This window comes from Labrus mixtus, chromosome 15, assembly GCF_963584025.1.
Source record: "Labrus mixtus chromosome 15, fLabMix1.1, whole genome shotgun sequence".
NCBI classification, from domain to species: Eukaryota; Metazoa; Chordata; class Actinopteri; order Labriformes; family Labridae; genus Labrus; species Labrus mixtus.
The window spans coordinates 15,499,942-15,644,120 of record NC_083626.1 but is presented as its reverse complement, the minus strand read 5'-3'; the positions used below and the strand labels follow the sequence as shown (position 1 = coordinate 15,644,120).

The 144,179-nt window shown below is 39.9% G+C and overlaps 3 protein-coding genes and 2 long non-coding RNA genes across 6 annotated transcripts; 3 read left to right on the top strand and 2 right to left on the bottom strand.

The window, feature by feature from the left end:
* Window positions 1–2,112: 2,112 nt before the first annotated feature.
* LOC132990375 (uncharacterized) lies at window positions 2,113–4,214 on the top strand. The gene is made up of 5 exons (XR_009676056.1): window positions 2,113–2,792; window positions 3,205–3,500; window positions 3,680–3,768; window positions 3,873–3,974; window positions 4,108–4,214. It is a non-coding gene; the product is annotated as an uncharacterized LOC132990375 (long non-coding RNA).
* Window positions 4,215–7,347: 3,133 nt separating this feature from the next.
* On the top strand, window positions 7,348–17,466 carry LOC132989229 (putative helicase mov-10-B.2). Of its 2 annotated transcripts, none has more exons than XM_061056694.1 (22): window positions 7,348–7,564; window positions 7,657–7,759; window positions 9,186–9,367; window positions 9,642–9,738; window positions 9,879–10,020; window positions 10,168–10,420; window positions 11,086–11,199; window positions 11,295–11,472; window positions 11,755–11,897; window positions 12,015–12,191; window positions 12,478–12,590; window positions 12,733–12,929; window positions 13,509–13,606; window positions 13,780–13,877; window positions 13,965–14,063; window positions 14,176–14,278; window positions 14,372–14,489; window positions 15,235–15,423; window positions 15,522–15,593; window positions 15,677–15,802; window positions 15,886–15,974; window positions 16,748–17,466. In XM_061056694.1, the coding sequence occupies exons 1-22, from the start codon at window positions 7,413–7,415 to the stop codon at window positions 16,893–16,895; spliced, it is 2,991 nt and encodes a 996-aa protein (XP_060912677.1). In that variant the 5' UTR covers window positions 7,348–7,412; the 3' UTR covers window positions 16,896–17,466. The 2 variants fall into 2 exon arrangements, with proteins under 2 accessions (XP_060912677.1, XP_060912676.1); XM_061056693.1 differs by having other exon boundaries at window positions 11,292–11,472.
* Window positions 17,467–17,989: 523 nt separating this feature from the next.
* LOC132989239 (rho-related GTP-binding protein RhoA-D) lies at window positions 17,990–39,300 on the bottom strand. The gene is made up of 5 exons (XM_061056716.1): window positions 39,148–39,300; window positions 24,954–25,109; window positions 22,095–22,215; window positions 20,225–20,355; window positions 17,990–19,925 (listed from the first exon to the last, which is right to left on the bottom strand). The coding sequence occupies exons 2-5, from the start codon at window positions 25,107–25,109 to the stop codon at window positions 19,752–19,754; spliced, it is 582 nt and encodes a 193-aa protein (XP_060912699.1). The 5' UTR covers window positions 39,148–39,300; the 3' UTR covers window positions 17,990–19,751.
* Window positions 39,301–52,357: 13,057 nt separating this feature from the next.
* Window positions 52,358–127,772, top strand: LOC132989970 (chemokine-like protein TAFA-2). The gene is made up of 5 exons (XM_061057926.1): window positions 52,358–52,872; window positions 94,770–94,870; window positions 117,994–118,143; window positions 122,216–122,340; window positions 126,870–127,772. Exons 2-5 carry the CDS (start codon window positions 94,771–94,773, stop codon window positions 126,879–126,881), a joined length of 387 nt encoding a protein of 128 aa, XP_060913909.1. The 5' UTR covers window positions 52,358–52,872; window position 94,770; the 3' UTR covers window positions 126,882–127,772.
* LOC132990217 (uncharacterized) lies at window positions 107,462–107,934 on the bottom strand. Its single transcript, XR_009676023.1, has 2 exons — window positions 107,728–107,934; window positions 107,462–107,635 (listed from the first exon to the last, which is right to left on the bottom strand). It is a non-coding gene; the product is annotated as an uncharacterized LOC132990217 (long non-coding RNA).
* Window positions 127,773–144,179: the final 16,407 nt, after the last annotated feature.

Sequence of the window (144,179 nt, the reverse complement as noted above, 5' to 3'; positions counted from 1 at the left end):
TCATTTTAAATTGGCTCTTCTTTTTTCTTAAACAATGCTCAATGTCTATATTTGTAATTTTTCTGTCCAATAGTTAAAACACATGACTTTTCAATTTGAGCACAGGTTGGAATATTTCAGGGATGGCTTGAAAGTCCGTGTGAAGTTCCTCATCAACCGTATAACCCTGCGCATCGAGCATAGGGCAGCAGCACTCGTGTACCGGAACAGACTGAGGGAGGTGCTGTTCCCTACCGGCCAGCTCTCTTCCCACCATTCACATCTGCACAGGTCAGAGCAGCTCAAGGTCAAGATTTCTGTGAAAACATACAAAACATTTGATGAAGACATGCTCATACTCCAGTACTGCTTTACTCAATGAATGTGTATTTTTCTTTATAGCGCCTGTCACTTTAAGTTCAGTTTATGCATGTTAGTATACCTGCTTGTTAACTTTACACTGACTCTGCTTTAGTATGAAACGCTTGCACTCCTGTCTCTATGTCATTAGGCTGGAAGAGAAGGGCAACAACCCCGAGCAGTGCACAGCAGTTCAACACATTGTAGCTACTACTGCCAAACCAGCTCCTTACCTCGTATTCGGTCCACCTGGTACAGGTAAGGCCTCTCTTGTGCATTAGAATTCTCTGAATTGACATTAAGTATAAACTAACCTTACATGTCTTGGTCAGGGAAAACAGTGACACTGGTGAAAGCCATCATGCAGATAGTGAAAACCAAACCATGCAACATCCTGGTTTGCGCCCCTTCCAACAGTGCCACTGATCATCTCTGTGAGAAAATACTGGAAGTGACGCCAGAGAGGTGCACAGTGTATCGACTCTACGCCCTCAGATGTGCCGTTAAAACTCTCTCGAAAGAAAGAAGGGTCTGGATTTTTTTGTTTTGTTAATAGCGCACATACTACAATTTTAAACAAATGTTGTTTATGAAGAGAAACAAAGATGCCGACCTCTCTATATTTACAGATACAAAAACTACGATTCTGTACTGTGAATGATTAGTTGTTTTTAGTTCACCTCACTGCTTTCAGACTTCATTGGTGTTGATGCATATCTCTGTAAAATATATAACTGAGTGTAGAATGTATAATGTGTTAATATAATTGTGTACATCTGTGTTTTGTGGTTTTCTATAGTTTTCCTGCAACCTGGATCTGGAAAAAAACCAAGTAATGATTCCCAGTAAAGTAGAGCTGATGCGGCATAAGATAATGGTAACCACCCTGAACACTGCGGGAAGGTACTGTAGCTCTGACAATAATTCACTTTTTGGGTTGGCATATCTAAAAAGTAATTTCTTTACAATATAAAAATATGTTGCCATTACATATTAATAGTTATGATTGTAAAATTGTAAAATTTTAGTGTTATGATGAGAAGAAATTTTACTTGCGTAAATTTACACTTATTTCGAGTGGAATTTCCAATCAATTCAACTTTGTTATCAACTTAAATAGCAATGCACTTAAATGTATGATGCTGGATTTTAATATTCAGATTAGTTCTTTGACTCTCTCTCTCTCTCTCTCTCTCTCTCTCTCTCTCTCTCTCTCTCTCTCTCTCTCTCTCTCTCCAGGTTAGTGACAGGAGGGATTCCTCAAGGTCATTACTCCTATATCTTTGTGGATGAGGCAGGACAAGCTAAAGAACCAGAGTGCATCATCCCCATAGCAGGTGGCAAAGCATAGGAGGTTAACAAAAAACTTTGTATTCATACAGAAGGTGTGTACTAAATGTTGCTGTGTTTCTCCACAGGTTTAATGAAACTAAAGACGTGCCAGGTAGTGCTGGCTGGAGACCCTAAACAGTTAGGTGCTGTCATCACATCTGCAATGGCTAACAAATACGGCTTGGGTGAGCTATATTCATGTCTAAAAATACAGCAACAGTTTCTAAATTGAATATTAAATACAGAGCTGCATCGCTCACAGGCAAGTAGGACACTCAAATAATAAACAATAGAATCAAGCTCATTTTGTTGCTGACAATCACTTGCATCTGTTGCACTGTTAGGACAGGCTGTGAGATAATTTTTCAAAGGTTAATAAATTACTACATTTAAAATTGAATGTGAAATTTGAATCGCTACTATAGCAAGGTTTTCAACATTTACTCTGTGAAGGTTTGTCCCTGTTGGAGCGTCTGATGAGTGACATCGACCTTTACAAGCAACACGAGACATACGGGTTCAACAGACGCTTTGTCACCAAGTTACTGAGGAACTACAGGTGATGACTAGATATGTTGCTGTACCTTCTCACAATCTCATTTTAAAGTGCTCAAATATGTCTTGGCCAGACAGCCCATGCTGTTTCTAAACTTACATTTTTGAACACTTCTTTTCTTCCTCACTCTCTCTCAGGTCCCATCCTGCAATTTTGAAAATTCCCAATGGGCTGTTTTATAAAGGAGAACTTCAGGCTTTTGCTTCAAAAGAGATATGCAGTTTATACTGCAAATGGGAACTCCTTCCCAAAAAAGTAACGCAGCCTCCACACGCACGCACACATGCATGCACGCACTCTGGCACACACACACACACACACACACACGCAATGCTCAGGTTATCTGCCCCTAATATCTGTTTCTGTGTCTCAGGGTTTCCCACTGATCTTCCATGGAGTGGCTGGAACTGATGAACGTGATGACGACAGTCCCTCTATTTACAACACGGCGGAAGTGGAGGTGCTGAAAGAATACTTAAAAGCCCTTATTAAACATCTTCACAAAAAGGGTGTAACCAACATTGGACCCAACGAAATTGGAATCATCGCCCCATATAGGAAACAGGTGCGTAACGACAGAGACTAATGGATAGGTGATAGACCTGTGTGTCACTGCCTTTAGATATGCTCCCATTTATGCCAAATTAAAATGACATCTGTAAAAAAAGGATAAGTCAAATGGCAAACAAGGTCACTCAATTTTTTTTTTATAAAATATACCATTTATGTGTAATATTAAACACACTTCGAAAGTCTTTTGAAAGGTGTTCTTATCTGCATGAGATCACCTCATTTTCAAGTCAGTGCAGCACATGGAAGAAGGGAAAGATGTACTGAGGAGACACTTTGTTCTCATGTATGAGCGGTATTCAAGAGTCTCTTCTGAGAGGCCAGTTTTCAGTCTCTGCAAAACAAATATACTTGCAATCTAAAGGTAACGGTAACTCTGTAAACTTCATATTTTTGTGTGCCGACAGGTGGAGAAAATCCAGAATGCACTGCAGACCGACCAAGATCTCTGCAAGGAAAACTTAGAAAACATATCGGTATGGAGATAAAAATGTTTACAGTCAAATCTTATTGAGAGAGAAAAAAAGGGGGGCGACGTTAAAGAGATTTAAACAATGCTCATTACTGTTTTTAATAGGTCGGTACAGTGGAGACGTTTCAGGGTAAAGAGTCCAAAGTGATTCTTGTGTCTGCAGTGCGCAGCAGTCCTAAACTGACTGATCCAAACCAGAGATTCTCTTTAGGCTTTGTGGATAACGAGAAGGTGAGAACCGTTACATAAACTTACAGTCACAACAACTCAAGTGAAATGTATAACATTTGTGCAAATTCCCACAATAGCACTTGGCTGCCAACACTTCTGTAAAAATGAGGAAAAGCTTGATTTATATAGAGATCAGACACTCATTAATACATGCACACTAACTGAAACTACCTCCTCAGAGATTCAATGTGGCCATGACTCGAGCACAAGCCTTATTGATTGTAGTCGGAGACCCGAGAGTTTTGAGAACTGATGCAACGTGGAACAAGTAAGGCTCCATATCCTCATCAGTGTAGTTATGTTACAGCGGAGGAGAACGGTTTACACGTAGCTTAAGTCCTAAATATCTAATATGCTTCAAACTCATTTTAGATTCATCCATTACTGCTACAAAGAAGGGGGCTACCGAGGCATTCCACTGTCTGATGAAGAAGAGGAAGATACACTGACTGATGAAAACTCACCAAGCCTCCGGTAATATGCACATGCACACACACACACACACACACACTTGTTATTGTTAGTCTGTTCTATGACCAGAAGCTATCTTAAAGATGAAGGAATTATCAGGGTTTTTTTTTATCCATTTTTGATTTTCACCCCACAGAGAAGAGTGATCAGCAACAGAGCACCCTGACAGAGCCAACACACCTTCTACGCTCACCTTTGGCTCATGTATGAGCAACTATAATAAACAACTCCAAGAAACTTCAATGTGTGTGTGCGGCAAAATGTTTTATATTTTTCAAAGGACGGACTCTAGGCAGAACTGCATTTGTAAGGTGTTTCTTTTGTTATATGAATGTAATTTTTTATCCTATAAATATTTAAAAGTTCAGTTACAGTGATAGGTTACCTATCAGGCTGACTTGTTATATATATTTTAAAAAACAAATCTACAAGTGGTTAATGTTAAGGCTTTTCAATTAGGTCTTTAATTTTGTTGGAACTGGCCATTTTTTCACATGAATTGAACTTTGTCATTTTAAGGTTTAAAAGCTTTGCACCACATCCATACACTGGTTCAAGATCTTTCAAGCACTTCCCTTGACAATTTGTTTTTTTTATAGGAATGATTATCAAATCTCTTGAGACTCTTTCACACAGTGGAGCTATGTTTAAGTTTCAGTTTACCTGCTGACACCTGACAAACAGGAGCATATTTTCTCATTTTATGGATTGCCTCGAAACAGGACCAGAAATGAGAGGGGAGGGGCCTTTTAAATGTCCTTTAGAGACGTTTCCAAGTCAAGTAAGAAGTGATATGAGATGACCTTAGAACTGTAGTAGAGTCAGTAAATGATTTCAATAACCATAAAGTCCTTGTGGTCTTTGTTAATAATTCTGAGCCCAATAACAAACAGGTGGTCCACTGTTGCTGCTGAAGTTAATCCTCAAACAGAAGTCGTCCATGGAGCTCCATTAACATGGAGCATCCTAACTGAGAGAACAAGCTAGTGAGCTAACATCAGATCATTTCATTATTTTCTCAATGATGATGTCCTAACTTTCTACATCCTTCTGCAAAAAAGGCTGAGTACTGTGTGGTTTATTAAAAAAAGTACTTTTTATTTAATGTAACCTTTATTTAATCAGGAAAGAAACTTGTTGAGATTAAAAATCTCTTTTTCAAGAGAGTCCTGGCCTAGACCGGTAGCAGCACAATTAACAGTTATGGGATGCATGCATCTTTTTGAGGAAGTAAAACTGTTCATCTTTGATTCATGTTACGCCCTGTGTCAGCCATCTGTTCTATTTCCCAAGGCTGGGAGAAAGAGGAACCAAAACGATTACAAGACATAACACAACAGACAGAAACCTTGAGAGTGAACAACTTTGGCCCCCGTCTGCAGGGGACACAAGGGACCAGACAGTGTTTCTCAGAGGAACGAGAGATTCTCACATTCTTCACATGACATACAGTCCTACATCATATTAAGACTCAATTCCTTCTTCTCCCTAAATCATGGGTCAACCCAATACTCTCCATGTCTCAGTCTCTCTGACCAGATAACAGATCTGATCCTTTTGAAGAACAGGGATTACTTAGTGGGATGTCCCAACCACATATATCTGAGCTGTTACAGTTAAGAAGGTGGTTTATGGGTAATGTAGGCGATGACAAGTGGGATTGAGTCTCCCGTTACGGTACGAGTGTGTGGTCTAAGGTGTCTGTAAATAAGCTGACCCGGTTTAGAAACATCAGCTGTCATGATGTACTACGGTTAGGGACGAAGAAGCTGACAAGAAGGTAACAGAGCACACAAAAAACAATTCTCCATTCTTTAACCTCTTCAGCTTAATATTCAGATGACACCACAAACTCAGATTACAGAAACATAGTATCTGATTATACAGAAGACAAACAGATGTATGAAACAGTATCAGCAGATGACATTGTAACATAATTATGTGGACTGGTTAGATGATTTATGGATTGTTATTTTTTTCTTGGAGCTCAACATGACAAATTAAATGCTCAGCTTCAGTTGCTAAGGTTACGGACCAGAAACAAGGGGAGTAGCCTATGGACCCATATGTTTCACGTCAACAGCAAAGTGAACCTACTATCATCTTCTGAGGACTTATGTCTGATTGGCAATTAGAAAAGTTGTCCATGCATTTGAGTAGTGCAGAATACGGTTACAATCCTGAATGTCAAGAGAGCAGATTCAGTAACTTGATGCTAAAGTCGTCATTGAATAAGGAGAGTGGATCACAACACCTCTCATTATATTCAACTTGTTCTAAAATATTATGCATGCAACCAAAACCACCGATACAACTTTTATGGTTTAAGCACCAAACTACTTCCTATTATAGCCTGTTCCTCAATATGCAAACCAAAAAAACGTGGGAAAATGTAAGCTGGTACACAAAGTTTATAATTTCAGTCTGATGACTAATTGATTACCTGTGTGACGTCAGAGCGTCGCTGAGTCATTTGGAGTGTGTAAAGGGCGGGACACGCCTTGACCCTTCCCTCATATGAGATTGGCAGCTTTATTTCCTTATAGAAGATCTGATATGCATAGACAGCAGCGTTAGGATGTTGCCTTTATGCCAACAATGCCACTATAGTTTCATTTAAGAAACCCCTGTGTTCTTACAGGCTACACATTATTAGAGCCGGTTTGCAATCGACATTTTGGTTTAGACTGATTTTTAAATGGATCAATAACATAATTGCATTTTTTTTGGGAAAGCTCATGAAATATTTCATTATTACGGATTGCTGTGATCGTTTTTAAGTCTGTCTTTACCTGGCAGTGAAACAAAGTTAGTACAAAAATATTGTTATATATTATAATAACATTGCCCTAATTTCGTGTTTAACTAGCCTATACTCCTATTTAAAAATGCGCTGGACGATAGGCAGCAATAATGTGATGTTGCCACATATAACAGAGGACGTGACAAAGTCAGTCACGTGGAAAAAAAAAAACACCAGACTGACTCATCGTTATCAAATCTTTTAATAGCGTTGTATTTGTTTAACTTGTTTGTTGTTTCGTTTTACTTCCTTGGCCCCAAAGTCTCGACTTAGGTTTCGTTTCTCGGGACTGTGTGGATGACGGTTGCGCTTGCTTTGATCACCCGGACCTGACCGTCATAATGCTGCAGCGGACGTGCATCACGTTTATTTATTTACATCACCTATAGCCGTCCTGAAAAAAAGCGACTCCTGCAACAATATCTAGAGGGTGACACAAATTGCTCTTTTTTTCTATATTGGGGTCTACAGGGTTAAATACACAGAGACACCGTCCACACGGACTGCCCAGGAGTCAAAAGCGAAACACCCTCATTGGATTTCCCCTGAAACGCAAACTCGTCTGCTGATGAGCTAGGCTATATATTTGCGAAGAAGTTTTCTTGTGTCATTAATCGTAGACAAAGCAGTCGCGTACCATGGGGCAAAAAAGGGCAAGGGTAAAGTTTAGTCCAACTTCACTCTGCCAGATCGGACTCGACTTCTTTGAGTTTTTAAAGGAATCGAATCGAGCATCCATCACAGACAGAATTGAACTGAGAGACATTTACAACGCTGAGTTCAGATGCAGGTGAGTTTTCTTCATGATGGGGACAAAAAGGTCAGTGCATGAGTTTTGTGTTTTTTTTCAAAATTAAATGGTTTTTTTTGTGTTTATTTTAGGACTCCAGGGACAAAAGATCCAAACTTTGGTTCAGTCCTTTATGCCCTGAAAACATTTCGCAAAGTTACAAGACGAAACGACGAGATCCGCTTCAACTCTACGGTAGGCGCATCTATTTCTAAGACACCTCGACTCCAATATGAAACTGTGCAGCTTCCTGTTTACAGCTTTTGGAAGTCGTTGATAATGTTCTACAACACCTGACCTGACATTATCAATCAACACAATCAACCAGGTTGAATTACAGATTTACTATTTTCTGAAGCTTAATCCTCAGAAAGAGTACATTTATATGTACATCATTAAGTATGAATTTATTTTAAAGAATCAGATCAGAACAAAGGATTGCTATGATTTGTTAAAATATATCTGTTTTTGAACTTGGGAACTGCTCTTCGTGAAGGATCAAAATGTAGCCTATTTAACTTTTGATACATAATAAGGTGTGGTCAAGGAGCCTTTTGCATCTGTGGTCACATGCAACACTGTACTCACTGAGCATCTGGCACTTGGCAAACATACATCCAGTAAAGTCATAGCTCTGATGTTTGATGTTTTACTGATGTATTTTTTTTGCTTTAAAGTAAATATGATATCAGTACTCCAGCTTAGTGTAATAATGGGGTTTACACTTTCAGTCGCCTCCTACAGGAAAAGTACAAATCAATGGTTATCCTGCAGTACAAACATCGACCAAACCTCACACACATGTCAGTTTGATGCTCTCCCAACATGGACGTGTGAAACCATCAAATATGACAATAAAGGAATCAGCTGATATAAGTGTTAAGATGTTAGCTTGTTTACTTGAAGCTTAGAGTGAACTTGCACAATGCTGTATTTTATTGTATGTGTGTTACATAGTGAATGATTTTAGATCCACTAATAAAATGTGATAAAGGTGTAAAGACTAAACGACAGAAAAAACATGGAGGTCATTACCAGTTGTCTCAGAGAAGGATTGAATCCTCTAGAAAGCCAAGGTCAGGGTCCAGCTGCAGGAACTAGAATGACTGAGAGTCTAATGGGCTCCTTGTATGCAAACCAACTCAGACAGTCCAGGTATTCATGATTCCTGTGATGTTCTCTCATTCCTTATATTGTATGACACCCCCCTTTCTAATCGGAAGCCTGTATTTGCATACATAGAATATGTATTGTGAATCGGTGTATGTCTTGTGTGATTGTGTCTTCTGTTTTGTTGGGTTTTCTAATGTTACTGAATGCTGTATATATGTTATTACACTGTTTATAAAGGCTCAACAAGAGACAAGAGCTGAAAATGATCAAGATCTATAAACTCTCTGTGCATCACATCAGTTTCATGCTCTGTTGGATCTATGTTCAAACCTTAATTCACTATTTTGAACTTGTTAATGACATCTCAAGTAAAGCTGCTGACGATGTTGACATATCTGTAAATATCATATAGATCTAGATCTATAATCATTGAGGACATTCTGCTTTTTGACATTTAATTAATTAATGATCAAATGAGAACCTTGACAGGAAGTCACCCTGTGCACAGGTCAAATCTTTTTACGTGGACCAGTGGCATTCGCCCAGTGGTCAAAGACCAGAGCCCGTCCAGTGTGGAGCAGCCAGTCCACTGAATGAACAGAATGCCGTCTCTGGAGATGAAGCACAGACGGGAGTTCGAGCCCGCAGGAAACTGGCCGGTCTTCTGATAACCAGCTTGAAAACAAACAGGTGACAGAACCAAATTAGTAGAACACTCCTTGTTCATGATTTTTGCTAAACCAGTTTGTCTCAACTGCTTAGAGACAATGAGCTAAATTAATTCTCAAGTCAAAAACAGAAAAAGGTTCCTCCCCCTTTATTCTTATTTACCTCTGTCTTCTTTGTTTTCTTTATGGCCAAAGAAATCAAGAATTTACAAGAACGAACATGGCCCTCAGATTAAATGGTGGTCTTTATAGTCACACTGCACTTGGTTCATAAAATGTTCTCTTTGCACCCACAGAACTCAGTTCATCTCTGACAAACGGGGGGTCCGCATCAACTCTGATCATGAGTTTGACAACGGGACCCTTAGCTTGCGAGTGGATGAAACATTTGAGGTATTTCTGTCACTAAAACCTGCAATTTGTCCTTGACGATCATACAAAGAGATCAGATGTAGCAAATTGTTGGCTCTTGCCTTGGTACAAATTACGAGGCTGCGTGCACCCGTTTTTTTTGTCTTTTTTTTTCTAAACAGTGCGTGGTTAATCTGTATGTGGAAAACACTGGAACAGAATCGGTGTATTTCACCTACTACACCCCACTGCACTGGCTGAAGTACTTCACTCTGAGAGATGACGAACACGTGACCAAAGTCAGTCCTCTGTTGCTTAAACCAGGTAATGCAAAAACAAAAAGTATTGTCTGGATTTGGGATTTCATATTGTATCTCCCCTGAGAGTGAAATAATAGACACAGTAATCTACCATGAATACAATAATAAAAAAAACAAAAAAACAAGATCATCTATTTTTTTCTCTTCTCAGGTCAAAGTTATGAAATCCAGGTAACCTTCCACTGCAGTTCGGTTGGTTTCTATCCAGCTACACTCGCCTTTGAATTCAAACCAGACCTGCAGCCGTCCACTACTGCCTTCCACATTGTGCGCTACATTGAGGCTCAGTGCATAACTGCCTTAGGACTGGAGCTGGCACCTATAGCCCCCTACAAACCTCGCTCACTCCCTGAATGGACTCCTGAAGTCAACTGTACGGTTGTGGATGGACAGCGACCTGAAGGGTATCATGATTCTCTCAACATGGAACACACATCAGATGTTGACATTTAAATGCTGTAAACCTCTGGGTCTCATTCACAACATGATTGGGTGTCTTTTGTGCTCGCTAAACTGGACGGAAAACTTCACTTTCTTCTTCACGAAGCACATGCAAAGGGTTCAGTTCTCCCAAAGCGGCACTGCAATAGCACCTTGTGCTCCAGTGCTGTTTGGACATTACTAAATGAGCTACTATGCATTCCTGCATTCTATGCAAATGAGCCTCACCTTGTTCACAATCACACTGTTTTCAGCAACACAGTTTGAGTGATCATGTTTTTTGAGATTTGGTGGGAATTGCGCCACGGTATTTATAAGGAGTGTCACGCTCAATCTTTCCAGTGATCATGACAACAATTCCATCTTTTAGAACCTAAAAATAATTTATCTTTAAATACAGCCTGTAAATGTTACTTTGACCTTATGATTATTATAATAAGCAGGGCTTTAAATCAGTCTTGAGCTGTCCCAGGCTCAACCCTAGCACATACACATACACACACACACACACACACACACACACACACACACACTCTTCATCAACATGTATGTAGTGGTCTGAAGATGTTGCACAGGAGGAAGTGTATTTTTTTCTTCTTACCATTTGCATTTCTTCTCCTTTCTCCAGGCTTTCTGTGATGCAGCTACAAAATGTGGTTGAGCTGAAGCAGTATCGAATCCCAGCGTACATGCACCAGCTCATCCAGTCACTGAAGCAGACCATGCTCTTTTCTGATAGAAGGTCAGTTCAGCTCTGTCCTTCGGCCTAATGCTAGCTGGAGCGATTTATCTTTAAGGCCAAACATCAGTACGTTTCTTCTTGTTTGTGTTTAGAAGGAACGTGTTGGAGAGTCCCTTGAGCTGGGAGAACTACTGTGAGAAGTTTCAGATGCTGCTGTTTCTCGAGGAGCAACAGATGGAGGTGGACATCAAGAGATACAACATCCCCAATGATGATAGAGAACTCGCCACCATGAAAAAAGATCATGTCAACAAGAGACTTCTGGTTCTGGAGGTGAATATGCTGGCACTCATTCACTGATCAAATCATTCCTGTACTTATTCATTCCTTCTGGAGATTTAAAAAAAAAAAAAGATCAATTGCTCCAGCTGGCTCTCTAGTAGCTGGAAAGGAGGAAGAACAGAAATGTGAAAAATTAATACTTAATCAAGCAAGGAATGGAACATGTTTGTTCACTTATGTATTGGTTTTGTTATTTATTATATTATTTCATAATATATCTTATTACATTATTTTGTATCATATTATAAATATTGCTACATATTCACCTGGCAGGTACCTGGTGTCTCGGAGAACCGCCCGTCCGTGCTCCGAGGGGATGCTCTGCTGGCGTATCCTGCGGGGGAAACAAAGGTGAAGTACCGCGGCTACGTCCACAGTGTGCAGCTGGACAGCGTTAAACTCGGCTTCGGTTCAGAGTAAGATTAAAACTTTATAAAAAAACACAATATATTTAAGAAAAAAAAATAAGTTTATGTCTACTTTAATTTTGTATGTAATCTTTGGATTCCCATTGTTTTTTTCTTTCTTTGCAGATTGCTGACTCGTTTTGTTGATAACATGAAGTTCCATGTTGAGTTCACAGTCAACCGGCTGACTGTGCGTGTTCAGCACAGAGCGGCGGAGCTGGCGGCTGCATACGGCCTGAAAGACGTGTTGTTCCCCTCTGCAGACGCCCTCTCCTCTTTTCAACCCGAACTTCCCCGACTCCTGTAAGGCATACCAATGTTTTGTTATGTATACTGTATGTACTCTGTAGAAAGTGCATTGTATACTGTATGCAGTGAAGGGATTGGCTGATACAACTTGTTGTTGGAGGTTGATTAAAAATGTGAAAGACAAATGTTAAAGATAAATCTTGTGATTATACTTGTAGCTTTGGCTAAAAACCAGGATCTTGTGTCACCCGATGAAACAATTGAATTTGCTGTGCATGTAAACAGAATGGCTTATTCTACCTGTGACGAAGCCCTGTCATCATCTTTCTGTTCCTGATAGGCTGTTTGACTCAAAGCTGGAGAGAAACGAAGAGCAGTACAAAGCTATACAACACATTGTAGCTGGCACATGCAAACCGGCGCCTTACCTGGTGTTTGGCCCACCTGGAACAGGTACAGCAAGTACCAGCATATAACTTTGTGGTCACATGAGCCTCACTGTTAAAGCTACTTATGTCTGATCTGTTATCCTACCAACTGCTCACAACGCCAGAGAGTCAGTCCACTGCATTCTGACAGTTCTTGCTCTGTTCAGGGAAAACTGTGACACTGGTGGAGGCTATCAAGCAGATAGAGAAGAAGGAGTCCTCCTGCCACATCCTGGCCTGCGCTCCCTCTAACAGCGCTGCTGATCTGCTCTGCAAGAAGATCCTGGAGCATGTGGACAAGCGTAAAGTGTACCGCATGTACGCAAGCAGCAGGGACCCCAAATATGTCCCAGAAGAAATAAAGGTCAGTACCAGTGCATTTGATGCAAGAGGTTCAGTTTCAATACAAGGATTGTTTTTAAAGCAGGGAGCTAAATTACACCCCCTAGTGGACTTGAACAAGCATTACAGTAATTACAAAATGAGTCAGGTGTTGAAAATTGAGGCCAGTGCAGAAGTGCAAAAAGCTGAAGTTCCTCGAGGCTCGTTCCAAAAGCCAAAGAATCAACCATTACCTTCCAGATTTAAATGACCATTTTTACGGCAGAATCAAACACTTTATGGCCTGGTACAAAAAAAGGATTCATGTGAATAGCTAATTTCTTTCTTGGTAAACGCTTTAGGGGGGTGGATTATTTGGAAGTGTAAGAGTTATGCGTACATTTTGATGATTCACCAGGGCTGTTCTTTGTCGTTCTGAAACAAATGGTTAACGTCACAGACACAACGTCCATGTTTTATACAGTCAATGGTCAGGACCACTTACTTGCTTTCTCTCTGCATTGCTGTTGCTCTATGTGGGGTTAGGGAAAATTTGTGTATTCTAAGGTCTCATTCTAACCTCACTGAGTTTGTGTGCCTGGACATGGTTCTACTTTGACAGGATTGCTCTAACCTGCTTGGAGAGTGTTTCCTTTTTCCTGCCAAAGAGAAGCTGATGGAGTATAAGATCATGGTTACCACCCTGTTAACAGCTGGCAGGTAGTGAAAGATTGACAGTTTGCTCACCTGCATGACCCTCTAAAAGCTGTATGCACTGTTGTTAACTTCATTACTCACAGCCTGTTTGTGGCCTTTATCTAAAGAACAAACAGTGAGTGTTACAGATGAACTCCTAAGGGAATATGTTTAATTGTGCTCTGTGATCTGTGCAGGATGGTCTCAGGAAACATCCCCGAAGGTCATTTCACTCACGTGTTTGTGGACGAGGCAGGACATGCCATCGAGACTGAATGCATAGTCCCCCTTGCAGGTACAGGGGGAAACATTGTACATTTTTGGTAACCATATGGGAACTTGTCCTGTGTGTTGGCTCATTTTTGTTATCACTTGGACAAAGGGTTACTACATGCGAAGTCTGGTCAGGTTGTTCTTGCTGGAGATCCCAAGCAGCTTGGGCCCATTCTCAGATCTCCTTTTGCGCAGAAATATGGCATGGGTAAGTAAAAGCGCATTAACACACTGTCCTGTTAGGAAATCTTGATTTGGAACCACATTTGAGCTATAATAGTGTGTGTATTTCTAGTGTTAAAAGTCTCTGTTTGCTGCAGGAGTGTCCCTCCTCGAGCGCTTGATGAAAGACTTACCTCTGTATCAGAAGGAGGAGGGAGTGTTCAACAACAGCTTCGTCACCAAACTGCTGAAGAACTACAGGTGTGGTTTCTAGGTCATTTCCTGACAGAAATCATTTGATTCCTCACTCTCTTTTTGGTGTTTTTTTTAATGTGTATGTTTATCCATCTTTAGGTCTCATCCTGCCATTCTGGAAGTTCCCAATGAGCTCTTCTATGACGGAGAGCTGCAGGCTAGCGCCAATGAAATGTTACGCAACTCCTACTGCAGATGGCAACATCTCCCGAAGCAGGTATTGATTCTTCTTTTATCATTTATGTATAATACAGAGTATGTGAATCTGATCATTTAGAAATCAGATTATGAAAACAAACTAATAATACAATGTGTGTTCCTTGAGACTTGTTGCCTAAAATAGCAAATGACACATATTCGATGGTTTAGGCTGCTGCAGGTGAGGACTGTTTTTTTGTGTGTTGTAATGTAAATTGATTATCTTAGGGATTTTATTGTCAGTGGGAATAAAAGACATTTCAAGGTAACTAAGGCGTTTGGAAATGACATTTTGTTTTTGCTTTGACATCTCTAGGACTTATCGATAGGGAGGAAATTGACTAGTATTAGTAATTCTATACTGCCCTTCAGGTACACTTTGTTGTTTTTTTCCCCGTTTAAAACTTAAAACTGAACATTTACAGCAATAATAAAATGCTTTAAAGTCGGATTGATTTCAATCAATCAATTCTAACTAACACTGGATGAAAAATACTTTTCTGCGCTTAAAACATGATGAACTTAATATCCTTAGAAAGTAAAAAATAATGAAAGGACTGATTTTAGAGTTTAAGTAAAAATAAAACAACTAACTAACACTGTATGTATACACACTACAAATCCCAGCAACCACTTTGTACACATGGTTAAAAAACATGTTCAATGTGAAATAATTATTTGAACATGTTCTCTTTGAAAATGTACGGCTTAAAGGTGTTCTTTCTGATTTATAATTTCACATAAATCTCAAATATATCTCACAGGACTTCCCGTTGATCTTCCATGGTGTGACGGGTGTCGATGCACGTGAAGCCAGCAGTCCTTCATTCTTCAACGTAGCAGAGGTGGAGGTGCTCATGAGCTACGTCAGGAAACTGCTGGAGACGCAAGGCAAGAGTCAGGGTACCCTTGCACCAAGTGACATTGGCATCATTGCCCCCTACAGGAAACAGGTCAGAATCTATTCAAGTCAAACACGATACAAGAATGTAGTTTATTGTTGTTGATCTGTAAATGAATACTGGATCTGTTTCCTCTGGCTGTCACACAGGTGCAGAAAATCCGAAAGGCCCTGGAGAAAGTTGGGAAAGAATTTACATTTAAGGACATGAGTGGCCTTAAGGTAACACAATATGTCAACCCTTATTCGTGTGAAACAAACAGCAGAAGCATTTTTTAAAGTGTGAATATACATTTGTGTGTCAGGTTGGTTCTGTGGAGGAGTTCCAAGGTCAGGAGAGGAAAGTGATCATGGTGTCTACAGTCCGCAGCAGCTCCAATTTCGTAGAAATAGACCAGAAGTTCAACCTCGGCTTCGTCAAGAATGAGAAGGTAAACAGCACAACACATGCAGGCACACTCAGTTGTAACATAAAAACATATTGTTCTGATACACACTTTCTTTTTCCTTCCAGAGATACAACGTGGCTGTGACTCGAGCTAAAGCCCTGCTGATTGTGGTGGGAAACCCCAGAGTGCTTAACACAGATCCTACCTGGGCACGGTACGTGTCACATGACTGTCTCTTGTTCCCTGCACAACCCACTGTGACTTCATTAATAATATTAATCTCCAAAGCAACCGTTCAAAATCTTATAGTAATGAAATGAAATGGTCCCACACTGAGATAGTTTGTAGTGAAACAGTGGTCCTCCTTGCAAAATGTATTTTAGATGGTAAAGTCATTCTTCCTTTCTGGAGAGTTTTCTCTACCCTGTCCACTAATAACAGTTTAAAACAGGCTTCAGTTTTGCTGCTTAAATGACCCATGATTTTGACTGCAGTGACTGACATCACTGCACACATGACGTTTACAGTTGCTGTAAACAACTTCTCTGATCATTTCAAGTAAATAGATGAAAACGACATTCATTTATCATTACAACACATGAAAGCATGCACTACTCAACATAAAGAGTATAAACAGATAGCAGAGAGTTAAAGCTCAGCCTTAGAGCATGAAAACCTGAAGCCCGTCTAGGAACTACTCAACCTTGAGGACTCAGACTTGGACTCCAGCAGTGGGGAATCAGCTTGGACTCGATTCTGATTTTGCTTTGGAAACCAGGGCTGGACTCGGGTAAAGGGGACTTGACTCAATTTTTTTTGGGTGACTCAGACTCAAATAGGACTGGGGACTCGAGGCTTGACTCAGACTTGAGGTTTGGTGACTCAACTACAACACCACAGGCATAAATATTCACATCCCATTCAAGATTCAAGAAGGCAGTCTCTTTAAACCCTGTTGTTGTTTTCTCCCTCTGCACTCGTCTGCAGGTTCATCCAGTACTGCCAAGACAAGGGAGGCTACACTGGTTTTGTCCATGCAGAGGAAGAGGAGGATGTAGTGACACGACTGGCTGCTCTCTACATCGCAACAGGTGACAGACATACGTCCTTTTTTTCATCATTTCCCTCAACATGAACTTTTTGAACTGAAGTTGAACTCTTGTCTTTCTTTCTCTGTGAATCTTTTCTTGCCAGTGGAGACTGCTGAGAGTGTCATCCAGCAGCAACTAGACCCCGAGTGGAGGAATGACCTGTGAGGGGAAAGAAGCTCCCCATCGTCCATGCTGCACTTTGAATCGATGGATTGTTTTTATGTGGGGTATATTTCTATCTTAGAGGCTTGAGACAAAAATCTGAAAAACAAGGTTTCTGCAACTCACTCAAATTCTCAGAAAAGGGCTAAATGGAACTAGAATTTATTCTTTATATTTATATTTAAAAAAAACATTCTAATATATTTGTACAATCTGGGTAATCTTTCAAATGTCAGCTTTATGAACTCGACCAAAGATCATCAATGACGTAGAGGTGAATGTTGTTCAGCACTGACACTTTTTCTTCTGATACTTCAGGGATTTGCATGAACACTTTGAAATTGACACAGCAGCAAATTTCCTCTCTCTTTTAAAGTCACAGTAAAATATTTGGAGACTGTAAATCTTTATACTGAAAAGAATTTTAACAATAAAAAGTGCAAGTCTCAGGTTTATTGTGTAACAGTTTTTGACGCTGCTCATTCAAGAGTAATCTGGTATCCTATCTGCAGGTTTTACATCATTTGTTCTTTCAGAGAATCCACTGTATAGAACGCTTCCCTCCATGTATGATATGTCTAATTTATTTAAGATCACCAAACTCAATGCAACTTTTTTTTATTGAAATTAACCAAGTTAAAAATGTTGATCTTTTGAACTGTTTGGTATTTTCTTGAATTTGAAAGAGCTCAGCTTTTGTGCAATGGAAGTGTAGTAAATGTCCAAACTGTTTCCATGTCATCAAAACAGGAACAGGAACTAGTCAGGACCATTAGATGGGTTAGATTGATGTCTGTCTTTATGTTTTTCTGTTATTTGCTGTAGTTTGTTCCATATTAAAATCAATGTAGTAAACTGTGACTATGGGGAAACTTAACCCATATAAGAATATGATAAGAATGAATTTTTCAAACAAATGAAGAGCATCTGCAAGGTGGGTCACATGAGGAAAACTCACTGTCAGCTTACTATCAGGCAGTATTTGAAAAATACTTTATTAACATGTTGTCTCATTCAGACATTCAACACACACCCCTCTCCTGTTTGTAAAGCGCCGCCACAATTCATATTTTCATTCTACCATGTTTCAACATTACAAAGAGGCACTGTCCAGGAATTAGCCCAAGCCAGGAACATTCAATGTATCTGAATGTACCAGATAAAAGAAAGATCACCACATATGTAGCTTATGATGGTGGTAAGATCAATGCAGGGACCATTCAATGCACTCCAATACTGTGAGACAGACAGTTTTGTTTTATGACATGCATGACAGAAGCACACGCTGACTCAATCGGGGGGCTGACAGAATCATGGAAGAAGTTTAACGAGATAGGACAAGTGGAGTAAATTGTGGTTTTGGTCACTAAGACAACTGGCTGGCAGTTGGAATTTTCTTGTTCAAGTTCTCTATTAATATAATCATTTGGGGCATGTGTGTAAATGTAGTGTTTAAAGTTGCTGTTACAGTTTGGAGTCCAAATACACAGCAGACGTTTCAGGTAAAAAAAAAAAAAAAAACCATCCTCTGGGTACGTGTTAGCGAAATGTAATTTATGTTGGAGGAGCACCTTCTGATCAAACCTTTGACCGGCCACTAGAAACCGAAGGTTTTCAAAGAGTGTCCCTTTAGTGTTAAATGAAAACCTATTCTCCACTGTTAAAGCCCCCATTTCAACTTAGAGAAGCTTACAACCTTTTCATGATAACCGAGCAGCCATCAATATGTCAGTTGGACTTCGGGGTTATTTTTGCCTGAAAATGAACATGGCTGTAGACTGTGTTACACTGTGCACTTTTCCACAGAAAACCAAGTGTACAGTGATGTATACTGGATCTGAACCAGCCATGCAGAGTACAGACAGGAGCCTTGTTTGACGGGAGGCAATGGTGACGTCTTTTTAGATGCAAATCTGTCAGTATAAGCGTGACAATGGACCACTGTCTCCAGTGCCAGTTCAAGCTATCACCATGAGGGAGATGGAGCAAGGTGCATCCCAAACCTATCAACTAAAAAGCTGTATATGCTGAATCAGTGTACGAAGGTTTCGGGGGATTAATGCAGAGTGAACTGGGTCAAAATGTAGTTCTTTATGTCAGAAAAAAACATTTGGGGAAAAATCTCTTCCAACTCAGCACTTGGTGAACTAAAACTTTTTAGGATTTAACTACATTTAATAGTGGTGCAAAGAGTAGATGAATCATGACTGAAGGAGACTGAGTAGTACATGCGGGTAAAAAAAAAAAAAACAATGTTCCAAACTATCAGAGCAAAACTAGAAAAAAACTTTTCAACGAGTGTGTGAGCTGAGAGCAAGACGTGTGCTACAAAACTTTTTCTCTGTAAACAATCATAACAAAGAGGCAGAGGCATGATATATTTGTAAAGTATGTGCACATATATATATATATATATACAAACATACATACATTCATTCATATAGAAGGAAGGGATAGGTCCTTCACACATAAAGGCTGGTGTGCAGGTACAGGGAAAAACCTAACAGAAACTAAACAGAGTGAGTAGCAGAAGGAATAAGATTTTTTTTTATTTTAAAAAAGAAGAAAGAAGCTGTTTTGCTTTTAAACAGGTGTGTCAGTCTGTCATATTCTCCTGCGGCATATCTGCATCGGTGAAGTAAGTAAAGTCCTCGGAAGCCATTGATTCACTAAGTTTGCTCTGTGTTTATATGGGGAGTCCTCCCTTGGTTGCTAATTGGCCAACAAACTCCGCCCCCTCACAGTAGCTGGCAACCACCCCTCTTCTTGCGTTTGCGGACCTGCAGCGCTGCTCTGGTGGCCATCTCGAACACCTCCCGCACGCCGTCCTTGGTCTTGGCCGAGCATTCCAGGTAGCCAAAGGCACTTATGCGGTTCGCCATGTCTCTGCCCTCCTCAGGCTTAACCGGCTCCTGAAAGTTAACGGGACAGACAGTGGGTCAAAATGACAATATGGATATTAAAAGACTGATTGGAAAAGAGAGATGACTGGTTCTTTAAAACTTCATCAAAAACACAAGTTTGTCCTCAATCATAGACTAATAACAGCCAATGAGAGATAATCACATGTGCCAGGCTTTTACTACATAACAAGAAAAAAGAACAATGTAAAGAACAAAAGAACATGAATTGTGAAATAAGCACTATATATAGATTTATATAAAAGAGAGACGGATTGATTTTGGGGTAATTTGTTGCCAGTAACACAAACCTGTTTCATCTTGGCCAGCTCTCTGCGTGTGTGTTCATCATTTCTAAGGTCCTTCTTGTTACCCACGAGAATGATGGGGACGTTGGGGCAAAAGTGTTTCACTTCTGGCGTCCATTTCTCAGGAATGTTCTCTACAAAATTGAAAACAATTAAATAAAAGTAAGTCTCAGTAAATCACTGACTTCTCTTCCTACAAGTAGGGAGAGGCCTCCATCATTCCCTTGTGACTGTATAGACAAACATTGTGGAGTTAATGACCCGTCCCTGAAACATGACCTGCTAGCCAAAAACTGTGCTGTGGAGAGGGACACGCCATGCTGTGACAGAGAAGGAAAGCCATCTGTGGCAATGCCCAGGTCAAAACAGTGTGGGAGAGAGCATCGAGGAGCAAGTCTTGCTAAATAAGACATTTTCTTCAAAAACACTCCTCATCTAACATATTCAGTGTTTGCTGCTGGCAGAAATGCAGACATTTTTGGCGCCCACATTGCAACAGGAGTAAGGTTGTAATCTGCTTTTTTTCTACATCTTGTTGCCCTTAAATCTTGAAACAATTGACTCAAAGAGGCTCGAGTAAGGATGCAGTGATTTAAAATGATACACAGAAAGAAACCTAACCCTAACTTCTTGATTATTCCTTCATCTGTCCTTAGCTGAGTAGCAGCCACGTGTGGTGTTACTTTCATTACTGACTTTAAAGGAAGGGTTGGTAATTTTCAAAAACAAGCATGATTTTGAAAGTATTCCCTCAGTGCCTGTCTACAGCCGTCCCCTCCCCTCTGTGCTCCATCAAAAGCCACGGCCCTCACTTATATGCACGAGCATGGTTGAGCAGACCTCAGCTCATTGCTTGCTTTGTGTAGAAACTACGTTGTCTCATTCAGCGGTAATTAAACACAAGATTTGATCATCAACACATGTAAAAAAAACAAAAAACTTATACTGACTTTTTTACTACTCACAATAGCCAATGACAAACTCACAGTATAAACTCAGTCATCAGTGACACGCTTTGAGTGTGGGCTATTGGGGGCAAGTGGTAGAGAATGTGCAGGGAGACAGTGAGGCATGATTGGTTCATCAAATTTGTACCTCGTGGCAGACATGTTTTTACAGGCTAAACACAGCTACAGATGACGGTTCCTTTTTCAGAGCACATTAATTATTAATTTCTCTCAGGACCTAAAGACAATTTCAACCAAAATCTTAGAAAGTGTATCTGGAGAAAATTACCAACCCTGCCTTTAACCAAGAAAAGGAAAGCATCATTTTTTTTTTTTTTTTTTTTTTTTTTAAACTCATGTCACCCTGATAACACAAGGATGACCTTGGGGTGGAAAATGTTGATATTTAAGTTGAGATCTTTGAAAGATTCCCTCCTCCATCAGAGCAAAAAAGAAAAAACCCATGATCTTATGTATGAAATAGTTGTGTATGATCACTGGAAACTTGCTAGCAGGTATACATTTTCGCTCAGACTTCACCCGGAGTTTCTCCTGCCAGAACCCTAGTATTTTATCCGCAGCAAGTCCGAGTGAGCTGATGTGAGAAGAACGTCCATGTCATGTCTTACCTCAGGAGACCCAGCTATGAGGACCATAGTGCATATGTGAAAACTGCTATACAAGGTATTTTCTTTGTGTTCTTCTTTGTGACTAACCACACATTTGTCATGTTCACTGAGGTTTTTCTAATTGCTTAGAAACAACAAAATAGTTCTAAACTGAAGAAAAATAACCAGTTGCATTGACTCACTAGCACCACAACGAGGGTCAAAAAGTGCATTATCATAATGAGTTCACCGGGACTCAACAATATTCTTTGGAGGTAGCTTCAGTTAAGCAGGAAAGCAATGTGAGTCCAGCCTTACCTAAACTGTCGGGGCTGTCTATGGAGAAACACATGAGGATGACGTCGGTGTCAGGGTAGGAGAGAGGCCTTAGTCTGTCATAATCTTCTTGACCTGCTGTATCCCACAACGCTAACTCCACCTGAGAGAGAAGGAGAACAAAAATAAAAGAAACATTTTAAAAATACGGTTTGATGTTCCCTCTTTATTGACAGCTGGATGAAGAGGTGGGAAGTGTACATAAGACAAATATGTGGAACAAAGAATAGTGTCAGAAAGAGGAAAAAAAAAAGATTTAGACAATGTTTTCCTTAAATATCAAGCTTAAAAAGTGACCCATAAGAGGGTGTCTCCCTCAAGCATCTCTTAGGGTGTTCATCAAACTGGGGGCAATCCCATAGTGACCTGACCTGCTCCATGTGAAAATAAATACCCAGCAAATAACTTTAAAGCTGAACTGAGCGATAGTGGGTGCTAAACACACAATACACCTCCAAAGCACAGTTAAGGAATATTGACAAACAACTCTTAACTTTGGTGTTGGCTTCTCTCTGCTGATTTAACTGTACAGTAGCCTCAAACACATTACAATAACATCTGGAAAACTGCGCCTCAAACTCTGTAGAAACTGTTAGAATTGTCCCTCAGTACAGTAAACAAGCAATTTATCAGCTCATTTCTGACATCTCCCTACACTCACATGCTGCTTGTTGGCTGACAAACTACGTACCTTGGCCAAGCAGGGCATTTTCACGAGTACACAAACAGACAGTGCACTATACCTCGTATTCTAACTGGGAACAGTCAGCAACACAACATAATGACAACTGGTGTCCAGCTCTGCTGCTTTTACCACTAGGTGTCTCTCAGGAGTCAGCCTGAACTCATCTGTTCAGTCTTCTTGTTCAGTGTTTGAAACCAAAACGAAACATTATAATGTTTCACAATGACAATGACCCCGTCAGTAATATTTCACGACAACATTAAACATTTGGACCACATTTAAGAGGCCTGCAGTACAGTTGACTTTGTATTACGCCACACAGGAAATAGGAAAAGGAAATGGGACATTAGTCATGATGTATGAAGAGGGATGTGGGGTTGGGGTTGGGGGAGAGTCAAACTGGCCAGGAAGGTGGCACTGACCCATTTCCTGTTGTTGTCTGGAGCTCTGCTGCTTAATTACAATGAAAAGACCAAAAGGATTGGGTCACAAGAGCCACTTATCCCCATCAACACGTGATTCTCAACAACCAGGTCCAACAGGGTCATATTTGGAAAAAGTTTAATGTGTCAAATAAACCTGTCTGATCTGAGAATGTTTTTTATCGACCTACATTCAAAATCCTCACTAAAGGATCCACTCGTGGGATTGAAGATCTATCAGACTAACAGGAGATAATATTGATAAGGATGCTTTTTGACTATTAATCGCTCAAGAGGCGGCCTTTTGGCTTTCCACGAGTTTTGCCCTCACTGGAGGTTGTGCGACACGGTTGGAGGGGGGCACTACAACACATTTGAGCTAAAGTATTATCAACAAAAGGCAATTACATAATTTGATTACAATTATGTAATTATAAATTGTTATCCTATCATGTTCATGAATGATTGGATAACTGGACTTATCCAGGCCTTTAGCTGTTATCTATTTGAAAACATACAGTTTGGCAGATCATGGGTAAAGTCTTGAGTAAAGAAGTCCGTTTTATTTGAAATTGTACTGTCCATTTACTGTAGGACGAACGGGAGAGGAGAGGAGAGGAGAACAGAAATAATGAGGACAAAAGACGTAAGAAAGTTGAGAGACAAATCTACAAAAGTGAAATGGCACATTAAGAAAAAAGGTAACGTAACATGAGTCAAACAGTGACATCTTGCATCAAAGCTGGTGCCAAAAAAATACCTTGCAAACATAACTAAGACATTATGAGAAACCTGCACTATAAAGACTATCATCCATCTCTGCTTCAGTCCAAACTCAGCGTGTACAACAATGTTTGATTTCGCCTGCTTATGCTCAATGTAAACAACAGCTGAGCACACAAAACAACAGAAAGGTCAACAACTCCAACACACTCGTGTCAACACACTCCAACAGCTGAGGCAGGAAAACATAATCATGTGCTGCACTGATTCTTACGGACCTGTTCACCTTGCCTCATTTCACCAGCAGTGGAAATGTTCTGTTAAAGGTGAGTAATGAAAGCTAGTTTAGCTCATTTAAAGATGGCTACCGATTAAACAGTTTCTATGGACTCAGGGTAACTGTTTTATTTTTTTTCAAATGTTAGATTTTGTTTCATATTATTGAATTGCTGTCTAATCCACAGAAAATGTATGGAAGCTGGGTGCTCACCCTGCGGTAGAGGGTTTCCATTCTGCAATAAAAACCCACTCACTATAAATCATCCCTGCTCTGATCTCCTCAATGCATGTTGCATGCTCTGCATTCTGCACTATAAGTTTGCGGTGTACATTAAGTAGTGTTCTCTAATGAGAAAAAGTCCTGCTGTCTTTTCAACGTCAGATATTTCCCTACTGTGAGTCTTTTCCATGGAAACTGTGAACAAGTCTCCTCCAGCCTGTGTGACGTAAAAGCCTTTGTCAAACACTGACCCTGTTGCAGTAGTGAATAGCACAAATTACCATACACAAATGATAAGTATTCTTCCTACTGGTCTTGTTTGCTTTTGTACGTCATATGGAGGCATCAGTAGTGTGTTTTATAACCAGTTTAACCAGTAAAAAACTCACGGTAAGTTTCAGTTTACAAATAAAATCAGCCTCATAGTTAAAAACATGTAGAGAATTTAAAGGGGAATTCCTCCCAATTTGAAAAATGAAATTAAGGCTCCAGACCAAAATAAATAAAAGTACCTGTTTTCCGTCAACTTCAATGTCTGCGATGTAGTTCTCAAACACAGTGGGGACGTAGACCTCTGGGAACTGGTCCTTACTGAAGACGATGAGCAGACATGTCTTCCCACAGGCACCATCCCCAACTATCACCAACTTCTTTCTGATGGCAGCCATCTAAAGAATAAAAAAAAAAACTTTGTTAGTCTTTTAATTAAGGGTTAAGATGCATGAGAATGAACAGTCAGTCAACTGGTAAGAAACAAGTCTCTTCAGAACAAGGAGGGAGTAGAAACAATGACACCAGAAATAGTCAGAGTGGGAACGAAGGGAAAAATGAGATGATGGAAGTGTGTTTTAGAACCGCACCCTCTTCCCTTTCCTGAACTGTGTCCTGTGTGTGAGGTGAAAAACAGAGTCGAGTTAAGGGTTCAGTGCTGGTCGAGGAAAAGGCAGCAGGGGGGAAAGGGAATGGGAGAGCTAGTCTGCTGCTGCCTCTCCACAATCACATTTAAAAACAGGCCTTAATGCGTCACTTCTACATCCCTGTGGCAACGTTGACTACAGCTCCTTCTGTTTTTGTTGACACCTCAGTATTCTCCGCTATTTCTCTGAGCTGTATATCTGAGAGGTGAGAGTGTTAGTGACTGAATCATGCATTCTCATAGAAAATATACCGCCATACACACAAATACACAGGGATCAATAGCCATCTCCCACAAGCTCACAATAATAGAGGGAAGGCGGTATGTGATGAGACAAGGTACTGGCAGCCTACCAGCAGCTCAGATTTCACACATCTAAGACTACCTGCACCAAAACAAAGATCTACACCTCTGCTTTGACACAGAGTGCTGACAAATGATGGAAAAACACACCATCCTTAAATAAAGCACCTCTAATCAATAGTTGATCAAGACTTGCTCATATGACTGCGTGTACTTTTCTCTGATGCATCACAATGTCTTTGAGTTCATTGTTTTGTTCTGGTGTTCTTTGACTGTCTTCACCAAAAACCCACAGAACATGATCAGGGGTCTAATTTATAAAAGAGTGCGTAGAATCCATACTAAAAACGTACGTGCGCCAAAAACCCGGAAATGGCGTGCGCACAAAATGATCCAGATTTATAAAACCGTTTGTACACACACCTGCACGCAATGTTCCCTTTATAACTCACGATCCACCTGGAAATGTGCGCACGTAGATTAGTCCCGTGTTCCGCCCTCTACACGCCCACAATTAACCATAAACGGTCAATGCAAAGCAGCTCGTGAATGAAAATGCATACAAACGAGGGGGCAGATCAAAGGTTTCTAGCGCTGGATCGCGGGGAAACACGGAAGTTTAGACGAAGAAACGAAACTTTCTGACCCAGAAACGGAGGAGTTTGTGAATGAAGTGAAGGATAAAATGGACATATCGGTAGTTTACTGCAGAAGGAGGATCACAAACTTAACAAAAATTAGAGAATGACACCACGTCGGTCCTGCATTCCACCCTGTCCTATGTGCCAAAACATACGCCGTTCATCATTACGCACGAGTATATCTGCAATGTTTACATGTTAACGGGACCGACACTGACTTCTTCATATTGTCAGAGTGCTCACGGCAGTCAGCAGTCTCCCTCACTGTATGATATTATTAATCAAAAGTTTGATCAACGAACAAAAATGTTTGATTGTTGGCCACATTTTTTCGTGGGAAACTCGGCCTGCTCTGTGACTAATTATGAGGTTATATAGGCCTGATGATCGTGTCAGAGATGCCCCGACTTAATGTCCACACTTGAATTATTTACAGAATAAATACGTGCAGCTGATGAAGACATGCTGAGTAACAAGAAGGTGAAATGTGTTAAGCCACCGCCGTGTCTCTGTGCGTCTTGACAGAGGCATCTTTATTAAAACTAAAAACCACACTTGATGATAAATGCACGATATTGAAAGATATTAATGAAAACTGGTTCCTCTATGGTTTTTGTGTAAGTCTAATTTGTAACTCTACATCAGTGATTACATTAATGTACAAGTCCGGTCCTCTGAGGTCCGTCCTGGATAATGAAGGTGAGACGGCGCTGATGCAATATGTATGTGGTGGACGTTTTTTCTTTTTTACGTTTATATATTGTCATAATGAAAGTGACTTATTGAAAAAGGCTCACTGCATGCGCGATTATAGCCTAAATAAGACCATCGGTTTGAATGATTATGATGACGTGGATCTGTCAGTAAAGTTTGATATTTGGTGAAATAAATTGCGGAAGAGACATCAATATGTATCTGCAGGCTTCAATTCACCACTTCGCCGTCTGTGTCGCCAATTTCCCATGCCTCCAAAATGTACATACCCCTGGGTCAGAGTTTGCTTACCGGTGTGCGCATTTTACCACCAGCTTTGTTTTTATAGATCACAGACTTTGCGTGGGAAAAGGCGTACGCCAGTTTCAGACCCCATTTTGTGCGTACGCAACGGTTATAAATGAGACCCCTGCTCAGTAAACAGCCAGCGGATAGATAAACAGATGCACACTGGAGCACTCAGGAGTTTGAGAGTACAGTTTTTCACCATTACTAAGTGGTGACCACAAAACAGAGCTTAAGACAGACCTACTTCTGTCAGGTGGCTGTAAACATGATTCTAAATGTAGGACGATGTGTAAACAGGCAACTGCTTGCCAACAAGTTTACCACATCAGCTTAAAAGATGATGTTGTGTTGCTTGTTACAGCAGGTTTAAGGAGTCTGTTGACTTCAAACCATAAAAAGCAAAACACCTGGGCAAATATTTATTTCCTCACAGTGAGGAAAGATCCACAACTTATTCAAATCCTCACAGAAATAAAATTAACCCGATTATTTGACAGGAACATTGTGCAATGAGATGGTGAACAGAATTTTGCAGCCCTTGTCTGTATAAACTGTAGGTGCCTGGCTAGAGGGGATTGGCTGGGATGGCCTAGAAAATACAAATTTATAGTAATAACTACAGCCATTTAATATAGTGCAGACAACATGGTGGCTCCTCTGTGCAGAGTGGCCAAAAAATATATATTCAATCACTGAAGAAAAACCCTTCTGGATACAAAACATTTTTCGGCTTTTTGGGAAAAATATAAAGAGCCCTAAAGAAAAACAAGATGAGGTTTTTGGATGTTCATAAATGAAAGGTGTAATTTTAAATAATTCCTTCACCAACTGTTACAAGAGCTACCATTTTCACCACAAGAATAAAACGACAATTGTTCAAATTGCTTTTCTCTCCCACACATTAAATCAGGCCAGTGTTTGTCTCTGGAGAGAGCCACCTGTTCTCTGTGATAGCAGGTTGCTGCTACTCCATACATCATACTGTCACTGCCGGAGGGGAAGACACACACACACACACACAAACACACACACAAGCTGCTGGCAAACCCAGAAAGCTTGACAAAATCGGTCTAGTCTTGCAGATCTTGTGCTGCGAAAGAATAATGCCGCTTATTGATGGCGATAGCTCTCACAACGTGCCGTCTGTGGCAGTAGCAGCACATGGCAGTTAGTGAGGATAATGGTCCCTTGCCTTTGCATTAATGTGTGTGCACACTGTGCCAATACAAAGGCAGGAACAGAGTCTTGGAGTAATACATTCCCAAATGAGAGCTGTAACCATTCAATGTGGTGAAGTTACGACTCAACACTATAAAGTCAGCCAACACTGATGTATCCATTAAATATGGATGTGATATCCAAAAAAGAGAATGCCATAAAATTAACACAACCCATTATCTATTTTGGGACACATTCAACACAATTGTGAGAAAAGAGTGTAAAATTGTGAGAACGTTTCTATTAAAGTCGCTATCTTTTCTCTAAATCTGAACAAAAAGTGTGTCCCTTCATTCTTACAGACATCAGCCAATATATTCAAGTGATTTGGATTTCTTCAACCAAACAAAAAAATATATCTGCAAGAATTTTTCTCATCAATCTTTATTCAGTTCAATCTTTAATACCATTACAATTTGACTGTGGATTTTCCCTCACTATATCGGACCGCAATCACCTTCCTTACTTCCTTCAATGCATCCTGGTGAGACAAAAACTAGTGACGGAGAAAACAATGAAAAACAGGAAAGACAACAGGATTTCACCTGGTTGACTTTCTTCCTTCAGGTGACTTCAAATATGCATTATTAGCACAAGGAGGAGGACAAACGGTCTCTCCCTTCTAGACTGCTCTAACAAACTAAGGTCAGATGATGCAGTAACATTGTATTAAATAAATCATGTACTCACTGTATTTTTCACAACAGCTATACTTGAACCTGATACTTTTGTGGAAACTTCCAGAGGACTACCGTTACTTAACAACTCTCCGAAGGCAAAAAGCCCTCAGCATACTGTGTCACACACATATATTTTACACTTACAGCCAACTTTCCTAAAGAGGGAGGCCTAAGCCTCTAAAACTCCAGACAAGTCTAACAGAAACTCAGACAGCAGAAGAGGTGAAACTCTTTCTTTTTGGACAACTGAAACTCTTCATTGACCAACTTGTGACTTTTGGTTGTATTTGGGAGAAGCAACAATGAGAGTTAGGGTTTTGGAGAAGGGGGGTGGGGTGACTGTGGGAGTTTCCTTGAATAACAAATTGATATCAAACAATAATAACTAGGACATTTTCATCTGTGGCCTTCAACTGAGGCTACATTAACCACATTGAAGCAAATTGAATGCACCAAAGAATCACATCCTGAAGTGCCTACAGCTATTCATTGTTTTGCCATTTGCTTTGGTGTTAAAGCACTCTGCTGTGTCATGTTCAATAATCAATAATTAAGTGTGCCCTGGATTTTATTTTCTGGTAAGTAGGCCTCAGTCAGAGTAAGGGAAAAGTTATTCTAAAAGAATAATAACTTTATTAATGTGCTTATAAATAATAGAAATAAGGATAAGGATCTGTGTGGTGTAGCACTGAATAGAAAGAGCTGCAAGACAAAACTCCTGCATAAATCCCTGTGTTACAAATAAAGAGTGGGAACACAAAGATGCAGTGAATCCTTTGTACACCTGTTCTCATACACAAATTGACCTAAAAGAGAAGAGTGGTATATTTGGGCAGGAGACTGTGCGTTTACACGTGTCTCTAGTTGTATGATCCTGTCTTGCATAATGTTTATCCCAATGTGGTGCAGCTGGGGACAAAGTTCTCAATCTTTGCACATGTAGCACAGTCACTGATTTCTGCCCCAGAAGTAACACATTAGCCAGCCGAGTTCATTGGAAAGGGTAGGAGAAAGATAACTAGCTAGTTCATTCTAGCAGAGGCAACGAGATACAAACTTTATCTTACTGAAGTATGAGCCCGATCTGCTCACAATGAAATAGGGTATACACAAAAAATTGTGAGTACCCCACTAGTGGTAAGACTACACAAGATGTAAAACTTTGATGTAAAAAATTCGGTCAGCATAAGCAGAATCACCGCTGGCCATTTTGGGAAATGCCCATGTTTTCACCTCAAACAGTGAAAAACATTCCAGTAAATAAATTGCCTTTAACCTACGCTCCAAAACAACAGGTGGAGCTGGAAATGAGCGGTCATCATTTTTAAGTCAGATCTAATCAGGTTTGTATCTGATGTTAGACCTATCCAGAGGTGGGCACAGTTAATAAACAAAAAAAGCGGTTAACCATTAATCGGTTAACAAAGAGGTCGTTAACTTCAATATCAGTAAATCAGTTAATTCCATTAACTGATGTTAAAATCAATGTTAACCAGTCTTACTAATAAACAACTAAAACATCTGATTTTTGCACTGTCAATAGATTGGAGTTCTGAAGAGGCAATGATGACTCAGTATCTTAAAGTACTGTATGTCCCTGTATTAAAACTCTGAAGGTAATAGAAACTTTTTTCATCACCCTTCCCTGACAGCCACCTGTAGATGTTTTTTCTCATTATCACCGAAATCTAAACAAATGCTGTTCTATTTATATTCAGTGTATCCCTCATGTAGCCTACTATGCTAGAAAGCTTGGATTCCTGTGATTCAGACCATATAGTTAATCATTTCAAAACCAAACAAACACAGCAGCTAATCCATGCATCGGTCAGACCACTAACAAACAAACAAACATGTCTTTATAGCTGTTTTCACATATGCACTCCGGATAATATCTAGATATTTACAGGAGGACTTCTCCGGAGATTCTCCCGAACTAGCCGTTCACATATGCTCCTCACAGCAGGGGACTTTCCCTGTCAGAGGGGAGGGGGCGCGGGGGAATTCCCGACGTAAATAAACAACGCGAAAGTAGCGGCCCGAAGCAACAGAGTCCGCTACACGACGTTATAATGAGAATATTTGCCTTTATATCAATGCTATGTGTAATCCAATGGAATGACAACATCCACAAAAGAGAGGAGAACAACATACTGACGAACAGAAAACATAATGCAGCCGTTTAATTACGTGCACGGAGATCGTAGTGGTAGCGTGCAGACGCTTTAGCCGGTCATATAAACGTCATTCTCTTTCCATTGGCTCAAATTGAAAATCTCTGGAGTATATGCGGCCGCGTTCAGATATCAGCTCACTCGGATATTCTGCGGATAAAATACTAGGGGTCTGACCGGAGAAACTCCGCGTAAAGTCCGAGCGAAAAATGCGGCTGTTTGCGTCCACACAACGCCTAAAGATCCTCCGGGTAGCCAAATCTCCAGAGTTTTTCAGGAGATTTCCGTATGTGTGAAAGGGGTTTATGCTTCATTTTTCACACCATATGAAGGTCTACTGTACTCTACTGGTCTTGCATTGTCAAGCGTCATCATGGTCCGAATCCAGTAAAAGACTGAATCCTAACATTCATAAAGATTCACAGATTGATTCAAAGGTCCAACTGTTTTCTCTACACTAGTTCATGACCTTCCAATTGACACCACCAATCAAGACCTTCCATTCACTGTTCCTAGGCTACTATAGCCATGACAGCATTGGTAGAAACAGGACTTTCTTTCTCTCCCCTCTGTGGCTGCATCACACATGATGAAGATGTGTCAGCTGAATAGAGGGAAACCAACACGGTCGGCAGTTCCGGCTCTTCAGAGAGTCAGGAGCAAATATGGTCAGTTGACTGGAGTTGGCAAAAGTGCATTCAAGTTACAAAAATAATGTTTAGAGAAAACCTAATTTAACGGAAGTGAAATGTTTCGTTAATCATTTTTCAAATAAACGTCCACGTTAAAAAAAATAAAATAAAAATGAATGTTGATAATTAACGGTTGACGGATTGACTAACATGTGCCCAGCTCAATACTTAAGAGTTCCAAACATGAGAAATCAACTGGCAACAACAGAGGACTTTTGAAAAGCCCTAGTGCAATAACTTTTCTTCTTTTGTTGCGAGAGTGCCAGATGACAAAAATCATCCTACTATTCTCCGTTAAAACAGTGGTACTGAAGAATATTGTCATCAGTAACAAACAAACAAACTGGATGTTTTTATGAAAGATATTTGCAACAAGCAAAAATCTTGGCAATACCGAGGGTTATGAATTTGTGACCTATGTTCAGAAATGTCTAAATTAATTGGGGCTACATAAAAATAAATATCTTTAGTAATAATCCAGGAGCTAATCAGTTTATTGCTACTGACAGATGTTTAATTTCAAACCAAAACAACTAGAAACACTTCTCTCTTCACAAAATGCCAGATTATACCAAACAATAGATCACAACCTTCAAAATATAACCATATCCAGGTTCATCACCTAGCTCATTATTAGAGCAAGAACTGCAAGATTCCTGAGCAAAACATTTGGACCTGCTTCAACTTAAACTTCAATGTAATGCTACATCTTCAGGTGTGAAGCTGCTATGTGACCATCTGAATACATGATATAGGCCCACATTCCTTGTGGATTACCCTGTAACATAACCAGCATACTTCATTTAGCCTTGTGATCATTGTGACTAAGGATCAAGCAGTTGCCACCATGATTACTTTGCATAGTTATAAAAATCCTGGCTGTTTTTTTTGTGACTGCAAATCTCCTTCAGGAAAACTCGCTCAATAATGCATTTGAGGTGAGGACCTCTCAATGCCCCTGTAATACATAGGTTAAAGAAAACGTTGGTGCCTTCAGAGAAGCCAGTAAATGTGCTTGAGTGGCCAAGACAAGCCTGGACTTGGACACTGATGAAACTGTAGCAAGAATGTACGTATCTATTCCCCTTTTGACCCAGTTTGACAGACAAAAAAGAGAAAGTCCCTGAATGTTGGTGTGCAGATTGTCAAAACTACAATCACTGCAAGTATGTATTGTGTGTTATGTATTGTACTGAGAGAAAAGGTCTTAACACATAGAACGTTGACTAAATAATTTATGTTAGGTAATCTGCCAGAAGAAAAGGACAGTTCATAAAACATCTTAACTTGGCAAAAGAAGTGGTCAGAAGTTACCGATGACAGAAGAAAGTAAATACAGAATTACCAGAAGACAAAGAGGATTTCAGATGCTCTGTAAACCCAAACACGACCACTAGCTAATCATCAATATGTCATGATATCAAATATGTAGGATGAAAAGCAACAGAAGCAGCCCTGTAGCTCCACACTTGCAGTTGACATCTAGAAAATAATTTTAAATTTTTAAGACAAATACAAACCCAGTATTGACACACTGATCGTTCAAAGCAGCAAAATGCATTCCACATGATGATTAATAATGGGTCACTGGCTGCTAACACACAAGCCTGTCTAACTGTGTAAAAAAATGTGGGAGGACGTAAGCTATGAGGAATGTCTCACCCACTTTCTACAGCCTGTCCCCTAAACACACAACAACCCCCCCCCCCCCCCCTCCTGAAACCTTGACAGGATTATACACACAGAGCTCACTCTTCTGTTACAATACAAAAAATGTGACAATGCTTGGGTATGGATATAGTCATTGAGATTCTGTGCACAATAGTTGCTGCTGCTGTTTAAACAAGAATAATTCTAGTTCACAAACCATGATTTCAATTACTTTCAAGTTTCAGTGTGTTTTGCAGACTACATTCAGAAAGTTCATAGGTGACAGACATGACTGCAGTGAAAGGCTTGAAGTGATTGTTGCTGTTGTCAAAAGAAACCATCTGAAACTAATGGAGTATTTCTCCTCAGCTATTTCAAAGCAAATGCCAGTCATCTGTGTCCACATTGGCACTAAGTTTTGGACTATTTGACAAAATAACAAACAATCATGTAAGGCTAAAAAAGGGAAGTTTGGCAATGCAAAAGCGTGATGGCATATTGGTATAAAAAATATTTTTATGACTTGGGAGGACACTCTGACTGCATTGTCTAGACTCTAATGTATTGTTTCTGGTGTTGACGTTTTTGTTTTTACAGTTTTAAACCAAGCCAACATGACTGCAATAAAAAGCTGTGGAAAATTAAATTGTCCATCTCTTCTTTATACATCACACTCTTACTCTTAGGTGCGCATTAACAGTGGGTTATGATTTCATTTTACAGTCCAGTATGTGAAATTATCAGTTATCAAATAATCAATATTTAGCTTTAATTTGATTGACATTTGCTAGACCAAACAATGTATTCATTAATCTAGTAAATGTCAGTGCCAATGCAGTTCACTGAAGGGAAGAAAAATGGGGTGCCAGTAGCCTAGCGGTTAGTGCCAGCACCCCATGCACAGAGGCTATGGTCTTCCAAGCAGGTGGCCCAGGTTCGAATCCGACCGCGGGATTCCTGCACGTCATTCCCTACTCTTCCTCTCTTTAAAATGTCTGACTCTAGACTAGAGACTGTCATATCCCTAAAATAATTGTATTTAAATAAAATATCTCATGAAGCTTCTTCCTGGGTGACAAAAGGCTTTCCATAGAATCATAAAGACATTGAATACTGTCCACTAGACATGTTAACAGCTATTCTGGTGTATTTTCAGTCCAGCCTTTTACAGGAAATAATTTCTGGAGAGACAGGTTATACTTTCTCATTGTAGAGCTATTGTTTACTAACACCAATACTAAACTCTGCGAAACCATTTTGCACATTGCAATTGTTGTTACTCTAAACTTGTTGTGTGCTGCTGCCCTCTTGGCCATGTCACTCTTGTGAAAGAGATCTTGATCCCAATGAGTCAACTACCTGGTTAAATAAAAAACTTTACAGTATATTTTCTAAATTTTAGGGTAGCTCTATTTAAGGTTAAGGATAATCCTTTGAGCTGTAAAATGGAAGGACTAACTAATACATGATACATCACACACACAAACTGGATTCAACTGGAAAATCTGATTAGGAGGTATGTGTAAAATAATGCAACATCAGACGCTTTCACTTCCACTCCTCCAAACATAACCCTTTTCCTGAGGCTGGATGGGAGAAATTATTTAAGTTGAACCTGAGGTAAAGTTTCAAGGTTGAATCAAACTTGGGAGCAGAAGCTGCTGCTCAGGATCCAGGCCATGGAAGCAGCTATAGTCAGAGATCAGCCCAAAATAGGACTGAGCCATTGAGACTCCCCCAGCCCAATTCATCACAGTGCTTACAGCTCAGAGCAGAGGCGAAAGAGAGAAATATCACACAGAATTATCCTTTCATCCACCCCTGAGCCTTCGCTTGTGGTAACAGACAACAGAAAGGTTGGACAGAGGGAGGGAAGCTATTAAGAAGAGGCGTGGTTGTTGAACTAGAAGGTGCGTTTCTAGTAGTACAAGCAACAAATAACAAATATGGAGTAATTCCAAACATAACAAAGTGTAATAAGTAAGGCTTTGATTAATAATCCATGAGCGCAATATTTAAAGATGAATGAATTAGACATAGCGCGGATGGGTAACATAGATAATCAGGATGAATTAATGTTTTTTTGAGTCTACAGAGGCTAAGGATTTTTACAAGATAATAAAGCCTGCATATTTACGGACACACCGAGTTAGCAGGATTCCACTGTGCCCTGTTTCTGACTCACTCATCATTTAAGCTCTCCCTTTTTTTTTTCTACCCATCCTCCTTCAGGCAATTGCTCCCATTCTGTTCTCTCATCTTTTCCTTCGCTCTCTCTCTCTCTCTCTTCCTGTGTTGCAGTGTGATGTCACCACCAGAGAGCTAATGTTCCGTATCCTTGGGGTGCTGCATTCCTCCTTTCAGACACACACTGCACAAATAAAAGCCAAAGCTGACGCACTAACCCCTCCAACACCTCAGCGGTCTCTCTTATCCCTCCTGTCCATCTGTTTAGTATTCAATCCTTTCAAATCTCTCATTGAATCTCATTAGGCTTAGCCTTTAACAGCGACAAGAAACTTAAGGCTGAAATAACTACGATTCAAAGAGATCCAATTGGTTTTTGTTGGCCAAGAACAAGACAGAAACACCTTAGTCTGAATTGGCAAACTAATCAATGTTCACAGCCTTAAAAATGAGAGGATTCATTTCATTAATTATATTCATCACACATTCAATGACACGATCAAGCCAACTTCACTCAAATACTTAAGGTCCTGATTCAGAATGTATCAGCTGCTCAAATACATTGAAAAACTATAAAAGAGAAGTGATGACACCAGTTTGAGTTATAGTGGCACTCACTCTTAACAAACTGATGTTTTATGTTTTCAGAAGGAACTGTATCTGACATAGAAGCAGCTTATCAGAAGACACCCCTGTGGGCTTTGCTGCTAATGTGAATCAGTGGAAATGTTTAGCTTTCTAAATTGTCCTTTTTTGGGAGTTCCTGAAAATGCGGGCAGCAAGATCCAAACAGGAAACTCCCCCAGAGATTAACTCTTCTTCCCAGAGTTTCTTCTTGTCTGCATGCTGTCTGTGCCTGATACACCCCACAGCCGACACAATTTGCCATGCTTACATGTTTGTTGGTCACTGTCAGATTACCCCAGTGACAAGTTTCACCTCAGCCCTTTCCTGTGATGTAAAGGTGAAAATGAGATGAAGTTGGTTTTGTTTTCAGTATGGCACTGGTCTCCTCGGAAATCACATTTCACAGAAATGAGTCCAGACTAATCTGAGATAGGATATGGCATTGTGTTCGACCACCTTAGCTTCCTAATGCAAGTATGAGCTGATTGGAAAAAAAAAAACTTAGAACTATCTTCCTGCCCATGCACAACTTCGTAAACCTTTTTCATTGGAAAACAGCTGTTTAATCATATTTTCTATGTTCTCCATCTCTGAAGCTTAAACTGGCACTAGTAAAATGTAAAACACTCATAGTGCTCGAAAGCACAACAAAGAGAACACATCAAGTTGTTTAGCATCGGGTTGATTGGCCTCTGGCGATCGTGGCCTATATTGGAGCATTTGATTCACAATAGTTTTACATCAAGGCTTTTATACTGACCTACTGCTATTCAATGGTCCTCTGAGGCAACCTTAATACGCCAAGAATGAATGATTGGGGGGGATGGGGGCATGCTAGGGATGCAAGATACAACCGCTTTCCATTAAGGTATTTTTTCAAGAATTAACTCAATTACACTTTTTCAATTTAATATAGTGTGAGGATTTTGGACTGAATATATTAGGGTTTGGAGTGATCAAACAAAACATCAAATTTTGCATAGTGACAAGCAAGTTTCAGTACTTCATGTTCTTTCTATATACTGGATGAGAAAATTGCAACAACAAAAAACACTGACTGCAGCCCACTGTTGCTTTGACCTGATTCGTTATCATACTTATATTATGGCTGAATTTCTTTTACTATTCCTGCAGCCCTGTTCCATCACTGACAAATGTGCTGTAAACATACATTCAGTTTGGGCTACATGTTCACACAACCTTGCAAAACATTTAATTTGTCTTTTTTTTATTCAACAGGTTCCAGTTGTTAATTTCTCCATTTGTTTCTCCCCAAGGATTCTTCTGTGCATGGGCCCCTTTAATCATTTCTGCATACTACTCTGAATTAGGTTACCACAATATATCATGTACCCAAATCATTATCATCAACACTTCTACAAGTCTAAAGCAGCTCACTTTGAACAGAGCATTTCTTGATTACATCACTTGGCGAGAAGTCAGTGAACAACAACCATGGACATCATGACTTCTGCTCTCATATGAAGATAGTCTAGATTGGGATTTGAATAACATTTCGTTTCACTGCACTGGCACTGATTTGTGTGCGTGTGTGTGCATCGCTTCTACTTCTGACCACTACCTGTAAACAGCTTGGTCAGCAGTCAGCTGTTCAGCTACAATGACGTCATACTATCTCCTGTAGTAGCCACACAAACATTTGACGTGCCTTCTGCCCACATAAAAGCTCTGAAGGCGTAAGAAACCGTAATAAGAATGTTTTTAGTGCCGGCCCTATGTGTTTGTTTACGAGTGTGTGAGGCGATGTAGAAAACACAAATATTGTAGTGTAGTCCTCTTGATGCACGGCACACTTCTGCAGGGTTCCCTTGGTTCCCAGCGCATTTTTTTGTTACGGGAACAAGCCGAGACACAGGGAACAAGCCTGTGAGAGATATGAGGGTTTGTGCTACAGTAGCAGAGCAGCACAACAAGGGTGTGGTGACTCGGAGAGGAATTTCCTCGGGACGGGCACATTTTTCCAACTGCTTTTCACCAAACAGGCGAGAATAAATTACTTTATAAAGCACAAAGGAAATGACAGTGACACTCACTCGGTAGTATATTTTACATGTTAACATATATACTTTTGCTATCAAATTATTCTTGTTCACACGAAACACACCCGATACCATTTACTTGTGTTAAACTGGCGAAAGAGGTTTTAAACGAGAAAGAGGTCATAAAGTTTTAGACAGCGAGAAAATATCTGCTTGTTCCGACTCCACAGCTGAAGTTTATATAATTAAATTACGCAATGAAGTAGCCTATAAAATGGGAATATAGAAAGGGCTTGGTAAGATATGACCCATATCTTCGACGCGGAATTGCTGGAGAGAGAATAAACGGGAGTGTCCACTGTTTAAGATGCTTTACTTCCACAGTTCATCGACCAAAAGGTCGACAATCTAATGACATTACGCCGAAAAAAAACTTCGAAACAAGTAACAGGTTTTTGATTCACCGAGCTGCTGCTGGTTTCTCAGCTCAACAACGTCTCAGCTCGTTTGAATACTTTTCCTTCGAACTTCAGGCTCGCTATTTCTTACTAAATCAGCTCTTCAGACGCTTTGAAAATTAAACGAAACAAACGAGAAGAACAATTTGTTCTCTTACCCTTCCCACAGTGTGCTTTCAGATACCAAAGTCCTCCGTGTTCCCCTCCCGCTGTCGCTCGTCCCTTCAAGCAGCCGTAATCAGAGTAAAGGAGCTGGTTGAAGCAGCCAAACTGGTAGGCCTACTCACAAGACCCTCCCTAATGCTGCGTTCAAGGTCTGCATGGACACTTTTCCAAATCGTTTAACTCAGAAGATCAACAGTCTGCAAAAAAAAAGTTTATTTCAAATGACATACACTTGATCAGAGAAACCAACACGCATGTCCAACTATTACTAAAGGGAGTATCAAATAGCTATTAACAAGTAAAACATCAGTCACAAATAGCCTTGGTGTTGCTTGAAAAAAATCAACTATCCAGTGTGGATTTTTCCCTGTACATTAGTACACAAACAACTTATGTGAACTCTTGTTGTAACCATGATAATAAAAAATACTTAAACGTGAACTCCAAAAAAAAAATATATTTTTGCTGTGTTGTCATTGATTAAGAAAGTAGACTACATTTAAGACTTGGAGTTTACTCTCAATGCCAATTTTTCTATAGAACACGTCAAGCTAGATCACAATGAATGTGTAGTTTCGTTTGCAATGTATTCTAACGTTTTCATAAAATGTCTCATAGGACTACTACATTTTCTAAAAGGGACTTTTTATGGAGCGTAACCACCGAATTTGTAGTAGCCGACGATACTGTTGTGCACTTGGTACAGAGGGTTGGGTGTGAACCACATTTTTCCATTGGAGCACTATTTTAAAAAAAAATCCAGACTGGCCTTGAATGCATCACTGTGGTCTTCAGTTTGAGATTTCTGCGGCTGCATCCTATTGGCTGAAACAATTAAACCGTTACAAGGTCACTGCCCCTTTACAGTTAGACATTTAAACACTCAATGGTTATCTCAAATTATATTTCTTAAGACATTCTTCTTATTATCATTATTATTATTATTATTATTATTATTATTATTATTATTTAGCCTAAGAGCTTTTCTCCCACAGTGCAACAGGAAATGACTTTACAGGGATGTCTTTAAATTAATTCATCCTGAAGTGCAGATCTGTACAAACACAGTAGCTACAGTAACACTTATAAACCCACAGTTATTATTTGTAAGCACTAATGATGCTAAAACACAATTATTTACAGTCAAATCCGGAGGTTTAATTGTATCCAACGAAAAACACCTACTGGCAAAATTTGATGGCAATGATTTTGTTTCTCATTAAGTTAGAATGACAAGTGTTCACCACAAACTACAGATAAATGTATTCCTCTTCTCTGTGGCTCTACTGCAATAATTTGGAAAGTTCAGTGCAGTTTCCATGGTAATACCCCCGCACTGTAGTTTCAGATACGGTTGTGGTGGTGGTGCACAGTGCACAGTGCCTCCCAGTCCCATACAATACTGATGCTATTTCTGAAAGATGTCAAGGGTGGGGAGCTCCCGCTGGGACTCTATGTGATGATGTCTGGAGAAAGATAGATAGCTAAACTGAAGCTTTGCTCTATTTATTCAATGTTTATTTGTATAAGGACAAGAATGTAGCATGTAAACAAATGCCACACACCACAGCATTCAGTTTACTTCAAATGCCCATTGGACAGGCCTAAAAATACATACGACTTAAACAAATAAATAAGTGAATACACAAACTTACAATACATATGAAGCACACAAAAGTCAGACAAAGTCAATCCAAAAGAAAATGTAGACAGAAAAATATGCTACAAAATAACACAAACAGTAAAGAAAAGAGGCACCAGTGTTTTTTTTACAAACACTATGACTAAACGTTCTTCAAAAACTTTTTAAAAATCGCTGCATGTTGATCCCCAAACCAGAAAAAAGCTGTATGTTCTACATTTTACATTGTGGCCACCTGACCTGCAAATTCTGTAAAATGATCCAAAAGTTTCTGTATGAAGTGGAACCAAAAGGTCGCTGAGCACCTGTCACCTTCACAGTCTTTAAGACTCAAACGACCGGAATTCTATCACGACTAGAATGGCCGTAGCAGTCATTTTCACTGTTTACAAATGTTTTGCATATAATTTCAATAATCAATATCAAATATAAGAATAAATGGATCTATAATGTTATGATAGGTCATAATGCATTTCAGGAAACAAACATTTAAATTCTAATGAATGTGACATTATATTAGTTAATCCTCAACCACAGAGACTGCTATTTTAGTTACATTCAAACTCGAATTAGATCAATATTGTATATTTTTTTGTAAAATGAAAACAAACTGTTTGTTTCCTTGGATTTTAGGATACAATAACTTCAATATGCATTTCAATGCATAATAAAAATGTAAACATGTCAAACACATTGTAGAACTACCTCAAATCACCAAAACAGTCAATCTGACTGTCATAGGAAAACAACATCAAAAATTGTGAAACTGCAGGAAAACAAACTGATTTGGAAAACAATATGTGTTTGAGTGAGAGCAAATATCATGCTGTAAATCATAGTGAAAATATTGAGCACAAAAATCATTAGGAAGTAGCCTAATTCTCCAGCTCACTTAGGCAGAGGGTTCTATTCTGTTTCAACTGACCCTAGTTCACTCTATTCTGCCTTTTCAGTGTTGTCTGATTCAAATGTATGTCTTCTATTATTTATATTTAGTTTTAGGCTGGTAATCTTTATTTCCTCCTTGGCTCGAGCCAAACAATAACTCACCTTCGCACCTTCTAGAGCAAGAAAAAGGATCAAACACTAAAATGATACACTGGCTATAATGAGTGCGGTCAATTAGACTGTTATGGCCATTCAAGGTAGAAATACCCAGAACTCGTTTGAGTTCTGTATTTTTTATCAAATAACAAGGCTAGAATAAAATATACACATTTAGGGAAAGTCATGGTTCTGCAGTTACACAGTTTTTATTTCAACTAAGTTATTATATTGCAAAATAAAATAAAAAAACAGGCAAAATGACTGGCTTGGTCCATTTAGTGTTAAGATTAGATTTTTGTAAGAATAATAAATAAGAAGAATAATAGTAATTTTTTTCCTTTATTTGACAGTGAAGGTTTAAAGAGACGGGAAACAAGGGGAGAGAGAGCGGGAGATGACATGCACCAAATCGTGGCAGTGTGTCCAGGACTGTAGCATCTATAAGAAACTGTGGTGGAGTCCAACCTACTGAGCAGTTAGACTGAGCTAAACCAGTGCACTGAGATACATTTAAAAAATAATTGAATGATCACAACTTTAAAAACAACAACTAATTTCTGGAGAAAATTTAATTAATGAAATAACCATATCAGCTTTCTTCTCTTACACTGTTAATGTTGGATCCTTCATAAAGTGTTTGTTATAGATGCTTCTAAATAAAATGTGAAAAGAGAAAAAGTTTATGAAACCATTTGTAGGAGTTTCAGAGACTGCTGAGACATTCAGATGAAACATACATATGGATTTACAACAGCTGTGTAAAAGCTGGTTCTGTATATTTATTATATTTATATTTTATAAGTGGAAGGATATGTTTGAGAAATATGTAGAATGAAAACTGCAAATATTTCACAACACCAGCAAACCTGTATGAACTCTTTTTTAATTCAGAAACATTTCTGTGTTTGTCATCATGAGAGGGACAAATATTAAAATATTCTATGTTCCACAGATGTTGACAAAAACAACGAAGCTATAGAAACTTACGTTAGTGAACTCTGCCAGCAGTAGACTGTCATGAGATGAGTCCTTCCTGAGTGCTGGCTGCAGTATGAACTAATGCTGAACAGGAGCACTGTGCAGGAGCTCTATATGGAAGAGAAGTCAAAGTTCTGGTTTCACCAAACAAAGAAAATGTCATCAAACAGAAGTTGTTAGTATAGCTCATATCCTAAAATTATACAGAGAGTAGATCAGTGACATGACCCCATGGGAATAAAACTATTATCAGTCCACTATGAAGTCCTGTCAAACAACAGTGTCCTCATTGTTATTAAGATCCAGAAGCAAGAAATATATAATAACATTTTGTAAAAAAAATAAAATAATAATATATATATATATATACATAATTAAAAAAAAAAGGCAAAGCTAATTTAACATGTTTTCAGTCTTTCATTAAGCTTTGACTAATCACAGAAAGCAGTTTTTCCTGATAAAGCAGTTTTTAGTTTCTATCAATGAAAGCGATACCTCCTGTGAAATGACTCATCTTCCCAATCTCCAGTTTCTCCAGAAAATGCTAGAAACTAACTTGTGTTTAAAAAAATATTACTTTCAGAGGACCTACAGTGCATCCTAAAATAACCCAAGCCTCCCATTTCTTTATAGAAGCTTATTTAAGTTAGTCCAGAGGTATAACCTCAGCCCCCCCTCAGGACAGAACTTCAAAATATCAATATATCTTTGTGAAACCCAGGCGTGGAATTTCCAATCTTTCCCAACACTGATAATGTTAGATGAGTAAACATAGATGACAAAAGAACAGGTGGCTTGTGTCCCAGAGGAAGCTGGTTACTACTGTCACTGCTCAAATGTGAGGATACAGTGACACCTAGTGGTGTTAGGGACACCGTACAACCAGAATCATATTACAGTTTCTATTCTGTAGAATAAGTGAGGAACATTTTTGAAATGAACCTCAACGTCCTGATGGTGAAAAAATATTCTGTAAAGAACTGATAATGGATGCATTTAATGAGTGATTACCACTGCTCTACTGTGAATATGTTCTGTTTCTTCTTTTTTGTGACAGTAAATGGAATATTTTGGTGTTTTTGACTGTTGCTTTGACAAAAATATGTTTGAAATATCCTTATAGCCTAGGGGAACTTTGGTGTGACTTTATGACAATCTGCTCTCTTTTTTTTGTGATATTGTTTTTCCATTTTTTTTTTGCCTTTATTTGATAGGACAGCTGAAGGCTGACAGGAAATGTTGGGAGGAGAGAGAGGTGGATGACATGCCGCAAAGTGCCGAGGTCAGATTGGAGCCCACGGCCACTGCGACATGGCCTCTTCACATCGGGAACACAACATAACCAGTGGGCTATCCAGTGCACCACAATCTGCTCTCATTTGAAAGACCTAATGCTTAATTGCTAGATTAATTGCTAGATTAATGGTTATTAACAAGAATTCTTAAAGTTGTAGCCCAAATCACCAACAAATCATCTTGAAATCAATTAATAACACAATTCAGTCTGATATCAAAACTGGGGAAATCTGAAATGTTTGAAAGGAAATACATACATTGATTGTTATTATTAATTAAACCAACACATGCATGCACTCTAAGCAGGGGCTGTCACAATCAGATCGCTCAGATAGTCAATATTTCTAGTGCAAAGTCTATTGATACACAACATAAAGTCAATGAGCTAATCGAGTATTAAGAAGACAATGTATGTGTTGCAAATATTTAAGATCAAAGGTACAAAGAAATCAATGAATGAGCCAAACCAGTCATTTATTAATCATCATCCTATGTTTTCAGCCTTACATTAAAAAGTTATGTCTTCCAATTACGATTGTAATGAGGTCCATGACTAAAACATGATTTTATTTCCCTACACAGCTTTCTATCAGGTGTGCTTCTGATTACACCTACCAAACAATTTTTAATGACTTCATAATTAATCTGTAAGAATGTGAACCAATATAAAACTGTTTGTCATGTCATTACTGTTGTCTAAACCTATTACATGTGGATAAGCTGAAAAACCGACCACTAGAGGGCCCTATAATCACACACATATGATAAGAACAATTACCTCAAGTGCTGGTTGTGCTTTCCTGTCTTCTTGATTTCCTGATAATTCATCTTCTTTATTAAAGGTCTTTAAGAGACTAGCATCACCTCCACTGACGTCCAATCAGACGACATGTATAACCAGTGACCTCGTCTGCCTCCTCCCACTCACGCTGGGAGCTGATTTTTCTTCCAAATAGTGCTATTAGTAGCAGAGAATGTGGGCTCACTGGTTTTGTCCTCTCCAAAGTGTCTTTTATCTCGGCTCCCTTCGGTGTCTTTTTCCTCAGTAAGCCGGAGTCAGTTGAGTAAAAGACACTTCTGGGAACACGGGGAGAGTGTGAGGAAATCCCCCCTGCTGCCCCTAGTCTCATATAGCAGCCAATGGCCGGCATGGATTATCATGAATCATGTGTAGGTGTTGTCATTAGGGGGAAAGGAGGAAGGGAGAGAAGGTGGGAAAAGGAGAGTGAGGGAGGGGTGAGACGGATGAATCAGTGCAGTGTCGTCCAACTGGCAGAGTGTACAAACAGACTGAATTGCTTTCAGTGGCCGTGCTTTGCACAGCGATGCCTCTGTGGGTTTATGGACACACATCTGTATGGATGGGATGTTGTCTGACTTTTAGCCAATCTAAACCTGTATGAATGTGAATCCTGGCTGGACACACTTTTGTTTAGAAGGTCATGTTCACAAGGAGCTTAAAAACAATTGCTTCCTTCGTGTAGGGCTTTGCAGGGATAAGCTCGCCATGCAAACCTAAAAAAAAAAAAAAAACAGGAATTGAAGAGACAGTAAAAGTTTAATCCCATTTCACTTGGGCTAAATATCCAGCTGTGCTGCTCAAATATGTAAAGCTAAAGGCTTCAATGCTTCTGTTTCTGTCAAACCTTCTAATCCAGCTTATGTACACGGAGGCATAGTGTCGCTGGGTGCTGCTTGCAGGGATGGGTTAAGGGCACCATATCTGCTTATACTCTTCAGAGCTACAGAAGAACAGCCTCTAAACTCTCAGAAACGTTATGCTATCTGCCTCTCTCTCTCTTTTCTACTTTTTCATTTTAAATGTGTGATAGTACAGTATAAACCTGACAAATCCATTTCAGTAAACTTTTTTTCCTTCAGCCCTTTTCTGTACGATCCCATCCTGATAAGAACTAAAGCTGTTTACGAGTTTTAGAGAGGGGAAGGGAGAGAGAGAGAGAGAATAGCTGTAAAAAAGCTGTAAGAGGGAGAGGCAGAAATACTGAGGGTGAGAGGATTTAAAAAAGAAAGATAGAAGGAGCAACAGATATTCCCATCCCTGAACTGGTAGCGCAGAACAACTTAATCCCGGATTTTTATGGCTGTTGTTTTTCCTGAAAAGGCTTTTGGATTATGAGTGGCTGTTGCATTATAACGCCTGTATCTCATTGTGCTCAGAAGATTACAAACACGACCCTGTGGCCTTGCCGTTGCTCAGATAAGCAGAGCTGAGAGGTAAAGACAAGAGGCAGGGAAAGAACGATGGCTAGACGGCTAACTTTTCTAAATTGTCTTTACGTCTCTACAACCTGCTAAAACATTCTCACTGTTGCTAATCTGTCCACAGTTACTGTTGTAAAATAACATGTGGAAATAGAGCTTTTTATTTGAACTGGCCTTGTGAGCCTGTGCCATCTTCTTCACCACTTTACCCATGAATATTTAAAAAAAGCCATGGAAACAATTCTCCCTCTCTTGTTGCACTGGGAGAGCTTGCCAGCTGGTGTGTATCGTTGTCCATGTTTGAGAGAACTGACTCCCATCACACACGGAAATGTGATCAGTTTAAGTGTCATCCCATGGTCCTTCTTCTGTTCAAGAGCCGCCCATGAAGACAATAAAGGTGTCGCTTTGTTTCTGAACAACACATAGCATTTTGTATTCTACTTACTTATATGGCTCATGTATGGTTAAGTTTGGTTAAAAGGCTCCAGATCAAGACACTTAAGTCAGCTGGATGTGACGAGGATGAATGTCCCCATGCCTTATATTTATATTGGACAATATAGCTGGCATCTGAAAGATGATTTGTAAAACTTTTGCTATTGAGTCACTTGTGTGGATGATAGCTACATTAAGACCTTTATATGAGTTGTAATGTATCATATACAGTACTTCTTCGGACTAACTGGAGGTCAGGTCCTTAGCAGATTAATGGACGTTTTAGTCGTTGTAGTAATCCAAAAGTGCCGGTTAAACTGCACTCATCGGGATATCTCTTTGGCATAAAGGCTTGAATAACATACATGTGACAGAGGTTGCTTATTGACAAATTGTCACCTGTCTCAGTAGGTCCTTTTTTTAGCCCCTTTCAGCTCATCATCTTGTTTTTATATCCTGCTGCTTACAACAGCTGCTTGGAAAAGAAATGATGTGAAAACTCAACCAGACTACCTGCTTGTTATCAGTTAGCAGCTAAAGAGCCAGAGGTCAAACAGAGCTATGTGAGTAAATAATGGACTGGATGACTCAGAAGGACACAGAAATATGAACTCTAATGTTACTATGGGAATGTGTATGCAGAGGTTTAGCCCAACTTGAGCGTCATGGCAGCTTTAGAGCGGAGGAAAGTTAGAAGAAATGAAGAAAGGGAAGCTATCTCATTAAATGCTATTTCAACTGCTTGTATTTGTCAACCTCATTTCTAGCAGCTGGTTGTCGTTTACTTTTTCGTGATTCTGGAGTACAGGGTCATAGTCACAAGCTAAGCATGTAATTCAGACACAGAAGTTTGTATCAGTGTAGCAAATGGCTATATCTGCAAAGGAAAGACAGTGAAGACATCTGTATGTGATGATAAAGTTTTAACAGTGACCATCTTTCACGATCATAAGACATCTTTGATAACCTCGATCACATTTGCATTGATAAGACAGTTTGGCAGATCACAGCTGTCTTCTATCTATTAAGAGTGTGCTGCAAAATGAGATGGACCATATGAGCGGGGGTGTCTTTTCTCTTTTAGTGCAATTGGATCATTCGGCTCATTTCAGGTACTGCAAGCGACATTTAAAGTGAAAGAATTAGACTGAGAGGAAACCATTGTAAGGTGTGTCTAGGATGTCTGTAATGTACTTGTAATGGCTCTAACTGTAGTGTAGTTTCCACTAATGAGTCTCAAGCAAGGCTCATCTGGCTTTCATGCTGCAATGCGAGGCCATTAATTGGCAATGAGGGCCAAAAAAAAAAGAAGGTCTTTCATGCTCATCCAGCTTTAAAGGAATTAGTCCGTTTGAACACTCACATGTTTGAGTGAGAGAAAAGAAGAAGCAGACAAGAGGAGAGAGAGGAGAGTTAGTGTGTTGCACCCTGCTGCGATGTGAGATAAAGTGTTCTCTGCTGAGGGCAGATCTGTCTTTCAACTCAACTTACAGTCTGTGATAAGTCATCTACTGTCCCTTTTTTTTTTAAACAATGTAACGTGCATTATTCCTATGAGTCACTTTGAGAGTAGAAGCCGTCTCCTTCAGCAGTTTAATAGATGAATACAGAGATTTCTAGATATAAGGAAGAATTTCCTGGAATTTTGTTGAAATTGTAACCAAGAAAATGACACAAAACATATTCAAAATGCACTTGTACACCCGTTTTGTCAGAGTTGTGTCCACTTTTTTTATACACAAACGTACAGCATGTCCTCTAAAATCCCACAAGGATGTGATTTGTCACACATGGAGTCCCACAAACACAAAGAGGAGCGTGACTGACAGACAGAAAGAGATGAACTAGAAGACAAGCAGGAGTGAATCAGTGAACACTACGGCAAGGGTTAGCCACGACACAGGAGCTGCCATCCAAATGCATAACACAAAAACAACAACAGTGACAGCTACACCTTCCAGCTGCTCTCTTTCATATGCTAATGCTGGTATTACCGCCTGCCAACGCAACACAGAAGACAATGTGTGTGTTTGTGTTTGTGTGTGTTTGTCTGTGTGTTGTGTCTATTGGAAATTAAGCAGCGCACTCAGCACTCTGTTCCACATGGTATCGGTAACAAGAGTCATCTGGCAACACATGTGTGCACATTATACTTGTCAAGCTTTCATCTTTACTTTGATGTTTATACATGAAATATAAATGTTAGACAGCATTGTTAGGGCAGGTGTTGTGATGCCAATTTGAATATACTGCAACAGCTGGTGGGCGAGGGAAATTATGATCTATATTCTTTTTTCACTGGGAACAGATCCTATAAAAAGCCTGTAGAGCTAAGCCTGCTGTACTGTAGTATATTCCATTGTTCAAATGTTCCTTCATTACAATTAACACGGGCACTGTCATTTATTTGAAGTCTATCCCACATACACCGTTCTGACGATGTGAATATGCAGTCAAACACTAAATCCACACATAACATTTTCCCTCAACAAATACCTTATGCACTCCTGCCTGAGTGGGGTCTATTGGGCTGATATTTTGTTTCTTTCGACCCTTGTTTAGCAGAGGAAATAGACATATTGTTACATTTATAACAGGATTTACATATCCTGCTGCAAGGAAGCAACTTTGATATTTTTATGGCTACTTGGAGACTGTTAGCCTAATATAATATAAACCCCCATTTTTTTTCTAAATTCTCTACCAACTAGGATAATATTTGCTTTTTTGGCTGCTTGATGGTGAACTATGTCTACAAGCTGTGTTCAAACGGTGTCAGTCTGATAAAAAAAAGTGGAGGAAAACTGAAAACTGAAAACCAAAAATCATTGGTATAAATGATCCAGGTCCAGGCACTCAGGATGGTTTGAAAAGTATTAAAGGCCTTTAAGTCATAGAGCTAGAAACATCTAAAACACACCAACGCATACCGACTTACGACCTTATAGTGGGAAGTGACACACTAGGACAAAGAGAGTAATTTTTTTTTAATGCTGAACTAGTTTTACACAGTGCGTTTTGGGTACTTTTGAGTGAAAATGGTTGTCTTTCTAACCTGCTACGAGTGCTGTAATAGTAAACCAGTTAACCAGTTAACCAAACCATGAGCTAAAACTCATGATGAAACTCTTAAAGCTGAATTTTTGGATTTTTGTTATAATTATCTTTAGATTCATCACTACGAGCAACAGAATTTACATGTCATTTTGTTTTGACAAAGTCAAGTGATACCTTGGGATTTTAGTTATTTGCAAAGACCTGAGTGCCATATTGACCCCCAAATCAGCAGATCCAGTAGATATTTTAGACCACGATATTCAAACAGAATCAACATCAGATAAAAGTAATACAATTATTAAAGCACATTTCCTGAGGCAGCACAGTCCAACTTGAATTCCATGATATAATTAAAATAACTAAAATGTATACATTAAAAATAACATGTATTTTGAGAACCCTGGGAAGTCTAGGATAGTCAAAGTATTGAGAGAAGACAGACATGTTGCTGCCTTTTTTTTTTTTTCTTTAAAGGGATTACCTTAAACCCTTATCTTTATAAGGTTGCATGGTTCATTGTCTACACTCACTAACAACTGTGATTATATAAAGTACATGGAGCGCCACATGGAGACTCCTCGTGGTTGTCAGGATTATCTCAAGGTCCAGCAGCCTTTGTCTCAACTTCCTCTTTATTTCAGCTGATTTACCATTTGTGTCAGTGATCGAAGAAACGTGTAACAAATCTATTCGACTGACTATTTCCATTTGCTCTCTATGTGACTGTGTTTGTGTGTGTGCTCACATTTACACACAATATGCCTCTCCAAGGCTGTCATGTGGTCTGTAAAGCCCCTCTCTCTATGGGAATTGACTATCTATTCTCTGACAGAAATGCACAAATGTCTCTGATTGGCACATACTAAATCCCTCACTGTGTCATTGGGAGGCCACCAACTGGAGTGTATGTGTTAAGAGTGTGTGTGTGTGTGGGGCTGAGGATGTATGTGTGCAAATGCCACGGATCCCGAAGGAATTAGGTTGATTTTCGTGGGCTTCCAAGCTTCCCTGAGATCTTGCGTGCACTGTGTGTCTCTATTTGTTATCTTGCAATCCACATGCTGAGTTTGACTGTGCTGCCAGAGAACGGTGAAGAAGACAATCCCATGGCTAGGGTACTCATGATTCACCAGGGTTACTCTAGAAGGCAATGCAGAGATAGAAACAAAGGGAGAGAAGGAGAACATAGCGGTATGAAGAAGATAATGTGAGGAGAAAATAAAAAACATGGATGGAAAATGTGGGGGGGAAAAATAGGAAAATGTTAGCACAAAGAATGAGTTTGTAAAGGAGAAGAAGGACCTGTAGTCAGAAGTGTTGGTTAGAATAACAGATTAGCTCACTGGGTGCAATGTTGAATGAGTGGCATGAAGCACTCTCATGCACACGCTCACAATCACACCCCCGCTATGGATCGATTACCTTGTCATGCATGCTGCAACCATACATCATCACCTCGATTACATCACACACATGCACAAACTCTGGCTCTCTTTCGATGACTCCTATATACTTTACACAACCTCCAAACACACACACACACACACACACACACACACACACAGCAGGAACTTCAGCTGCACTTTGTCTCACTGATGTTTGTGTGTGTGTGTTACCAAGTTTCTCAACTGCCTGACATCTGTGGCCTTAATACCTTTTACTGTCTATCGTTTCTCTTGTAGCCAGGGAATGCACACACATACATGCACACACACACACACACACGCACAGACACACACAAACACATGCACAGTCACACAGTTGCACCCCAGAGCCACTGAGACTGCCTTCTCAAATGAACTGCACCGGTCAGACTGACTGAGACTGGACAAAGTCATTTGTTGTGAGTAAACTTCTTTGGGCATCTCAGGTCATTTCAGGCAGTGGTAGACACTGAGACCACACACACACGCACACACGCACATACGCACGCACGCACACAGGTCAGTTGGTGTTGATCACCCTTTTGCCCCTGTTGGTTCGTGTGGTCCGCTGGGAAATGCATGCCGTAACTCAGCTAAAGTGGGTTCAATTTAATTTGAACTTCACACGGACAGAGAGAGAGGAGGGAGGTAGAGCCAATATTGTTTTATCCTTCTTGAAATGACACAAACATTTCAGAAGATTTCCGGCATCCAGCCCTCTGGGAGTCTATGGTGACGCATCTGTGTGTCTGTCTTATTGCACATAGTGTGTGTGTGTGTGTGTGTGTGTGTGTGTGTGTGTGTGTGTGTGTGTGTGTGTGTGTGTGTGTATGTGTGTGTGTGTGTATGTGCGTGTGTGTGTGTGGGCATATCTCTCTCTGTTTGTCCACCAGCCAAAGCAGAGAAACGTCAGCTAGTATCATATATCCACAGCCTCTCTGCACAGTCCATATGTCCTCCTTAACATTACTGTACAGCGTCACTTGCGTTGGTTGCTGCATGCATCTCTCCAGCCAGCTGTTCCCTGCTCGGACCGCTAGGGGGCGCTCATCCACTTCTGAGCTAAGCAGCGCTCTCCATCTTCCAGGCGGACATACAGGAGCGCAACAACAGTCTGCGTGACTCCCCGACCGCATCGCACCTCTGTCCCGCCACGCAGCGCTACTTTCTCATCGCCTCTCTAAAACAGGATAAATAGGGGGGTTGGGGCGCTAAGGAAAAGGCTGCTCTGGGAGGTAAAAGTTGGATATTTCTTTCATGATTTTATGGCTTAATAACTTAGTTTCCTCTCGCTCACCCGCTGCGCGCAAGAGGAGGAGAGAAACGGAACTTTCAGGGGACCTTACCTCGCCCCGGAGTAACCGCGGGGGCAGCGCGCAGGTTTAAACCGAGGAGGTCACACCTGCCACCGGCTCCGGATCTCCCTCTGGCCCGTTCTGCGGAGGTGGATGGTATGGTATAACTTTTCCGCTGCAGGCGAACCTGAGAGGAGACGTTTTATGGTTTCGTGGAGAGGGGATGCGAGCCTCTCCTCCGTGTCGGATAGAGGAGCGGCTATGAGGAGAGAGGTTCAACTACTTGGCTAACACAACAAGAGAAAACTGCACCAACAGGTATGGATCTCTGGGTTGACTTTACACCTGCAAGGAACAGCCCTGTCCAGCCGGCTGTGTTAACGGAATTAAAAGTGCGTGTAATAAAGTGTTTGATGGACACACCTTTACTATAACACGATTATTTAATCTCTAAGGCACAGAATGAATAACAGTTAATCTTTAGTGAACAGGGAAGGATTTTGTTTCATGAAGGTACGAGAGTTATGCGCAAAAATGACTTCTGATAATAGCCCCATCATGTTCTGGTTCGGCACAAGTGTTAATGTCACTGTTGGGAGTTATAGCAAAGACAAATGATTGCGGTTGTTTCAGATGTTGCACAGCCTTTATAGCCCCTCTCTCTCTCTCTCTCTCTCCCTCTCTTACACCCACGCACGCACACAGTGGGGCACGCAGGTCTCAGCAGTGCGTAAATGGACATATGGCACTATTTTAGTTAGAGTTAGTTGGCATAGTCAAGAGTTGGCATAATCTCATTGATTGCATGAGCTGTCATATGCCCAGAGGTTCAACATAAGGATGTTGTTGCGGTATTTCATGGAGACAGAACAGATGAGTTCTTTGCGTTTCCCTTCTCACACCTGCCAACCACTTAAAAGTATAGTTGCATTTAACTCACAGGAACTTATTTTACTTATTAAAAATGTAAATATATATATATGTATATATATATATATATATATACATATATATATATATGTATATATATATATATATATATATATATATATATATATATATGTGGAGCATGTCGGGAAACCTTCCTTTAACCTGTCGTCTCCTGCAAGGCACCATGAATCACCTGATGGAAAGTAGATGTTTATTCATAAGATGACCTTTATTGGTGACAACGAGGTGCATCAGTTTGGCATCAGAGCAGGCCTGAGTAGTTTAAGGTGTCTCAGAGGTTGTCCTGAGCACTTGAAATGTTAGCACACACGGTTTGAAGTAACAGGGTGGCAATTTGAGTCTACTGCCATGTCATTTAATGGTTGTTTTAGGGCCTTTCATGACCTTGTGTGCATACAAGCTGGTCTGATGATGTAAAGGAAGACGGTTAAGACACACTTTTCAAATGCTCTGTCATCTGTCTCTTACTCCACCTCTGTTTTAATCAGCATGTGTGATGAACATGCAAGAGAGGAGGAAGAGAAGAACACCGGGAGTTACAAAATAAACCGGAGAACGAGACGCCATGACTGACAGGAGAGGAAGATGCAGAGAGATGGGGAGCATTTAGCAGGGAGGAAAATCAGTTGCTTTCCGGGAGATACAGGAATGCATTAAAAGAAACAAGTGCATGGTTTGTGATTAGTTGCTCCTGGATGTTTTTGTGAGATGTATTCTTAATATGGCCCCGGGCTGACACCTAACCTACAATGTTGTAACATCACCAGTTTATTAGCACTTGTGGTTTTCTGCTTACCTAAGATAAGGGAGGAGATAACTGCTACAATCTGAATTCTGTGCCAGGTTTAAAATATTTAGTAAAAGCATCAATCACATTGCTGAATTACTTTGTTTTCTTCTGAAACAAGGCCAACAATTGAAGTGAAAATGAGAGATAAAGATGATGTCATGGTGGAGAGAACAGTGCATTGCCTCAGATCGTTGAGAGGTTTGAGGCATTTTTGGAGTTGTAGAGTCGTTTTTTTCCTGTGATATAAAGTTTAAGTTAAGAGTAATGTGTAGGTCTCATTATTTGATTAGTCCTGTTATTACAAAGTGTGGCACGGTGGGAGGTCAGGCGGTAAACCTTTGATTGATCATAATGAGAGCACAGCAACACGAACACACACCGATTATCATAGCTCAAGAAGAACACTGTACCCCAGTGCAAGTCCAGACTGTGTGCATGTAAATAGATGTGAATGTGTGTGTTTGCTTTTTGCCTTCGCCTTTATTACACAGTGATTATTGTGGAGATGACAGGAAATGAAGCAGAGAGAGATGATGCAATAAAGGTCATGTAAGCATCTTAATCCCTCTGCCACATGGACGCCCCAGATTGTGTGGGAAATGAATGGCTGTTTATGAACAGCAACGCAGGGCATCATACCTTACAATGAGGAAAGTGCTTACCGAGTGTTTTGTCATTCCCTGCCAAATTTCAAAGTTGCTTCACAGACAAACGCACAGACATGTACGGAGCTGCTTCTTGTGCAGTATGGATTCAGCAGGACACAAGACTTTATCAAACTGCGTCTTTTAGCAACATTACCAAAAGTGTACAAATATGCACACATGCATAAACAAATACACACAGTGTCAAATCGATTTATACAACAAGCTTTCATACATTCATATTCAACTTCTTCTTAACGTCTCCCGATACATACCTTTAACAAGCTTTTCCTGCATCTCTCTAACTCACTACCTTTATCCTTCTCTCCTAACCATAAGCTCTCTGGGCCTTGGGAATTCAAAGCTCCTCTCCACTGAGAGAGAGAGAGAGAGAGAGAGAGAGAGAGAGAGAGAGAGAGAGAGAGCAGCCAGGAAGAAATGAAAAGTACAGTATGTGTCCACTAAAATGTGATCTCTTTTTCATTTGCCACCTCCTGTAGCTGCTCATGATGAGCAGAGAGAAGTTGGGAATGAATAAAGAAAGAACAAGAATGAGAAACAGGAACGAGACAGAGACAGACACATGAAGGATGAGAAAGGGAGAGAGGGAGGGGGAGAGAGAAAGAGAGAGAGAGAGAGAGAGAGAGAGAGAGAGAGAGATTGAGAGGGGAAAGCCACAGGGGATAAATAGAAATAAATAAAAAGCATGTGTCCTATAAAAGGTGTCGTGTATTTCATTGGCCATCTCCAGTAGCTGTGTGTGGTGAGCTGAGGCCCAGGGGGAGCGAGTAGCCACTCTAAATGTGTGTAACCCACATAAAGAAATTGTTTCTGGGAGATCGGGCCCCGTAAATTCATTCCTAGCCGCCAGCCGTGTTCTTATCCCACCTCCCAAAGGTGAGCTACAACACCCAAACACATATATTTTTTAGATTATTTCTCTCTCTTTCCACACAAACACCAAACAGACGCACACACACAGACAGACAAATGCCCTCCCTCAAACAGACACGCATCTTCAGCACAACCACAGTATCTCTGGACGCATTGTTTTTTTTTTTCTTTTTTTGTTTTTTTTAAGTAGAAAGTACACAACCACACAAACTTATACACACTGCTTTGCTTCCAAATGGCTTGTGTGGGACAGTCACTGTGACAGCTACAACAACATCAGTCCCCGCTGTGGAACAGAACAGCAGCAGACAGAAACAGCGGCAGATGCTGTGCTCACAGCACCAGGATTACCTTAGCCTGAACAAACTCCATTATTGCCTCTATTACCCAGGTATACACAGGCTGGGAAAAAGCACTTTGCAGAACCACTATTTACCCAACACCTCGCTGCCCCGGGTACTGTTTCCCATGACTATGGAGCAAGGAAGGGGTGAAGACCAGAGGGAGAGAAGAGTGGAGAGAGAAGTTGCATGAGGAGAAACAATACAGTCTTTGTCACATATAGGGCAGTGTGTAGAGAAAAAACAAAGAGTTGGTTTGAGCACCAGCACTCTTTGAAGTGATCAGCTATTATTTGATGATATTATAGCCTCTGGGAGCAATGGCCAACTTTTAATGGGTTCAGGTGTAGCCAGAGATTAGAAATAAAGGACCTTCAGCCTTGACTTTGGTTACTGTGCATTGCCTTTTTATAGTTCGACCAGCAGCGTAGGATGCAAGAATGGAGAAGACTTGTGAGATACAGTCTAAGAGGGGACTTTTGCAGGCGTATGTTTAAGACTTTAATTAAAGCTAAATTGACACTAACTGACTGCCAATTGGATCCAAATTGCATTAATACTGATTGTGTTTATCCCCTTTTTTACTTTTTTCCTGCATACAGCAAAAGCCCGCTTAAATAAGTTCTAATTTAGTGCAGAGCAGCACCAGGCGCCCTATATACAGAGGCTACAGTCCTCAACAAATCTTCGACCCCCAACCTCAGCCCTTTGATGCATGTCCTCCCCACTTACATCTGCATTGCATGAGCATTTTTTTTTTTTTTTAAGATTTATTTTGGGCTTTTTGTGCCTTTAATGGAGAGATAGGACAGTGGATAGAGTCGGAAATCAGGGAGAGAGAGTGGGGAATGACATGCGGGAAGAAGCCACAGGTGGGAAGTGAACCCGGGCCGCGCGCTTGAGATGACAGCCTCCATACATGGGGCACGCGCACTAACCACTGCGCCACCAGCGCCCCATGTATGAACATTTCTGATCTCTCTGTAGCTATCCTTTCAAATAAAGCCCAAACAATAATCTTAAATCTCTAAAAAATAAACTTACTCGCTAAAGGACAATGCTACTTGCACTATAAAAACAGAAGCCAGAGCACTGGTACCAAAATCCATTCCTTCTCAAACAGATTCTGTGATTTTCTGCAGAGTCTGTAAATAGAGATGTGAGCAACATGCAGTCAATTGAGAGAAAAGTAAATATTGGATTCAACAGTCAATGATGAGAGGGTTCTATAAAATCAAAGGGATTGTTTGGACTAAACAGATCTTTACTGTCAACATATTCATATTCAAAGGCATACATAGGGGATGAAACTTAGTTTCTCTGGAGCCTATTGTGCTAAACAATAAAGAGAAACACAAGGCAGCCAACTTTAAGCGACATACAAAGGTAAGGAGAAAGACAAACTGTAGACAAACTGCAAGAATTTAAAATAATTAAAAATAAACCTAAAAAACACAAACGTGTTTGTTGCCTCTCAAAAATGAGAATTTCCTACATTTAACTTCTCTTTGATGTCACAGACATGGAGAGAATGTCTTAAAGTGTGGACCGTTTGATGGACATAAAAGGCAATCTTACAGCAATTTGATGAAAGGATTGATCAGCCAAAACGTGTTCTGAAAACTGATTTAAGACATTTTGATTCAATCAATGAATAATTTTTACAGAAAGATCAGGCCAACAGTGTACTCCTTGTTATTTTTATTTTGGACATAAGTTATTCCAACAGTTTGACAACTGATTAATCAGTTTTTGTTTTTTTTAAAGCGATCAGACTCTGGTTACAGTTTCTTAAATCTGTTTATATATTTATAAAAGGAGTATATTTGGGTTTGTACTATTTGTTGGAGACAGTAGTTATTCAGGGAAATGTGATAGACTAAAGGATGAGCCTTTTCATCTGAAAAAAATGGAGGAAGGCTGAATTTGCTTAAGTTTTAATCAGATCAATAAACAAGGAACGTTTTATGTAGTTTCAGCTTTAAAAAGCTTGGAAAAGAAGACAGGATATTCTGTTTAATTAGTTTGACTTCTTACTTTCTCTTTCTGTTTCTTGACAATGAATATAGCTTACCTAGTGCACTCTGATCCGGGGACGTTTTTAATTTATGGTGTCATATGGATGTATGTATGACACAATAATAAAATAAAAAACTAAAACTAAAACTATAATTAAGTGAAAAAGAAAAAACTTTGCACGAGTAGCTATATTATTCATATGAATTATTTCCAAACTCTTTAATTCTCTGATTGCTATCTTCATTAGTTCTGACATTCTGTATTGATTGATCAATGAAGGAAAATGATACACATTATCTAATGATAATAGTTTGTGTCAAAGAGACAGAGCTGACAGGAAAGTGTAGCGATGCTCTCTCTCTCTGACTAATGAGGCTCTGAGATAGGGCAACGGTGAGTGATTCTGTGTGTGTGTGTGTGTGTGTGTGTGTGTGTGTGTGTGTGTGTGTGTGTGTGTGTGTGTGTGTGTGTGTGTGTGTGTGTGTGTATGCACGAGTGTTCAAGGCCATACTGCAGTGCCAATACAGTTGCTGAAAGCATGAGCAAAACAGAGTGAGTGGTTCTGCAGGAGGTTTATAAGAGAGAGAGAGAGAGAGAGAGAGAGAGAGAGAGAGCATGAGTGAGTGTGTGATTGTGTTTGTGACAACACACCATCAGAACGTGTGTGTTTGTGTGTGTTGTTTATGTATGAGGTGATCGATTGACTGCCTCGTGTTTCAGTGGACCTCCATCCATCACCCTCATCAGTGACTCTGAGGTGCTATCATGCCATGTTTCCCTTCATTTACATCGTTAATGACCAGCTCTGTTGACCAAACTCTCTGCTGTGCTCCCGGCTCACTGTCTGTCTCTGAACATCACATTTCCAGGCTCAAACAGAAGTGGACCTCAAAAACTCTTCTGCTAATCTGATTCATTCAGTTTGAATTAATTTTTGGTCTCTGACTGATCATTATTTTTTAGAAGTCATATACACATCAGTATGTTTACCATAGGCTTATTCATTTAGAGTTTAGTGCTAGAAGATAAACAAATCTGACTGTCTTTTTTAAATTAATTTTAAACCAAGAAGTAACAAAACCGAAATGAGTGAGTAATTGTCATGCTTTTATCCTGTAATATAACAAAAAAAAGCCAAGAAAATATTACTACATCACCTATTTAAAAAGGAGCTCTATTTTCTTGCTCTCTGCTCAACCCGACGCATCACAGCAGTACTGCTTGTTACTCACTCTTTGTGGGGGAGGAGGGCGGACGAGTTCCAGAAGTGCGTGACACCAGCCATACGGATAAATATCAGGTTTAAACAATGAAAATTTGTAAAACATAAAGCTGTATGCCATTTTTGTTAAGTGTATGAACATTGTGATTGGTGGTAGAATTGGTTGCAGTACAAGGGGCACCAGCTCAAATCTTGCCTAGGGTACAAAGTGGGCTCTGCCTGATGGTTTCAGTTATCAATAAGTGGAGCTCAAATGCTATAAGCTACTGGAGAAATTGGTCAATCTTTTTCCTTTAAAGGTAGGGTATGTATGATTTCTTTGTACATGTTTAAGGTTTGTATATATATATATATATATATATATATATGTATACAAATATCTGTTTTAATATAGAACAATTTTCTACTTTTTTGTAAAAGCAGTACATGTTTGCATAATCTGGTTATAAGGGAAGAAATGTATTACAGAAAACAAGTTTAAAAAAAATTCTATCGAGTAAATGAATTATATTTTTTGTCAAGATGAGAGCCAAGACCTTTCTGTCCCTCTGTTTACTCTCCACTGCCTTTGAGAGGGTTTCCCTTTCTGCTGCGTTTCGGACATGTCTTCCAGTTTTTTTTCCTGGTAAAAGTTTTTTTTAAGGGTTTCCTGCATCTGAGTCAGGTCTCTCAACGTAGAGACTGTCGTGTGCTGTATAAAGGCCCCTGAGGCATATTGTGAGTTGTGACTTTGGGCTATATAAATAAAAAATGACTTGACTGTCTCCTCGGGACAGAAGATATTTGTACACACTCGAACACTCCTCACACACTGATGCTGTCGACATGAGCTAACTTTGACTCATCCCCCTGCCCGACACTTGTGCTTTTTCTACCTAAATGACGCTCAGAATAATTGAAATCCATTCCTAAACATCAATGAAATGCATAGTGGAAAAGTCGTGTTTTTCTTTGACAGAAAAATCAAAGAGTGTTCCTTAAAGCAGCTCCTTGATTGACATCTAATCGGATTCATTGAGCAGTTATTGACAGTGTTTTTATTAAATGTGTTGGATACTGCAGCACCCTATTAGTTCATTCTTGGTGTGCAGGTTTACTATAGCTGCGGTTGCATTTGTAGCAACCAAACTTCTTCTGTGCCAGCTTGCAGCCTATTAAGAAGCAGTTTGATTTGTGGAATGCGGCCCGGCTATAGCTTCTGCTAATGAGTATGCGGTGACAGGACTGTCCACTAGTGTGTGGGCTGAGATGTGGTATCACTTTCAGCCGAGGTTACACGCCAACACGCACACTGTAGCTTTGGCGGTGTGAGGGGTTGACTCATTAAGTGAGATGGTGAAAAAAAGAAACAGTTCTCCAGGAGTAAGGACTACAGCTCACATTCAACCCTGCAGCTGTGCAGGTTTCTTCATCATCAACAACGTGACAGCGATCACTGTGGTCATTAGGGTGACATAATTAGGCCTGACCTTGTGAGTGTGTGTGAGTGTGTGTGAGTGTGTCCTATGTCTGCTCTCCTGAGGCATGTTTGTGTGAGTCTCGCCTTGGTCTCTCCTTAGGCGATTGGTGAAAAAAAGCAAAGATGCCCCAAAGGCTTTAACATTTGAACCACCAAGAAGACACTCACAGTCTCTGGTGAACTGAGACCCCGTTGACAGAGTATAATGAGAGACTCTCTTATTTTCTAAGCTTTAATAATTTCTTTTTCTGTGCTACACAGCTAAGCTCTGCCTGTCTGTGTTTGTCTGTGTGCGCCCTTTTATCTTGCAGTCTTTGATTATGTTGTATAAGTGGAACCACTAGCTTCTTTATGGTTGCCTCATTAGGTTGTCAGGCAAGCCGTGAGCACATGCAATTATATCTAATTATGCAATTATGAATTCAGTATGAAGCTTTACACACAGTAGCTGGGTATGTTTGAGCTGGAGCACAAACACAGCAGTAATTAGTGCAGTTTTGCAGGTGGTAGTGTCATAACACACTCCACCACTTTACCTTGGCTACTTTGTTTCTTTTCAACTACGCTGATGGAAAAGAAACCCTGGATTAAGCAAAAAAATTGTTTATCTAAATAAAAACATTAAAGGGGGCATATTATGAATCCACTTTTACAGTGTTTTTGAACATATATTTGGGTAACCTGAGTGTCTACCAACCCACAACATGTGAAATAAACCCATCCAGTCCTTTGTTTGTGGTCAGCATAAGTCTTACAACACAGAGAAAAGTGCTCTTTTCAAATTTGCTCTCCTTGTGATGTCACATTGGTATTCTGGTAAAAACAAATACTCTCCCCTCCTGTGTCTCTGTCGGCCATGTTTTTTTTTCCAGGGGGCACGCTGACCAGTTGCCATGGAAGCTCAAAGCTCATGTCGGCACCGGTCGGCACATCCCACGGGATGAGGCGGGGGCTCATTGCATTTAAAGAGACACACACATCAAAATGGAGCGTTCTGAGAGAGCTGGTTTATATTCACGTTATATTTTGACCAAAGTACAGCACAGATGTTTCATGTAGACCACAGGGGACTGTTTGAAAAGGTGGAAAAGGGGAATAATGTGTCCGCTTTAAATTAAGCATAAATGCCAAATTTACTTTCATTCTAGTTTTCATAAAAACATAGCTTAATATTGTTTTGACCTGGTTGTCACGGCTTCTGTTACAGACATTTCAGTACGTTATAGTGCAGATGACATAAGTGTGCATCAGCCTTAGCCCACCATGCTGCCTGTTAATTGACATTTTCTTTTTTGCCTTTTTGCTTTTGGAGCTCAAAATACTTTAAAAGAAAGTGTGTAACAACGAGCTATAATTGTTGTTAGAGTAATTAAACAGGAAAGGCAAGATTTGCGTGAGGAAGTGATTTCTTTTGGCACAGGATGGGATTTTAGTACCAGAAATGTTGCGCACACATTAGCATTTCAGCCCGCTTCGGCTGTATGCAGGTACACAGTCTGAGTGTAGAACAAAAGAGGCGGGATGCAATCTGCCATAATGCAAACCTGGAGCCCATCTGCAGTCATCCAATATCAATTTAGGTTTAATCAATCTCTATAAATAGATATCTGTATTCAAATGCAGTAAACAATTGGCTCTTAGCTATTATTATTCAACACCAACTCCATTCTTGCTTCTCCGGTTGCTGGTCGGACTGTAATGAAGGGAATCACACTGAAACAGAAGTGTTGGCTGGGAGTCCATTTCACTAATAACTGGCTACACTGGAAGTCCCATAAAGATGACAGTCTTCTCTGCCAGTTACATCCATCTTCCTGTATGAGAAGAAGGCAGAGTTAGGACAATGCTAGTACTGAAGAAGAGTACATTGCATGACTGGGAATCTTCCTATGTAAAGACTACAAAATGTTTGAAAATGGCTGACAGAGTGTCACATGTTAGCCCTACATTTTTAGAAGCATAATATAAGCACTTGTGTCAGTCAGAAGTTTGTCCCTTTGGCTTCAACCCAAGATGAAAAAAGTCTGTGCCTTGTAAAGCTCTAGAGCAAAGAACTGGTCCTCTGAATTTATACATTTCAGCCTCCAGCACAGCCGGTGCATTTCTGTTTTTCTACAAGCCACGTTTCACACCAGCACTTCAATAGATGAGATAAAAAAAAAAAAACATGGTGAAAGAAGGGAATGAGCTACGGTAGGTGGTGCGCTTCAGTGTGTCATGTTTCTCTAGAGATCCTATTGAGGAAAGCAGGCGAGGCTGCGAGGCTCACAGTGTGTGTGAGAGACATGGCTGACAGTAATACAAGCAGCATGCTGCACCCCTCCCAGCAATCACATCCTTAAGACGGTTTCTCTTACTAATCCACAACTAATATGACTAATATTGTGACACTGCCATTAGCCACAGCACTGTGAGTGCTCACACAGAGGGAGAAACCAGAGCCATGCATGAACCCACAAACGAGCACCAGCGGCGTTTTGGAAGCTTTTAGGGATTCATCTACTGTGTTTTCATACAAATAAACTGCTGTTTTAATGCTTGTTTAAGCCTGAGATTTATCAAGCTGTTACACTGGCTGTACAGATGCTGTTGATATCTTGTTAACGGCCACAGTTGATCAGTACAGGAGTGTGTGTTGCTTAGCCCCTCATGCTGATGAAACAAAGACATGTGTCAGTGCCTCCAGAAAACATGACTCAATCAACAGATGCATGAGGAAAAAGCAACCAGGAAGATGTTGATGATATCAACCGCAGAACATCAGCAGACTTTTTGAGAACATAAGAAAATGTCACAATAACAAACAAGAATTCACTTGTAATAAACCAAGGATCATTTTTAAGTTGTATAGTATTTTTTAAGAAGTAATACTTTTGTATGATTCAAGTAAAAAAAAAAAAAGTGTCACCCGCACATCTTGTCAGTAGATAACATTCCTTCAGTTTGAGTGAGAATAAGACTCAGGCTGTGTGGGAGAGACACAGACAGGCTCTGAATGCAGAACAAGAATTCTAATTTTAAAGCCATGAATTGCCAAAAGACTGCTTTCAAATTGATTGAATCCAACTTTATTAGCATTCCGCCTGCCTTCATGTGATGAGGCTGAGCCGGCCCTGTGTCCTCTCCTCGAGCTGCAGCTGTGGCGGAGGGGCACAAAGAGGAGCTTCATTTGTGATGCACATGGCTTTAAGGCTTACAATCACAATGAAGTACATTGTCAATTATTTTGTGTCAATGTTTTCAACACTTGTTTTGCAGTTATCTCACGTATTCTTTGGCTTTCACCTATAAAGCATGTGTGAATTAAGATGTTACATGAGGATACAGCAGAGCTACATTTATTGCAACGCAAGCAATATGGCTCTGTATGAGAAAATAATGCTAAAGAACAACTGAAATATCTAAACAAAAATAAAAGTGTGCACAGACTATTATGGCAAGCCATTCAGGAAATTAATATATTGAATGAAACTTTGAATATATGGAATGAAGTCTGAATATATTGAATGTAACTTTGAATATATGGAATGAAGTCTGAATATATTGAATGTAACTTTGAATATATGGAATGAAGTCTGAATATATTGAATGTAACTTTGAATATATGGAATGAAGTCTGAATATATTGAATGTAACTTTGAATATATTGAATGAAGTCTGAATATATTGAATGTAACTTTGAATATATTGAATGAAGTCTGAATATATTGAATGGAAGTCTGTAGTATTATTTCATTTTTAACAACGCATTCTACATTCCATATTATTCATATCATTTTGAGTACAACCAGCAACTTTTCAAAAAAGTTTTGACGTTCAAGAAATTATTGGTATATTTCAGCTGATGTCATTTTGCAAAACCAGCATATTCAGCAGGGTGTCTTTTTGATGACAACAATGAAACTGGTGGATTTGTAGAACTGAAATCAGCTTCAATTCCATATATTCAGACTTCATTCAATATATTCAGACTTCATTCCATATATTCAAAGTTTCATTCAATATATTAAAACTTCATTCAATATTTTCAGACTTCATTCCATATATTCAAAGTTTCATTCAATATATTCAGACTTCATTCAATATATTCAAAGTTTAATTCCATATATTCAAAGTTTCATTCAATATATTCAGACTTTGTTCAATATATTCAAAGTTTCATTCCATATATTCAAAGTTTCATTCCATATATTCAGACTTTGTTCAATATATTCAAAGTTTCATTCAATATATTAATTTCCTGAACGGCTTGCCATAGACCATGATGGTTCATCTATGGTTTCCTGAACATATATCTTAATCCCCACACTGTGCTTATAGCGCCACCACGAGGTTGAGACATTTTGTTTTTAGTGAAAAACCTTAAACAGCTAGTAAAAGTTGATAATAGCACTCCCAGTAGCATAATCAGGAAAAATATACTGAATTTGTCCCACAATTTGGTTTATAACATTGAATTTAACTTTAAATTGAAAAATTTGAAAATTTCAACACAACAAAATGCTAAACAAGGTGTCGAACAAGCTAAGCAGTATATTTGATCTCACTGTCGGCTGATGTTAACACCTGTCTCAAAGTATCTCTGTCTTAATATATCCTCAGTGCATACGTGCAATATCTTGTTTTTTTTAGGCTCCTTAATTGGTAGAAACCCTGATGATGTTACGTTTACCTAGTTTGATTCTGACTCTGCATCTTTGTGTATGGGATGTGGATGAGTGTGATCTGCATTTTGCATTTACAGCAGTAGATGCTGCTAGAAGTCACACTGGAGGGAATGAGAATGTGTTGACTTTGTCAATGTCTTCATCATGATGACGATCCATATTATATACTTACATCCTTTTAGAAAAAAAAAAACTTGAAAAAAAAATTAATCTTTCTTGAGGTTTCTTTAAAAAAAGATTGGAAAGGTTAATGGAGTAGGTCATATTTTCTTTAAAATGTGAGAAATCAGATAAGATATGAATATTGATGATGTGTGCTGCATTAGTCTCTGGCTTAATTACGAGAATTTGGCTGAGTACAGCCTTTATAACCCTGACTACACTAATGAGGTCCCTTAAGGCCCTCACACCTCTTTTTTGAAAACTGCTGTCCTGTGTCACCCAGACGGCACCCAGTGCAGCTGTGCTGTCCGTGGTGCTGTCCCTTGCAGCAGGATTTAAAAAGGGAGCTGTCCATGGTGCAAATGTGCCTCTCCCTGAAGTTCTGGCCACACACACATAATGATGTCAGGGCTTCGCTGTTGTTGCCCATCTGAAGCGTAGGTGAGTGTTTTTGTACAAAGGGCTTCACCACTTTAAGAAAAGATTTGGTCAGTTTAGACTTCCCACTATGATGAGATGGGGATCTGAAGAATCTACTTGGCATAGCCTGGTCCTTCTTATCCCGAAAGTTGTTTGGATAAGAGGGGGCTCTGTAATGCAATGAGGCATGGTGGAGAGAAAATCCATCTGACGGTGAGTTGTTTGTTCAAGGGGAGAAAGAGGAGTGGGGAGGTGAAGGAGTAACAGCTGCTGAACAAACAGAAAGGAAGGTAAAATTCTATGAAGATTTGTGAGAAAGCAATGAGTGCAATTCACTTTCATTACCTTTAGTTTGCATAAGGTTTGATGCACTTTTCAAAGTGCGTCCTTGTGCCATTCCATTTCAATTTCAACTTTAAAGCATCCTGTTTAATTATTCAACAACTCCTGTCCAGCTCTCTCTTTCATTGAATGTGTGTTTGCTTGCCGGTGCAAGTGAGTGCATATGTGCATACATGCGCATGCATGTGTGAACCTGCACGCCATTAATAGATGATAACCCCTGGCCGGTCCAAGCTGTGCTAATGCACTTGTTGTCCATCCTTCCTTTTCTTGTCTCTCTATGTCCATCTCTCTCAGACGAAAAAAAAAACGTGATGGACTTGGAAAAACTGTAAAGACTGAAATGGGAGTTGGGAAAAGAGTTGCTATGAGAGTCCATGTGTGTGTGTGTGTGCGTGTGCGTGCGTGTGTGTGTGTGTGTGTGTGTGTGTGTGTGTGTGTGTGTGTGTGTGTGTGTGTGTGTGTAGGGTAAGCCTTGGGGTAAGCTTTTAGAGGTCTGAGCAGAAGGGTGTGAGTGAGAAGGAGAGGACAGATTTGAGCAGTTATCTCTCCCAGCAGACCTCCTGTCCTGCCTGCCCACATATCTACTAACAGTCACACACACACAGACATAAACACAAACAAACACACACATTCACATACACTGTTCCCATCTGTAATCATGTTTAGCATGGCTCTCTCACATACATTCACAGTCCAGTTTGAATAGACTTTCACATTCAGAATGCAAACTGTGTGTTTGCTGTGCAGCAGCAGCAGCAGCAGCAGAAGAGTGTACCTCATATTGCTCACCAGAAACAAGCCGTGAGAAGGCAGACAGAGATTGTGGGCTTGATGCTATTTTTACAGCCAGTGTGATGAGGGGTGTGCCAAAAATAAAAAAAAAGAGCTCAGCTCTTTTCCCCACCCAGATGCGTCAATTAGAAATCCTTGCTGCCTCGTATGTGTCTTCGTTCACACAAATGAATGCATGTTGTGGAGATACAAGTCAATTGATAAATGGATAGAATGATTGTCAGAGAATCGAGAATACAATTAGCACTTGCTGTGGTTCACGCAAAGGTAGATTTGCAAAGGAAAAGGCTCTTCCAGGGAGTCAACAACTGTGTACGCATGGTTGAGTGTGTGTGTTCGTGTGTGTGTGTGTGTGTGTGTGTGTGTTGCAGTAGGAGGGGAAATCAATGCTGAGAATATAGTGGCAATTACTACAGCAGCCTGCAAGTGAACCTAGTGGAACAAACTAACTAATACATGAATAAATAAGCACAGTGAAATGGAGATGTGTATGTATGTGTGTGTTTTTTTATCAGTGTGTGTGAGTGTGTTAGCAGACTGGATCTGCAGATCTTGGACGCTCCTTTGCAGTGCCAGCCAATTAACGAAGTGTGTAAACCGAGCTCATTAAAGAATCAGCATTGGCCACACACTAACAAACACTTATGCACACAGACACACACACATGCACGTGTGAACACGCACACAGACACACACACAGACACATGCACAAACAAACACACACACACGCACAAAGTCTTAGTTTCAAGCTTGACTCTCTCTGATTTCAAGCTAACCACCAGAAGAGCTGCCAGACTGTTTTTCCTTTCACAACAAAGTTCTCCTGTAGGGTGTATGTTTTTATCTGCTTATTTGCTTCCCTGTGTATGCTCTTAATTGTCTGTTGGTCAAGAAGATTGATTGGTTTGTTTCTTTGATACAGCTGCCAAGAGCTACCTCACTAACTCCTCTAACGAAAGCTCTTCAAGGTCTCCAACTACTAACTTCTTCTCTCTTCTTACTGTCCCTCCTCCTCTCTGTCTCTCACTGACTCGCTGCCTCTTGGCTTCTTTCTTTCTCGGTTCATCTCTTTCAATCTGCTTTCTACATTTCTCCAACTCTGCCGTTCTGTTTTCCATTGGCGGAGGAAAGCAAATATATGGGCTCTTAATTTGCCTAGCTGTGTAATAATGTTGAGTCATGTTTTGTTGGTATAGGGAGTGAGTGTCTGGTGCGTGTGTGTGCATGTGCGTGCGCGTGTGTGTGTGTGTGTGTGTGTGTGTGTGTGTGCTTTTCTGTCTGCTCAATGAGACTGTGAAAAATAAGCAATAAGCAACCAGGAGACTTTAGGTGAGAATTTTTCTCTCAATCTGCTTAATGACCATGATTCATGGAACTGTATGGACTATTATTAGTCATCCAAATGAGGAAACACAATAGAGTGGGCAAGCAAGTGTGAATGGATCACACTGTGCAGTTAGTGTAATCCATTCTGCGTCTGGATGATGAAAGTGAAGCCCGTCACTCCTGTTTCAGCACGTGTCTTATTTCAAATCAACTTGGTTTCGTCTGATTCACTTCAATGGCTTTAATTTGAATGAAGACTGCTTCCCGCAGCTCTAGAACTGAACAAGAAATACAAATTTGGATTGATTATCACAACTTGAACATCGCTAAGTGTGAAGGCCTCAACCTCATCACATCACTTCTTGCTGGCACAAAATGTGTTACAGTTACTGGACAGCAAAACAGAAACTTTGCCAATGATGAGTACAGAATTTAAAAAAAAAAAAAAAAAAAGACTTCTAATGGTTTGGTAGGTTTAGGCACTTAAAGAACTTGGTTTAGTTTAGAAAAAAAGATTGTGGCCCTGGTATCTAAAACACCAACTGTTATTTTATGGACTTACCTCACATTAAGTAAGTAATGGAAGTATTTGTAGGTGCTGTAGACGATGAAAGATAACTAATGTAATCTTTGGTCTCATATGGGATGTTTGGATTCTTTGTTGAGATTGACACATTTAGAAATGAAGGTGATGTAATTTAAGGAGCTATAGAGTCTGATCTGGAGACTTGAATCTGAGTTCTGAGTAAGAACAAAAGGTACTTTGTGTCACATATGGAACCAATGTAACTTCACATTTGAAGTGTGAGGTCACTTATGTAGGAAGCTTTAGTGACCAAAGTTCTTACTGTAACCCAAACCACAATCATTCTCTAGAGTCTAAACATTGGTTACTGAGTAGTTTTAGCGCCTCAACTTCGATAAAGGCGTTCTTCATTTCCTATGTGCACTTGTATTGGCATGGCCTTGGTATGGACATGATATTTTATATGTATGACTTACATCGAGGTTGTGGTTGTTTCACGTGATTCTGTCATATAGGGATCTGCAGAAGATTGATTCAATCCTTATGTCTACTTCTTCCATAGTTTTTGTCTGTCTGTCTGGTTTGCATGAGTATGTCTGGGTGCACATAATTCCCATTGTGTGTACAAAGGCTGATAACTTGCTGAGTTAGGGCTTTGAAGGGCAGGAAAATTAAGCTGCAGTGTCCAAATAGTGTCACAGACTCTTGTTGGTAATGTAATCCTGAGCAGATAGTTTTCATCTTGGATACACAATATGATCATTTTATTTATTCTTCAAAACTAGGAAAAGCATATCCTTTTCTTTATATCAGCCTCCCCATGGAGCTTAACCGTAAATGGTTGACCTCGTTCTGCATTCAGAAAAATAATAAATAAAAACTGTTTTAGAAATAAATAAAAACAGCACACATTTTCAACAATGAATTGGACAGCCAAGCCAAACGCCTAAGTCCTCTCCATGCAACAGATTGGATGCTGTAACTGTAGGCCACATGCTTTATTGCTGAAGGGAACTCTTAGAAATGTGTCATTTTGAAAAGCCAGGCAGCAAACTGGTAATCTAAGACCCAAGAGTAAATCTCCCCTGTGGCAAACATTCATGTATTCACATACATTAATGCAGCAGTGTAGCCACCCATTGCTCTGACTGTATCTAGCACACAGCAAGACTGATCATTTAAATCATGTTTTTTTTTTTTAACTGTTTTCTTTAAGAGATAGAAGCTCAGGAATAAGATCCATTTTCAGCTATATTATGTGATCCCTCCATCCATAGAACCATCCTTCATTTTTCAGTGGAGTTCCTGTTGAACCCTCTTCAACATGACAGTCAGAGTTGCCAGATTGGAGGGCTTCAGAGCTTGGTGCAGTGCCATTGGAGCCAGGTGGTGGGAATCTGTTAGAGATTAAACTGCTTGGTGACCAGCTACCCGGCTCACACTGGCCCCAACAGCCATGGCACCCTTGGCTGACTGACCCGTGTTGCAGGTGTCATGGATGCGGGTGGTAGGTCAAAGCTTATCCTAGCTGGACATATCTCCTTCTTAACATCTATCTGTGGAGGGCTGTTCAAGATGGAGGTTGAGTCAAACAAAGGTTCAATGAATTACTTCAATGCCACGTCACAACAATTTTCCCAGACTAGAGTCTTAGTGCAATCCTACTTCTGGACAGAGAGATATTGGAAAATGTGGAATAATCCTGGATTACATTCAGTTAGATGATTTGGACTGTAAATGGCAAAAAAAAAATGTAAATGTTAATTTCTACAATTTAACATGTATGGCAATGAAAGTATGGTTGAAAGGGATACTGGGAAGTATGCTATAATCTAAGTGCAGAGGTATATGACAAAATAAATGTTAACCTCATCATTACCTCACGCTTCTCCTAATGTTTTTTATAGACACAGCAGAGGGTTATCTTATTTTATCACAAAGACTGGAAAAGTAAAAGAGGCTTATCCTGACTAATCTGAATTTCAAAATTGCAGTTCACACAGGGTTACGCTCCAGACTATTTCTTGTCAAGATGAGGTAATCTTATGAACTAATCACAACACCTATACTCCAGGAGCTGAGTGCAGGAGCTGGGCGTTTAATACGTTTTTTCCTAATCTCTTACTCTATGTCCAATTTAGCTACAAAACCACTTCTAGACATGAGTACACCAAGCCTAACTGCTAAACAGCTGTAGCTGTGTCCAGTCTTATCATGTGTGTCCATGTTAACTTTCGCAGAGCGGTAAGTGTTGCAAAGTATTTCATCCATCCAGTCTAACCAAAACAACATCATAATTGTATGGATAGAAAAATAAGGAACCTCATGGAGTTGTATGCAGGACATACAAACATTCCCCCTGCAAAACTAAACAACAACAACTCTCGTGTTAGAAGGTGGACGAGGTTCAACTTTGTAAACGCCAATGAAATGCTTCTTATGAGTGTAAAGCCATTCTGTATATTTTTTGAGTTTTGTGAGTGTGATGTTTTCTGTTCATACTATCTTGGATACTAGTCAGACTTTCTAAACTGATGCCTGCTCTATTCCAGGTGTAAAAGTTACACCGGGTGAAACACAAACAGGGCTTAAGTTCATCTGGTGCACAGGATATAAATTGAAGTTGGTGATAGTTTTCAGCTCAAGTTACACCCACATACAGTACCAAGCTGGGGCACTCAGGTCAAGGATCACACTAAGCTTCATAGTGGTATTAGTCTTTTTCTATTCTAAATCTGAAGAAAGCAAAAATGTATATATATTGTCTTCTGTTTCTTTAATGCTGGCATTTGTTCATTGCTGTACAAAACCTAACTGAAAAAAATACATTTTCTTAGTGGTTTGTTTTATAGCTTTCAACCAAAGTGTATTGCAAAAGTGTAACTTCTTAAAAAATTAGCATGTAGACTCAGTAGCCCATGTAATTTTAAGAAATATTGAGCTGATTATGATTATTATTATTATCTGTAATTGATGCAATCACACATTTGTTACGAATGTGATTTTAATAGGACAAGAAGTAAGGCAATCAATACGGCCCATTTAGAGCCTTTTATTAAATCAAAGCAGAGATAAACAGAATAGTCAAGTGGATATGCTACCACTCAGAGGGTGTCAAACCATTTCAAGCTTTTGCTGATATAGTCTCATGGGCACAAAGGTCTGTTGAGAAAACTAGAAATCTAAAGGAGCAATCTTGAAGAAAAAAAGCATATGGAAGCAACTTTTCTTTGTAGCTAATATTTTTTTTATTTCAAGGACCCTCCAATGAACCAGCACTCTGTCTCTCTGTCTTCTCTCTCTGTTTCTGCCTCTTGTGTTAAGTACCAAATCCATGCAAGTCACAGGGGAGCTGTAGACCTTTATATTCTCTGGTCTGGCTATGTTAAAGGTCAGATATGAGAGGATACCATACACTGGTCTCAGATGTCGAATCCACCTGCCCCATACTGTCTGTATTAAAGGGGAAGGAAAACGATGGCTGCCAGGAAATCACTTGTCCTCTAGCCCGTCAGTAACAGTCTGTATCTGTCAAGAACTGTGTGTGTGTGCATGTGTGTGATAGGACAGAGAAAGAGCAGGTGTATGCATGTGTGTGTGTTTATATCATTACTAACGCCCCCTTCCACCACTGATCCTCTTTTCCCTGCTCCTGCTGTGTGTTGCACATCTATTTGCCTGATTTGTTAAAAGTGTGTGTGTGTGTTTATGTTTGTGTAGGTGTGTCCAAGGACCAGGTCTATATCTGAGTCACTTGCTCAGTGTGAGATCTCAGTGTCGACAGGGCTTATGTTTATTTTGGCAATATGCTGTCAGGGGCGTTGGGACACTGGCAGTGTGTGTGTGTGTGTGTGTGTGTGTGTTCCTGAACTGCAGTCAAGCCCAAAAGACAGCAGTCTGCAATCAGGCATAATCAGGTAGTGTGAATCAATGATTCCACATGCAATGTACAGCGTGTGTTTGTGTGCGATGGAGCATCATGGGAGTTCATGTTATGACAGTTTAACAGCTAGTGTAACGGGGGATAACCAAAACTGAGATTGAGACATGTGTTGTGAATACATGCCGTTGTTGAAAAGGTTGAACCCTTGTACATAACACCCACCAACAAACCCATCATCTCTCTAAACTCTTTTTTTTTTTGTGTGCTGAATAGCAGTCTGCTCTTGTAATTCTCATATCTCTGCAACCACTTAATTGTCTGTCCTCTGGTGTTTTTATCTATGAGATAGCACCCTACAGCTAACTACAGCTGCTACATTGTAAAAGCAGCGCGGGGGAGGGGCATCATTTATTCCCACCGCAGGGGATTCCCTTACCTCTCTGGTGTCTAATGTGCGTCCTTTGGCACAAACACATTGCACAGAACCCATACGGCGCATTGAAATACAAAAACGTATCCATTTAACCCTTAAATGTTCCCCCTTTTTAAAATGGGAACTGCCTACTGGTCAATTTCATAGGCACTGTGACAGACCTCCACTCAACACTGAAGAGGCGTATCAGCCCAACCATGTCCAGAGCCTTCAGCATCCTGGGGCGAATCTAACCAAGCCCAAAAGGCAATCTTCTTCAGCCTGGTGTACAACAGCGGGTTCTAAGGTTGCCTACACGACATGCATCGATGGTTTTCTGGTCACAACTTCCAGCAGCAACTTCCACAATGGAGGCTTTGAACATAGACCACCCCGACACCATGTCCCCAACCTCCCCCAGGATGAAAGACAAATTCTACCAGATGTGGGTGTTGAAGACCACATGGACGGGGGCCTCTGCCAGACATTCCCAGTTCACCCGCACTACACGCCTAGGTTAACCAGGTCTGTCCGACAGTCATACCCGCTCTTCTGATTCAACTTACCACCAGATGGTGATTAGATGACAGCTCTGCTCTTCACCCAAGTGTCCCAGACAGACAGCCGCCAATTTAATGAAACAACTACAAGGTCGATCTTTCGCCGAGGGTGTTTTGGTACCAAGTACACGTATGAACATCTCTGTGCTTGAAAAAGGTGTTTGTTATGTCCGATCCATAACTAGCACAGAAGTCCAATCACCAAGCATCCCTCAGGTTCAGATCAGACATGCCGTTCCGCCCAATCACCCTCTCTAGGTGTCTCCATCATTGCCCAAATGAGCATTGAAGTCCCATAGTAGAAATTTAGAGATTCACTGAACTAAACCTCAGGTTGTATCCAGAAATGTTGGCCCTTAAAGTTTTTGTTGTAACTGACATCGCTGAATATGATTATTTCTCTATTTCAAGTGTTTCCACTTCTCTTCCGGTCTAATCTCTATTCCTGTAACATACATCTGCATGCGCCAGATCATTTTCAAAGATTTTCAACCTGGCTCAAATAACGCTCCAGAGATAAGAAACAGCTTATATGATTGACTAAAAATGAACTGTTTGAAGTCCGCCTCAAAATGTCGGGCTCTTTGACTCTAAGGCTTACAGCTGTGTGAGTCTTTGATGCAAAACAACTGTGACCTGCAACAAAAGCAGAGCAAAAACTAGTTGCGTCAAATACCACACATATCACACAATACGATGTTCAACTGGTGTTCTGTTAAATGTATATCAGTCTTTAGAGGCGTCATCCGAAGGCAGGAGACTCGATGCTTTAATTCAGAGTATCAGTCCATGCAAATTTGATGTGAAACAAATATTTGTCTAAGGTGGGGTTGTGTGTGTCAGGCTCAGATATGAATAACATGAATACATTATGGGTGGTTGGGATTAACACATTTGAATATCCTGCAATGTGTTCCTCCAATTTGCAGATGTAGTGGCAAGAGATCATTGTCACCTACAAGAGTTGTCACACTGGTTTGTGCTTATGTATTCACTGACCGAAGACTACCGCAGATCAAAGAGAGGGAGAGAGAGAGTGAGAGAGCAGAAAGTTTATGTAATTACCATTTAGTAGCTAGTTTTATTCATATAGTTTGTGTAGAAGTGTGTTGATGTGTGCCAGTATGAGTGGCACACGTCAAACATCTGCACCCTGAAGAAGAGAGGCTGTCAGGAGAAAACAGGAAGAGGAGGAGGAGAGTAGAGCAGGTAGAGAGAGAAAAACATATAGGGTAAGAAATCCCAGGTGAGAAAGCAGCCTGTTCATTAGCAGCAGGAGAATGTGTGTGTGTGTGTGTGTGTGTGTGTGTGCCGTTTGTGTGTAAACCGAGCAGCAGGATGCTAACTGGGACACATTTCCCAGACTGAAGCAAGCCAGATTTTTTAACACAATTTTCTTCTCATCTGGGTGTTTTTCTCATCACTTTTTTTTACCTCTGCATGAACTGTTCCGTGTGATGCATTCCTCAGCATATCAGCATGCAGATCTACCTCGCTGCTACTGAAGTGCTGCGTTGCTTTAAAGTGAATACACAGCTTATGTGCTTTGAGTTACTTCACTACATCACTGGCTTGTCAATTAGACCGTTTCCAGAATGTCATGAAATAAAGTGCAGACTGAAAGAGACTAAGTCAAGTATAACTTGGCAGCCATTTTCCCTTTTTTCCCCACTTCTAATCCCCCTTCTCCCACCCACCAGTCCTCAAAATGTCGACCTCTTTACTTTTCGCACTGAATATTACATGTCTTCTCCTCCACAGTACTTTGTATTGGCTGAATCATTTTTTTCTCCCTTTGTTTTCAGTTTTTCTATGCAAGCAATTGTTTTATCCATCCCGAGGCTGGATTCCTCGGCTGGTTCAGAGCAGAAAAAACCTCTTATGTATTCATAATACGAACATACTCACCTCATATTTTCCCAAATTGCATGCATGTTCTACGCTTCTTGTGTTTCAGCAACGTGTTAAAAGTTAAAGATAAAATCATAGGCTAAAGGAAATCATAAGCAGAGAAACACAGGGATGATTGTGTGACTGCGAGCGTGCGTCTGTGCATCCCTGATACAGCGAGGGAGGGATGTGTTCCATTTCAGGAGACCAGTTTTGTGCGATCACAACTCTGATAACAATTGCGGGAAACCACACTGCACAAGGAGCCACCCTGGAATACAAACTAGCTACACATAACACACACTGACTCTTTGTTGTCTTTCTCTCCAATACACTCGTGCATACATACTCAGACACACACTCATAGGCATATACACACACGTGGCAGAAAGGTGAATCCACCTTTATTCTGCCTCTGCATTCTGCCTTGGCAATGCAAATGTGTTCCTGTTTTCATGTCGCACATCATGTAAACACAGGTACTCGTTTTCAAGTTTGTGTGTGTGTGTGTATTTATGTCTTGTAGGCACATACGTGCAAAAGTTCATGCAGAATAAATGACACACTCAACTTACAGTGACACTGCAGGAAGAAGTTTCCTTGTAGAGTGAGACTGTAGAAAACAAATCACTATGTCAGCTTATATCTACTCCTGATCCACCTAGGCAGTGAGCGGAGTTTAAAGTGGCTTTAATTGATGTTTTATTTTAACAAAGTATCAATGACGGTGTGAATACATTGTCAATAATTGCACTCTTAACAATGAACTGGAGCATTACAAAGAATTCTAACACATTTTTTGTATCTGTCTGATCTTTGCCCTGTACTATTTTTTGTTTGTTGTCGTCCTCTAATATTCATTTTTTCCACTTGATGATAAAAGGTGACTCCACTTGACTCAGTATGAACTTCTCTTTTATATTTTTATTTGGAAAAAGCTCTAGATTGTACCTGGTTCCTGCTCACATTTTTGGGATCATATTTCCAAGTGAGCTGATGTAAGAGGGGAAGTTCAAAAACCCCCACTGGACCGTGAGAACTGTCACTTTTGCCCTTTGACACTATTTGTAGTGGAAATTACGTTATAGTCTGCACATTTGTAACTTTATGATATGTGAGTTCCCATATCAGAGTACATTGATAAGACACCCCTAAAACAAACACAGATGTACCCCTTCTAGGTACCAGGTCTGTCTTCTGCCAATGTGGACAAACATATGTAAACATCACACTGTGCCTACCTGACTGGCAGAATGTGTTTATGTATATGGTTAGGTATAAAACACCTGGATTGACACATAGGAAGCAGCAGACTTCTGATCCATAAGAAAGATCTCTGTTCCTATTTAGCTGAGTAGCTGAGTAGCTGTAACTTTGTCTGTTGAACAAAATTTGATTCAGAACCTGTTTGATTAACTTGAATTGTAATAAATGACTTATCTTTTATCTTTGCAAAGTGTGGAAGATCAGAAATAATCATATGTCAGACACGTTTTCCTATGACACTAATTTAAATTAGCCAACATCATTGGGTAAGTGAGAATGACTACAAACCAACAGCAGCATCTGGAATTTGGTCTGGTAGCTGGAGAGTTGCCAGATCACTTCCTGAGCACTGCCGAGGTGCCCTCGAGCAAGGCACCAAACCCCCAACTGCTCTGGCGCTCTTTCATATGCAGCCCTCTCACTCTGACATCTCTCCATTAGTGTATGTCCATAGGATCCTGTTTGTGCATGTGTGTGTAGTTCAGCCTGTGTGTGAAGCATGTCTCAATAACAGAGTGTAAAAAGTCATTTCCCCTTGTGGGATTAATAAAGGCTATCTTCTCTTCTCTTTTCTTCTTCTCCAGACAGGCAGCAGCACAGTAAATATAGTATCCAACATGAACTGAGGAGAGTTTTTGAGACCAACGAGTTAGCAGGAAGGGAGTAAAGGGGGTTCATTAGGTCGTCACAAACATTACTCTAATGAATGAGAACTTGCTAACAAGTTTGCCATAAAAGGGTGACAATCTGGCGTAGTTTGTCCACAGCTTGCACCCAAGAACAATCAGATAGTGCTTGTTTGATGAGGACTTTTAATCCATGGATGAAAGCTTTACATCATTCTGACTTGATATTTCTTAAGAGTTAATAGGACCGGTTTCAAGAGCTTCTTGTAAGACCGTTATCTTCTTTATCCTTCTCTATGAGCAAGACAGAAAACGAAAAGAGACATCATTTCACCCAGCAGAAGAGCAAACACTGTTTGTCCGTCTGTCTGCCTCTCATTCTTGCCAGCCCAGCTGCTGATCTGCCTGCCTGAGTGGCTGCAGCTCTCCATTATCATGTCTGATGGAGGTGATGTGCACACAAGTCAATAGCTCATCCTGAAACGTTGGCAAATGTGATGGGAGTTACTGTGTGTGTGTGTGTGTGTGTGTGTGTGTGTGTGTGTGTGTGTGTGTGTGTGTGTGTGTGTGTGTGATAATGTGTGCCAAAACTCCACATCTGCCAGACTGTCTGGACGTGTAAAGAGGTTCCTGCTGAGAGGAATCTGCTATGACAAGATGTATTTTGTATGTTTAGATGCTAACATGCCTGTTCCCATATGACTCTATGCAGACACACACACACACAGTTTTTCTAATTGCATGTGCTTATTCATTTCTAGAAGGTGCTAAATGATTCCTGAGAAAATTCTGTTTTTTGCATGCCTCTGTATAGATTTGCACGTGAATATAACCAAGCCCATCTGTTGTTGTGTGTGCTGATATGGCAACTGCATCTGCGGGGAGCTGACTTGCACATTAGGAAGAACACACACACACCTAGAGGAACACATTCTGGATATAGCTAACAGCTCATTTGACACTGTAATTACAGCCAGTGATCATGGATCTGCTCATCCTCCCGCTTCCTCAGGGCGTCAACTGACCTCCAACAATATCACAGAGAGACAGAGATGGAGGGATGGAGGAGACGGCGGGAGGGCGGGGGGTAAGGGGAAAGGGCACATGGAGAAATAATAGGTTGCAAGCAAATATGGGATAAAGTGAATGAGGAGTGATATAGAGATTGGCAGGGTACATGTTTATGGGCCTGGGGATGTGTTTGTCTCAGATTGATTCATTCATGAGTCCATCCACGAGCATGTGTGTGTGTGTGTGTGTGTGTGTGTGTGTGTGTGTGTGTGTGTGTGTGTGTGTGTGTGTGTGTGTGTGTGTGTGTGTGTGTTTGTGTGTGATTTGTCCAGGCAGTTCACCTTCCACCACAGTATCCAGGTCTGACCTTACCTGCTGCTTCACTGTTGTATCATTAGGATGAGTTATGCACTATTATTGCTCTGCTGCTATCTGTGGCTGCAGGTTGCAAATACAACACACACACACACACACACACACACACACACACACACACACACACACATAAAATCAAAGTACACACAGACACACACAAAATCATTGTAACCTGTATGAAAACAGCATGCATAAGTGATGTGCAGCAGGCTGTGAGGTGAAATAGGAAAGCAGAGAATGATGTGGTGAGGAGGGAAGAGGACAAGGAAAGAGTTGAAGATTGTCTAATGCATGCAGCGTTGTGCTGAAATCTTTTTAGTTGCTTTTCGTTATCATGCAGGGTAGAAAACATCATTTAAACTTCATTATATCTTAATTATGAGCAACAACGATGCAGCTATTTATTTCTGCAAATAAAAAATAATACCAGAATACTTTGAGACAGTGGTAACAATCAAACAGAGCTGCTTTAACCGTTCCACTCTTATTCTCTTCTGCAATCAAATTTAACTCCTATTGTCATACCAATACGCTAAGGACTACGTTACTATAGGAACAGTGACTTCATGCGTACAGTATTGTTGTGCAAATAAATATTGACAACCGATTCCTTGCAGTATTCCCAGCTTATTATGTGTCTGACAGTTTACAGAGTGTTGTTTATCTGTGCAGCTCCAGCAGCACACTCGCACAGGACAATGCACTTTTGATAAAGGCTTGGCCTAATTTATGGAAACCAAAATGCAAAATGTGTTGTTTTAGTCCAAACAGCAAACCATCATTTGAGTGTACTGAAACATCATCTATGCAGCGTTCCAATTTATTTAACATTCTAGCTAAAATCACTAATCTCACATTTAACCAGGCTGTTCAAAGCTGCTCTTTACCTTAAAGATACTTCCTCTCTGGTGCATATTTTTAGGGACTGTTGGCAAAAAAAAAATTTGGTTGAGGATGTGTATGTGGATTTGTGTGTGTATGTGTGTGTGTGTGCATGTGTGTGTCGGCAAAAGCCTGTTACACATGGGCCCACTGGGACCACCCAAGCAGATGCTGCATTTACAAAATTATGCATTTAGGGCAGAGAAATAGGTCTGAAGCAGGGAGTTTATGAGAGTTACAGAATGAGACCAAAGAGGACTGAAGCCATCAGTGAGACGCCCTGGTGTCATCTCTGCGATGTGTTTCTATAACAGACTCTGCCCTGTATTAACATTCCATGCACTTGTGCAGATGGTTTCACACTAGGGACCCGGGGCCCGGATCCGAGTATGCTTGACTCCAAAGTTTGTTTGATCAGTGTGAACGCAAACGTGCCGTTATCGTACCGTGCTCGGTTACTGTGCGCTAGTCCTCTTGAATTCATGTTTCCTCGATTGCGGTCTGCAGGAGCTGTAACGCAATTGTGCTCAAACAAGGAAACAAACTGCAATATGATGGTCTCAACAGCTCCTTTTGCTAAAACAAAAATGCCATATCCGCACAGCACTGGCCCGTTCGTCCTCTGAGCTGCATGGTGCATGTGGACGTAGGAAGAGGGTCGCTGTTGGCGTCTCAGATATAACAAAAACATCCTCAGTTAGCAGGATGGACTCAATCGACTAGTGGTTGCCATGGTTGCCTCTTTTCTTCATGATTCTTGGCAGATTTGCAAACCAACTATGTGCATACGGCCACGTGCTGTATAGGACTGTGTACATACACAAGTGCACTTGAGCACGGAAAGATGTTACTACTGTAATTTGAACGCAGACCAGCGGGGGAGAGGGGAGGGGGTCATGCTCGGGGCACAGTGCAAAAACAATAATGCCTTATGAGAAATCGCCCTTAACCATCTCTACGCCTCTTTCAGTAATCATTAAAGATTCTGAGAGCAGCATGGACACTAATCATTCAATCCTGCCTGTCATCTACCTATCAAAGATAATCATCTTCTCTTTCTCTCTTCCCCTGACCTCTGACCTCAAAATCAAGAGATTTTTGAAATCCCTAATATAATTTTTACTTGCTTACATGAACTTCGACCAGCAGCCCTGGAAGTTCTTCACCCATTAGTCCAGTTCTGGATGAGATTTTGTTTGTCTGTTTGCTACATTCTTGAGGCTTCCAAAATGCAGCAGCTCCTATTTTTCCCCAACATGCCTTTTACGAAAAAATGCTCACTGTGCTTTTAAGGCTGTGTGTGTGTGTGTGTGTGTGTGTGTGTGTGTGTGTGTGTGTGTGTGTGTGTGTGTGTGTGTGTGTGTGTGTGTATGTGTGTTTTCCTCAGTGGCAGGTGTTGGTTTCAGCAGAGTGTCTGTGAGTGTCGTCCTGTGGGGACAACCTCTTAAAGCGAATGTGTGTGTGTGTGTGTGTGTGTGTGTGTGTGTGTGTGTGTGTGTGTGTGTTTGTGTGCGTGTGCGTGTGTGTTTGTGTTGATGTGTGTGTGCGTGTGTTTGTGTGTGTGCATTGGTGTGTGTGTGTGAGTGTCCTTAAAAGCCATTTCAGTTCACAATCTCCAGTGAGTAACATGAGAGGTATAGCAGGCTCTTTTATTTTAACGTTTTCTTTTTCATTTTTTTCATCCGAAAACATTAATGCAGACTGGAATGTCTTTTTGATTGCAACACAATGTCAAACCTTATCTGTAGAACACCAGACAAGCATGTTCAAAACACTGCTGTCCCCAATATAAATAGCGGCAATAGGAAAAAAATATCAACGTTTTTCAGACTGTGTTGGACTTTTTATCATAAAGGCTGTCACATTTGCTGAAGTACAAAACAATAGAAGCTAAACACGTGTAACAGGTCAGTAGCTTTTTTTATTAAACTTTTAATCTACTGTTTTTATCGGTGGCTTTGACTGCCTTTAATACACTTTTTAAAAAGGCATTTAAGTTAAATCCCAGATGAGCAGATGATGATGATTGAGTCAGTGCAGCTTACAGTAGAGAGTCCAATTATTTATTTCACTTCAAAGTTTTGTTGTTAATGATTTGGTCATAGATGTATAAAAAACTTCTAGTCACAATAGAGCCCTTGCTTTAGATGCTTCTTAGCTATTTCCTTTACGTTCTGATGTACTATAACCTACTCCAGTACCACAGTTGCTCATCCCTTTTGGCTTTGGCAAAACAATTATTGCTGACATAAATCCATACGGAGTGTGCCTCAAACACACCATTTAAAATTGTGGATAAGAACCATGGACTGTAAATATTAATGGACGAAGCCTGAGTGACGTCAGCCATCTGTTACTGCAGGGGGCTCTACAGGCTCATCAGCAGCTACCAGCCGCCATGCTGGAAATGCTGTCTCAGCCTAACTTTCAGTCAGCCTAACCACAGGCTGAAGGCTGGAGCTGAGGCGGGTTTTAAGCCTCCTGGCGAACCGTTACATCGCACCCACCTGTCAATCATGTCAGCTACATCGCTTAACTGTGGAAAACCTGTATCGTTTATAAAATCAAACGATAAAACCCGCTTGATAAAACCGTTTAAAAACAGAGAGATTTATATATATATATGTTAGGTAAAGTGGTCTTATACTCCAGCTTTAAATTAAACAGAAACAAATGAAATCCTTATATTTGAGAAGCTGCAAAAAGAGAATGTTCTAAAGTTTGGCAAAAACATGTCTACAAACATAATTTAATGTTTAGTTTTTAAAACTCCATCTCTACATACGGCACACATACTGTACATATTAGGAATGTGACACAAAACATTACCGATGAAGAAAAACATAGAAAGTGGTAGTCAAGTGCAGGAGAGATAGTGCTGTCCCTCTGGAAACCACAGTGTTATAAAAAATAAGTAAGGAGTCACAAGAGAGAGGGAGAGGGTGCTATTACCGCTGGTCACTTTCAGCTGTCTGTCATGATATGAGGAAGGTGGTAGATGGTAGTTTTCTGAGAGCCTCTGACCGAAGAGGTTTCTTATGGTCCAATTGAGACTCCTACTGAATCACCTCATTCCTGAATACTTGTTCAATTCAAGTCAATTCTTTGGTTTAAAACTGATTCTATTTTAACTGTTGTTCTTGCTGCTGCAGAACAACCTCTATATTTGTCAACAAAGGCTTATTGCACTGGACGGATTTCCACTTCGCTCATCTAGCACTTAAATAATCCCAGCCAAGAGGCTACAAGAGTCAATAGGCCTGGATTGAAATTGAATTAAAGAAGCCATTTCTTCCCCCTGGATTATTTTCTCCTCTGCGTTCCCCCATGCCTGACGCTATCCTCTCTCAGGGAGCGCACAGTGGAGGCCATTTACATTTTGCTTTAATATATTTCCTATACTCCAAAGCTCCCTGCTTTGCATTTGTTTATTTAGTTCAAAGTGTTTTTTCTCTTATTGCCCAAGAACCTTGCTCAAAATTGAAGTGTAGTCAAAATGTGATGGATAAATATGAAAGGCTTGGGCTGTGTATTCTATGGAGAGAGGGACTTTGATGTTATTTTTGCAGTGTTAAGCCAGCTTATAGTGTAGACCTCGCCTTTAGGTGAGGGACGTTTTCTCTTTTATTGTCTGAAGCTGTTGGACTTGTGGGTGATAGAAAAGGCTCAGACAACATAACTGCATTTACCACCTGGATGTGCACTGTCAGCAGACAGACTCTGCAGTCGTGTGTTGTTTCTGTATTTGTATGTGTGTGTGTGTGTGTGTGTGTGTGTGTGTGTGTGTGTGTGTCTTTGTTTGTGTGACCTGGGGATGTTTTAGGGAGGGGGGCTGTGTGCTGTGTGTCATGTGTTGACGATGGATTAGTAGTGACATCAGGATCGTACCTTGCGGTCCACTGAGTTCTCCAGGTTAGCACAGCGAACGCAGGCGGAGACAGAGCAAAAAAAAAAAAAAAAACCATGAGGGGGCGGGGGCACACACGTGTTGGAGCAGTGGCAGGCAAAAGCTCGATTTGAAAGATGTGAATGTCAGGTCTGTGATGTGCACTCTGCTCGAGTCGTAGAATACAGTTAACTAGTCAACGAGTGATAAGAGGCTGCAGAATGGAGTGGGAGAGAGCCAAATGCCTGCCACTCCTCATTTTCTCTCCTTTTTCTTTCAACCTCCCTTCCAATTTCCCCTGACACCCCCCCTCCCCCCCCCCCCACACACACACACACACACACACACACACACACACACACACACACACACACACAAAGCTTGATAAATTGGAGGCTTAATTTAGAGCCACAGGCTTTCTCCACAGGTCGCATGGAGTGAATTTATCCACAAAAGCCAAACTTTGGATATCATTAATGAAACACACATGAAACACACACTCATGGACACACATACACATTCACATGCTCCTTGCAGGATCAGGGAGGCCTAATCAAGCTGAAATCTCCCGAGGTTGCAATTAGGTCCAGAGAGGCTCAGTCGTAACTCTGGCTACAAAACAAACCATTAAGACTCAAGAATACACAGATTTCCTCTGACAAATCTAACTATTATTGTGTTCCATCCATTCACATTCGTCTGCTGCTGTGTGCTCACTCAGCCACTCAGGACATTACGCTTATTAATACCACTGCAGAAATTACACACAGGTCACGTACACTATAGCTGCTTTGCATGGCTTATTTTCTTTCATACGGCAATACCGTCTTACTGGTTCAAGAAAAACTAGAAACATACTGTACTGTGTGTGATATCTGATGCAATTAAGACACAATATCAATGTTATTTTCAACACCTTGTTGATCTGGATAACTCATGTTAAGTGTTATTGTCTATCTTCAGCCACTGTGTGTACCTATATGTGTTTTAACCGTTTAGAAAAACGTTTTCCCTGATACATATTAGGACTTTTAATTTGAAATAACATCAGATAGAGCTTCATCAATCCCAAAGGACATTTTAGTGCCAGGTTACTCCACCTTTAATAGTCAAAATAAGAGAAACCCAAATCAGCATCAATAATACATGAAACACTATAAACGCTAAGTGTGTAATAAAGTGTTCAAAGGGTGAGAGTAACGTTCAAAGAAGCCAGGCCTGCAATAGAATAAACACGAGTATGCTAAGTTAAGCCACAGAGCTAAATAAACAGTAATGGCATTACTGGCAGGAGTACTGACACTTCAGACAACCCCAAATGTATATAGAAATCAGTGTAAGGGCAAAAGAAAGCCGATCAAAAAGAGGATTAATAATAAAATATGACCAATAGAAAAAGCCTTCTTATCAATTAGAGGACAAAAGAAACCGAACCCTGTCTCCAATTCAAGCCTGCCTCAAACAAAAGCCCTTTCTCACCCTTTGCCTTGGACATCAATAATGGCTCGAATGAATAATATAAAGAAATACTCAACCCTAACTACTTGTTATTATCCAGTATCTGAGTCTTGTGCATTCTTTATATTAGTGGAGAAATTATATTTACATGGACTTGACAAATCTGGTTATACATGTCTGTCCATCCTTGTTTCTAATGATCTGTTTGTAGTTGTGTCTTAATTAAGTTGTGTACCAACACAGAACCTTTAAAAAAACTGTATAAGTTGTTTACATGTCACAGGATTCCTTTTTCTATCAGAAAACTTCCAGCAGCATTTACATGTTTTCAACCAGGGTAAGAGCTTTTATAGATTTCTGAAAGTAGGTGATGATGTTAACGTGCAACACAACACCCTGATCATAACCTAAAAACTAGTGTGTGTAAATGCACTTGGTGTTTAATATATTTGATGATGAACTTAAGTATTGGACATTGACCTGAGTTAAATGCTATCTATGCCAACCAATGTATGTGTGGTAAGTTCACCCACAACCTCAGATTTCATAGTTGTGGGTCGGCTAAAAGTCACAGGATTATCAAAAACATTGGATGCTACGTCTGGGGACCGTGAATGTCTGCAAAAAGACTTGGAACAAACATCCAACATAGCCTATATGTTTTGATCCAAACCAAAGTGGTGGGCCGCCTAACTGAGCAACTGGCAGTGCCATGCATAGATCTAAGCTCAAAACAAATCAGCATAAACCAAAAAACAAAGTCACAATCAAAAGTTTTTCTCCTTGGCTCAGGCTAGCCAGGATTTCATTCATTTTTTTATCCTGAACATATTTGAAATATCAACTTCTCTTCAACAAGGAGAAAGAAATAATGTGTAAGTTAGGAGAAGCACATTTTAGTACATCAAAAGGAACGCTTTAAGTCATTCTATATTCTTATTTCACAGCCAAAGTACTTCATATAACAACCAACCAGTGTGTCCCCCAAATCATTCATAGACTCATGATAATAAACTAATAGTGTACCTCCAGGGCCTTCCCTCATCGTAGTACAGTTTGCTTTTGTTCTTCCCTTGTGTCCCTGTCCTTGACTCAGTGTCCTTTTCTTTCGTCTTTATTGCCTGTTCAGATCAGATCAGAACATCAGTCAGTATTGTCAGTTTTCTTTTGACCTGTGACTGTGAATATCTCAGCAAGCTACTTTAAGAATACTGAGGACCTGAGCAGTGGTACAACTCCACATGTGCCTGAAAAAGTCATCTTTGGAAAATTCTCAGACTAGTCAATACCTATTTCTGCAATTCTTACATATGTACTGACAAAATGATACTAAACAATGTAGAAAACAGTACAGTGCTGGGGATATTTGGTTGGTTTAGTTGTTGTCCAGCTCATGTTCAAACTGAGTTTTTTTTTAGATTTTTAGAATTAAAGGAAAACTAGACATGAAGTTATAGGGACTGAATGACTGCACAGTCAAATTACAACCTGCATCATTTTATCTGGTGTCACAGAGACTTCATAAAGAAATAATAAATAATACACATTGTAAGTCTGCTAGTGTTGTATTATAAGTTCAAATAGGTACAGTCGCAATGAAATAGCAGAGAGATTTAGGGTGGCTGTGGCTCAGTTGGTAAAGTCAGTTTTCTCTCAGCCGGAAGCTTGGGGGTTCAATCCCCAGCTCCTGCGGCAACATGTCTGATGTTTGCTTGGGCAAGACACTTAACCCCAAAGAGCTCCCGTTGCTTCGTCGGCAGCATAGGCATGTGTGTGAGTAGTCAGAATACTCGAAAAGCGCTATACAAGTTGAAGTCCATTTACTATTTACAATAAATGAGGGTTTAAGGGCAATGCTGTCTGATATCTGTCTTTAATTGTAATGTTTTTTGTTGTTATATTTCTCTGACAGTTTTTTGCAGAAGAAGATTTTTTTAAATGATTAAAAAATAAATCAACAATACTATTATAACAGGAGGTTAGGGCAGTCAACTCTCTTCATAAAACAATGATTGCTAAAGCATTTGGAGTGGGCCAATCGAGCTCAACACACTGATGTTTCCGCCGCTCTCTGTCAGGCTGTCTGATTGATAAGGGAAGACCCTGACAAGCCGGTACAGATACACAGCTCATTTTTACAAATCATTCAGGTCTGCTTACAGATAACAACGAGCAGTATTTATCTACCTTCTGTCTGTTTTTGCTTTCCAACACCAAACACTGAGTCTACTTTTGTAGTGGTTTTCAGACTGGTTGTTTATTTCATCAAAGTTCAGTTGACAGCTTTTTAACAGAATCAAACAGGTGAGTCGTCACAATTTATCTTATGTGTGCAACTTTATACCCAATTACATTAAACTCTCAAGTTTGTGCTATGGCACAGATTAAAATCATTTCTTAATATTTATTTAAATATACTATTTTTTTTCCCTTAGAAGGTGTTTTGTAATGACACAATACTTCTTTAAAAGTTGCATTCCGGTTAATTGCTGCAGATACTGATAGTGAGAGTACAGGCATTTAACTCTCCAAATTGTGGATATCTCAGGGAATGGAAACTCCTTGAATATTAATGCATTTCCACTACATTTTCTCCCTGACCGTAGGGATCTCAATATGCCCATGAGATGTCTGTCCGGTTTTAGCTATGATGCACACAAACACACGCCTACTCGCATACACACACAACTACAGACTGGAAATATATAGCGGGGAAGCTGATCAGCCGGCTGGAGAGGGAAGGACATTCCAATGGGACTAATTAAAGGGATGGAACAGACTGCAGAACCCATTGGAGACCACCACCCGTTCTTCAACTCCATCTCTCGCTATTTCTTTCCTTTCTGCTGCTCCGTGCTGAGTTAATGAAAGCTACAGCATGCAAGGTTAGAGGACACAATGTTGCGTTCCTTCCTGTAGTCATAATGGTGGGTATAATCAAAAGAGTGTTGGCTTTGCTATCTGACATTCACAATACCTAGCAGGGCAGTTTCCATCACATATGGATAGCAAAAGCATGCACACACATGTAAAGAAGTGTAAACACAAACAGTTGGCATACGCAAAAGAAAACCTGAGCATTTTTAGAATTCTTTACAAGAAAAAGTGGAGTTTGTGTGTGAGTGAGTTCACATGAGTCACTGAGTTTGATACTGATGGAGAGGTGAGCTGTTTAGAAGCTATTGATCAGAACCCTGTGTTCCTGTGCAATCAGACATGCACACACAACCACAAACACACTCAAAGGCACACAGACACCCACACAGCTTCCTGCCCCGTCCTCCTTTCTCACATTCTCTCTCTCTCTCTCTCTCTCTTTCCCCGCTCCTTTCAAATCCATTTCTATATCACACACCCACTCGCTCTGCGGCAGACAGACCAAACAACGAGGAAAAATGAAGTGGCACTGCATCATCCCAAACACTGCTGTGTGTCTAAATGAGCCAGGGAGGACGCGAACGAAGTCTCTGCTTTGTTTGCTAATTATTTGCTATGAGCAGAGCAAAGGAGCGGACACGAAGAAAAGGGGGCAAGTGGGCGGGAGGAATATGCAGGGGAAGAGGAGAGATGAATGGTAGAAAAGATGTAAAGCGACAATAACATATATGTATATATATATATATATATATATATATATATATATATATAAAATTCCATATATGTGTGTGTGTGTGTGTTTGATGCCCTCTAACCAGAGAAAGCCTTGGCTCAGCCTGTCTGGCTTTGCGGCTTCTCCCAGCTCTAGAAATGCCTGGCTGCATGGCCAGATGACTCACACAGCCAGCTAAGAAGTCAAGCCAGGGCTTAACACACACGCACTTCCTCATGGCAAAGCTCTTACACACATCCCCTCGCACGCACACAAACACACACACACACACACACACAGCTATATGCCCAAATGCATGTTCACAAATAACACACCAGCACACACTCAGTCAGACCCGATCAGGTGTGTGTATAATCTCATCGGCACTGAGCTAATCTGCACAGACTCTCAAGCAAACCTGGAAAGTTTGGTTTGTTTTACTTACATCATCAGATCGCTCCTCAAAAGTGTTGAACAACTTTTTCTTCAAAAGTCGTTGCTAGAAAAGTTCATCAGACCACATGAGAACTACTAGTATCCACACACTGGTGAGTGGAATGCATAAACTGTATGAATATTGGATTTAGGCTATAGTCACCCATTGGTGTCTGGAATTATATGAAACCTCAACTTCAGCAATTGGCCACCCCCATGTTGGTTTTCTGGAGCCAGAAGTGATTCTTTTTGGAAGAGAGGTTGGTACAGGAAAAAAGATAAAGGGCTGAAAAACACCAACGTAACAAAGCTAAACCACAGGTAGCTAATTCAGTAGCACTTAGTATTTATGTGGCTCACAATTTGGGCGCAGAGTCCAGAGAAGGTGGATTATGTTGCTTGATTATACATACTAGGTAGGATTTGGGTGTAAGATGAATGGAACAAATCAAAATGTCCGATCCTGTTACCTTTAAGAGCCAGCTACGCCTGTAGAGTGTGTTGCTAGTAACCAGAAAGTAACTCATTTCAAATACTCAAATTACTTTAATTAAGTCCTTTTGTTCAGTATGGGTATATTTTCAAGTCTGTACTTTTACTTGTACTTAAGTACTCATTACATGATGTCATCTACTTTGTTACTTTTGATTAAAATTGAGTACAGAGTCAAATTTGTATTGAAGGTGTGTACGATTTACAGGGATTTATTGGCAAAGATGGAATATAGTACTTTTGAGCATGTTTTTATTGAATTGAATTGAAAGATGCAGACACATGTTTGCAATCTTAAAGCTCACCGCTAGATGACACTAACTCCTACACACTGGTACTTAAATAATCAAACCATTCATCTGCTTTTTTGTAGCTAATACGGCTATTTGATTGTAATTGGGCCAATGAACCACTTGGTTAGGTTTAGGATCAGACCATGTTTAGCGTGGCAATAACTTTGTTATGTAATGTACGTCATGTGACGTCACTGAAGCGACTCACAACATCGCATGTGTGTTACAACTGTGAATAACATTTTGGTTTCATTGTACATGAACCTCAGTCTTCTGGATGAAAGTCCATCCATCCACTTCCACTTCCACTTCCACTTCCACTTCCTCCGTCTGTGGACTTTCTCATTGTTTATACTACGTCAACAGCCTGGGGCATCTCATACAGCCACAATGACTTTACATTGAAGTCACTTGAAAAGGCCGGTGCGTCACTTTCAGACATGAGCGGGTAGCGTCCGTGTGAGTCGCAGAAGGGTGATGACACATCGTTTCTATGTGATGAGAATGAGATGGGCTGTTTTTTTAGAGGTGACCGTGAACACTGAACATAAGAGTACAGGAGGTGGAAGAAATTTAGATGTGAATGTCTGCCATTTACACAATGATGAAGGATTAACAGTTAAAAAGTGACTAACACTCTGAGAGGTTTTTGAGAAGTTGGTACTTCTTAAATAGTTTGTTGTACCGGTACAGTGCTTGTACTTAAGTACAGATTTTCACCTCTGCTATTTACACAGTAGATTTCAGTTTTTATTCTGAGATAGACCGAACTACAGCTGACTCATTTAATTTGATGTTTTCTATGTTTAGTCACATACAACTGGTTAATTATGTTGCCAGTCTGAGTGTTTATTGAAAGGACCGTTCTTTGCCTCCTCCTGAAAAAATTAGTAACAGAGCCCCCCAAACAGAGAGAGAATACAAGTTAACATCCCGTTTACACCAGTTTGGGTAAAAGCTCCCTCTGTCAAGATATTTAAAGAGAATCTACTCATGAATTTCCAGAGTGTGCAGTAGTTAAGAGACGTTTGATTTTTGAAGGAAATATCCAGCACCCGACACCTCAGATACATCCACAACCTGTTTAATTTTCATGTTAACATGACTTCTTTGAGCTAAAACAGCTTCTTAAGTGTTCCTCATGTTGTATCTTAGTCCCGTGAGTTTGGTTTTGCTTTGTTTATCTCCTGCAGTCATTTATTCACGTATCTATTCATGTTACAAGCTGGAAAAAAGGGGGGAAAAAAGCTAGTTTGTCTGCTGTGGAAGTTTCCGTCCTGCTGAGTGCTCAGAATATAAAGTGCTTTAATCATATGCATCCCTGCTCACCACTTCAGTGTAAACACCTGCCTGCATTTGGACAGAGAGAAAGACACACACACACACACACACACACACACACACACACACACACACACACACACACACACACACACACACACACACACACACACACACACACACACACACACACACACACACACACACACACACACACACACACACACACACACACACACACACACACACACACACACACACACACACACACACACACACACACACACACACACACACACACACACACACACACACACACACACACACACACACACACACACAAACACAAACACACAACAAGAGATTTGTTCCTGTGTGTGTTTACTCACCGTTGCTGTCATCCCATCCAGATAATACAATTAAAAAGAATTGATATATAAAAAACTTTATTGCTAATAAAAAACATGACCTGTGGTTGTTTTGATTTTTTGAGGAATTATTTGTTTTGATGTAGTTTTTTCATTAACAATTCATTGTCATTATGATTAGTATGGGTTATTGTCTTGGTCAGACCTGAGCAGGCTGTAAACACTTTGAACTGCTTCAGTTGGATTATTGTAACGGATGCCATCTATTTCTCATCAAGTTTATACACTTTTACAGTAGGTTCAGCACTGAACAGTGAACATGTAGAACATGAATCATCTGTTTGTTTTACTTTTTTTTTTTTTTTACTTTTGAGCTGTCAGGTTACAGAATTGAACAGAAAGCTTGTCAGTCTGAAAGCAACCCTCTGTCATCCCTTAGTTTCTCTCTCGCTGTCACTCAACATCTCCCTTACTCTGAATGAGCTGAATGAGAGCAAAGCGGTGCTGGAGATTGGTGTAAATGCTTTTGTTTAAGCTTGTACATGTATATCAGTGCATGAGTGCTTTTAGAATAATGTATGGCAATGATTGCAAGGCTCTTAAGCTAAGGCTAATATGCAATTACAGTTCATGCTAACATGGTAATTAAAGCAGGTATAATGTTCACTAATTCTCCATTTAGATTCAGCATGTATGAATGCTAAAATGTGCTTGTAAGTGCTGGGCACCAAGTACTGATGGGAATGCCATTTATGTTTCAGGTATTTAAAAAAAGAAAATTGATCTGATGATGGTTGCAATCTTTGTTGCAGCTGCTTTTACATGTCTGTAGGAAATCATATGGCAATCAACTAAATCGTTTTCAGAATTAGGACTGGGTATTGTCAAGAACCTCAAAATTCAATTTGACTTGATATTCTTTGGGTCACGATTAGATTCAATATAATTTAAATCAGATATTAATCAATATGCTTGGATATTGATTCAGTTATACAACGGAAATGACAGTATGGTGGAACCCACAGTGCCCCCACAGGAATGGAGCTTCATTACAATTTAAATAATTGATTTCAGGATTTTTGATATTTTAGACTATTTATTTCATTCTTGACCGAAGTGGTCAATCAACCAATTGAGACACCAAAAATGAAGCTGTAGAACCAAATGACTTACATGATTAAAAGGTGAAGAAATATGAAAATACAAGCTACAGGAAAGAGCAGAACGTATAACCAAACATTTGTTGTTACAAAAAAACAAGGGAGGTGACGAAAATGAGAAACATCTCCAAGCAAAAAAAAGTATCTGACAATGATGAAATCACCTTTGGATAAAACGTGATGGCATGATAGGTGGTGATGGCTTGTAAATGTTAGGATCTGCCTTTGGCTTTCATGTCCTAAAGTTCCTGAACCAAATACCCTTCATGTGAATTTACCAGAGTCTCATTTTTACATTCCTTTCTCCCTCTATCTCCCCTTCTGTTTAAAGATGTTTATTTTGTTACAACCACAATAACTAAAAAATTGGGACGCTGTATAAAATGTAAATAAAACAATGTTATGATTTACAAAGCACTGAAACTCTGTATTTAATAGCACAAAGGAAACATGTCAGTGTTGAAACTGAAAAATGTCATTGTTTTTTTTTTTTTTAATTATAAGCCCATTATGAAACTGATGTTGTGAACACGTTTTAAAAAGAGGGAAAGATGGTGGCAACAAAGGCTGGAAAAGTTGTGAAATTATTTTAAAAAACCCAGAATTGGAACATCTCAGAAATGAGTATTGTTAATGTCAACCTGTTTCACCACTCTGTGAAAGACTATGCTGGCAAACAATGCAAAATGCAAGAGATAATGTACAGTAAGTGGGCATGGTAACCTTCCAAGGCAAGGAACATTTCTGAAGGTGGCAATAACCACCACATATACAGGTTTTGGAGCAACATATGCTTCCAAATGGACAACTTATTTTTCAGGAAGGGCTTTGTGTATTTCAGCGAGACGATGCCAAACCACATTTTGGTCGTATAACAACAGCATGGCTCCGTAGTAAAAGTGTCTGGGTGACAAAATGGCCTTCCCGGAGTCCAAACCTGTCACCCATTGAAACTGTTTGGAGCATTAAGAAGCCTAAATGAGACATGGGAGACCTTGAACTGTTGAACAGCTCTAATGCTACATCGAGCAAGAATGGTAAAACATTCCATTTACAGAATTACAGAAACCGGTCTCCTCAGTTTCCAAAAGGCTTAGAAAGTGTTGTCAAAAGATAAAATGATGTAACAGAGAGGTAAACATGATTCTGTCACAGCCTTTGGGAAACTTGTTGCTGGAATGGGCATATCATTATCATTTTCATTTCTGGCAAAACATGTGCAGTTGGGTGTGGGCGAGAATGTGATTTGTCTTCTTGTTCCAGACTAATAGTCTACAGCCATTCCAGTGGATCTCTGGGGCCGTGTTAAGTTTACAAATAAACTTAACACCCAAAGCCCAAAAAAATGGAAATGTATGGTTGTAAGGAAAATTCAGGGGATGACTTAAGTTATTAGAAAAGATTAGGTTCATTATCTTGGAGCCACGAATGTACCAATGCACAAAGGAGATATTGAGATTTTTCAGTGGATAAGTAAAAACTTTGATCTGCTGATGTTGCTAGAAATGGCAACAAATAACACAAAGTCATTTGAATTTATCTTTTGAGCACGATGAATTCTCGTGAAAAAAGTATTATATCATTCCATCAGTAGTTTTTGAAGTATATCTGTCTAGAGAGACAGAAACATTTTCCTCCCAGAGCCCAGCTGCTTGCAACATTTAAAGCATCATTAGTAACATGGTTGAATAAAGTCATGCACCACACATTATACTCTAATTATGTATTGTATTAGTGTATTGTTTGTGTGTATTCTCTAATGGAGCTTGTGTATTTGTTGTCTCTTACAGAATGCGGGAACGGGGTCCTTGCATTTGTGGAGTAGGCGTGTGGAGTCTACTGCTGTCTCTCTGCCTGGCCTCCCTCACACACGCACACAGGAGCCACACAGGTAAGAATATATGTGTGCCTTTCTGTCATTTTGTGTGTGAGTGCACAGTATATATTCCTGTCACTGGGTCAGTGTCTGTGTACAGCATTTATGGTATTCGATTTATTGTGGATTACCACTGCTGGCAGCCTTTGCAGCCAATTTCTTTCCACATGTTGTAAAGTTGCAGTGAATAGGCCCTGTGCCACCCGAGGGAATCTAGAGGTCGGATTCACTACGAAATACGAGACCACAGAGACTGGATGCCAGGAAGAACAACCGAAAAAAAGTTCTTTAATAAAAGAAAGGGGAATAGGAGTAATCCAACAAGAAAGGTCTTCTCAGTTTAGGGGCTTTCATGTCTTTGCAGTTCTATCAGAGTGGGGCAAATCTCCAAAATGCCTGCAGGTTACAGCGCAGACAGAGCGAAGTGAGCCTTGTGGATTAGAAATCCCTGGTTGTGTGGTCCTCCTCCCATGTGGGCCAAGTGGCTGAGTCACTAGCCCATGGGCCCAGGAGCCCAGGAGCCCAGGGGCCCAGGAGCCCAGGAGCCCAGGGGCCCAGGGGCCCAGGGGCCCTCTATCACTACTTCCCATTTCTTTTCTCAGTGTGAAGGTTGGGTATCCTTGCCTCTGCGGATCATTGTGTGCGACCCTGAAAATGACCTTCCTCTGGGAAAAGGGCTGTAAGAGAGCACCTGCTACCTGTATGTAAATAAGAGCTTTTTATGTCCCTGAGGCCATGCTGATCACGTATTCACATTCATGCTGGAAAAAATGAATACCAATATCTAGCTGCATTCTTGTGAAGCTTTGAATGTTTAGATTCTGTTGAAACTGCGAGAAGGGACACTGTGATTAATTAATTGGCTGCATTTTTCAAAAATCTTTTTCATTACAACATGGCTTGCTATGAAACATTTTGACCATGTGAGATCAAATTCATGAAACTTACTTTCAGTTAAGTTATAGCTCCACCTGAACAGTCGAATGAATTCCAATCCACCAGTTCTGCCATAAAGTCTTCTTCATAATGACACTGTCAGGTTGGTGTTTAATTAACTGTATGTTTAAGAACTGAGGTGTTTTACAGAAACAATCCCCCTCAATATAATGTTCTAACATACAGGGCCTTTAACCATTACCTCATCAATAATCAAATAAAAAACAGCTATATATACCAAGTGAAGATAGATTTGTGTAAAAACTTCATTCTTAATTCTTGATGTTGTTTCTCAATAAGAGAACTCTTTCTATTGAGAACTTTTGACTGTCTTTGGTTGTACATTTTAAGCTCTTCTAACCTGAGGATTGAGATATATTTCAGTTTAAATAATTATTTAAGGGATCAAAAACTACCCTGATATTCTGACATGGTCATTAAGCCAACTTTTCTTTTTTTTTTTGAAAGGCTGCTCTCTTCAAAAAAAAAAAAAAAGAGGCCAAAAAAAGACCAGACTTACATGATAGAAAACATCTCTTACAAAAAATATGTAAGTGACAAAGAAAAAACATCCTAAGGATAAAAACAAAATGTGATGATAGCGGAGTCTGTCTTTGGATTTAAGTAAATATGATAGATGGTGATGGCTTGAAAATGTTACACTCTGCCTTTGGCTTTCATGTCGTGATGAAGTGGCATGCACCAGCTGCCCTTCATCTGAACCTGCTGTCTTTGTTTGTTATTGTTGTAAGTGTGTAACGTCACTGATGCTGCTGCGGTTGCTGTATCGCACATCCACACATCTGCCACACACCAGTGTTCCATCACAGGATGACTGAAAGGAATTTGAAGGATGAGTGGAAATCTTTCATTTTTAATACAAAGGATCTTAGAAAGATTGTAGACTTTTCATTCTGTCAGAAATCACATCTGGAAGACAACAATGTTCGTTGTGAGTGAAAGTGTGTCCTTGCTGACTGTAACTCCCTACTGTATAACCAAAGCCCAAGTTACTGTGTGTGTGGGTGTGTGTGTGTGTGTGTGTGTGTGTGTGTGTGTGTGTGCTTATTCTTTTTGTGTGTCTTCTCAAGCTGCCAAACATGCTTGACAAGGCAAGGGCAAACGTTTTCATAAATGGAATGATGGCGAAAAGACGTGAATAGAGGAAGGAGATGCTTTCAAATTGTGCCGTATCAATGGGCTTTCAATGAAGTGCTGATGTCTGCAGCAAGCAATGGAAACACTGAAAACACCAGGTGAGAGGGAAGAACAACCAAGTCAAGAGATAGCATGAAGAGGTCGTGAAGTGAGGATTCTGTCGTTGTTGTTTATTATACTATCCTACAAAAACAGCAGCAGTTGTATTGGTGTTGATATTTTGGATGGACACGTTGTTATGAATGTGTGTGTGTGTGTGTGTGTGTGAGAGTGTGTGTGTGTGTGTGTGTGCGTGCGTGTGTGTGTGTGTGTGAGACTGTGTGGTTGTGTATCGTCTGCGTGCTCCCGTTAATGGGTGATTGATTGTGGAGTAAGTTGTAATCAGGGAATTACAGCCTCATCCAGTTGCAGGGTGTCTGAGTGGACGAAAAACAGACGAGTAATCAGATAATTACTGAATACAATCCCTTAGGTCATTTCAAGGTCGATGCTCTAACACATACAATACACACACACACACACACACACACACACACACACACACACATTTCCAGACACACATGTAAATTGAAGTACATTTTACGTGAACATTATTTGGCAAAGGGAGTGAAAGCCAGCTTACCATGAAAATGATTTCAGTGCATGATGGCGGCTGTATTTTAAAGCCTCCTTACCTTCTTTCCTTCATTTCACTGAACTATATTCTAAGCTGAGGTTACATCAAAAGTAGTGTTAAATTAAGGGTTGGGCTATATATCAAATGATTTCTTCTACAAAACTGTCAGAGGTAATGTGGAGGACTTCTTGCTGTAAGCTGTTTTGCACACATTTTTTCAAATATTCAAATAATATGGTGCACCTGCTGCACTTTAATGGATGTTGTAACCTCGGTTTTTCTAGCTTGCTCTGGCCATCTTGTATTTAAAATATCGGTCATATCAACAACAAGAATAAAGTGAAAAACACTTTTCTGAACTCAATTCATCCACGTTTGAATGAGTCACGCTGGGCTTTCAACTCCAAAATTAACCTATAAGTGGGAACATGAGACACTAAGAGCCAACTAACTGCTCAGGCTGTCAAGGGGAAACCGAAAATATATGATGGTTCAATCACATTTTATTTTCTGAACAGTTTGAGGGGGAAAAGGTTCAATCAAACATGATTTTCCTGCATGCTTGATTAAGAGTTTTTTGGCCCTGACACCAAGCCTTTATGTGTGTGTGTGCTTGTGTTTGAAAGTATGTGTGTATGTGTTCCCCTGCCACCAGCTTAAGAGGCATAAGCTGACAGGACAGCTGTGGTGACCTCAGGAGGATAGTTGAGGGGGCTGGGAAGTGGTGAAAGAAGTCTCAGCATGTGTGTTTGTTCTGTTTTGTGCGCGTGTCTGCCTGCCTTGCTTCTGCTCACCTTTTATTCTCTAGATTTGTATCTTTCAGGCCACAACAGGAACAAAGATGCCTCCGCCTTTGTCATCGGCGCTTCTCCATCTGTTCCACCATCCATCCTTCTGTCTTATTTTCTTATTCGCATACTTTGTTATACACATCACTTCACCGCTGTGTGAAAACTTTGGGCTTCATACCCTGACCACGGGGCTCTAACACTCTTTGAGGACTGCAGATCGCCTGCAATAAAGATATCTTGTTTGTAGACAAGGCCTTGGTTACATGTCTCAGTGGCTTTGCCAATAGTCTTGGAGAAACGGCTTGGCTTGGATTTTGAAGTTAAGCGGACCAGCGATTATGCTGATCACTTCAACACACACTGTCGAGTCATTGATTCTCAGTCCATGGGCTGCAATCTCCATACATCGCCTCTGATTAGAGGCTACTCGGAATTTAACTTACTCTGAAAGGCACTCTGTCTGCCAAGAAGAGGGAATATGGATGTTAGAACAAAGATGTATAAGGATGCTAAGATGTGCTAAACCACTCTCGCACAAGCTCAGAGGGACATGTGCATGCAGTAATGCACGCAGACAGGCCTGCAGTAAAAAAACACACACACACACTAACAAATGCATAAAAAAACCTTACATGCATGCACACTCAGAGGCTTTCTAATGTGATGTGTGAAGACAAGCTGTCTGCCCTCCTTAGAGCCGGCTCCGCAGTAAAGCTGCACCCCATGCCTGGTCTACAACAAGCTCCATATGGCTTGTGAAAAATTCAAGCTGAAAATTATGAAAGCAAAATGTTTCATGCGGACAAACATCACCAGAGTTCCCCTGCACTTTAAATTTGCTGGTCAAGAGACAGAGAGAGAGTTTGTCATTGTTCATGTGTGCGTGAGAGGGAAAGAGAGGCCAAATGAATGAAGCCAAATGAATCAGTACAATGGGGTTGATATTCAAAATTGCAAAGTTATGCAAGTGTTAATGAAACCAACGACACAGAGGAATTAGGTTCATGTGGCACCTAACAATGTCTGTTGCATGCTCTGAAAAGTGCTGAGTAAGGACTGCACCCTCTATCACAAATAGAAGCTCTCTGAGATAAAGTGACAATGGTTAAAACTTTATTTACAGTTTGCAGAGTAACGATGTTCTTGATTTAGAGTAGCACTATTATAGTGTTACGATCATTTGTGTTTCTGAAGAAAGGTCGTTTCCCTCTCTTCTCTTGCTTTGTGTGTGAAAAAAATGTGTGCAAAAATACTCTGCAAATGTGCATTCATCTGAAGTATGTAGAATAAACTTGTTGAAGATTTTTTTTCAAGGCAGAATAGATGTGGTAAATTACTTAGTTTTGTTTTTTTCCAAGAGTTATCCATTTGCTCTTGACTTGTATATTTGTTGCCTTGAGATGATATAATGATCAGCAATGTTGACGCATAAAATTACACAATAGAAACACAAAGAAAAGAAATAACCTTCACTGTTAACAAGAAAAAAAGGAATAGTAATATTGCCCTGTATTTAACATGTATAGCAGCAGCTCCTAAAGTGTATGGCATAGCAACATTGTTCTGTTCTTAAGGCACCCCAGGGCGATCATTTAATTGATCATTTATTGTACGCTTTAACGGCATTTCACCACACTGGAAAACCAGGAAACATTTAGCCTTAGTTACTTTTCAAGTTGAATTTTTCTTTTAAATCGTCGACATATTTGAAGTAATATCTTTATGCAGACACACTGTGATGTGATGTAGAAAATGAAACAGAATTATTAAGATTGCAGGTAGTTTGATCCCTTATTTAACTCAAGGAGATCAGATATTGAACAATGACAATTTACCAAAAGTAAGCTTTTAGTTTATTATCACATTTTATCATACTGGTTTCCTCTGAAATAAACTACCTGTTCATTATAATCAGTCCATTTGTTCATCATTATGGGTTTTTTTATCCACTGGCGCTCTGCTCTCTCTTTGTCCTCACTCCCACTCCACTTCAATTGGTGTTGACAAATTCCAAAGAACTGAATTTGTCTGAGTAGGTTCGAGTTCAAAGAACTGAATTTGCATAAATTCACCTTCACCAATCAGCATGTCCTTGGTATCGCAAGTGGTGTGTTAACCATGATGTATTCACTTTTTAAGGTGCCAGGAGTGTATTTTGAGAAGTGGTTTCAGGCACTTTGGCCTTTTGTTGTATATCACAGGATAATCGTTTGAGTTTATTCCTACTCAGATATGATTCCATCACAAATTCAAGCGACTACCGACGAGAATTTAAAAAAAAAAAAAAGTAATGTTTCTAAAGCAGACTGCCTGATTGCTGCCATATTGAACAAGAGGGCCATAAAGCAGTCTCATGGCTTTTCTACCAGAGGGGAGGGGGTTCAAAGCTTTTATTTTACAAGTGCAAAAAATGTAATATGTATTAAAGAAGGTGATGCCTGACAGCGAGATGCACTCTGTTCGGAGGCAGTGTGATTCATGGCCTGTGCCTGGAGAACCAGGTCGACTTTATTGTCATTACACATATACAAGTATAGAGTAACGAAATGAGGTTTGGCATCTCACCAGAAGTGCAAATAAGCAGAAAGTGCAAGAATCTGTGCTATGTACAAGTAATTAGAAAATTTACAGATGTAGACTAAAAAAAAGTGAATTATTGGGTATATATGGCTGGATTAATGGGATGCCATAAATATAAATAAATACTATAAATATAAGTATATTCTTCAGATTATAATATACAGATTAAGGTGCAGTGAGCATGCTATACTAGTTTACAGATAATATACAGAATATGGACAAAGACAAGCAATGTGCTCTGAATACATCAAACTATACATATGTATAGTCTATAATAGCCAGTTTTGTGTTACTGCACTAAATGACTGCACTGGATCATACATTCCTGTACGAACTTTAAAGCAACATGTTTACTAGATGTTTAATAATTGGACTAAAAAAGGACTATGGGTGGTTGTAGATAGAGAGTCAAGGAATCACTAAAGTTTAGATATTTCAGTCTTGACCTGAATGGAGCATGGCACAGTAACCTAAGGTATCCTTTGAGTTGGCCATTATTATGGTGAAAATGTGTTGTCTTAAAATGCAATGCCACTGTGGAAAAATATAAATCATATTGGCCTGTATGGTACAGGTAACTTAAAGTATGTTCCTCTACACAGTTGTATGCAAGTCTTGAAGAACAGGTATCTTTAAAAGGTGCAGTAAGATCGAATGAGAATGTCACCCACCAAGTTGAACCCTCGGAGTAAAGAACAAAAGCCTTTCCAGTGTGTGTCCCAGGTCTCTGTCTCACTATGGGTTCTCACTAATTGGTGTAAATGGAAAGTTTCCTCATTCATCAGTGCTAATCATTACCTGTTAGCTCGAAAGCAAGCCCAGCGAGGAACCAGTCTAGTACATCTCATGGTTTCTTGAGCTAAACTAAAGCCTCCATTGACTCTCTGTTTTTAGGCTAATCCACTCTGTTGAACTAGTGGGAACAACAGAAGTGTGGGTTACCATTTTGGCAATAGAATTACAGGGAGACACATTCCAGTAATGACTAATTAGTCTTTATTGCAGTTTTTAGAAGTCATAAAGATTTTTAATTTGCTTTAAATTAATGTATCTTTTAGTCTGTGAGTTTCTAAACCTCCCTCCCCTTTCTTGTTCCGCCTACCCCTCCAGTCCTCTCTTTTGCCCTCTGTTCCATATTCTCTCCATCCTCCTCTTCCCAACTTTTGCTTTATTTCACAGCTATTAAACCAGGAAATTTCAATCAGGTAGCACAGCGTGAATTTCTGCAGGGGCAAGGGAGGAAGAGTGAACTTTTATTTAATGCGGCCGTCCTTTCTTTTCTCTTCTCCACCTCCATCTCGTCTCTCTTTTCTTTCGCAGCTGAACTCAACCTTGGTTCTTTATAGTTTATGATTCAATTTCCAATTTGTCCTCCAGAAGTATTTGCCTAGTGGGTGGCAGAGGGGTTTTGTTCTTATGTGTTTGTACAATCCTCGTCTTTGGTATTCATAGAAACACCGTCTTAAGGATACATGCATTTGAATTTTCAATTCCGTGTCTGTTTCTTTTTCTTTTTTTTATATTGAAAGGCACATTGAGATGGGAATCTCCCTTTCAAGTACGCTCTTTACAAGCGAGGAGAGATGCTCTGAAATATGTATAACCAATATGTACCATTTCCTTTTATTAGAGGCAAGGATGACCCAAAGAGCTTATTCTGAGATTTGAAGGTTGTTGGTTCACTGGTAGAGAGGGGAACGTCCCAGTCATGTGTTTTGGGGTGTGTCTTTATTGTTTTTTGTGTAGATACTTTTAAACCAGAGCATGTAATTGCTCAATTCTCAAAAACAAAAGTAAAAGTAAAACAAGTTTCTTCTGACTAGGAAGGTGCAAATTGAAATGTTTTTCTTTTAACCACAAAAGAGGAAAATGTAAATAAAAAAGACGATAAAATAAATGATCAAAAAAGCAACTTCTAATCTCTGGGAAAAGGTTGTTGCGTTCTTTAAAACGCTGCAAGCTGTGTCACCTCTTAACTATTGAGATGATTTAACCATGCAGCAACCTGCTGATCATTTAGCTCTGGATTTCTTTGACTGGCCATTTGTACCCATACAGCAGAATTATGTGTTTAGAACATTTAGATCTTGACAAAAGCGTATTGAAGAGGCACAAATTGATCCAAAGCTTTTGCTTGAGCAGAAATGTACATTGTGTGTACATAAGAAGAATTAGAAAAGATTAAGGCTATTACATCTGTATCATAACCCAGCAACAATGCTCTTAACCATCAGCTTCTTTAGAATGGCTACATTTTTATGTTTGCCAAGTGTTGCTCGGATCTGAAGCGGAATAGCTTATTTCCAGAGTTTTCCCTGCAGAGTTGGCATGCTTGGAGCCATGTAAATAATGAATGAAAACATGCTTATCCTTTGAAGGTGCTTCTATAAAATATGTGGGCTGGAAAATTGTTGCCATTTAAGTTCACTCTTTAATTTTCAAAATGACTACTCAGAACCTTTAGTGTTTCCATTGGGTTCATAGAGGGATGGACTAAAACAAAATAGAAAAGGTTATTCTGCAGAATTATTATTTTTTAAAGCCCTTTTTTCAGCAACTACTAACATCCAAATGACAAAAAAAAGATGGCTAAATACACAGCGCAATGTGAAATCGGCGCCAGTCGATACGGCTTCAATAAAATCATTGGGAAAGTGTTTCTATTTGGTTAAGCTTAGTGAAAAATCCCAGAGTGTTTCCTCAAAGAAAGTAGCATTTTCGTGGATTAGCTGGCCTCTATTTTGATTGTTTTACTGTTTATAAAGTAAACAGTGTGCATATGATTGTGTTTCTGTGTGCATGCTCGGCTTTAGTATTCTTTACAATAACTCCACAGCCATGCACTGATGGATGGGCTGCTCTTTCCTTTACTGATGTACTCTGATCAATGCTGATGCAAGGAAAGAGAGTGTGGGAGAGTGAGAGGGACAGAGAACGAGAGGTAATGTGCTGCCTCTGCACATCTCTCTCTCTCTCTCTCTCTTTCTCTCTCAGTCTTTTTGCATTAATCCTCTCCTCGCTGTGACTTTCCCACTATGTTGATCCTGCCTGTATCTGCATATGCTGCACTCTCACCAACATCATCGCCTTAACAGATATGACAGTGTTTCCTCGTGAAGCATATGCTGCAAAAGGACAACTTTCAGCAGATTAATAGATTACAGATTAAGAAGAGAAAATTGAGCGTGAGTGAGACAGTGAGTGTGCATGAGAGTCTTTTTTCCAGTACATGTCTTTAAAGAGGACCCAAAAAAAAGAACATGTCTGTGTGCCTGTTCGGCCTGGCCTCTCATGTTGCCTAAATGTGGTTAAGAGGCTTTTATTTTTAGCCTTTTGCTGTTGTGAGTTAAATAAAACAGCAGTAATGCAGCTTCACTAATCCTCTCACACAACTAATCCTTGCAGAACACCACTGTAAATACTCTGTGGGCTGCATTAAAGCACAAATCACTCAATCCCTCACTGACTGTTTTATGCTCATTTCGGTTCAGATTAATAAAAAAAAAATCTTTTATATTTAATCTAGGAGAGAGATGTTCCGGAAATAACTAAACCTCCTCTTGTCCCCTATCGGACTGGGAGTCTTGGACAATTTTTTCTGTGTGGCCTCTCTTTTTGTGTTTGTGTGTTTTTTTGTTTGTTTTTATTGAAGTGCTCTAAAGCGAAAATCACCACAAGACTCTACATGCTTGAGATGAATAGACATAAAAGTATTTATAGTGGGATTACATGTACATTGTTTTTTGTGTCAACTGTGAAAAAAAATGTAATTATGAGGTTATGTTGAATGTAAGTAGCCTCATTAATCAGGAAAATGTCTCCTTCATGATTAAGAAAACAAGCGGCCCTTTAAATATTTTAATCAACAAATTGTTCTTGTAGAATTTGATTTACAGATCTCTATTTAATGCCAATGTGTTTTCTTTTTAAGTGTTTGCTTTTTAACTGGTGATTACATATCATTGACGGTGATGTAAATGCAGTTTGGAAGAAGAAAGACTACACATACATACAGATACATGTTTGTATTCAAAGCCGGTGGGTCTTGCAGATTGTCCTTTGCTGAACATATTCTGTTCAAAAACAAAAAAGAACTGTGAATGTGCGTCTGATTTTTTTCTCTGACAAAAATGAAACTCTGTCATGAAGTTCTTTAATACTTCCCCCGGTGAGTCCAAAGTGAATTACACAAGCATGCCTGAAGCAAATACAGAATTAACTGCAACAACTTTGGTTTGATATTTTTTTAAACAGAAAAGGAAATGTTTTGGTTGTTAAGCTGAGGGAAACAAAGAGATTTTCAGGAAGGAAACTACACAGGCGATGTGGCGCTTCTTTTTAAAAGGCTGTGCACACACACAGGTCTTCTCGCCCTTTAAACGGCAGATACCTTTTATAACAAGAAATGGCTAAATGAAGCTTAACGCGGTGCAGTTGATTTGTATGTAATCTCACGGGCTTCTCCTGCTATGCTACACCTAATTGTCTGATGTGAAAAAAGGCTGCATCCATGTTCAGTCCTTAGAAAAGGCCTCATGAGGCAGCATAGATTAAACATGTGGGTACATCGTGGGTGTGGGGGACTTTCTTTCCAAAAGGACGAACAGTTGCTGCTTGATGGACTAGACAGTATTTACAATATGACTGCTGCCTTACTTCAACCAACGAGGATTCAAATAAAGAAATAAACATGTGTTAAAGTTGAATTAAAACCAGATTTAGTTTGACACACTTATTAAACAGCTGAGCTAACAGTTACATCGATCCATAGAGGTAGATGTTTGGAACAGCATCTCAAAATGTCAGAACAGGGGACAGACTTATGATAATATACGTCAAAGGAAAATCAGTGTGAACTCTAAAACCTAAGGAGTGGGAGGGTTTGGGTGGGAGGGGGGACTGTGTCAATAAATAAATGTAGGAAGCACAATAATAGGATACAAAAGGCACGTGCTATTGGAGAGAGAACAACAGCAATGTTAACAATGTTAACATTCAAAATCAGTACCATGGAGTAATTGAAGAGGAAAGGTTCAAATGTGTAATACATTTCAGAGAATGTCATCTATTTAATCAAAAGCTTTCCTTTAATATGAAGTAGATCGAGAGTGTATAAACTATGGAAACAGCACAGAGCCTTTAACTGCTTGATTTTCCCAACTCATTGTTTTTAGAGTGATTTGAACTTTGCAGCAGAGCAACTTGAAGCTTAAATTTTCTCCTGCTGCGCGCTAATGGCTCGAACACGGTGGGTCTTCGTTTTTTCTTCCAACGGAGTCCACACGGAGACAAATCATTCCTCCGACACACACTCTCCTCTCCCCTCACACCATTTACAGTCAGAGCAGGCTGTGTCTGTCTCATTCCTCCTCTCTGCCTTCATCTGGCCTCCCTCTCTCTTCTCATCTTTCCACCTCTGGCTCTGCTGCCAGCCAGCCTAACACGCACCAGGGTTTCCCTTTCATTTGGTAGTGAGGGATGGGATGAGAGACAGAGAGAGGTGAGAGAGGAGAGTGGAAGGATGTAATGATCTGTCCTGATGAATGCAGTTAGAGAGAAAGTGCTGACGCAATGGACGAGAGGCTTTAAGAAGTGATGAGTGTAATGCACCAATCACAGAGCTCATCAGATGACCTGTCAATGTGCAATGACTAATGAAATAAATATCAACATTTCAGTCAGGAGAGACAATTGAATAAAGGCAATTATTTATTACAATGAAATATGGAAATGTTTCTTGACAGAAATATTTTTGGCGCTTGGACTCCATGGGGTGGGCGATGTGTAGAATGATAATTCTGAGTGACGGCAGAATAGATCCCCCTATGGAGTCCAGACACTGGTGGTGGTGAAGCTGATGACTTGATGAGAAATGATGGATGATGATTCTGCGAGTTGACGGTGTTGGGGAGGAGGAGGGGAGCACGAAACATCAGCATGAAGGGACTTAAGGGAGAGAAAGAATCCTATTTAAACGGGGAGCGGAACGATGATAGGCTGAAAATAAGGGCGGAACACCATGCCATTGGTTAGATGAGTACCGCTGACGAGACAGCTGATTAACCAACGACAGCCCCCAGAAAATGACAGCTCAAGAATGACAGCGGAAACGAGAGTAAGCGTGCAAAAAAGATGAATGAGAAAGACCCGATCGTGAAGGCAGTTATAGTCTTCCTGACTGAACTTACGCTAGAGCTTCATTTATCTTTACAAAGTGAATTAATTATGTGATTACTGCACAGTAATAATTAAGGATGAACATTTAAGTGAATTATGATTTTTTTGTGTTCGTACTTTCACACACACAGAAAAATAAAAGTTTAAAGAGATTATCTTTTGAGAAGGACACAACAATTAACCCACAGAGACAGAGTTTCCATTGTTTTATGGGAAATTAACTTGAGCTTGTATAGCGCTTTTCTAGTCGTCTGACTACTCGGTGCTTTTACACCACATATCACGGCTATCCATTCATACACATTCTGTTACGGTTTGCATTTTGACCCAAAAGCAGACACGGCAAAATTGAAGGGTTTGAGGTTCTATTGCAGGGCTTGGTATAGGTGGATGGCTGACTGGCTGGCTGGTAGTGACGGCGTGGAGGAGACTCATGGAGTTAGCTGGTTTCGTAGGCAGGCAGGTAATTGGTTGAGTTGTCTGAGAGGAGAGCAGACTGGAGGAGATGACACCGGTGAAAATCTGGACAACAAGAGAGAAAATCTGTTAGGACTCACTCGAAAAACACTAGGAACAAACTCTTACAAATGTTAAGAGCAGCCGATCATAGCTACCACTTCAGCAGACTCAATAATCTGGCAATGAGTCGAGTTGAACCCAGGGCCTTAGCTTGAGGCAGATGAGCAGATGAGTTGCAGGTGTGAGTAGTCACCAGGTGTTTGATTGAAGCCACACCCTCCAGACACACACACACACACAGACACACAGACAGACAGAGGGGGAGGGGACACAAAGGATACACAGAGAAACAGGATCACAGCCAGAGACACATTCACACACTGGTGGCAGAGGTGTCTATGTAAAGTGACCATTAGAAGTAACTAATCCCATTCATACACACTCATACGCCACAGACGAAACAGCGGGAGCACTGCCCAAGGATATTTATGATGTGAAGCTGCTTAGTTTATTATTTCTGTCAGTGTTAATGACAGAGTGTGCAACATGAACAGTAAATCAGCTCCCAGGAAAACACTGAGAATGATGAACAATGAAAGATTCCAGACTTAAGAACAATCTTAGTGTGTTGTAACACTCTGACAGCAGCTCAGCTTGCAGCCCCTCCTGATGTGTTGTTATGATGAACACTCAGATATGAGATGCCTGTTTGTGTGCGCTGTAACATATGGGACTGTCCGGTCTTTCACAGCGAGTAAACAGGATGATAGCAAGCCATTTATCTAGATCTGGGATACGACACCTCTACAACGAAGTGACATAAACAACAACTATAACTCACACACACACACACACACACACACACACACACACACACACACACACACACACACACACACACACACACAAACACAAGGCGACCTGTTCAAATGAAATACGCAGAGCGTGACGTTTACGAGTGTCCTTCCTTATTCCTTTGACAGGAAGAGAATTCAGACAGAATGAAATCATCATCAACACGGCGGCGGCGCTATAGATCTCTCCTCTGCGTTCTCTGACTGACACGGACGAAACCAGGGGAGGGAGGAGGGCGTTTGGACTAAACAAAATCATTGTGTTTCTGTCTCTGTACTGCTTTGCCAGAATGACACAGAGAAGCACAACAGAGAAAGAGAGAGGCAGAGAAAAGAAAGAGAGCACGACACCAGCTTCAGTCAGAGAAATGAAAAGAGGCTGGCATGGCTCTGAGCTCCCCCACAACAATGCACGTTAGAAACCGCTGCAAGAGGTGAAAAAAAGATGCAGAGTAGATAGAGGGAGAGGGAGGGAGGGAGGGGGACAGAAACACAGATTAATAAGGAGACCTGGACTTTCCCCGAGGGCTTATGAAAAGTCACCTCCAGTCAGCAGTTAACAATTAACCAAGGTTTTAAAACACAGGGGCCTCACACCACACACACACACACACACACACACACACACACACACACACACACACAGACAGGTTAATGGCTGAGTGGTTATGCTGTGGTCATACATCTGAGCATATTAACAATTTATACCCAATTCACCACCCTAATATCTTGCCTGGAGCACAAATTAGCACAAATTGTCTGCAGTGGGTTGGGGGTGGGGGTGGCGGTGGTGGGGATGGTGGTGTTGGAGGTGGGTGGGGTGTAATTATTCCAGGACACCAGGCAGCATACCCTGCCACATGAGCTAATATCTTGTATGATGTAGCAGGAGGACAGTGTTGGTGTTCTGTGGAGATAACTCGCTTGTTGCTGTATTAAAGCCTCATGGAGTTCAGTGATGAAGAACCAGAGATGTGTGTGTTTTTGTTGTGTTGTAGGAGACAATCTGGCACAAGCTGTTCTCATGTCAGTGAGGAAGATTAGTAAAGGGTACAGTGGTTCAGCAGGCTGCTTGTCACATACTGAACAACAGCAATTGTCATCTTGTGAGGGTAAAAGTTAGCCACAAATAAGTAAGTTGGAGTGAATGCATTCGGAAAGAGATGTGATGTTTGGTTGAAAATGATGAGGCAGTTTTTGTCTTTGTCTGTGGAGAAAGTGTGTCTGAATGGATTGGGTGATTTTCTGTTGACGTTTGATTTCTGACGAAGCTGATCCCCTCTGTGGACATCCACAATACTGTGATTTGAGTAAGATCCTGGTGTTTTCTTCCTCCCTCTTTCATTCTTTATTGTTGTCACATCATGAGCAAGAGCGGCCGCTGTGAGCGCACTCTTTTCAATCGTGCACACTCACTCCCTCACTAGGGGACAATGAGCTGGATGATGGTGTGTGAATGCTGTGCAGAGCAGCCTGGGTCTGCAGTCTGGGCTTAATCTGTTTTGTTACCAAATGCTATTACGTTAGCCGCTAGCATCCACAAATGCACACTGTCTACATGCAACCTCCTACTTTATTTTTTGTGATATTGAATATACTTGGGTTAAAGCATACAATTTTCAATGGGCTATTGTTTGATTTTTGCTGAGCATGTTCTCCATAAAAAGAGAGACTGCATCAGACGTTTGGGCCAAAAACATTTGTAATTGTATTTGTAAGCAGGGCTGCTGCACAAATTCTGGGCCCCATGAACTATTATTTATGGGCCCCTCCCCTCCCCCAGTGAGATACCCCTGCCTGTGAGAAAGAAAACCCTATAGGAAATAAAGCAGAAACAGAAATTAGACATCTTTAAGGACTAAGGGTGAGGACATGAAACACTGTTCTAAAGCTTCAGGTTGTTGCACAAAGATCTTTTTATTTTCATATCACGGGACAAATTATGTGAAATCAGACATTAGATGCATATTCAGTGTGTTACTGGGACTGTTGGTTGTGTGCATGTGTGTGTGAGTGAGTGAGTGAGTGAGTGAGTGAAGAACTCAGAGAGGGAAAATGGGACCGGCTTTTTCAGTTAATTTTGTTGATATAGTTGTTATAACAAGACAGTATATAAGGTAGGTCTGAAGTCTGAACAAGTTTTTTGATACTACTCCATGATCTAATTTACAAGGACCTGCTATGCGGGTTTTAGTTGCTGGTTATTGTAAGTTTATTTCACACAATTTCTTACTGCTGTCCTGATCCATTTACATAGCAACCTATTCCATCAGTGTGTGTATGGGTAGGTGTGACCTTGCGAAAGCTCGTTTTCTAGTCAGAAGACAAGAAAAGCAATACAAGCTCAAGTCCATTTAGTCCATTTATCATATGTGGTTCTATTCTGTTTTTTGATCTGATGCTTTGTCTTAAATATGCACAAGTTCATTATTGTTGTTCCGCTCCTTTCCCTTGCATGTTTTCTCAGGATTGTAAGGGTGTTAGAGGAAGCAAAGGGCTGCCATTGATCAGTCTAGTCATGCATACTTTAACACACATGCACATACACAACATGAGTACAGAGACACCACAAAGAATCAGTTCATAATCAAAAATTTGACAAATTATTACAAAAACAGGATGTAGCTTAAAAATGTGTCTCAGTGATTGGTTGTATACATGTTCCTAACCTTGAATTGATACTTAATGTATAATTAGCATTGCAGAGGATGAGAGGAGGGGTGGGATGGGTGGGTAGTAGACGTGCAGAAAGCACTCAGAAATGGGAGAGAATAGAAAACAGGGTCGAGGGAAACGAAGACAGTACTGTTGGAGTGTGCGTGCCTCCCTTTCTCTCCATGCTAATTTATTTGGCAGGCTCTTAAACAGAATTTTAATTTGCTCTGTGTTTACAATTCATAACGAATGGTGCCATCTCAGAGGCCAATGTAATCTAATTATTAACACAAATGCATGGATGTATATGCACTGACGGGCACACACACATGCACTGAGAAAACGTACGTTGTCGTCTAATTAACTTGGCAAGCCTTCTGAACCCATTTTCCATTTAAAAGTCTGCTCTTTGAGAACAAAACACAATAGACCTTGGGGATTTCTTAAGAAATATTTATGGTTATTAAACATGTGATTTATATGGTGCATCTATAAGCATCATGGATACAATGGGTGATTTGAAACATCAAACTGTGGGAAAATCTCATGCAAGGACTCTGATGAGGAATAATGGAAAATGACCTGATACCTCATAGAGAAGCTAAAAAAAAATGTCTGGTATAGTGTGCTCACAAGCAGAACCTGACCCTGTATAAAGAATTGAAAAAGAATGGATGGAAAATGGATATAAAGATGTTTTGAATTAATTTTCCCCACACTTCCTTAAAGTTAATCATTGGACAGATAGTTTGTAATTGGTCAATTTCAGAAGTTAACTTTTGCACTATATGGATTTGCTCTATTTCAAGGTGGTTCTCTTGGTGTAATAATCATGAATCTGTAAGTTTTATTTATATTGGTATAGGTCTTAACTTAAAGGGGATTACAGGTGCAAAACAACTCAGCCTAAAACAAATTGTTCAAAATTTAGACCAAAAGTCAACTTGGACCATTTGCTGTTGCAATAAAACCTTTTTTTTTTTTTTTTTTTTACTGTTGCAGGTTCCTCGTACTTAATGCACCACGTTTGTGTGTGTCGGTGTGTGTGACTGTGTTTAGACAGAGAGAGAGATGCACCCAGTGGTAGGAATGACATTTGAAAGCAGTACCCCGCTGGGACCAAGAGCGCTATCTCAGTGATTTATGTGGCAGAAACCAAATGTGTGTGAACACGAACACACACCATCACAGACACACACGCATGCACACACACACACACACACACACACACACACACACACACACACACACACACACACACACACACACACACACATATCTTTTGAGGATCAGGGCAATCTGTCCGTCTGTGAGTCTGTCAGGATCACGTCATCCTTAGTAAATGGGGTTAACAGCCACTGCTGTGTTAAGAGAGGGATAACAAGTCTTCCTGCTACTGAGAGAGATGGGAGGGTGCTTAGAGAGGGGGGGGGGGGGAGAGACGTTGACACGGAGAGCGAGACAAGGTGAGACAGGGAGGACATATTACAGAAAGTGTAAAAATTCTCAGATTTAGGGGCCTGTGATTGAGGATAATGGCTTGCTGGCCTGCTGAGTTTGCTGTGCAGGGCTCAGGAGAGAGCGGGGGGAAAAGTGCTGGAGAGGCAGAGAGAGATTGACATAAGGACGGGTCATTTGTGAAATAGCTGTAGGACGAGGTGAGATAGATGAAGAACATGAGGATGAGAAGGGATAGATGAAGTGTGAAAGAAAGATTGGAAGGAAGGAAGGTAGGTATCTATGAAGCAGAATAAGGGTTGGATTCTCATTTTGGAAGAATGAAATGGTTGCTTTTTTTTTATACTGTAAACAAGCATTATCTGTTTTTATAATGCTCTCTCTCTTTCACACACACACACACACACACACACACACACACACACACACACACACACACACAGTGAGGTTTTAATGTCTCTTGAGACCGTAACATCTCTGAGTGTTTACTACTTTTAATTTAAGCAGTGCATACACCAATGTATTTTCACAGATGAAATAACTTCTAATAAGTATAAGAACTTTTCCAAATTCAGCAGACATTATTAGTTTATTGGAGCACTTCCAGGCGAGCTGTTAATTATTTACATCTCAGCATTAATCAATCTCAAACTTTTGACCCCTTCAGTCATACAGAACAAAATATACATTGTACAGAATAATCTCTCTGATGTTCTGTTTCCTTGTGACTACTGTTGGTCATTATTAGGCTCTGTGTCCACCGAGCGTTTCTTTCTGAGCTCCGACTTTTTTTTTCAATTGTTTTTCCCAGCAGAAAGCGGCTGTCTGGAGAAAAAGCACACTTCCCAGTTTATTTTTTTCTGATTTCTTAGCTTTTTTTTGGTGCTAGCGCTAAAGTTGTAAATCTTTTAACCTTTCAGAAAGGCGCTGTTGACGTCACCGTCACTCTTTTCCAAATAGATATTCCCTGTAGTTTTGCCATCTACGGATCGTGTTTTGTACCCACATCATCTTTGCGCCATGTCTGATCTGGAAATAAACTAAATAAAAGAAAAACAGAAAAAAGTAACGGAGCAGTGTCGGTCATACAGCGGTCTTTGTCAACAGACTGTTGTCATAGAGACAGGACAGATATGCAGCGCTTTTCTTCTCAGAGCACAAACGCTTCATGCAAGCGCTCCCAAGCGCACATCCAGCGCTCTTCTGCCTGGAAAAACCGCTAGGTGGACACGGGGCTTTAGGCCAGATGTTCAACCTACAAGTTTTGTAACAGGAATATTTTGTGAAAGGGTCAAAGAAGGGTTAGGTTTGGGATCTAAACTTCTCGGTTAAGTGAAGAGAAAAGATGGAGAGGAGAAGAAGGAACTGAAGTAATGTTGCGTTCATGTCATACCACATTAAATAAGAACCCATGTTTGTTGGTATTTTGGGTCTTTGTGTTTTCCACTCAGACATCTCCTATGACTTTCTCGCTCTACATCACTCTACAATGTGTCATTCAACTTGACCAATAGATCATAAAAGCTCACATCTTTAGTTCCAATGACAACTTCTAACACTATTTGATGGGATGATCATCAACATTGGCTGGAGGAATTGTCATCTGAAGAGTAAAAAGGAAACATCATGGTCCTTCTTTGTCCTGTTTGCTTTACATTTCAAACCACTCAGTCTTCAGTTCAATGTCCTGTTATGTCAACTAAGAGAACTGCTCTGATGAGCCAGTATGGCTGAAACTTGTTGGCATGTTCTTATGAATCTGTGGCCCTGGTGAATTAAAGGCTTTTTATTTATACCCCTCTGAGTGCGTCAGACCTCTTCAATAGATTCTAAGTTGGATCCCCACACTTAACAGCACCAGTGGGACACATTCTTTTCAACAATTTTTTAAAAACATTTTTTAACACCCATGCAGCACTCCATGCATCTCTTTTAGTTTTGTTTGCATCTTGTAAAAGCATAAACAGAAGCACTCAAACCTTTACAGTTAAAACAGTTTTTGTCTTCAACTCCAATGTACAGCAGTCTGCAGTGATTTTAAAACTATTACTGCCAACGGGCAACAGTTTAAAACTTGTCAAATGGATTTTTCAGATTTGTATCTTGAATAGGCAATGACTTAGCCAAAAAGAGGGGGGTAACAGTGTTATGGGGGACTTATCTGGTTTGTGCATAGAGAGTGGTCAAGATGCAAACTGAGAGATGTTCACTGGCAGTCTCTCAGAAAGGAACCAAAGGCATGAAGGTGACTTTTTGTAAACCTGGAAATGTTTGACATATAATGGCAACATGACTTCAATTATAAAGTAGAAGTTTGAAACTCAGCTAGCAGCCCCCTCAACAGAAATCCAGTGTGCAGCTTAAGAGTGTTAAATAGAAACTGTTTGTCATATAAAATGATACAGATTCAGTGTTTTACTCGTGTGTTTGTTCTGTAGAGAAGAACAGTGCTTTGGGTACTTTGGCTCTTGTTCAAAGCCGTGCTCACAATGATGAATAAGGGTTGATGGATACAATCCAGAGTACAGGCTAAACTCAAAGGAACTACAGTAGATGGGCTAAGGTTAGCAGCAGCTCAGCTCACAGCCTTTCCTGATTTCTTGTGTCTGTTAAAGAACAGGGCTGACACACCGACTGATGACTTTGAGCTCCTTGATTTGTGTTATTTAAAAAAAGCTTTAATCAATGGGTTGTTTCTTTTAATAAAAAATAATATATCCTAACATTAACAAACAATTGAAGAAGGTTAAAATGACAGGTATTTTATGCTTTACCTGTTATCGTTAATAATAATATAATATTAATTAATGAATTCACCTCGTGTTAGAAAACTTATTCTAAAGTTTACTAATGATCTTTCTGGTTTCTTTGGGCCTCTGTCATTACTGGGATACTCCCCAAGGTCGCATTAGAATATTATACATCCAGGACATATCATTATTATTCAATGCAGGGAAAAATGATCATTTCCTGATCATATTTTTGACATATCATCAACAATTGACATGGGGGGAATATTTGGGGTTGGACAATAGTGATACTGTAATATATCACTGACTCACCTGATACAATGATCTGGAGCCAAATATTGATATTTACATTTAATGAGAATACCGCACTATAAACAGCATCACTGCTTGATGAAATCTCATGATGATGCTGAAAGGGTACAAGGACAAAAGTTAATATCAGAAGAAGAAGTTGATCTCAGAGTTATAATGAGAAGCTGGACTTTAGCTTTTTAGTGGCCTTTTATATTCTGAAGTTAATTTGACATTGGGAGAATCATTGATTATTTTGTGATAAATCAATTGACGGAGAATCGTTGCATCGTGTTATTATTGTTATCGTGGGCCACATTTTGAGTATTGTCTTATATTGTATCGTGAACTATCCTGTGATTCCCACCACTATTTGATATTTCTTGTCTACAAATGGAACTTAGTGCAGGATGGTGTTGATGAACCTAGAAGTCAGAGGATCAACAAATTCATTGGTAATTATTCTCTGAGGTTTTAAAAAAAAAGTATACTCAACAAACATTCTATTTCGTAGCAGAGGAGACATTCATTTCTTTCAAGGAGTTGGATTGACAGATAGATCGATGGCTGTATCGATCAAACAGAAACACTATCCTTTGGCCACACTGCGAGTGGATCAAAACCAGAGACATGACAGAAGGATAAGAGACATACACACAGCAGGTGTGATATGAGAATGTGTGCGTTTCCTTGAGATTATAATTGAACTGGGCTCTGCAGGATCGCTGCTTTGTCTTTTTGTCATTAGCCAAGCAAATTAAGAACTTTTCAAATCTCTGTGAGTCTGTTCAACATATTCACACTGGCTCATTCAGTTCATCCTGCCCCACTTTTAAATACTCTTCAAACACAGCAGAGTCATTGTTCGCTGCTTTAGTTTTCATCCCCACACAGTGCACGCTCTTTGTTGTTTTATGGACTTGACTCTTTTGTGATGGAAATTGCAGGGATTACCAGCAACTGTGTTAAAAGCCTGCAGACCTTGACGTTCATGGCAGACACTTTACATACATACACGTGTATACATCTATACACACGCGGCCACATGCAAAGTGGGGCATGCTTAAAGACATGGACAGTGTACAATGAGGGCGTGACATGTTCACATACAGTATTCCTGCAAAGCTTATTATTTGTCCTTGACATTTCCATGTACTTGATGAAAGGCGGTTATGAAAGGACCATGTGTTGACATCAAAATCTTCAAATGTGGAGCTAGGTCTTTGTTCCCTCTCCCTCAGCTGACTCAAGGGACTCCAGTGCTCAGGGTGGACTTGTTGTTAATTAACAACACGGCTGTCTGATTCAAGTGTGTGTTCAAAAAGGTGTACACAATGTGCTAGCTATAGAAGTAGTGAAGTGGCTTCCCATATTCATTAGTATTGTGGCTTATGACCGTTTGGGATGCTATACCATACGATGAAGTCTTACAAACATGGTGCAATACAAACATGGGCGTTTTTTCTGTTAACTATTCTATTCCCCGTGCATTGACGAGAGACTACAAAAGAACAAACATGGAGTCTCTATAGATTCTATAATTGAGAGAGCAGCTTGTGGCTAGGCTCTCATACAGTAACAACTTGCTGTCATTTGTGGTGTATGAAATACAAAGTAAGTTACCTTTGAGCACAGTTTTGTTTGTGCACAAATCAGAGCATAAATAGGAACATTCTTGATTTGATTTGTGTGTTTCTTGAGTGCTCAGGACCATTTGCTTATTGTCTCATAATCACAGAAGTTTTCTTACATTTCATTCTATGATTGAGTATGACATCCTGTCGTTGTTGTTTTTGTGCTTTTACAGCAAAGGTGTTGATGTTTTTCTTGCTTTTCTTGTGACTAACAGAGCCACTGAAGTTTAATTTCTGTAGGTTCAAATACAAAGACCTGTAAAGCTGCATTGATCTGATCTATGCTTGTCGCCAGTTTTGCGTCAATTACCTGGTTGGGTTGTTTGTTTGTTTGTTTGTTTTGGACACAGTGCAGTTAGATGCTCCAACACCACAGACCTCTGACTTGTTTATTCAAAGCTCTAAAAACTGTTCAGCACAACGGTCACCTAGTTAAAATGCTGAAAATAATTTATTCTAAGACATGGGTAGGGATTCATTGGTGTGTTATTTTACAAGCAAGCAGTTAAGGCAGCAAGAGCAAAACTTTCATTCGACATTATTTCAAAACACCACCATAATCCTAATGTCCTTTTCACTTTTTAAAGTTCTTTATTAATTAAGTTCAATGCATTGGTGAGAATAGCTTAGCCCCAGCCAGAGACAGCTCTCTCTCCTTCTGTCTACTCTTTTACTTGTAAATGTTTAAAATCTCATGTTGGATGGAATATCAAAAATATTATGTTATGTAAAATCATCAGGTATGAACACTGTTTGTGTGTGTTGTCTCTGTGTTTCAGTACACGTGAAGGCAGGGACGTGTGAGGTGATTGCTGCCCACCGCTGCTGCAACAAGAACAAGATCGAGGAGAGATCTCAGACTGTCAAATGTTCCTGCTTCCCGGGGCAGGTTGCTGGCACAACCCGGGCCATGCCCTCCTGTGTTGATGGTATGTACCAGTCTTTGTATGTCTGTGCACGTTTTCTATTTACCTGCAAGCTCCCGATGCCAGAACCATCATGATTTAAAAGAGGACCTTAAAAGCTCATTGATTTACAAAGATGCTACTCTGTCTGTTTATAATAATTGGGTATAATGCACACTCACGCTGTTCTTCCATTCACTTTAGTTGTCTAGTGTGATAATAAATCGCTGATGGTCATCTCATGTATATCCATTCATTTTCTTTTTATAACATTATTACATTACAGTACAGAGACGGGGTTACTAGCTTCCATTTTAGATGAAAGCTGGTGTTTGAACTTGTGACGTAAAGCAGAACACACTTCTGAATTTGTAAATATTTTGTGAAAAATGTGTTAGTAATTTGATTTTTTTTTTGTCACACTTTATTAGTCAAATCACATAAAGTTTTTTTTCTACCTGGTTAAATAGAAAGTTATCAATTTTCTCGCTCCACCACCTCCTTACCCCATTATATTTCTTGCTGGGCTGACCGGTTAGTAGTCATAGAGTTTCTTTATTTCAGTTTCTGATGTCAGGGGGGTAACGAGCGACCCCTCCCAATTTGGACTGATGCCTGTTTCTTATTGACATCTGATCGGCTCATGTGGACTCTAACCAAAAACGAAAGTGTTAACAGGTTTCTGAAGTTGTGGAACTTAACTCAAAGTGCTGGCACAAGATGCAGCTAAATGGGCTAAATTGCATATCAGATTTATTAAGATTGAACCATTTATACTCAAGTCTGAGTACCACTGGTCCTGAGTATATAAACGTGATAGCTGCATCAGAGAACAAGCAGTAATAGTTATGTGTGGAGTGGTACTGAAATTTCATGACTTTTGTTATGATGAATTTCATGAAATATTAGTTTTTAATGGGATTAACCAAATGTTTGGCATCATGCACAAAGCGGGTCACCTTATATTAAAGCCTCTCCATCTCATAGTCCCAAGCTGAATTTCTGTTCCACAACAACCCTCGCCATTTCCCTAAAATAACTTTCACTTACTGAAATATAATTGATACTCTCCGTCTGGAATTGAAACAGTTATCCTCAGTGCTAAAAAAACCACATAGATAAATGGTATTTTCAGCAGGATTTATCAACACACTACCCAGCATTCATTCGCCCATTTCAAATCTCAGAACTGATGGGCTATCCTCTGAAGACAATATAGAAGTAGAAGTAGCTCAGGCTGATTTTTCAAGGTTTGCTAAGAAGCCAGCAGTTTATTCAGAAAAATGATAAAGGGTATCAGGGCCAGACACAGTCTTTTTGGTGTGTTCCCCTTTGTTTACAGCTCAGTATTCTTACTAGCTACGAAAAATGTGAGAGAGAGAAGATGTCTACAACCTGATTGATTACTGTGCTTAAACGCTGTTTGCAGAAATTAATAAAAAGTTAAATTATCATCTGAAGATAACCAATGGAATCCAGGATTGCATTATGACTGAAACGTTACGCATGCGATACCTTGAACTTTGAGAATGGCCTACAGATACTGCGTTGATAAGTGGACATCTGTTTATGGAGATGATTTCATTTTGAGTATATTGAAGTTTGTGTCCTGCTGTCAACTGAAAATGTATCAAATGTTTTAAAACATTTGACAGTGAACACTAAGATGTAAATACTCACCTGGCAGTATTTTGTGTTGGCTAAAGAACTGTTTGGGAGTCCTTGTGACCATGTAAGCAGAAATAAATGGAACAGAATCAGACAAAGTGAAGCTCGATTCTCTCTGTCCCAGCATTTCTGTAAAAAGATGTTTCCTGCTGGTAACTGCAAGAGCCTGATCAATTATAAACACAGCCTCTTTCAATCCGATTTTTGTGATGAATTCAGAGGAATTAAAAAGTGGAGGGACGTCATAAGGTTACACATCACAACAGCAATTAAAATTCTATAAAAAGCCTGCTCTGGCCATTACCCAAATAAACTGAAAAGTTAAAAGCAACAGAATTCAGAGCTTTTCTGAACGGTGACTGTAATCTGAGGTTTCCAACCAAGCAAATCATTCCAATGATACACAGAAAATGGAATACAATAAATTCTAATACAACATAATTGCCTCTTAACTGAGAGGCTGAATAATGAAAATGCTCAATGAAGGAGAATTCATGGTCCTGTTGTTCTATGCTGTACTTCAGTACATGTGAAATGAACATAAAAGGATCCCCGAAGATCAACACCCAATATGAGTTTCATTAGACAATCTGAACTGGGCCTTCAGACAAAAAAAAAATGAAAAATGAAAATTGAAAAGATGAAAAGATTTTTTTTTTCTTTTTTTGCCCTTACTGTTGCATGAAACCTGTGTGTAAGCATATGTACAGTGAATTTGTAAGAAATTAGTAAAGCGACTGTCTTTCAGTCAGAGGGTTTTGGGGTTGGGTTTATTGGAGGGGAGAAATGTAATATATTATCTGTTTTGTTTTGTTTTACTCTTTCATTTTTTACTTATAAAGTCTAAAATAAAAAAGATAAAAACTGTGTCAAGGTTGACCACAAAGTGACTCCAAAATGAGTTAGGTGTATTCATTAATACCAAGAAAAGTGAGAGATATTGGCTAATTATAATATTGTAAAAAAATAAACTGTTTTTATCTAGAGGTTGGTACACCTTGTTCTACTTTAGCCTTTTTGGAGTGTTGATGAAATGTTATATAATTACAAATGAAAATTGTGAAAAATGGTTGCAATGTTCTAGATTTTGGATTTAGTGTCATACCCATTAAATGTTTGTATCAACAAGGACGTTTATATATAAAATGTGTTTTGTTTATTTAGTATAACCTCAGAACCTAACGCTGATTTAGGCAGAAAAGGTAAAGACATTAGTTGACTAAAGCTTGGTGTGATACAGCAGAGTCAAAGCTAACACTGCTGAGTCATTTGTGTGTTTGTGCCAGGATCTCTGAGGTCTTCGTTATAATACTTTAGGTAAATATACATTAACATCAACTATTCTTTAAAGAATTAAGAAGTGTGTTTCCTTTGCCTGTTTATGCACATATCCTATTAGCCTAATTATCTAATATCCTATTAGAGTGGAAATGCAGTAAAACAAAGTGCATTGTTACATAAACTCTTGGCTGAGGAGTTGGTGATGAAGCAAAAGAAGTCATATTGAAATGTAAAGAGACTTCAAGGATAAAATGTGTCTCATAACAGAAGTTTGACTAAATTGACGACTGTAGCGTTTACTCGGATAAGGTGAAGAAAAAAACATCTGTATGAACCCAGTAATGAATTGAAACACACAGAACTGTGATATGTATAACCTTGACTGTTCAAAAACTATTTTGAACAGTACAGTCATTTATTTCTATGCATTGATTTCCATGCATGCTGTTTGAAGTGATAGCTCCTCTCCTCTTGTTCAGTATTTAGCAGGCAGGTGAGAGTGAGTAACCATGGTGACCGTCTGTCTGTCAATCAACAATGTCCCGACCCCTCTATGAATAAAACGCTGACCATGTGTCTCAGAATAATCACATTCTGTATTATGTTTAATTGTTGTTTTTTGCCATTCTTACCTCTCTATAAACAAAACTAAAGTTATTTCTGTATTTTCATATATAAAGACATGGCCTATGAACAAAGACTACATATATAAAGCTATACAGTTGTAGGAATTCTGCAGGGCCACCTTTTCAAATGAATGCATCATGCTGTGTGAAAATGTTCTAAATCATCTTTTTTTTAAATGGTGCAGAAAATGTTTAAGTTGTGTGTTAAAATTGATCAGAATCAAGGGAAAGAAAGGTTTGGTGCTCAAAATGTTCTATGGTGCCACCAATTAGTAAATATTGAACTATTTCATGTATCGACCAACAGGTCAAATGAACTAAACTTATGATCACCGTTTTTGTGCTTTAATTTTCTTTTACTGGGAAATAAGTTTGGTTGAACTAGTTAACAACTTGCATATTATTCTTTAAGATCAGTATAAAAAACAATCAATCAATCAATCAATCAGTCAATCAATCAATCAATTCATGTCATGCTTTCTCTATACTCAATATTTGCTGTCTCCTCTCTCTTCCTCCAGCCTCCATTGTAGCTCAGAAGTGGTGGTGTCAGATGCATCCTTGTAATGACGGTGAGGAGTGTAAGGTTCTACCAGACCTCACTGGTTGGAGCTGCAGCACAGGCAACAAAGTCAAGACCACAAAGGTTTGTGCACGCAATCTCCCTCTCTTCTATCTGATGGCTCTATCAAACACAAACACTCCGCTTATCCCTCTCTCACAATCATGGTCAGACCAACCACCGGATGACCCAGTTCCATCTCCATCCTGTTATATCCCTGTCCTCTCTCTATTTCCATCCAGGCTTATTTGTCTCTATCCCCATACTTTTTTTTTATTTTCACTTCCAAATCATTCTTATTCTTCTCTCTTTACTTTCCCTATCCACCCATTTTGGTTCTTACATCAAACAATTCTCAGAATGAAAAAAACAAGGCCAACAGGAACCAGTCAAATAAAACACACACACACACACACACACACACACACACACACACACACACACACACACACACACACACACACACAGTCATAACATCACCATGCGCTGCATTCCCACTTTCCCTATTTCGCTGAATCTGACTGACATGCCATTTGACTTGATGCAAATTCAAGTAACCACAACATGCATACATAGTGCCTTTATAAATCCTCAGACAGGAGTCTGCTCTGAGTTGCACATAAAACAGCATGTGCGATTCATGCACAAGTAATTGTTTTCCTTGTATTTCCTAGAATATCAGTCTGTATCTTTATGAAAGTTGGTGTGGATTTACATTATATATGTTTCCGCTCAGCCCCGACTGGCACCTGTTAGCTTCTCTTCAGTGTCTTGACCTGAGCAGGGCTCTTAGCTGTCTGTCATAGGAGGGAATTTGTGCGAGACTCACCTCATGTCACTGTGTGTTTCTGTTTCTAACCTCCATCCTTCTCCCTGCCTTCTCACCTTCCATTATTCATGGCTTGGTGCAGACCTTTGTTTTCTGCCTAAATAATTGATCGAAAGGCGTGGTCAGAAGAGGGAGAGAGTGCATCTCCGCGGGTAAAAAGAGAGGAATGAGAAAAGCTTCAATCACACATGGTCTCCTCTTTCCCCGCTCTCTCTTTCTCTAAAACACTCAGAGACAGTCTCCTGCACGCCGAGCTGATTAAGAATTCCTTCCTCCACTTTTCTCCTGCTCACCTCTCACCTAGCAGAGTGGATCTTGCCCCTTAAAGTAACACTTCTCCCTTCCCAACAGCCCCTCCTCTTATCCTCACACCTGGCAGAGTTTTCTGCAGTGCTAAAAAATGTGTATGTCTGTTCAGAAGTGCAACTAACCTTTCCAAAAGACCAGCTCACATCACAGGGGGGATAGATGACGAAGAAAAGTACAGACCAGAGTATTTAACCAGCACAGTGGAAAACAGAGACACTAAAGGGTTAATCAGATATGGAAATGATGTAATTTCAGTTGCTCCACACATCTCATCTCAAGCATTCTGTATTATGAACCCCAAAATGTGCATTTATAATCCCTCACATGAGATCAAAGCCAACCAGTCTCATCCAGGCATCTCTTAATCATTCAGTCATAGTTTGAAAGAGCACAAATATTTTCTATCTCCTGCATTCAGGTTTTAGATTAATTATCTTGCTGTTGATTTTTGTGTGTGTGTGTGTGTGTGTGTGTGTGTGTGTGTGTGTGTGTGTGTGTGTGTGTGTGTGTGTGTGTGTGTGTGTGTGTGTGCGTGTGGGTGTGTGTGTGTGTACATGATACAAGCACTTCGGCTGATGTGTTTGCCTGATGATGATGATAAGAGTGATGTTTTTCTCCTCTGGTGTGGTATGCCTGGGTCAAGATGCGCCGGCATCCAGATCAATACCATCGAACATTCTCTTATAGTCCCATTAAGACCGACTCATTAATTGAAATTGACGAGGGAGAGAGACGGTGTGTGTGAGAGAGAGAGAGAGAGAGAGAGAGAGAGAGAGAGAGAGAGAGAGAGAGGGAGAGAGAGAGAGCGAGAGAGGAAGGCATGGAGAGCATAAGGGATTTAAGGGAGATGGATGGCATAACAAGAGGAGGGTGGAAAGGAAGGTGCTGAAGGCATAGGTGATAGGTAGATAATAGGATAAAGAAAACACTTGAAAACAAGAATACTGGAAGTGGTCAGCTGACTGAGAGCTTCTGCTTGTGTCTGGCTCAACACAGCAGGCAAGAAGACAAAAGAGGGTCTGGCACACTCCATCCTCCCCTGGCTGAGAGCAGAGAAGAGGAGGAGAGGAGGAGGGCAGAGGGAGGAGAGAGGGCGGGGGTGGGAGACAGCCCGATCAATGCCAAATAATATCATATGGATGAGCAGACAGACACGGCTGGGCTGCCAAGCTACTGAGCTGTCATAGACTGCAGGCAACTGTGTGTATGTACTTGTGTAGAGGCACACACAGTCATATGTACACATAACAAACAAATGACAAGGTGTCGGACACTCGTGCATTTTTCACGCCAGCTTATATCAACAGTAAATGGAAGTGGCAGTCTGCAAGAACCATCAATATGCTTAAGCAGGAGTTTCTTCTATTCTGACGCACTTTTCTCTGTTATTGAAACAAACAAGACAAACAGCTTCTCAATACATGTGCAATATAATTCCATACAGGTTTTAGATTATTTAAGAATAAATAAATAAAAAGTCAAATTGAAACGTCAAGGTCTGTGTTGGATTCTTATTCTGATTGGTAATGGTTCTAATGTAGGACCTTCCTGCTTCGTTAAGCAGACCGTTGCTAGAGACACAGCTCACGTGACTGACTCTGGAGCAGAAAATATATCAATATGTAGATTAAAGTCCAGTCATTTCAACACTAGTCTGTTTAATGTGTCTCCTTACCAACAAAGTGGAGAATAAGCAAGAAGGGTTATAAGATACAAAAGAGTTATATATGACAGAGAATATCTACACACACAAAGGAAGCACATGAAGTAAACACTCAACAGGACACGATAAAGAATAGGTCAGTGTTTATGCAATGATGAATATAAAGGACAGAGTCCACTGATTTTCACTTTGATGAGGCAAAAAAACCTCAATCAAGTGCTGCACTGATTGCAGGTGAGTTTCCTTCAGCCTAAGATGAGTTAGAGCAGCTTTGTAGACTGATTTTTTTAGTGGAAGAAACATAATCTCCATGAAGATCATCATGAAATCAAGAAAATATTTTCCAAGTCAAATTTGGTGTCCTTAATCCTCCTGTTGGGATTGTGTTAGTGAAGTCTGAGCAGCCACTTGTGTACACAGTTTTTGGGATACAAGCACAAGAAAGTGTGACACTCACAGGCCTGAAAAGACCTCCTGAGATGACACTTGAACACTTGTGTTCTTTGTAAACTGATATCTATGGACATATTCCTGCTCCCTAATGTGGCACAGAAACTGCCACCTACAGGCATATTTATACAGGCCAGGGGATGAACACCTAAAGGGACTTTGAAGCACCTCTGAACATATCAGGCGCAGAGATACAGCTGTGTGTGTGTGTGTGTGTGTGTGTGTGTGTGTGTGTGTGTGTGTGTGTGTGTGTGTGTGTGTGTGTGTGTGTGTGTGTGTGTGTGTGTGTGTGTGCATAGTGAACTGGCGTGACTACAAACGCCTGCAGACTCTTTGATCAGGCACAGGAGTAGATGCCTGAAGGCTATGGGTGCAGGCCCAGGAAGGGTGGCCTGGAGCCATCAAGAGCAGATACAGTAGAAGAGCTTGAGCAGCCAGCTTGGAGGAAACACTGCTCTGAGCTCTCTGAATGATGGCTGGCCTTCACAGTGTGTTAGACAAAAGACTTCCTCCCTGAAGAGGAAATACATGCATGTGTTAGGTTGAGAGGGGATGTGTCCGTGAAACACAATGAGAGAGAAAGACGTGTAGGAAGACAGAGGAACGGTTCTGAGTGTCCGGTCTATTATAAGGCCAGCGTACTGGCAGTTCTGCAGCACTTTGTGTCTTTTTGGTCCTCAGCTGGTTGAAAATGTCTCTGAAAACTTGAAATAAACTAAGAAAAGAAAGATGGGTAGAAGAAATTAAAAAAAAGACCATGTGATTGGATCAACATTTTGGACGGACCAAATGACATGGCAGAGGGCCAGGCTCTGCAAGTGAGGCATTGTGGGCCGACTGCCATGATTGCAACTGTGTCTTGTTTAGTCTTTTGCCAGAAGATACAGAGACCATGCCAATCACTTCTTTGTTGCTCCAGTATAGTGTTGATTGAGTTTACCACCCACCAAACCAAAACCAGAGATTCTTTTTAAAAAGAAGTGTTTTTATGTTTTTTAAATTACCGTTACATTGGGGTGTCTCAGCTGCCAACAGAGATATTGTCGTTGGAGGGGTCACTTGCAACATCTGTTGGTTTAACATGAGTGCAGTGCACTACGGGACAACAGCAGGTCTGAGGGTCAGAACATACTTGCCACTGGGTTTAACACCTTTTCAGGGGCAAGCCCTGCTCCAAAAACAACAATCAGTTCCTATTATTTCCTCCTAGCACCCTGTGCTGCACAGCACTGCATCATTTCACACTTTCAGGTGACATGTTCCAGGTACACGACTCTGTGACCTTCACTGTTTACTCGTTTGCTACGTTCAAACTTTTTTTAGGAACTACTATCAGTGACCTAATTCTTCTCTGTGTTCCAGGTAACCCGATAGTCCTGGCCGTCTAAAGGAGGTGGAGACAAAAGAAAATGACGGTGGACTTACTTACACAGCACAATGGACCTATTAGAAGGAAAACCCTCTCAGAAGGACTTCTACAAGGAACCAGTTATTCTTTCATTTCTCTGAGGATATGGTGGCTAAAAAGACAGGAATTTGACACCGTCTCCCTTTGACAAAACTGTGTTTCTTTGGTCGTTTACTGCAGAGGACTGCATCACCCACAATCCTTTACTTTTACTACAAATGACAAAATGAAAAAAAGTGAACTATGAACTTAACTGGATTAGAAGACAAACCGCTTTCTTTACAGCAATCTGTATTCTTCATCTCTCGTCAATGGCTTAGTTGTGGTCTTTATGCATACCCAGAATAAACGGGATGGATAACAAACGTCAGGACAAAAAAAGGAGGAGAAAGCATCAAGAATGGCTTCCTATAATATTGTCTGGATGACACGTTTAAATTTTACTGTGCCACATGACACACTTGATGCTGTCAACATGTGTCTTAGATCTGGAACGTAACCTTTACTTTTTATAATTTAATTTCACCTTCATCATAATAATTTACCTTGAATGGTTTGTGGCTTACCACATGCAATTTTTAAAAATGAAGAGACAGTTTGTCAGTCTTCAATTCTCTTTTGTTTTTTTGACTACGGACAAAAGCCTATCAGGGGTGAGATTAGACTAATACAAAGTAGATGTCACAGTATATTGAAACATGTAAACGTGTAAAAAAAAATGGTCCATGGAATCAATGGGGCTAAAGATAAATTGACGCTCTAATGGTTTTAATATCTGTGTTTTTAAACGCCTGTTAACCGCTATTGAGTACATGTGTCAGTATTATATGAAATGAATAAAATCTTTCAAAAGAAAATATCCATCCCCGCATTGTGATTAAGCACTACAACTCATTTTAAGAAAGGTTTAAAAAATTTGGCTTATAATAGTTGTTTGAATCGCCGCTGGTCAGCCCTCACACATTACATACAGTGCACAAAATCATAATTAGCAAAAGGAATGTATTATTTCACGATGGATGCTTGAAGCTATAATCAGTGCTGATAACAGTGGAAATTTCCCCAAAAACCTTAGAGCAAAAGGAAACTAAATGTTATGAATTTGTCACTACAAGTGTTTTTTTGTTGGCTCCAAAGAATGTCAGCAACAATTGTTGGTAATTGCTTTCCTGTTTTTTTCGTTTTAATACGTTTCTTTCTTTTTATTTCCTGCCTCAATTTACACCTCTGAGTGTTGACAATTATTTTGTAACAGACAGAAACATCTTCAGCTATGGAAGTTGGTCCCTTTGGCTGGATGTGTGAAATGTAATTAATCAGCTGCTTAAAGTTAGGGAATAATAGAGTGGTAAACAAGATGTAGTGCGAGATGTTTGGCTCTGCTTTTGGTATTTGGTGGAACTCAATACACAGGTTAAGTTAGTTAATACTAATTATGACTCAGCGGTGATACAATGTTCATTACTAACACATATTGTTGTGTTACAACTGAAGAGTCTAAGAAGTTTATGTCATGAACAAGTTCACATGTCCCTCTTCCTGCCTCTGCCTCACACATAAACATGATTGGGTTTAGCTGACTAAATGGTTAAATGTCCTCACCCTCGTTAGTCGGCACCAGAATAAGATTAAATTAAATGTTTTTAAATGCTTGCCTCCAATGCTGGTCAGATGTTTTACTCAAACTACAACGCAACCACCCACCACAGGCCGGGGCTGAAGTCCTAGACAGGCTGTAGCTCAGGTTAATGGACCTGCTCTGCTCAGTCTACTAACTGGATGTAAACAAGCAGAGTGCACAGATAGGACTGGAGCAATGCAGCACCAGATTTAAAGACAGTGTTACTGTCTATTTTTTTTTCAGGCAGTATTTTAACTGGCACGAGCGGGTCACCTGAACGTGCAATCAGCTGGCCCGGACTCCATCAATCATTCATCCGGGCCAGCGGGCCAGTTATAATGTCGAGCCCTGCTTGTGGATGTTAACCTGTTGTGAGGACAAAAGGCTGGCTGTGCTTGCACTGCTAACATTAGCCCCATTTAGCAAACTAAATTACAGTGCTGACCTGTAGACTCAAATAAATTGTGCTAAATTTTCATCCTGAGTGTTTTCTTAGACTACTTTGGTAGACTTGATTTGAATTTCCGTTTAACCGACAGGAGAATGAGTCACCTAGGAACATGCTCACAATAAAACACGTTTATTGTTTTGTTGATCGTTTCACACGTGGCTTTGTTGTGTTAAAAAGTTTTGTCTGAAGTTGTGTGGAAGTAATCATCTTTTGTTGTCATATCCAATATAGGCAAAAATAGAAACAAAAAGAAACAGAAGAAAAGGCTTAACTGTTGAAAAAATCAATTCATGCACATGATTCATAGTCTTACACCATCTGCACTTAGCTTGGTAGTTTTAAAATTGTTATTGAATATTGAATATGATATTGAACTACAGTATCAGATTTCGCTCAACCACACGTGAGATATTCCAGAAAAAGTAAAAAGACAGAGTGGTGGCCTTTAAAATGTTACTGTCAACAATTGCGGCATACGTCCATGTGGGATCCACAACTCGGTCACATTACATCAAATAAATATGGTTGCTTGTCAGAACAAATGTCCCTACATTCTCTTCAACTGGACCAAGTAGTGCTGGGAAAAGACAGCCACATGAGTTCTACAACTTGGTCACATAACATCAAATAAATATTGTCTCTTGTCAGAACAAATGTCATGTTCACTTCTGCCCTAAAATCTGAATCTGAAGTTTCCAGCCACTGAAATGAGCTTGATGGATCCACATCAAATCAACACTGTCAGATGAAGTCAAATGTCAAATTCTCTACATTATGTATTGTAATTGCTATCCAATGAGGAATATGTTCTTATAGTTTTCAATTTTTTATCCACACCATGGCATGTTCATGAGAAATTCTACTCAAACTCACTCCCAGGGAACCAAGCACTGTCATAAACTGTAGTAAAATGAGGTTAATGTAGGTTTAAAAAAAGAAACACTTGGAAACAGGAAAGTGTACTGTGGAAAACCTGAATCACAAGAGAAGAAGATTCAAGACTCTGTAATCACAAAACTGCCAGTGATGGATGTTAATGCTGAGTGGCTGAAGGTGTCTGTTTCAAAGCGGATGTTGAAGGAAATAACAAGAGGGCTCTTATGGAAAAAAAAAAAAAAAAAAAAAGTTGGGAAAAGTATTTGGTTTGAGTCTGTGGACATCTATCTCTTCTTTCAATGACACACACACAATCTGTGTTGTGTTGCGTTAAAGCTGCCTTTCTCTAAAACGCTTTTCTGATTTGGCTAATCTCCCGGTGGATCCTCTCAGCGGCTACGGCCTGACCAAGCCTTAGCCAGTGTGTTAGTGTGTGTGTGTGTGTGTGTGTGTGTGTGTGTGTGTGTGTGTTCGTTGGTGTTAAGTGTTTTATGGCCTGAGCTCTCTCTGAGCCTAAACGCGTCGTTAGTGCATGTCATTAAAAGATTACGGAGAATAAACACACATACAGATTCTCACACATATTTGTGTATTTCCTGCACGGGAGAAATGTGTTAAATAGTTGTAACATCAGAGTATAAATATCGCTGTGCTTAAAAGGTGTTTCCAAAGCCATGTGTGAATCGAATCATGAGTCAACCATGTCAGCAGAAAAAACAAGCAAAATTGTGTGGATTTAATTCTTCACTCAACACCAAACACGCTCATTGAAAACTGGTCACGATGCAAGATATCAGGTTTGACTGGAACAGTCTCCTCTTTCTGACCGTTGTGATCATCAACACTACTGCTGAGCATGAATCTAATCTAATGTACGTACTCTGAGTAACGAGGTGATGCTGAGATTAGTCACCGTGTTCTCTGGTTAGCCTTAGCTATGAAGTGGTCGTTGCTAACAGATGCCAGAGCAGATGCTCCAGCCAGCTGCGGTTTGAGATCAACTAGCATAGATACTAATATGTCACCACTCGGATGATTGTTACAGTAGGGTGACATATTAATGGCCGGCAGACATGCTCAGACATGTTTAACCTGCCCTGTATTTGTTGCTTGTTCGTTTATGTATGTGTAAATGTTAGATTAGAACTTCAGGGCTCTGGAAGTCAGATCAACTCAAAATTCAATAACACACAAATCACTTCAAATCATTTTTAGTTAGAGACCTATAGCATTTTCACTTTACTGAAGGCTATGAATATGTGTAATTGTAAAAACCTTGATGACTCCTCCCTTTTAAAACAAAGTGGTATACTTGTTCTGTACATGTTGGTCCGCCTGCATCTCCAACTACACTCAACCAACCCCCTCTGTGTTACAGCTCATGGCTTCCAATAATATTAATAAGAGATTTTTTTTAAATGTCTCTGACATATATTCAATGGACTTATCTTTTTTTTGTTATAATATAAGACCCACTAAATCAATATTGAATTGAATCCTATAATCCTATTGTTGAACATATCTATTCATAGAACTTACTCATGGCTGACATTTGACTTGTCAAACACAGGGGAATACACTGTAATCACATTAAGCAGCCTGCATATCACATCTGAGCTGGAGTTGGAGAGATGAAGCCACTTCCACAATGAATGGATCAGACGAAGTAGGACCAAATATCTGCCTACTGTGTGCGCCTACTGAACAGCAGGTCCTAACAGGATACAGCACGGATAGAAGGGACTTTCTACTGTCAGATTGTGTAGGCACTTTGCAATTCAGAAGCACCTACAGAACACCCTACTCACTCTCTAAACGAAACTATTCTCCAAAAGTATTGTTTGTATTTACTTTACTCCAATACACATCTATTTTGCGTGGTATAAAGGCATAAAACTATAACACTTCTCTCATCTGATTCCTCTGATTTTAGAAACAGATGAAGACCAAAGAGGATGACTCGGACAGGGAGAGGGAAGTGAAGAGGGGTAGTCCTGGGATCCTAGTGTGAAGTGATGGTCTAAAAGTAATATGGCTTCTTTCATGAAACTTTGAGAACAGTGAAGTCCTGAACAAGTTACAATACAAATGAACTCCACAGATCATTGTGACGTACCATTCAGCTGAGTGTGTGTGTGTGTGTGTGTGTGTGTGTGTGTGTGTGTGTGTGTGTGTGTGTGTGTGTGTGCGTGTGCGTGTGTGCGCGTGCGTGTGTGCGTGTGTGTTTTTGTGTTTGCAAGGTGGATGAGAAACAGACAGTGTGTGTGTGTTTGACTGATAAGTGGCACAGACCCAACGGGTTCTTTACATGGCCGCCTCAGCCTGTCACTTTCACTTCCTGATATCCACACACACACACACACACACACCCACACAAACACACACAGATAACCCCAGCCCTGACTTTGCCATTCATGATTAGGGAAGCATGAAAGGAGGTGTGTGCTTCCCTTTCTATTCGATATGAGCTGCTCCTGAATGAGCTTTAAATAGAAGTCACAGTGATTAAAGGTGTACCGATGACTCACACAGATTAAATGACCTTTCATCACACTGGCTGCATTATGTGTCCCCGCTTGTCTGTATATGTGTATTCTTGTGATATTAATTTCCATGACATCAAGACTCCTTGGCAGGCTGTTGACATATTCTGTTCACCAAGACATAAACACAGTCCCACCTAACCAGCCCACACAGATTTTTTATTGTGGTCCAGCAATGCTTGAGAGTCATTACTCATGCAGTACAATACAGACATTGATATGAACTCTTCACTTAAGCAGGACTGTCTCAACCTGGGAAACCTTGAAAAAAATGGTGAGATGTCACCCTGGCTTCTCCTCAATGAGAAATGACTGGCACGCCTAATTGTGAGTTGTGTTAAGTGAAAGCTGTAGTACAGATTTGAAACTGGGGTTTAGCCAGCTGTTTATTTTTGATCCTTCTCCTCTCATTTTCTCAAGTAAAGCAGTCATGGTTTCAAAATGTGTTCTGATGTAACATGCCCACTTGATGCTTTGAGTGCTGATTGTCACATTTGTAAGTGACAAAGCATGTTTGGTGACCAAAGTCAAAAGATTCTTTAAGTGTCACCCGTCATGCAAACTTTTAACTACATAAAGTATAATCCACATTTTAAATCTCAATGTACCAAGGGCCAAAACCACATGGTTTCATGGAGGGTGGTGCTCACAATTGATCAGTGGGATATATGTTTGGTCATTGACATCTGTCATTTTTCTCACACTGAGTCTGGCAGACACTTTATTCCCTTCCTGTGTATGCCTTTATGTGATAGGCATACACAGTTACATAATCCTATATGGTGTGCTTGATATAGAATTGTTACTGGTAACAGGCTTTCTGTTCATTTTTTCATTTATTCATATATTATAAAGGGAAATATATGTGCTAGTATGCAATAATCCAACTTTACAAAAATGTGTATGGTAAAATGAACAGTTGCAACAAAGATCTCTGCACTCTGCAGGCATTTTGTGTTGCAGTCAGAATGAACGCCACAAGTTGTACACTCTAAAACAATTAAGATCAAGAAAAAAAACACTTTGTGCCCTAAAATTAGGCAAACAAGGGCTTCAAGCTCTTTGAATCACTAACAGGGTGGAGAAACAGATTATAGCAGGAAATTACTTTTCTATTATTGGTAAATGGTAATATTCAAATCTGTTGCTAATCAGCCTGTGGAGGGTTAGACACAAACAAACAAAAAAAAAGATCTTCTGTCTGGGATGAGATTGGGAGAGACAGAGGGGAGGGAAGTCAGCATTGTGATGAATATTCAGTTGTTGACATTTAGCGTGGAGCAGCGAGGATGTGATGGTGGAAGGATGCAGAGTTTACTAAGAGCATTACAGAACACTGGAGAGATAGGAGGATGAGAGGAGGAAGAGAAGATTAGGCGGAGTCAGAGACGACGATTGGCAGCGATATCTCACACACACACACATACATACACATAGCAGGCTTTGGAGAGTGTGTCAGGGTCGATTTCTGGAAAGGAGACCATGAGTGTCGCCTCTGTAATTAATGAGAATTGCTATTGATGATAGTTATTGTCAGTTTGTTTTTTTGTAGGCAGCTTAGTGATGGTCTAGAAACTCGATCTGGGTCACAGTGCCATAGACTCCTCATTAAACCCGCTCCGCTCCCTTGCTGCGCCATCAGCTGTTTGCTCTGCTATTGAGATAGTGACGATGTTTTCTTCTCTTTGACTTCAGACACTTGTCTCTTATTCAGAGGCTCATCACCAGGACTGTAAGACCCCTGTGTTAAAAACTGGAGAAGGATAAAGGGAGAGCACAGATAGAGTGAACTGAGAGAGAGGAGAAGGAAACAAACAAGACGGAAACAAACAGGGAATCTGTGTCTTTGAAACGTTGTTTACAGACACTGTTTATTAAGCTAATGACCTCTTTTGCATAATTAAAGTCGCATGCGGTCTGTGCCGGATCCAAAACTCAGGAGACTTCCTGTTCTAAACATATGCTCAACCAAAAAACATGTCACTGAGGGAACCCACAAGTTTTATGGAGTAAAGGGGGCAGATAAAATGCACAAAGCTGACTGAATATGTGTGCATATGAGAGTTGCGACATTATATCAACGATCACACAAACTAAGCAGGCTAAGGGACTTTATTTTTATCTCCACACTTCATAAGAGAGACCCTGTAGAGTAAGCTTGGACTACCTTTGTATTCTCCTACAGGTTACGCTGTTGTAGCCATATTGGCTCGCTAAGCATTAGCATGGATCAGATTAGGTTGTGTTTGGATCTCAGTTCAACCCTTAAAAAAAATTGATTTTGGTTGTTATTTAGTCACTTGTCCATCCTATTATTATTCCTTATCTAACATCAATCATTTTTGATAAAGCATTAAAAAACACCTCAACAAAAATGTCTATATTGGATTATTCCAATTCTACTGTATATTGGGCTGCTCCAACAAGTCTCGAAAGGCTCTTCTAAAATGCTGCAGAACAGTTACCGACTAAAACTACAAAAGAGAGCAAATCTCTCCTGAGATCCGACAATACATTTTTGTCTGCTGTAGCGGATATTCAGAGCTGAACTTGAATTGACAAGTCAACTGACCTCATTTGCTCCTGACTCTCTGAAGGGACAAGGCAGTTGACCCTTTTTTTAATCCCTTTTTTCAAATGACAAAATGTATCATGTGCAATGGCAGCCAAATGGCGGGGGGTGGGGGAAGTCCCGTATCTACTCGCTATCTCAGAAAAGTAACCTAGGAACAGTGAATGGAAGGTCCTGATAGGTCAAATGGGGTAGCAGACAAAAGTTCTGAGTGCAGTTAAATCAATCCATGGATATTTATGAATGTAATGTGTTTGGATGAAATCTTTTACTGGATTTGGAGCGTGGGGAGCGTGGGGAACGTAAACGATGTAGCAGGTCCATTTTTGTTAGAGTATTATGACCCAGGGAGTAGCCTACAGTAGACAGTAGCCGTTTTCACATATGCACTCCGGATAATATTTAGATCATTTCAGGAGGACTGCTCCAGAGATTCTCCTGACCTGGCTGTTCACATAGGCTGCTCACAGCAGGAGACTATCCCTGTCAGACGGGAGGGGGGGGGGGAGGGGGTCTCCTCAGGTAAGACGTGACGTAAAAAAAAAAAAAAAACGCGCTGGTGGCGCAGTGGTTAGTGTGCGCGCCCCATGTATGGAGGCTATAGTCTTCCAAGCGGGCAGCCGAGGTTCGAATCTAGCCTGTGACTCCTTTCCTGCATGTCATTCCCCACTCTCTCTCTCCCTGATTTCCGACTCTATCCACCGTCCTATCTCTCAATTAAAGGCACAAAAAGCCCAAAATAAATCTTTAAAAAAGACAACAAAGCAACAGTCGGCTATACGACGCTATAATGACAATATTTGCCTTTCTATCAATGTGTAGTCAAACAGAATGACAACATCAAACAAAGAGTAGAGAACAACATACTGGTGAACAGAAAACATTATGCAGTCGTTTAATTACGTGCACAGAGATCGTAGTTCAGACATTCTAAGCAACAGTACATAAACGTCACCACCCTCTCCTATTGACTTGAGATGAATTCTCCCGAGAATATCCTGTGACGTTCTCACCTCAGCCCATTCGGCTGTTTGCATTCACACATACAGCTTCTCCAGGAAATATCTGGAATTTTTCAGGAGATTTCTGCAAGTGTGAAAGCCGTACTCCAGACAGCAAGAAAAATGCATCAGAAAAACTTGTTTGTTGGTGGTCTGACAGATGCGTACATTGTGGCTGCTGTGTTAGATCTTGAAATGGTTTACACGGTCAGAGTCACAAGAACCGTGACTTTGATAGCGATATATGTTTGTTTCACATCATTATATTGGATGGCTCTCAGACAGAGGCAGAAACCTTTCTTTACAAAATCATTAAGGGAGACTCAGACATAAGTCTGTCAGAAGATGAGAGTCAAGAGAAAGAGAATTAGACGGAGTTAAAGCTCAGATGAAGACCCAGATGATGTGGACCAAGATCCAGAACCAAATGAAGTGAGAGTCTTCCCTAATGGGCCAAGACCAACACATAGGGCTTGTATTCAGTGCAGATGTGAATATTAATCCACAAAGAAGTGTTTAGGTAAATAGAATTAGGAGGAAAAAATGTTCAAAACAAACCTATGTTGTTGAAAGTGCAATTTCCTTAATGTAAAAAAAAAAATGTAAAACCAGTCCAAAGAGATCAAGAGATTCTGAAACATCTCAGTGTACATGGCATGCCTTGCAAATCTAAGAATTAAAATAGACTGGGCTGACAAAAACAGAGTCTCAACCGTAGCTGACTCTACGACACAAGAATGTTTTACAAGATCAGCTCGTCACTGAAAGTGGTCAAGGTTGTCAAGATGAAAAGGCTGCAAGATGCAGAACCTGTGTGAGATGATTCCTTGTGAACAGGACCCTGTGATACTTGAACTCCTTCTCTTGGGGCAAAGACTAAATCATTATTTTACTGGGGATAACTCTCTGTTACAAGAGGGAGCATAAAAAGGATCTAAATGTTGTAATAAGGCAACTTCAACAGATTACTCAGAACAACACTGACACACAAACTCATCCACTCCCACCTCACTGAGAATGTTGTATACTTACACCTTCAAAAAACAATAGGTAGCATGCTAAATTGCACACACTTGAGTACCTCCCAATGAACACTCTCAAAGCGCTACACGCAGACTAATGAATACATTCCAAAACACTTTGGAGTCACTGCAGATAATGAAGGCTATTTGCATAATTAAAGTGGATGAATCAAAAGGTAATTTACAGTACCCTCTTGTCCGGGCTAAAACATAGGTTGAAAGGGGGCGGAGGGAACGAGAGTGGGAGGTGATGCATTCACTTACATCCTCACCCCTGGGGAGCCTTTTTGAAGTTGTGTGCAATGTGGGGGTTTAAAGAAAGGCATACGACGAAGAAAATGATCTTTATTGCTCATCATGTCACACATATTATACACTTATTATAGATGTTATATTAACACACACACACACACACACACACACACACACACACACACATGAAAGGGACACAATTCTTCAAACACATGAACACAAAATACAGTCCACCATTTTCCTTTCAATCAATTTTTTCCACCTTTCCACCTTCCGCACTCTATCCATCCACCCATTCCTCCATCCATCCCCCTCCAAAGCCTGCAGTCAGCAGTCAGCTATAGAATTCCATTACAGTCTAGTGATGCAGCACTTCAAAGGAGGCAGCTGAATGTGTGCGTGTGTGTGTAGCCAGTGCCACACAGTGTGCCAGTGTGTACACGTGCAATACACTGTAAGTATTTTTTTTATTTGCAGTGAATCTCATCATCAGGCACACAGCAGTGATATCCCCAGCCAATATTTTCCTGCAGTGTGTGAAAACTGTTTTCCATTTTTTTTCCTGTCTAAAATATGATCTAAGCAACTTGGGTTTGGCTCAAAACTGATGATGTCTTGCAGGGACGTTTGCAGGTAAGATTTTCGTAAGTTAAATTGTACTCACATCCAATTATTTACCATTAAAGCAATAACATATAACTTTTCCACCTTACGTAACTCTAACAGTACTTTCAACAGAGATACTGGCGTCTATCCTATTTCCACAGAGCGCTCTACTGCAGCCTGTTGGGCGCAGTTCTCTCGCGAGATGTGTATGAGGTTTTACAGAATAAATTCACACACCAACCTTCATCTAAAAACAGGCCAGTTAGCCCGTCTCAGTACCGTTTAAAACAATGACTGAGGCTACGAGAAAGATGGGGATGGTAGCTGATGAAGCTAAGAAGAATAAGAGAGAGCGTGACCGAGTTAGTAGCCGGACAAGAGTCACATTGGAGAGGCTCTTACAGGTTGGCAAAGGTTCATCTGAAAAAGAAGGCTTCAAGTCATGTGGTTTCTTTTACAACAGTGCAGCTCAGAGACCGCTTAAATCTGCGATACTCAACCCTCTGCTCTCGAGCCATACACAGCTCTTTTGTCACATCAATTAATTACAGTGTTTCCCACACAGACAATACTCGGGCAGTCTGACCAGGTATTCACTGCCACATAAGCATTACTGATATTTTTTAAAGAATATTATTGATTTTGCTCGCGTGCAAAAGACAGAGACAGAGAGAGAGAGAGAGAGAAATAGAAATACGCTGTAAAGCCCCTCCAGTGAATGTACTGATTAATGTGAGATGTGTCTTGTAAAAACTGAAGCTTGTCATGCCTTTTTTCAGTATTATTCAGCAGACGCTTGCTGCTGATGCTGTCCTGCACTTGATTGTTGTGATACGCATCATCGTCAGTAAGCCTCCACTAGTGCTGTCTTGGTGAAGGAAATCCCCCTGTAGTGATTCAGGGCGGCTCAATAGGTATGCGGTATTATCGCTAAACCCCTTTTTTTTTTTTTTTTTTAGCTGACCCCCAGCAATTATCTCAAGACTATTTTGATTGTGACTTTGACTTACTTTGACTTTTACTTTTACTTACTTTCTTAATAACAAAGCTGTGACAACCAGCGATAGACACAAACATTACTGCGACAGAACCGTGTGCGAGCAGGATGCAGACTGTAGACAGTTCCTGGTGCTGAAATAAAGCACCATCATGGCAATATTACTATTTACTAAGTGAGCGCTCAAATTCGATGTGTTTCCTCGTTTCACACGGATCATTTTGGCACAGATTTTACAAATTGACTTATCGAGATAAGCTGGTTATCCTTTTCATTTTGCTGAAAGTCGAAATGTTCCCAAAGGGGTGAGGTCTCATTCGGTTTAGGTACCAGTATAGTTGCCATTGTTTCCGTCTAAACATGAGAAGGGGTGGGGTGAGGTGACCTCACATGCTCCGTAGTTGGCTTATTAATATCGCGGTTACTGCGACAGCCCTAGCCTACAAACACAAAGATCTTCTGATGTGATAATGAGATTTGAGTGAAATATTTACAAAACGCATGTAATCGCATTTTAAGCATCTTTTCCATCATTTTCATTTAGATTCTCTTTGCGCTAAAAACTTCATTTATGTTGTAAAAAAGTTCAATCAAAAATAAAATCAAACAAATCTTATTTGTTTGAGAAAATTTATTTTTGGTCTTTCATAATACCGACAGACTTTGAGATGTTTCTCCCAGCTCCCTCTCTCTACCTTTCGTATAACAAGACCTAAAAGTCATCCACTGAGGTGTGAAAAAATGTGAGATCTCTGCGTCTCCATACTATGCTTTAAAGGACACCAGTGTTAATTGGCCAGATGTTAACTTTGAGTTGAAAACATTCGCTTCGTACATCTTCAGACTGCAATAGTGACACAAACAGCCTATGAAGCAGACGCATACTTTGTGAAACTATAAATTTAGGGATGGCGCTCTGTTATGTTACTCACAGAGGACGAGTCATTAACGTTGTGTTAATTGCCAACAGCTGCAGAAGGCGCATTGTGTGAATACAAAACAACAGAGACAAAAGCAGCACAATCTGACCACATCACCTCTAAAGCATCTATCTTATAGGGAAGAAAACAGAGTTTTGTCTCCAGTGGAGTTCTTCACTTCAATTAGATTGTTCCTGCATTTCCAGTGGTAAATAATTCAGAGGCAGGACCATCAGCAGACAGGCATGGGTATATAAATGTTTTAGTGTGTGCGTGGGGTGGGCAGTGAGTGACGTTGGCGATGATGGTGTGGGGTCGACCATGGAAATAGTTTTTATTGGTGTTTCCTGAGCTACAAAACATTTCAGCCTCTGACGTACCTCTCTCTCTCTCTCCCTGTGGTTGACTAGATGAGATGGCTGAGGTTCTCTTTTCATGTTTTTCTAAATGTAAATGTAAAAAGTCAGCTCTGATGCATGTCAACTAAGAGGAGGAGAAAACAGCAGGTCAAAAATAGCAGCAGCTCCGGTTAGACATTTATAACACAGAGGAAAGGACCTGCAAGACACCCAGCATTTTCATATGACATTTTGTTCCTGTGATGTGTGTGTGTATGTAGGTGTCTGTGTAAGCAACGGTTCCTTAGAGACAAGTTGGTCTAAGATAAGGACCCGCTCATTAAAAAGTGGATTGCTACTAAAGTAAGGAATAGCTAGGTACTTTACATGTATGAAATGCTAAATATGTTGAAATCTGTTTGTTGTGTCTCTCTTGTTAGAAATGTTTTTCTAAGAGCTGACATTTTCAGATGGTGAGTCTTTAGAAAGTTGGCCTTATTATTGATTTATCATATCCTGATTGTTGAGCTGTCGCATAAAAATCCTTAATTAACATACCACTGCATCACTTTACTTTTGGTTAGTTTAGTTTACATTCATTTTGAGACGTCAGATTAGTTATGAAAAATTGACTCAAATTGATGTTTGTGAAGACAAAAATGAATGACTTATAACTTATGACTTAATTATTAGAAAACTTAGTCAACAACAGTTTCAGCCATCTGATGGAAAACATGCAACGGCTGCTGCTTCTCAAGCATTTTTGATATTTCTTGACATTACTTATGAAAAGAACACCTCATCCGGAAAGAGGCAGAGTGTAAAGACGTTCAATAACATATTAAATAAAAACCTTAAAAATAGAATCAAGGTCTTAAAAATAGACACAAAAAAACAAATCACCCTCCTAAATCATATTTGGAGGCTCATTTGAAACTACTTCTTTGGACATCTTAGTAATTAAGAATATATATATCTTGCCAAGCAATGTAACTTCACATTTGTTTTGAATAAATTGGAGCTGTGTACAATTTCTCTGAGGTACACACTTTTTGTTTTGAACACATGTGTGAGGTATATTAGAAATAAACATTTTTTTTGTTTGTTTTTCTACACCATTTAGTTTTTTTCTCCTTTTATCCACCTAATAATTGTAAGAGTTTGTGTTACACAAATGTATCGTGTAATACTGTAACGCCCCCTCCTTTTGTTGAATAAGTAAAGCTTTATGATGACACTACATTCAATGTTTCCCACATAAGGTGTGGATTAATTTGATCAAATCTTATCAAGTATTGGTAGCTTGTAAAAAACAGATAGACCTGTGAAACATTGAGCTTCCCTACAACAGTAACCAGTCAACATTCATCCTGCAATTTTATTTATTTTTTAAATTATGAATGATTAAGAAGAATAAAGATTTAAATATCAAATAGTACATTAATAACTTGTTTTGTAAAGATCAAATCATATCAAAGAATACAAACAAATGAAATCATCAGTGTTGTTTGCCTCTTTCAAGCAGCACTCATCACAGATCCACACATACTGTAGGAGATAGTGAGAAGCTGAAAGCTGCTTTATGAGGTTAATCCTCAAAAATGAAAATATCTCATATTCAGTGGTGAAACTGTGTAAACACTGTGGGTCAAAACATTGACATGTTTCTGTGGGTCCCATGCTCCTCATCACTGAAGGGCTATTTTAGGCTAAAAAAAACAATAAAATCCTCTAAATCTGTCTGGACTTGAGTTGCTTAGTGGGCAATAGACCCCTGATTTTTCACACCTCAGACAGATAACTGTATTAACAAGACAGACAATATCTCTGGTATTGCATTGTAATCTAGTTTGGCTCGACTGTCAAGGAAGGTGGTAGGAAGTCAACTCAGCAGATTTCTCTTTCCAAAAGGTGAGCATTTTAAAAAAAATATATTTTTGGTAACATGTTATAAAAAAACACCAACAGTTCAAGGAAATAAGGCAAATTAACACATTATTAAATCAAACTACAGTTTCCGTTAAAGGTACCCGAACTTCAACCCTGCTGCATCAAAGAAGCTTTATAGACTGTTCAATGAACCCAGTGGCTGCAGCTAAAAGTACCATTAGTTTAGGATGTGGACATTCACATTCTTCTGAGGATACAGAAATCTACCAAATCTTGAATCTACATGAGATCATTTGATCAACTTGATGATACTGAAACCTGGTACATCATATTGTTACAATAACACAAGTTGCATGAAATGCACAAAATATATTTATGAGAAAAGAAATAGCCTGCAATTGGTATGACCCAGAAATGTCAGTGATGAGATCACCAATCCTACAACTTCAAGCAGAAAGTGTGAGGTGATCCAGGCAAAGAACAATCAAACACAACTTAGTGTGGGCAAAGAAACAAATTGTTTTAATTTGTGAATCTGAAACTCATTGAAAGTGACTGAAACTAACTCAAGACTGTGTGTTTGCTTTTACTTAGACTCACTTTATTGATCCCGAGGGAAATTCAAAGCATCCAGTAGCAGGTTACAAAGACGTACATGACATGAAACATGTGTTACAAATTAACCTCAAACCGACGCCCCCCCTCCCATACATATATATTAACCCGAAAAAAGATTTAAAGAATACCCCTAGATGAATCAAACTTAAACCTGTGCAATTAAAATTATAGCTAAATGGGAAATCACTGAATAACATTCACACATTTACTTTTAATGCATGCAAAGGGTTGTTCACAGAAAGATAAGAAATTAAAGGCCTGTAGCCTGTTACAAAAGTGTGTATCAGCTGTCAATTTCCATATCAGGGCTCAAAATAGGGCACGAGCAGACATTCAGACAGATGGATAGTAAAGACAGTGTGTAATGATGCATTGTAATTAGAACAGACAGTTAACAGGCTCAAGTTTGATTAGCCAGAAGCACAAGATGAAGGCGCATGCAGCTGCAATTCACCACTTTCTCTACAAGGAGACAAATCCTAATAGCAGCCATTGAAGGACTGACACTATTACGGGCTATAAATATAATTTTAGTCCTTTTTAATTACATTGTCTTAAGATATCATGATCTACCACAGCCTTTCAAGAATGAAAGGAATGGCTGCAAACTAATGTGGACGGACACACAGAGACATGGGCGTCACTGGAAAATTACCTGACATCACTATAGAAATTTAAAAAATAAATACATAAAGAATGTACCATTTTTTCTTAAATACCTTGGTCATTACTTTGATTGAGTGTTTACTAAATATTTTGTCTCTTAATTTGGAAAGTGCCTTTTTTTCTTTCTTTGTTATTTATTATTGTTGTGTACTGTTGCATGATATCTGTGTGTAAATAAATGTGCATTGATTTGTCAGTGGCTGAGTAACTGTCCTTCTTTTTTAAGGGGGGGGGGGGTCTGGATCTATGGATTGGTTTGAGGGGATGGAAGTAGGACTTAGTTGTATTTTCTTTTTTTATCAGAAATGTAATTTATGAGAAATGTAATGTATCTCTTGTATTTTGTTGGACATGTTAATAGTGAAATCTCAGACGAGTAATGTTGACAAAATGGTTGATTAAGTTATCAGTTTAACTGTGTTCTTACTTTCATGTAAAAAAAAAAACTGTAAATCATGAAGGCTAGCTGTGCAAGTGTGTTAGTAACTGTCAGTCTTTGTGTGGATCGAAAACATTGATCAGAGCTGCTATCTCACCTCACCGCACGTCAGCTGCCTGTCTAATGGAGATGAAGGGGATCTGATACGGCTCTGAATGATGAGAAACCAGTTTAACCCAGATACAGACATGTACATGTTTAAGTGACAGACAAGCAGCTCAGTTGTGCACATACACAAACACACAAACGATTCCACGACCACTTCCTGTACTGTTAACACCTGTGTCATCATGTCAAACATGTAATTATTTTATATAGAGGACACACAGAACGGTGCTGTTTACCTCCCATGTATTTATATCAGACATCTTTTTTTTCATATTGGCCTCCTCCTCGTCTACTTGACATCTCATTTTCACCCTTCAGTTTTCCCCTCGCTGATTAAACACAGC

Excerpts from the sequence above, each read along its gene's own strand:
- LOC132989229 (XM_061056693.1), top strand. The coding sequence starts at position 7,413 with ATGGGGCAAAAAAGGGCAAGGGTAAAGTTTAGTCCAACTTCACTCTGC. Across the intron at positions 9,739-9,878 it reads GAGTGGATGAAACATTTGAG|TGCGTGGTTAATCTGTATGT; the intron begins GTATTTCTGTCA and ends TTTTCTAAACAG. Across the intron at positions 13,607-13,779 it reads ACCCTGTTAACAGCTGGCAG|GATGGTCTCAGGAAACATCC; the intron begins GTAGTGAAAGAT and ends TGATCTGTGCAG.
- LOC132989239 (XM_061056716.1), bottom strand. The coding sequence starts at position 25,109 with ATGGCTGCCATCAGAAAGAAGTTGGTGATAGTTGGGGATGGTGCCTGT. Across the intron at positions 20,356-22,094 it reads AGACAGCCCCGACAGTTTAG|AGAACATTCCTGAGAAATGG; the intron begins GTAAGGCTGGAC and ends TCAATTTTGTAG. Across the intron at positions 19,926-20,224 it reads AGCTGGCCAAGATGAAACAG|GAGCCGGTTAAGCCTGAGGA; the intron begins GTTTGTGTTACT and ends GTTAACTTTCAG.
- LOC132989970 (XM_061057926.1), top strand. The coding sequence starts at position 94,771 with ATGCGGGAACGGGGTCCTTGCATTTGTGGAGTAGGCGTGTGGAGTCTA. Across the intron at positions 94,871-117,993 it reads CGCACACAGGAGCCACACAG|TACACGTGAAGGCAGGGACG; the intron begins GTAAGAATATAT and ends TCTGTGTTTCAG. Across the intron at positions 118,144-122,215 it reads CATGCCCTCCTGTGTTGATG|CCTCCATTGTAGCTCAGAAG; the intron begins GTATGTACCAGT and ends CTCTTCCTCCAG.